This window comes from Palaemon carinicauda, chromosome 42 (assembly GCF_036898095.1).
Source record: "Palaemon carinicauda isolate YSFRI2023 chromosome 42, ASM3689809v2, whole genome shotgun sequence".
NCBI classification, from domain to species: Eukaryota; Metazoa; Arthropoda; class Malacostraca; order Decapoda; family Palaemonidae; genus Palaemon; species Palaemon carinicauda.
In genome coordinates this window covers 38,415,480-38,559,658 of record NC_090766.1, presented here as the reverse complement: position 1 = coordinate 38,559,658, position 144,179 = coordinate 38,415,480, and the positions used below count along the sequence as shown (strand labels likewise).

The 144,179-nt window shown below is 43.4% G+C and overlaps 2 protein-coding genes across 7 annotated transcripts in view; one reads left to right on the top strand and one right to left on the bottom strand.

The window, feature by feature from the left end:
* betaCOP (coatomer subunit beta) overlaps positions 1-32,773 on the top strand; it is a 38,263-nt gene extending 5,490 nt beyond the window's left edge. Inside the window, exons 5-18 of the mRNA XM_068365356.1 lie at positions 69-276; positions 1,296-1,433; positions 1,620-1,812; positions 2,111-2,213; positions 10,141-10,303; positions 10,496-10,607; positions 22,393-22,591; positions 25,006-25,113; positions 25,473-25,626; positions 27,731-28,015; positions 28,198-28,462; positions 28,969-29,114; positions 30,209-30,451; positions 32,561-32,773. Of these exons, the coding sequence (XP_068221457.1) occupies positions 69-276; positions 1,296-1,433; positions 1,620-1,812; positions 2,111-2,213; positions 10,141-10,303; positions 10,496-10,607; positions 22,393-22,591; positions 25,006-25,113; positions 25,473-25,626; positions 27,731-28,015; positions 28,198-28,462; positions 28,969-29,114; positions 30,209-30,451; positions 32,561-32,632 (2,389 nt within the window). The 3' untranslated portion in view covers positions 32,633-32,773. The remainder of the gene's footprint in view (positions 1-68; positions 277-1,295; positions 1,434-1,619; positions 1,813-2,110; positions 2,214-10,140; positions 10,304-10,495; positions 10,608-22,392; positions 22,592-25,005; positions 25,114-25,472; positions 25,627-27,730; positions 28,016-28,197; positions 28,463-28,968; positions 29,115-30,208; positions 30,452-32,560) is intronic.
* Positions 32,774-66,200: 33,427 nt separating this feature from the next.
* On the bottom strand, positions 66,201-139,740 carry LOC137632799 (microtubule-associated protein RP/EB family member 1-like). Of its 6 annotated transcripts, XR_011042124.1 has the most exons (10): positions 138,525-138,637; positions 132,142-132,308; positions 124,576-124,682; positions 102,298-102,357; positions 98,385-98,532; positions 87,643-87,740; positions 82,589-82,738; positions 78,588-78,644; positions 76,951-77,026; positions 66,201-70,556 (listed from the first exon to the last, which is right to left on the bottom strand). XR_011042124.1 is itself a non-coding variant. In XM_068364893.1 (9 exons), exons 2-9 carry the CDS (start codon positions 132,299-132,301, stop codon positions 70,488-70,490), a joined length of 849 nt encoding a protein of 282 aa, XP_068220994.1. In that variant the 5' UTR covers positions 132,302-132,308; positions 139,590-139,740; the 3' UTR covers positions 66,201-70,487. The 6 variants fall into 6 exon arrangements, 5 of the variants coding, with proteins under 5 accessions (XP_068220994.1, XP_068220991.1, XP_068220995.1 ...); XM_068364893.1 differs by lacking the exons at positions 76,951-77,026; positions 138,525-138,637 and adding an exon at positions 139,590-139,740; XM_068364890.1 differs by lacking the exon at positions 76,951-77,026.
* Positions 139,741-144,179: the final 4,439 nt, after the last annotated feature.

Below are 144,179 nucleotides of genomic sequence, written 5' to 3'. Positions count from 1 at the left end.
CATAAGTGGCAGAGAACTCATGACCCTCCCTTTGTTATTACAGATGAATTTTGATATTTTTCTTGCAGAAACTTTGATTTTCTTATTCCGGATGCCCCCGAGCTGATTTCAAACTTCTTGGAAGGCGAACAGGATATGTCTTGCAAACGAAATGCCTTCATGATGTTGATTCATGCTGATCAGGAGAGAGCTCTCACTTACCTCTCAACTTGCATTGATCAAGTCAACTCCTTCGGGGATATCTTGCAGCTCGTCATTGTTGAACTGATTTATAAGGTAAATATTTATTTCATTTGGTTGATTCTGTATATAATAAAGTACAAAAAAGGAACGTAGTTAAAAATAGTTGTTCGTTTGTAGAAGTTGTATTTACCTCCGCCAATGAAGTTGGAATGAGGTTATGTTTTATCCCCTGTTTGTGTGTGTATTTGTGAATAGCTTCCTGGCCACAATTTTAAAAGTAGAGTAATTAAACTTGCAGGGATTACCTGTTATGTTAAAAGCTGGAAATTATTAAATTTTAGGAGGTCGTGGTCAAGCAAAATATCCAATTCACGTAATTAGCCATAAGTTTGGACATTGTTGTCACAGATACTTCAAACTTGGTTCATATTTAGGTGTGTGAAAATCCATGCCAATTATTTCGTGTTAAGGTCAAGGTCGAGAAATAAGCTACCGCGACGGAGGTCTTCACTCTTAATGGCTCTTTAGTACTGTACATTCTATTTTATGCAACCTACAATTATCATCCAATTCTCTCCTCTCAGTATAATGGAGAAAAGTACATTTTATATTCAGTTGATTGTCTTACAGTTATGTATCGGGTATACTTTTGTAGCTGTTATAGTTCTTGAAAGGAAAAACAATTAAGAATTGGCTAGCATTTTTCTATTTACGTACTTTCATTAGTCCTTGTTGTCTGTTTACTGGAAAACACTACCCAAGTGACATTTGAAACTTTTACTATCTAAATCTCTTCTTTAAAAGGTCATGAGATGAAGCTTTTAAATGCAGAATGTTGAATGGGTATTTTGGCAATTTTCCTTTTCCATTGCTATCAAAATACTTGCCTGATTCAATCAATTTTATAGCTGTTAGTTTTTAATGTAGGTGAAAAAAAATTAACATCCTTATATACTTGATACTTTTCTGTTGATCGAAATCCTGTTTGATTTTATAAAATCTGCTAGTAAACTTATTGCTTTTTATTTACTGTATTTCATTATAACTATCCCACTTAAATGCAAGGTGCATATTACTCGTATAATGGTCATAATTATTCTTCTACTCCTCAGGTATGTCATGCCAACCCAGGAGAAAGGGCAAGGTTTATCAGGTGCATATACAACCTCTTGAATTCTAGCAGTCCTGCTGTACGATACGAGGCTGCTGGTACCCTCGTCACACTTTCTTCAGCCCCTACAGCCATCAAGGTAATTTTGTGAAAGAAGATCGTATTCCTTGGTCAGGGGTTTTGAGCTTGTGTTGTATCTTATGTAAATTATGTAAATTTTTACTTATTTTATCCAATTTTTATTATAATAAAAGGTAATACTAATTTGCAATTTCAGTATTGGTGAATACCTATATATTAATTTAGATTAACGTTACTATTTCAGGCTGCTGCTAATTGTTACATAGAGTTGATTGTTAAGGAAAGCGACAACAATGTCAAGTTGATCGTGCTTGATCGCCTGGTGGCACTGAAGGACTCGCCTCAGCAGGAAAAGATTCTCCAGGAACTTGCCATGGATGTGCTCAGGATTCTTACAACACCTGACTTGGAAGTGCGCAAAAAGACATTGAATTTAGGTACAGTACCGTTTTTTTTTTTTTCTGCTGGATGACAAGGACTAATAATGACAAAACTATAAACTTTCATGAAATCTATTATTAATTTGCTGTTGTTATACTTCGTTATAACTTTTTAGAATATATACTATACCATTTGTAAATGATAAGCATATGAAAAGTGTAATGATTTTCGAGGAGTTACTGTATGTGATATTTACAGTTGAGTACTTTACTCATTCACCACAACCTGGAATAAATAGTACTATGCTTAGGAAGACCACCTTTTAACTAATCTTGTACTCATTGCTATTTCCAGCTTTGGAGTTAGTGACATTACGCACAGTCAATGAAATGGTGGAAGTTCTGAAGAAGGAAGTAGGCAAGACCCACAACACAGTGGAACATGAAGACACTGGAAAGTGAGTACTGTACTGTGGATTTGCTATACTTAAGAAAAGGGTTGTGGTGGTCAATTTGGTAACATCCCTGACTGGTGGAAGCCAGATTGGGGTTAGAGTCCTGCTCAAATTCGTTAGTTCTTTGGTCACTGCAACCTCACCATCCTTGTGAGCTAAGAAGGGGGGTTTTGGGGGAGCTTATAGGTCTATCTGCTGAGTCATCAGCAGTCATTGCCCAGCCCTTCTTGGTCCTAGCTTGGGTGAAGAGGGATCTCTGATTATTCATGAGTAGCCTGTAAACCTTCAAAGGTTGAATTTCAAAAGTTTAACTAAATTGAACTTCAAATATTTTACTTACTGCTAATAGTGAAACTTACAGTAGTTTTTTCCTACTCTGATGAATAATTTGTTGAAATATATAAGATTTCAACCACATAACTAAATGCCTTACATTTTAATGCAAATATTTCAACAAAGTAATTAATAATGGCAATTTTTCTAGTAAATAAGCATATGGGTATGTATGAAGTTTAACAGTTATGGCACAAACGTTGTTATGAATGAATTAGGTAATTAGCGTTTGAAGAAAATATATATATGTAGTTCTCTCTTACTAAAATATGGACGACTTTTCAGTATACAAAGCGAAGTATAGTTTGTTCCAACACGAATACTTACCTCGAACTACTTTCTTAGGAGTTACCTGTAATCTCCTCTCTACCGACCAGAGTTTTGTGTAGTATACCCTATACCCGTTTTCTATGGAGGGCTAACCCGGGAGTGAGAGAAGGTGCCCCGAGGGTAGCCTTTGAGCTAGGTCGAGGTCCGCTTGGGTCCCGTGAGTCAGTAAGTTCTCTGGTCGCGACGTGATACCATACCCTCACGTCGCTCTCGTCTCTCTCGACCCTTTGTGTCCGCCTCGTGTGTCCCGCGTGGTAGCTTTGTGCTTATCCCTTGTGTTCTTGTGTGTTCACTACCCTTCCTTGTGCTTCCCAAGTGTATCCCTTTGATTCGCTTCGTTCCTGTGTCTTGTGGTTGTGTGCTATGGAGCAGATCCGCCGTTGTCCTGGGCCTAGAGCCGGAAAGTCGTGTGGAGCGTTCCTCTCCAAACCCGAAGTGGACCCTCACTCCCTTTGCTCTTCCTGTAGGGGCAGGATGTGCTCTCCATCGGATACGTGCATTGAGTGTGTTGGTTGGAGTGAGATTCAGTGGGTGCGATACGGCACGAAGAAAAAGAAGTCGTCGAAACGTTCGCCCAGGAAATCTAGCGTCTCTTCGCCGCTACCGTCACCCAGTGGACGGTCCGACGGGGCTTCTGTCTCGCCTTCCCCTACCCAGAGTAGGGGACGAGGTAAGTCGGTTGCGGGGAAAGAGCCGAGGGTTCTTCCCCAGGAGTCTAATGTGTGAGAAGTGGGGGTTGCGGGGACTTCTCAGGCTAGTGGGGAGCCTGGTAGTGCTGTGTCGGGGGGTTCTGGAGACTCTGTCCTTGTGCTTGGGGGGCACGTTTCCTCCGACGACCCCTTATGGTGTAGTAAGGTTGTACCTGTTTCTTCGCCCCCTTCGTGGGCCTGTGTTTCAGGTTCTTCGGCAGGTGGCGACGCCCAGGGTAAGCTAGACTCCACAGTAAGTGATTCCTTCGCGTGGAAGCTCCCTAAAACGCCAGGTAGGTCCCCTATGTGGATGGAAGAGGGCCTGGATACCTGGTTCCCTAGTGTAGGGCGTCAACCCTCTTTTGCAGCTCCTCTGACGACGGTCCCAGAAACCTTCCTGCAACCCTCTACCTCGGGTACGCAGCGAGTCGCGAAGCCCTCCGTAGCCCCCGCTTCTGCCCGTCGTGCGGGTGGTACAGTTTCGTCGGGCTCTTCGGATGGTGGGGCTTCGTTCTCTTCAGAAGAAGAAACCAGGAGGAGACATCGGCGCCGGAGGGAGTGGTCCAGGAGCAGGCGTTCCCGCTCAAGATCCTGTTCGAGGTTCAGCAGGAGACGGTCCCGCTCTCCACGGAGGAAACACAGGAGGAGTAGGTCCCCCGATGGTGATTGGGTCTTCGTTCCCCGTAAGTCTGAGTTGCAGTGTTCCCCGGACTGGCAATCCAGGGATTTCTCGCCACGAAGGCCATCCTCCAGGCGAAGATATGACCCTCGCAGGGAGAAATGCGAGAAGGCCACTTCAGGCAGGCGTAAGGCCGCGAAGCTTCCGGTTCACCCCGCCCAGCGGGGGGAACCGTGCTTCCTTACGGGCAGCCTGGCCGAATCAGGTCAGCTGGTTCGGCCCTCGGACTTTAAGGAACGGTTCCCTCCGTCGGGTCAGCCCACGGGATCCGCGTCCTCGTCCCCCAGAGAGAATGCACGAACGGTAGTCCTCGCCGGCACGGCGATGCCAGTTCTGACCCCCGAACCTGGTGCGGAGGTTTCCGCTGGGGAAGACCGGTACCACCGCAGGGGAGTGCCTGTTGTGCCAGAACCAAAGCGCCCGGTGGGAGTGCCCGGTGACCCGGCTCCTCGGGATCAGGCAGAAGGGTGACCCGGCTCCTCGGGATCAGGCCGAAGGTTCTGCTGACAGTAGGGAAGGTTCCCCGACCGAGGACTCGGCCTATCGGAAAGTTATAGGCCTGATCCGAAGGCATCATAGAATTGAAGAGCCGGTTACAACCGATGAGGACTACTGGAGGTCCAGCCTGACCCGCTTGATGCAGGCACCCGTCCAACAGAAAACCTCCCTGGCCCTACCTGTGGCCCGAGATCTCGTCCTGGGACGGGCTCACGTCGATAGAGTTGTGGCAGGCAATGCCGAAGCTCCCAAAACGCAGAGCTCTTCGAAGTTGCTCCAAGGGCTCAAGACACAGAGCAGGGTTTATGTGCCAGAAGGACAACGACCGGGAGCCTGCAAGGTGGAGCCTGCCCTCGACGTTCTGGGACAGGGTGCCTCGGAGGACAGAGCCTCTTCAGCCCCGATTTGTTTTTCACAGTCGGAGGATGCGATGATGGAGGAGATGTCGAAAGACCTAGTTCACGTCTCCTCTTGGTTGGACTGGTGGGCTTCCACACTGGTAGGTGTGCAAGCCACATATGACTTGACGGACCCGGAACAGCAAAGCCTCCTGAGGGAGCTTATCATCTCCGGGGGCAAGACCCTGAAGTTCCTCACGTATCAGTCCCTTGCCCGGTCAGCGAATTGGGTTCTTCGCAAAAGGGACACCATTCTGGCGAAGCTTTCCCGGAAGGTCCCAGACAGAGAGGCGAGGGCCATGAGGAGCCTTCCTGTGTGGGGTGACTCCTTGTTCCCCTTGAAGGAGCTAGAGGAGATCATGGAAAAGGTGGCTAAAAGAAAAGAAGTGAACGCTCCCAGGCCTCCACCGGTAAGGAGGCCCCCTACAAGAGGTCAGCCTCAGACGGTCCCTCTACTTCTCAGGCCCCGCCTAACCTGACGAGGAGAGAAGCCCCTTCTTCCTCGTGGGCCTCAGCGCCTCAGCCCCCCCGTAGAGGAGCTCCAGCAGTGTCGGCCTCGTTTAGGACAGGATATTCTGCCTCCAGGAGAGGCCATTCAGGCCGCTCCTCCAGGAGGAGGTAGAGTGGGAGGCCCCCTACTCCTGCCCAAGCCTCAGGTATGCCTCAGACTACATTGGCAAGCATGGAAGGCTCACGGAGCAGAGCCCTGGACAGTATCCGTACTGAAGGAGGGGTACAGGTTACCGTTCTTGACAGAACCCCCCCCCCCTTTAATTCCGGCCAGCCTGTCGGAGTGGTTGGCACCCAAGGACCCGTTGAAGAGGGCGGCCCTTCAAGAAGAGGTGTCCACGATGTTGGAAAAGGGCGCCATGGAGGAGATCCTGCACCCAGGGCCAGGTTTCTACAGCCGCCTGTTCCTGGTAGAAAAGGCGACGGGGGGTGGAGACCGGTGATAGACCTGTCAGCTCTCAAGTTTGTGCGAAAGACAGATTTCAAAATGGACACTCCGAAGTCAGTCTTGCTGTCCTTGAGGGAGAAAGACTACAGGATGACCATAGACCTCAAGGACGCATACTTCCAAATCCCGGTCCACCCCTCAAGTCGGAAGTTTCTCCGGGTGAAATGGGGTACCCAGATCCTGCAATTCAAGACCCTCTACTTCGGGTTGTCGACAGCTGCCCAGGTATTCACGAGAGTCTTCACGACAGTCTCGGTGTGGGCTCACGAGCGGGGCATTCGCATCATCCGGTACCTGGACGACTGGTTGCTTCTTTCCTCCTCGGAGGACGTTTTGAAGGAGCAGGGTTTAAAACTTCTCTAGTTTTGCAAGGGTCTGGGTATCATGATCAACCCAGAAAAATCGAACCTATCTCCCTCCACCAGAATGACCTATTTGGGGATGACACTGGATTCCCTACTAGTGAAAGCTTTCCCGTCGGAGGAGAGGATAAGCAATCTTATGAAGATCCTTCTTCCTTTCCTGTCGGGGCAACCCAGGAGGGCGAAGGACTGGCAAAGGCTAATAGGTCATCTGGTGTCGTTGGAGAAACTGGTTCCCCAGGGGAGACTCAGACTCAGAGCCGTCCAATGGAACCTGAAGAGCTTCTGGAACCAACTGGACTCGCCCCAGAAATTAATCCCAGTCCTACCAAACACACTACCCTCCCTGGAATGGTGGCATTGCCGGTCGAACTCGCTCAAGGGGATGCCCTTCGCGACCGACCCTCCCGAGTTGCTCCTATTCATAGACGCCTCCAACCAGGGATGGGGAGCCCATCTCCTCAACGGGACGGCGAGAGGAACCTGGATGGACGGGGAGAAAGGCCTACACATCAATGTCCTAGAGTTGAAGGCAGTCCAGAAAGCTTGCCTGCACTTCATCGATCTACTAAGGGGAAACACTGTGGCGTTGATGTGCGACAACGCCACAGTGGTAGCGTTCATAAAGAAGCAGGGAGGCTTAAAATCAAGGAAGTTGTGCGATCTCGCCCTAGAGATCCTAGATTGGGCGGAAGCGAACCAGATAGTGTTATTGGCAAGGTTCATCCCCGGGAAAAAGAACGTTCTAGCCGACGGTCTCAGCAGGATGGGTCAGATAGTAGGAACAGAATGGTCCCTCCTCCCAGAAGTAGCCAGGCTCATCATTCAACGTTGGGGTTCCCCGGTGATGGACCTCTTTGCAACCAAGCTGAACGCGCAACTTCCCGTGTATTGTTCTCCTGTCCTAGACCCAAAGGCAGCCTTGGAGGATGCCTTTCAGCACAAGTGGGACAACCTAGACGTGTACGCTTTTCCCCCCTTCACGTTGATCAGGCAAGTGATCAACAGAGTAAGAGCTGCCCGGAACTTAAGGATGACTTTGGTAGCGCCCTGGTGGCCGGAGAGAGAGTGGTTCGCAGACCTAAAAGACCTGACGAGCCATCCTCCGTGGCCACTCCCCGACAGGTCAGATCTTCTACAACAGCCACACTTTCTCAGGTTCCACGACAACCCACAGTCTCTACGCCTTCACGCCTGGAGACTATCGAGAGACTCCTGAAGAAGGAAGGATATTCGGCAGGAACAGCTAAGAGGATGTCGCGATACCTGAGAAGGTCGTCGGCAGCGGTCTACCAAGCGAAGTGGGCCTCTTTCACGAAGTGGTGCGCTTCGAAGCGCATAAAACCCCTCAAAGCCTCGGTCCCAGATATCGCAGACTTTCTAGTATATCTCAGGGACGAGATAGGGATGTCAATCCCAGCTATAAAAGGAGTACGAGCAGCCTTGGGTCAAGTCTTCCTTCTGAAGGGCATCGACCTGGGTTCCTCTAGACCAGTGGTTCTCAAACTATGGGTCGCGACCCAAAGTTGGGTCGCGAGATCAATTTTGATGGGTCGCAGGGACACAGGAACATTATCATGCTTTCAATGTTTCAGTGTATTTCAGTTGCTTAATTGAATTATTCTTCTTTAACCACAAATTAATTTAGCTTTGTAAATTAAAAGCAGTGCCATAGATTCTATTAATTTAGTTTTGTGAATTAAAAGCAGTGCCATAGATTCTATTAATTTAGTTTTGTGAATTAAAAGCAGTGCCATGGATTCTATTAATATAGTTTTGGGAACGAAAAGCAGTGCCATGAATCCTGTTCGTTTAGTTTTGTGAAAAGGAAAAGCAGTGCCATAAATCCCACTAGTTTAGTTTTGTGAATGAAAAGCTGTACACATTATTTTTTTTCCAAAATAAAGTGTATATATCATTGCATGTTTTCTTTCTCTTCACTTTACTCTGGGTCGCGAAGGAATGAAATGTTTCAAATAGGGTCGCTCATGAAAAAGTTTGAGAACCACTGCTCTAGACACATCTCTATGCTTGTCAGGAGTTTTGAACAGTCCTGCCCCCCTCAAACTGTTAGGGTGCCTCAGTGGGACTTAGCTAGGGTCCTGAAGATGTTAAGTAGCCCCCCCTTCGAACCAATGAAGGATATTGTAGACAGGGATCTCACTCTCAAGACAGTCTCTTTGTTGGCCTTGGCCTCTGCGAAAAGGGTAGGTGAGATCCATGGGCTGTCTTATGACGTCTCTCATTCGAAGGGGTGGAAAGAGATCTCTTTCAAGTTCGTCCCTTCGTTTGTGGCGAAAACCCAGAACCCAGCAGTCTGGGATCCTAAATTCGAGGGGTTCTCTCTGCCAGCTATTCCTAGGACTGGGAATCCTGAGGATTTGAGGTTATGCCCTGTCCGTGCCATTAGAAAATACCTTGAGAGGACTGCACATCTCCGGCCAGGCATCAAGAGCCTTTTCGTCTCCACAGGTGTTACAAAGAAGCAGGTATCGAAGAATACCATTTCCTTTTGGTTGAGACAAGTTATTGCCAGGGCCTACAAGGAGGAGGGACTGGCCTTGCCAGGCACTCCCAAGCCCCATGACATCAGAGGTCTGAGCACTTCCTTAGCCTTTAAGAAGAACATGACAGTGGGCCAGATCCTTCGAGCGGGCACCTGGTCGAACCAGTCAACCTTTACTGCCCATTACCTCAAGGACTACTCAAGAAAGTCCTTAGACGGGTTCTCCATTGGGTCAGTCATCTCCGCGCTCCAAGTGATTTAACGGTGAAGCCCCAGGCACAATCGTGGATAGCAAAACCAGGAGACACAGGTTCGTTCCTTTTCACCCTAATCCCCGTTTCCTATCCCTATCGGAGATAACCACACTTATGTAACCATTGAAGAACACGTCTCTGCAACTGCAGTACTGGACTCGGCATCAGAAGAATTTTTCAAAGGGTGAGTACTTAGACACTAACGTGAGCAGTTGTGTAGTTACCCTACCGTCCGTTTTCCCAGTTTGTTTTTGTTTTAAAACCTAGTTCATATCTAGGCTTCTTGGCGTCCGCTTGCTGGGTCTGAAGGTCAGGAAGTCACTCCCACCTCCTAAAGTGTAAGTCTCCTAAGAAAGTAGTTCGAGGTAAGTATTCGTGTTGGAACAAATCAAAAATTTTAAGTAATTTTTATTTTTCCTAACATACTTACCGAGAACTACTTTCGGGTAATGGCCCTCCCTTCCTTCCCCGAGTGCCTTTCTGCCCTTGCAGGGACTTTTTGCAACATCCGAGGAACTTACTGACTCACGGGACCCAAGCGGACCTCGACCTAGCTCAAAGGCTACCCTCGGGGCACGTTCTCTCACTCCCGGGTTAGCCCTCCATAGAAAACGGGTATAGGGTATACTACACAAAACTCTGGTCGGTAGAGAGGAGATTACAGGTAACTCCTAAGAAAGTAGTTCTCAGTAAGTATGTTAGGAAAAATAAAAATTACTTAAAATTTTTGATATTTGCTGCGAGAATGGAGCTCAAACTCGGACACAAAAGTGGAGTAATAATATTCACCAGAATGGTTAAACAATTTCAATACAAAATAGCTCAAACAATTTTAAAACAATAGTTCTGTGCTTTCAGACCCATACTCTACTGCAGTATACATGTTTATTTTTTTCACTAAGTGTTCTATTTATTTTTTTTAGGTATCGCCAACTATTGGTTCGAACTCTCCACACTATCAGTATGAAATTCCCAGATGTGGCTGGCAATGTCATCCCCATTTTGATGGATTTCTTGTCCGATAACAATGAGCTGGCAGCTACTGATGTTTTGGTCTTTGTTAGAGAAGCTATTCAAAGGTTTGAGGTACGTGTGGAGTTATTCTTGGTCTTATTGAATGTTAGTAAATTTTTAAAGCTCATTATTTGTCGTCCTATGTATGTATATTTGTTTTGTCTTTTTTTTTTTTTTTAATAAACTGGAAGCTATTTATTTGTTTTCACATGCATTGATACTTTCCAAGAGGTGTGTAATATTTTTTCTTTCCCTTCGTTGCAGACTTTACGTCCCCAGATCATTGAGCGTTTGTTAGGATCCCTGTCAACTATTCGCTCTGTAACTGTCCAGTGTCATGCTCTCTGGATTCTAGGAGAATACGCATCAATCACAAGTAAGATTTGAATGAAGTACCATGTTATTTTTTTCCTAACATGTAAATGTCAATTTAAATATCAGTGAATTTAATTGACTTTTTCACTGAATGCTTATTTGTTCCAACACGGTTACTTACCTAGAACTACCTTCTTAGGAGTTACTGGTTAACTCTACCTAACCGACCAGCTTTTTGTATAGTTTACCCTCTTCCCGTTTTCTACGGGGTCAACCTCTGGCAGTGTGGTACGTGCCCTGAGGCGACCCGGGGTCGGGCAGCGTGCTAGCTCAGGTCGAATCGCCAATAAGTTTCTGGTCGCGACGGGATCAACATCTCGCCGCGCTCTCTCTTACCTTGTGCGACCCTTTGTGTCCCCCGATCCTTTGCGCTTACCGCGTGTTACCCACGTGTTTCCATTTCACTTTCCCTTTACATCCTTGTGTCTCTTGGTGTGTTAGCTTTGCGTTATGGAGCATCCTCGTCGTTGCCCTGGGCCTGTGGCTGGGAAGTCTTGCGGGGCTTTCCTTTCCAAGCCTGAGGTTGATCCCCACTCCTTGTGCTCCACGTGTAGGGGGAAAGCGTGTTCCCCTACCTCTACGTGCCCGAAGTGTGCTAATTGGACTGAGATCCAGTGGGTGCTCTTCGGGACGAAGAAGAAGAAGGCAGCGAAGAAGTTGCCTAAGGACTCCAACATATCTTCGCCTGTGGTTTCGCCAGACGCCTCGGCAGACCGTAGCGCCCGTCCTTCTTCCCCTCCCCAGCGTAGGGGACGAGGTAAGTCCGTTGCAGGGAAGAGGCCCATTGTCCTTCCCCAAGAGTCTGATATTCCTGTGGGGAAAGTGTCCAGTGTGGGGCAGGCATGTGTGGGGCCTGAGTGTAGTGCGGAAGTGTGGGTAGGAGGCGAGGGCCTGGTGCCCGCAGGTCCCGTCTCCTCGGAAGATCCTATGTGGGGTAGGCCGAGTGTCGATACTTCCCCTGACTCGTGGCGTGTTTCAGGTGCGTCAACCGCCGAGGGAGACACGGAAAAAGGTAGTTCGTCGTCTTCGGACCCCACCACGTGGGTGGCCCCTCGGACTCCCTTCAGGTCTCCCGTTAGAGGAGAAGAGGATGTTGAGCAATGGCTCTGTAAAGGGCTCGCGTGGTCCCCTCCGGCTCCCTCGGCTACACTACACCCCATGTTTCTGCAACCTCCCACACCTGAGAAACGCCGAGAATTTCCCCCCGCAGTCTTGGACGTGTCGGGCGGTCGGAGAGCTTCGTCCTCGTCATCGTCGTCGTCATCGGACTCTTCTTCTTCTTCGTCATCAGAAGACGAGGACCGGAACCTTAGCAAGAGGAAGCGGGAGAAATCCCGCAAGAAGAAGAAGTCTCGTTCCCGCTCGAGACATGGTAAGAAAAGGTCGAAGTCCTTTAAAAAGAAAGCGAAGAGGAGTAAGTCCAAGGACTGGGTGAATTTCACAGTGCCCCGGAGCGAGCTGTTTGGGTTTACCACAGCCGCGGCCGCTTTCGGGTGGCTCCCTAGAGCCTCGCCTTCTGTGTCTCATCCTCCTATCTCCTCCTTCGGACCAGCCGCCCGGCAAGAGGGTTCGAACCGGGACCCCCGTGTAGTGACTAACCCAACGGTAGCCTCCACCCCTTCTTCCCTTAGGAAGGATATAAGGAGTATGAAGGAAGGCTTTAGCGTCGACCACGGGCACCTTTGAGGCCTTCCTTAAGCACCAAGGGCGCCCGTCGGTCCGCATGGATCCCCCATCCACGGAGCCCCCCGTGGAACTAGGTACAGTGAACCCTCGCTACTTCGCGGTTCGACCATCGCGGATTCACCACTTCGCGGGTTTTTTCCATAACCCATATATATATACATATCGCGGATTTTCCGGAAATTTCGAAAATACCGCGAAATCTGAAGACCCCCAAATACGATATTTTGTTACCTGTAATTCCATTAATACTGTAATTAGTAATATCTGCTCTTACTGATTGTTCATTGCATTACATATGATATATAATTCAGCACAGAAAGAAATAAAACACGAAAAGAGAATGTGATCATACGATAATACAGTACTGTATACAGTACGTAGTAAAATTAAATCGAACATGAAACGCAAATCAGATGCAGTCATACCATATTAAAATGGTGTAAGGCTGCTGATGGCTACTATACTACAAATGTAATGGATGTGCATCTTTTCCATGATTCTTTTGTATGTATACGTACGTAGTACTGCATCCAATAATATTCTTTGTTGCAAAAATCACATTTCGAATAAGCGTACGAGAGAGAGAGAGAGAGAGAGAGAGAGAGAGAGAGAGAGAGAGACACACACATCCTACAAAAGAATAAAATAGCATACGTAAAGCTATTACGTGTATTATTATTGTTATTATTATTATTGTTGTTGTTGTTAATAAAATTATTATTGTTATTATTATCATTATTATTATTATTATTACTGTATTATTATCATACGATAATTCAGTACTGTATACAGTACGTAGTAAAATTAAATCGAACATGAAACGCAAATCAGATGCAGTCATACAATATTAGAATGGTGTAAGGCTGCTGATGGCTACTACTGTACTACAAATGTAATGGATGTGCTTCTTTTCCATGAATCTTTTGTATGTATACGTACGTAGTACTGCATCCAATAATATTCTTTGTTGCAAAAATCACATTTCGAATAAGCGTACGAGAGAGAGAGAGAGAGAGAGAGAGAGAGAGAGAGAGAGAGAGAGAGAGAGAGAGAGAGAGAGAGAGAGAGAGAGAGAGAGAGAGAGAGACACACACACATCTTACAAAAGAATAAAATAGCATACGTAAAGCTATTATTATTATTGTTATTATTATTATTATTGTTGTTGTTAATAAAATTATGATTGTTATTATTATTATCATTATTATTATTATTATTACAGTACTGTACTGTATTATTATCATTATTTATTATTATTATTATTATAAATACTGTACGTACGGTATGCGCGGGGTATCTTGTATTAGTTGGTAACCTACGCATCATATACTGTAAGACGGGTTGTGATTGGTTCAAGCGCTGATAGATGACGAATCAGAACTCAAGTTTTGTTATCTAGCCTGTGATTGGTGTTATGCCCTCATCTCCAGCTTCCAGCATCTAGGTTATCGCGGGCCCGGGTCGTCCACTCTCTGTTCCCGCGTATCGCTGAGTAGACGTTCTTAAGTTTGTGAAGTTTAATCTGTGCTGTGTGCGACCTTTTTAAGTTGAACTTTTTGTCAAATCCTACTGTACAATGCCTCCCAAGCGTTCTGCTTCTACTAAGGCTGGTAGTGAGCCTAAACGCCACCGAAGGATGACGACGATTGCTGAGAAGGTTACGCATCTCGATATGTTAAAAGATGGTAGAAGTTACGAATCCGCGGCGCGCCATTTTGGGATCAACGAATCTACTGTTCGCTATATCAAGAAGGACGAGGCGAACATTAGAAAGACGGCTGCAATCACCTTTAGCAGATCAGCGAAGCGAGTCGTTATAACGCGTAATAAAACGATCGTACGCATGGAAGGTGCTTTAGCTGTGTGGATTGCCGACTGCCGGAAGAAGAACATAGCCTTGGATACAAACCATCCGAACAAAGGCTTTGAGCTTGTATCAGAATTTTGCTGCAAAGGAACCTCAAGACGACGATGGCAACCATGCTGAAGAAGATGATGATGCAGATGATCCTCAACCAGGGACATCCACTGATTCCCAGCCTCAGAAACAACGTTTTTCCGCCAGCAAAGGATGGTTCGCGAAGTTTCAGAAACGCTTCGCCCTGAAAAGCGTTTCCCTGCATGGGGAGGCTGCTTCGGCTGACACTGCCGCTGCTGAAACTTACGTGAACCAGACGTTCAAGAATATTATCGCCGAAGGTGGATACAAGCCGGAACAAGTCTTTAATATGGATGAGACCGGCTTGTTTTGGAAGAGAATGCCGTCGCGAACTTTCCTGTTCAAAGAGGAAGCCAAAGCCTCTGGCTTTAAAGCATTCAAGGATCGCGTTACCCTCGTGATGTGTGGCAATGCTGCTGGATTTATGCTAAAGCCAGGGCTTATTTATAAGTCGAAAAATCCTCGCGCTTTGAAAAATAAGAATAAGAATCTCCTCCCCGTGTACTGGATGCATAATCCAAAAGCATGGATTACGAAGATGCTGACCTCCAACTGGTTCCACCAGTGTTTCATCCCGCAAGTCAATGAATATCTCGTAGAGAAGGGCTTGCCATTCAAGATCCTTCTCCTTTTGGATAACGCTGGTAGACACGCAACTGACCTGTCACGTGAGGGCGTTCAGGTTGAGTTCCTGCCACCCAACACCACGTCATTAGTTCAACCGATGGACCAGGGGTTTATCAGGGCGTTCAAGGCCCTCTACACGAAGAATACCTTGGCGGACCTCGTTGCATGTGTGGATGCTGCCCAAGAGGATGAGGATGAAAATTTTAACTTGAAAGCATACTGGCGGCAGTACACCATAGCCACGTGCCTGAAGAATATTCAGAAGGCACTTCAAGAGATGAAACCTGCAACTGTGAATGCGAGCTGGAAGAAGTTGTGGCCCGAGATTGTTTACGACGACGAGGGATTTACACCTGCTGAAATCCAACACTCTGCAGTACGCAAATCTGTGCAGTTGGCTGCCATAATTGGAGGTGACGGGTTTGGCGACATGACGACTGAAGACGTCGACGAGTTGTTGGACTGCCATTCCCAGCCCCTAACTGATGCAGACCTCGAAGACCTGACGAAATCGGCAAGCGAAGAAGAGAGTGAAACCCAGGAAGAGACCCAAGAAAATGTCGAAGAAACGGGCTTAACACTAGAACGGCTTGCCAAGGTCTGCAACCATATAAAGGAGGTGAAAGAAATGTTGCAAGAGTGGGACGAGGATATGGTTCGGTCGATGCAATTCTGCAACAAGGTTGATGACATAATGACTCCCTACAAGATGTTCTTAGATCGAAAAAAGAAGCAGCGGCAACAACTTCCGATCACAATGTTCTTCCAGCCTCGCAAAAAAGAGCCAGTTCCTCCTGCTACTACGCCTTCGGAAGAAATTGAAGAAGTTGAAGAGGTGTCCCAGGAAAAGACACCTCCGTCTGAAGAGACGTAAAATACTACCTGGCTGCACAGTAGAACACATCATACGCTTCATCATCATCATTTCTACTGTGCAGCAAATTCATCGCCATCATCATTCAAGTTTTTCTTGAACTTCTTTCGTGGTGAGTACAGTAACAATCTTTATTTTTTACTTTAATATTCTCACATTCTAATACTGTATTTGTGCCTGTTTTATAGTTTAGTACTGTACTGTATGCATTAAGTTAAAGGGAAGGTTTTAAAAGTCTACATGTTGTAACCTATCATATTTTTTTTGTTTAAAATTTACATTTACGTACGTAAAACAATTATCTCTCTCTCTCTCTCTCTCTCTCTCTCTCTCTCTCTCTCTCTCTCTCTCTCTCTCTCTCTCTCTCTCTCTCTCTCTCTCAAATTGATTTTTTTTGTTTAAAATTTACATTTACAGTACGTACGTAAAACAATCTCTCTCTCTCTCTCTCGTAAATTGTTTTCCTGCTTTGCTACGTACAATATGTACTGTACAGTACTGTATGATTTTATATAGATACGGTAAATTATATTTGTAAGGTATCATATTTTGTAAATGCTTTTACTGTAAATACTGTACTGTATCATTATTTATCACTATCATCATGCTCGTTAAATGCCTTGTTTGTTCTGAGCGTGGTTGTTTACTGAGCGTACAGTACTTTATGACGCCGTCGTTTCAGGTGGCGTCATAAAGAAAAACATTTCATTTGGAAGTCCTAAGAAAAATAAAGTAAAACATTGGTAATAAAAAAATCAACATACTGTATAATCAATATAATCGATGCAAAAACTAACCTATACATATATGTGTACACTAAATGAGTGTTTCTTCATTATGATCAGAGATGAACGTAAACAAAACATTGGTTGCCATTTTTTATCGTGCTTTTTAGGTGTTTAGGAAACGTATGATATAAAATCGCCTTTAATATTTGTGCCTGTTTTAGTTTAGGGTACTGTAGTACATGCATTAAGTGTTCTGTACATTAAAGGGTAGTTTGTTAACAGTACTACGTACAAGGGAAGGTTTTAAAAGTCCGAATATACATGTTAAATAAATAGGTAAATATGATGTCACTACTTCGCGGAATTTCACCTATCGCGGCCGGGTCTGGAACCTATCTACCGCGATAAACGACGGTTCACTGTACTCCCATGACGGATGCCTTCGTCCCCACGGGGCAGCCCATACCACTGGCAGGCTCGTCGGGCGTTGGTACTCCCATGACGGATGCCTTCGTCCCCACGGGGCAGCGCATAAGCTACCACTGGCAGGCTCGCCGGGCGTTGCCTTTCCCACCGTCACGGCGTACCCCCGTACGGAGGAACTGGTGACGGAAGACCTGGTTGAAGGAGGGGAGTGCTCGTCTGACGACATCTCCTCCTACCGTAAGGTTCTGGCCCTAATTCGGAGGCATCACCGTTTGGATGAACCCAAGCCCTCAGTTGCAAAGGCCGTACTATCCGGACTGTCCAGGATGATCGACAGCCCGGTACAACAAAAGCCCTCTTTGTCTCTCCCTCTCGCTCAAGACGTGAAGTTGGGGATGGAGCAGATAGATGAGTACCTTGCAGGACTGGCAGAGGCCCCCAGAAGCCAGAGTTCCTCCAAGCTTCTTCCGGGCCTGAAATCCCAGAAACGGTTTTACGTTCCCAAAGGGGATCGCGGTGGTCCCCGTGCGGTAGAAGCAGCGGTGACCGCGCTGAACCAGAGAGCCTCGAAAGACAGGGCCTCCACTGTCCCCGTGTGCTTTTCCCCATCAGAAGCCTCTATGATGGAGGACATGGCACAGGACCTGGTCTACGTGTCCTCCTGGTTGGATTGGTGGTCTTGCGCTTTGGTGGGGTTTCAGGCATCCCACGACCTCTCCCTCCCAGACAATCAGGCCATGCTGAGGGATCTTGTTAGTTCTGGAGGCAAGGCCTTTAAGTTTTTATCATCCCAGTCTCTCTCGGTGGCTACGAACTGGGTCCTGAGGAAAAGGGATACGGTACTGAGCAAACTGGTGCGGAAGTTGCCGGACAGAGAAGCGAGGAGGCTGAGGAATTCCTCCGTGTGGGGGAATGACATTTTCCCCATCATTTTGGTGGAAAATACAATGGAGAAGGTGAGGAAAGTGAGAGAAACGGATTTTAGGCCCCCCCCTATGAGGAAGTTTACATTTAGAAGAGCCTCAACGGACGTCCCTCACTCCTCACAGGCCACACCCTTGCTGCCTCGAAGGGAACCACCTTCAGCTCCTTGGCTTCAAGCCTCGCACCAGCCCACCCGTAGGGCCACCGCAGGCCCTCAGTCAGCCTACAGACCCTCCTACGGTAACGCTAGGAGAGGTAGATCTGGCCGCTCCTCCAGAAGAAGGTAGGAAAAGAGGCCCCCTACTCCTTCAGGAGCCCCTAGTAGGGGGATGCCTCAGACATTTTTGGCAAGCATGGCGGGATCTCGGTGCGGATCCCTGGACGGTGACGGTCCTGAAAGAGGACTACAGACTCCTTTTCCTAGAAGAGCCTCCCCCTCTCATCCCAGCCCATCGGGCCGAGTGGCTGGTTCCAAAGGACCCCTTGAAGAGGTCGGCACTACAAGAGGAAGTAGCGTCCATGATCGACAAGGGAGCTTTAGAGACAGTTGAGAACCCCGGCCCAGGTTTCTTCAGCAGGCTCTTCCTTGTGGAGAAATCGACAGGAGGGTGGAGGCCGGTCATAGATCTCTCAGCCCTCAACAAGTTCGTCTCAAAGACGGACTTCAAAATGAATACCCCCAAGACAGTGCTAGCAGCCTTGAGGGAGGGGGATTTCCTCATGTCTCTCTACCTCAAGGATGCCTATTTTCAAATCCCTGTGCACCCCTCCAGCAGGAAGTTCCTCAGAAGCAAGTGGGAGTCCAGTGTCCTGCAGTTCGAAACCCTGTGCTTCGGCCTCTCGACGGCCCCGCAAGTGTTCACGAGGTGTTCGCCACGATCTCGGCATGGGCACACGAGAAAGGCATACATCTACTCAGGTACCTGGACGACTGGTTGCTTCTTTCTGCCTCAAGGGAACAACTGAAGGAGCAAGGCGTTATGTTGCTCGACCTCTGCAGGGTGTTAGGGATCACGGTCAACCTAGGGAAGTCCCAACTAGTCCCCAGCACCAGAATGACTTACTTGGGGATGGTCCTGGACACCCAGTTAGTAAGGGCCTTCCCCTCAGGGGAGAGGTTAGCCAACCTAGAATGTATCCTTCAACCCTTCCTGACAGGACAACCCAGGAGGGCCAAGGACTGGCAGAAGTTACTGGGTCATCTGGTTTCGCTGGAAAAATTAGTACCGCAAGGGAGACTCAGGCTCCGCCCGGTACAGTGGAATCTGAAGGAGTCGTGGACCCAAGGCAAGGAGCCCCACAAAATAGTCCCAGTCCTCCCGAAGACGAGAGAGACCCTTCTTTGGTGGAACATCAGGTCGAACACAGAGAAGGGAATGCCCTTCGCCCCCGATCCCCCGGAGATGCTGTTGTTCACGGATGCATCGAAGGAGGGTTGGGGAGCACACCTGCTAGGAAAATCGACAAAAGGGCAGTGGTCCAGCGAGGAGGCGTCTCTCCATATAAACATCCTGGAGATGATAGCAGTTCTGAGGGCGTGTCGACAGTTCGTACACTCCCTGCGAGGAAACACTGTGGCGTTAATGTTCGACAACGCCACAGTAGTGGCGTATGTAAAGAAACAGGGAGGCATGAAGTCAAGGGTCCTATGCGCCCTAGCCACGGAACTGTTAAGAGTGGGCTACAGAAGAAGGGATAGAACTGACGGCAAGGTTCATCCCAGGAAAGAGGATCGTGATGGCCGACGGCCTCAGCAGGGCGGATCAAGTGATAGGTTCGAAGTGGACCCTACACCCGGAGGTAGCTCGAGCAGTCATCCTAATGTGGGGCTCCCCAGTGATAGACTTATTCGCCACACGTCTGAATGCCCAACTCCCCATGTTCTGTTCTCCAATCCCAGACCCGTCAGCAGCGTTCGAGGACGCCTTCCAACATCCCTGGGACGGTCTCGATGTGTACGCCTTCCCTCCCTTCAGTTTGATCAGGCAAGTGTTGAACAGAGTGAGAGTGTCGTCCAACCTGTCGATGACTTTGGTAGCGCCCTGGTGGCCGGAGAGAGACTGGTTCGCAGACCTAAAGGAATTAGCTCTTCGTCCTCCTTGGCCGCTTCCGGACAGGCCAGACCTCCTGCGTCAACCTCACTTTCACAGGTGGCACGAAAACCCTCGATCCCTCCGCCTTCACGCGTGGAGGTTATCGAGAAGCTCCTGAAGAAAGAAGGATACTCATCAAGAACCGCGGCAAGGATGTCGGGTTATCTACAGCGTTCCTCGGCGGTAGTCTACCAGGCAAAGTGGGCAGTCTTCCTGAAGTGGTGTGCATCCAAGAACATCAGGCCCTTAGGGGCGTCGATCCAGGACATTGCAGACTTTCTGGTGTACCTGAGAGACGACGTGGGTTCGTCCATTCCGGCCATCAAAGGAGTTCGAGCAGCCCTAGGTTAAGTCTTCCTCCTTAGGGGCATTGACTTGGGAGCCTCAAGGCACATCTCTATGCTCATCCGCAGTTTTGAACAATCATGTCTCCCCCAGGAGGTACGGGTTCCGCAGTGGGACCTAGCCAGAGTTCTCAAAGTTCTGTCAGAACCGCCCTTCGAACCTCTCAGGGACGTACTAGACATAGAACTCACCTTTAAAACAGCTTTTCTTTTAGCCCTGGCCTCGGCAAAGAGAGTTAGCGAGTTACACGGCCTCTCTTACGAGGTCTCACACTCCAAAGGGTGGAGAGAAGTTACCTTTAGGTTCGTCCCTAGCTTTGTGGCGAAGACGCAGAACCCGGCGTGTTGGGATCCTCGGTTTGAGAGTTTTTCGGTGCCAGCCATCCCTCGCTCCGACAACCCGAAGGATCTACTCTTATGTCCCGTGAGAACAGTAAGAAAATACCTGGAGAGGACTGCAAAATTCCGCCCTCAGATCAAAAATTTATTCATCTCAACAGGCCGGGTGAAGAAACCGCTCTCGAAGAACTCTATCTCTTTCTGGCTGCGACAGGTGATGAGGGCCTACGAGGCTTCTGGGACCCCTCTCCCAGGAAAACCAAGGCCACATGATATTAGGGGTCTGAGCACCTCCCTGGCTTTCGAGAAAAACATGGCTGTGGGTAAGATCCTGAAGGCTGGGACCTGGTCCAGACAGTCCACCTTCACGGAACACTATCTCAGAGATTGTACGAGAAAATCCTTGGACAGGTTTTCCATTGGCCCAATCATTTCGGCCCTTCAAGAGATCTAAGGTCATATCCCCAGGGTAACCGGGGGTGTTAATGCCAAGAGACACTAGTTCCTTCCTTAACTAACCCCCCCTTTCCTTCCTTCCCCGGACCGTCCGGGCCAAGAAGATGTTGAAAAGACCTTAGTCACTTAAAGGAACACCCTTCAAGAGGACGTGTATCGGAGTTGGTTTTGAAAAAGGTAAGCCATTTAGACACTGAGTGAGTTTTTTTGGATAGTTTCCCCTACTTTTCGTGCAGTTTTCTAGTGGTCGTGGAACCAAGACCTCCTTAGAGGTTCCCTCTCTCGCGTGCCTCCCCGTCAAATCCTGATCCCTGCAGGACACTCCCACCTCCTAAAGTGTAAGTCTCCTAAGAAGGTAGTTCTAGGTAAGTAACCGTGTTGGAACAAATCACAAATTTTAAGTAAATTGTATTTTTCCTAACATACTTACCTAGAACTACCTTCGGGGTATGGCCCACCCATCCTTCCCCGAGAACTTGCAGGATTGAGTAATACCTATTCCAACGAAACTTACTGGCGATTCGACCTGAGCTAGCACGCTGCCCGACCCCGGGTCGCCTCAGGGCACGTACCACACTGCCAGAGGTTGACCCCATAGAAAATGGGAAGAGGGTAAACTATACAAAAAGCTGGTCGGTTAGATAGAGTTAACCAGTAACTCCTAAGAAGGTAGTTCTAGGTAAGTATGTTAGGAAAGATACAAATTACTTAAAAATTTGTGATATTATTGGGGGAATAAGATCTTTTGAGATTTCTAACCATTTGAAAGAGCAATATCAGAGGTAATCCATGGATTATTAATAATAAGCACAGTAGTACATTTCAGTTTATTCTCACGTGTTCTCTGTTTTAGATACTTTGTGCAAGAAATTTGTTTGAGGTAATAGAAATGGGAGGATATTTAGTTACTGTAGTAGATTTACAAGCAGCGAGAAGGTTTAAAAAGTATTGGAGAGAACCGAGGAAAATTTTGACCCTTTTGAGAATTCAAGCAGGAAGCATGCATGTCAGATAAGAAGTGCAAGAGTGCTCACTCAATATGAACTTATTAAAGGGGGAATATAATGTAACATTATTGAAGGTGATAAACAGATTTATTTTTAAAGCTCTTCTTAATTACTTTTGAATGGGCTTTTCAGGTTTGGGGTTATTTAAAATGTAAGAGTAGTTAGATTTATAGGTTATCTTGAAACCAATGGTAATCAGATATAACAGATTGGTTGAGGTTAAAGACTAAATGTTACTCATTTCAAGTCTAGCCGTTGGAAAGGAAAAAGTGTAGTAAAGAGATTTATTCAATCTTGTCACCAAAATTCAAAATTATCAAGTGTATTGTATCTTATTTTCCAGGAGAAATAATTGGCGTTTTATCTGCCGTCCGAAATAGTCTTGGAGATTTGCCCATTGTCGAGGATGAGATGCGTAAAGCAGCTGGGGAAGCAAGCGAAGAAGATGGCTCGGCTGACAAAGCCAACCCACAGCAGCAACAACAGCAGAAAGTAACTGCTGACGGCACCTACGCTTCACAGTCTGCCTTCTCTGCCACTACGTTAGTAGTAGTCACTTGTTTGCATAGACTTTTCATAACATATGAAATTTATCTGATTTCTTTCTGGAGGCCTTCTTGGTCCTCACTGTTATATAGTTTAACTGTTTGTAGATTATAATTTTTAAGTTTGGTGTTATATTTTTATCGGTCTTTTCAAAAATAGATTTTGTATAGTGTAGTTGCCCATCCCAAATTAAGTGAGGACAGAGGGCTTTTATAACTATTTTCAAGGATGCTAGTATAGAAAAGTGAAAAAAAAGAAATTCGACTGTGGCCATTCTTTTTATTCGTATTATTACAAATGCATTGTTGACAGGAAACATTCCATTACTATTAGTGTTATAATACATACATACATATACATATACCATGGCACTTCCCCACAATTTTGGGGGGTAGCCGACATCAACAAAGAAACAAAAACAAAAAGGGGGCCTCTACTCTCTACGTTCCTCCCAGCCTAACAAGGGACTCAACCGAGTTCAGCTGGTACTGCCAGGGTGTCACAGCCCACCCTCCCACATTATCCACCACAGATGAAGCTTCATAAAGCTGAATCCCCTACTGCTGCTACCTCCGCGGTCATCTAAGGCATCGAAGGCAGCAGCAGGGCCTACCGGAACTGCGTCACAATCGCTCGCCATTCATTCCTATTTCTAGCACGCTCTCTTGCCTCGCTCACATCTATCCTCCTATCACCCAGAGCTTCCTTCACTCCATCCATCCACCCAAACCTTGGCCTTCCTCTCGTACTTCTCCTATCAACTCTTGCATTCATCACCTTCTTTAGCAGACATCCATTTTCCATTCTCTCAACATGGCCAAACCACCTCAACACATTCATATCCACTCTAGCTGCTAACTCATTTCTTACACCCATTCTCACTCTCACCACTTCGTTCCTAACCCTATCTACTCGAGATACACCAGCCATACTCCTTAGACACTTCATCTCAAACACATTCAATTTCTGTCTCTCCATCACTTTCATTCCCCACAACTCCGATCCATACATCACAGTTGGTACAATCACTTTCTCATATAGAACTCTCTTTACATTCATGCCCAACCCTCTATTTTTTACTACTCCCTTAACTGGCCCCCAACACTTTGCAACCTTCATTCACTCTCTGACGTACATCTGCTTCCACTCCACCATTTGCTGCAACAACAGACCCCAAGTACTTAAACTGATCCACCTCCTCAAGTAACTCTCCATTCAACATGACATTCAACCTTGCACCACCTTCCCTTCTCGTACATCTCATAACCTTACTCTTACCCACATTAACTCTCAACTTCCTTCTCTCACACACACTTCCAAATTCTGTCACTAATCGTCCAAGCTTCTCTTCTGTGTACAACCAGTACAGTATCATCCGCAAACAACAACTGATTTACCTCCCATTCATGGTCATTCTCGTCTACCAGTTTTAATCCTCGTCCAAGCACTCGAGCATTCACCTCTCTCACCACTCCATCAACATACAAGTTAAACAACCACGGCGACATCACACATCCCTGTCTCAGCCCCACTCTTACCGGAAACCAATCACTCACTTCATTTCCTATCCTAACACATGCTTTACTACCTTTGTAGAAACTTTTCACTGCTTGCAACAACCTTCCACCAACTCCATATAACCTCATCACATTCCATATTGCTTCCCTATCAACTCTATCATACGCTTTCTCCAGATCCATAAACGCAACATAATATAATAAAGAAGTTAAACTCAAGCCCACAGATTTGAATTTTTAGGATCATAGAGCTATTATTATTATTATTATTATTATTACTTACTAAGCTACAACCCTAGTTGGAAAAGCAGTATGCTATAAGCCCAGGGGCTCCAACAGGGAAAATAGCTCAGTGCGGAAAGGAAAAAAGGAAAATAAAATATTCTAAGAAGAGTAACAACAATAAATATCTCCTATATAAACTATAAAAACTTTAACAAAACAAGAGGAAGAGAAATAAGATAGGAGAGTGTGCTCGAGTGTACCCTCAAGCAAGAGAACTCTAACCCAAGACAGTGAAAGGCCATGGTACAGAGGCTATGGCACTACCCAAGACTAGAGAACAGTGGTTTGATTTTGGAGTGTCCTTCTCCTAGAAGAGCTGCTTACCATAGCTAAAGAGTCTCTTCTACCCTTACCAAGAGGAAAGTGGCACTGAACAATTACAGTGTGTGAAGGTCTTCCGTCCCTATTAAAAATGATAGCCGGGGGAGTTAAGACATTAAGAAATTAGACAAGCAAGAAGGAATATGTCATTAGTAATAGACACTAAGGGCCGAAACTTACTCCACTTCTGGCCATGAAAAAGATTTTACTAAAATAGTGTAGTCAGTATTTTGTTCTAGTGTTTTGACAATTTTATATTTTAATATCTTAACTATTGATTTCCCCAGGTCATCGAGGAAGGCAGACGATAGGCCTCCGCTCCGAAAATACTTGCTGGAAGGGAATTTCTACTTGGGTGCTGTTATTGCTAATACCATGGTTAAACTTGCTTTCAGGTAAGCTTAGTCTTCTATTTTCAGGTGACACATAAATATATTTCAATGGTTTTTTCTTCACCTTAAAATTGGTCTTTATTGTACATGGCTGTTTGAAGATGAATTGCATAGAGTATACATTTTGATAATTTATTTCAAACACTTTGTGCACTAAAAACATTTGTTGCAAGTTCAAGTTTATTTCCACTCCCCAATTTTCATTTCATTGGAAAAACGTTAAGAGTACAGAGTTGTTGTTTACTGTACAATATTAGGGTTATGTTGTGATTAATACTTACTTTACTAATTTAGCTTAGAATAAGTATCGTTGATATTTGGTTTTAGTGTTTTTCTATCTATCTCTCTCTCTCTCTCTTCAGGTACATTTCTTTGGAAAGTGATGTAGCAAAGCAGAATTCTTTCTGCGCAGAAGTGATGTTGATTATTGCTTCAATTGTACACTTGGGCAAATCTGGCCTCCCTCAGAAAGCAATGACCGATGACGACTATGACCGTATGATGCTTTGTTTACAGGTAAATCATTGTTTACATTTACAAAGTGCCAGTAGATCCGAACAAAATATTTAATTTTTTTAATTTACAAATTTGAGAAATAGACAAGGATTTACCTATAGTAGGTTGTAAAAGCAAAAATGCTTTAAATTTTAATTCTGTACATTATTAATACTGTTCCTAAAGGATTTATTGGCATGGGGTATAACAATTTAGCTAATGTCCGTACATTTTAGCTTCAAGCCTTGTAATTGTGTCCAGTTAAAATGTGAGCTGAATCAGTCTCACAGGCTATGCTTATAGAAACTGCAGATGGAATTAGATAACTTTATTGTAGTGAAAAGCATCCTTAATGATTTTAACCAAAATGCCAAACATATTTGGTTTTTACCATGATTGTATCCAATTTGAAAGTTTAGGATAAGGCTGAAATGTGGAAAGTTTTATGCATGTATCAAATTTTATTCAGGATGTATGAATACTTTTTTGAACAGATACAGAAATTTTCAAAGTTTCTTGTTACACTTTAAAAATTTGGAGAGGTCTCTGTGAAATTATTTTCTGAAGCTATCTTGTATTAAATGTATCCTTATACAGTATTGTTCTCTACATGCATTGTGATTATAGATTCCTTTTTTTTTTATTAACCCTGGATAGGTATGCTACTCGGACACCCCTTTAAGGGTATACTCAGTCGTGAACGACCCCGACTCCGAAAAAAATTCAGGAAAAATTTAGTTATGCATCAATCTGTATTATTTGACTTGCTAAAAATACTTCAAAGAATGCTAAAAATTACTGAAAATATAAATGATACCCATCTACAAAATAACTATTTATTAGAAATATATTAAAAATTTAAGTATACAAAAAAAAAAGACGACGTAAATATTCACAAAAAATAGAAATATACATATACACATAAATCCCTTTAGGGACACCTTCTTAGATGGCAAAGCAACAGCGTGTAATTGCTGGAAATGAGTTGGACCCATAGAAGTCAAGATCTGAAATGAGAAAAAAAGGGTAAATTTTTTTGGCCAAAAAAATTTGTCCAAATTTCATGAATTTTTTTGGGTACCCAAATGAAATAGGAAGAGGCTAATTTTTTTATAAAATAAATTCATATTATCCTAGAACAGAAATACATAATAAAATGTGCACTAAGATGTAATTTACTGTTATAACAGGGGTAAAATCTAAAGGTCATTTTTTGACGGCCTAGTTCACAATGTAAATTTCTTATGAAAATCATTGTATCTCCTATAAAATATGATATTTATGCATTAAATTATACCAAAATATCACGAATTCTATACAGAACAAGAATATATAGAGATATGCCAACTTACCTTTCGGGTATGACAACAAAATGGCCGCAGACCGCAACAACTCTTACAGCCCAATCTACCACTTGGAATGAAGAATGGGGTTGCAAGCTCCATATTATCATCAACATCTCTTTTTAACTCCATTAGAAGTGTGTTGATGACATCCATGCCGAGGGAATACTGTCTGCTGGCCATTATTGAAGATAAATTCAAAATAAATAGAAAAAAAATCAAATTTGCAAAAAACCCAAAAAAATCAGAAATTAGCATTTGAGGGAAAATGGACCTCATGGCAATATATGGCATCTAAGCCAAAACCAATGTCATGCAAGTGGTAGACACACCTTCCACCCACACTTTCCAACTATAAAGAACCAAACAAGTATCAACACTGTTCGACAATTTATAATTGTGTAATAACTTTGCTGTTCGATCACTTACCCCTATAAAGGTATTCAGGGTCGAGGTCGACCCCTGGGGGGGGTAAAAAAACGGGGAAGGAGGGAAGTTAGACGAAAATCAGTCCTAAAGCAGACAATGGCATGTAGACTAGTCACCCCTTGCAGGTCTATCACTTCCATATTCGAGACAGCTGATGATTTATGGGGAAAAAACAGGTTTTGAAAATGCTGTAGGGGTCGCAAACGACCCATCATACCTTTCCAGGGTTAAATCTTACTGTACAGCATTATACAGTACTGTAATTAGATTCCCATTATTATATTTTAATAGATAAGGAACCACTATATATTTATATTTATTGTAATTTTCTTGTATTTCTTGCATATCTTCAGGTCGTGTCCGAACGTACTCCTAGCCTTGCCTCAGTATTTACCGAACAGTGTCGAGGATCACTCTCTCACATGCTTGCTGCCAAAACCGAAGAGGAAGAGTCTCTCCGACGTGATCACAAAGCTGCTAAGGTGGTGGAACATGTTGACGATCACATTGTCTTTTCGCACTTAACTAAAGGTAGCGACCCTTCATCTTCAGATGATATGTTTGACTTGTCCATGTCAATGGCTGTCAGCGGAGCTAAGAAGGAAGGCATTGATCTGAGCAGTAGTAAATTGAGCAAAGTAAGTTGGCCCTTAAATTTTATCACCTTGGGTAAAAATTTGAGGGTAAATAATTGGTTGAACTTCATATATAATTCATTCATTCAGTGTTGATCTATTGTATAATTCAATATGACAATTTCGTATTTTTTCTAAACTGGTTGTTTTAGGTACACTTTATTGACAATAGTATTTTTTGACAGGTGACACAGTTGACAGGCTTCAGTGATCCTGTGTATGCAGAGGCTTACGTCCACATCAATCAGTACGACATTGTTCTAGATGTGCTGATTGTCAACCAAACTGCAGACACCCTCCAGAATTGCACGTTGGAGTTGGCAACTCTTGGGGACCTTAAATTGGTTGAAAAACCTCAGCCAGTAGTTCTTGCACCACACGATTTCTGCAACATAAAAGCAAATGTGAAAGTGGCCTCTACAGAAAATGGCTTCATTTTTGGAAATATTGGTAAGTTGAAGGTTTTATATTTTTTTAAAAATTGGGCATGTCAACATTATTAATTAAAATTTGAGAACTCCAGAATGCTTTGCTATTAGTTATTTTATTTTGATGGATTTGCAGGACTTGTTAACTTTTTACTGGTAGGAAGTAAAATGGGTTATCTTCGTTGTGTTAATGTACAACTTATTTATAGTAGAGAGGGTGCGAGATAGCTGGAAGATATCTAGTGGAGCATGGAAGTAACATTCATTTACGTAGTCTTTTATTATAGGCTGATGTTATTCCAGGTTGATATTAATTTAATTGATCTTTTGTTATAAGCAGTTTATTGTTATTCCCACTTGTGATATGTTTATAATTGGGGATTGATCACTTTTGTACAGTACGTGTATTTGAGAGATTTCTTTTTCCTGACATTAATAGTGTGTTCAGATTTTGTAACTTGGTATGTAATAAATCTGTAGCATTTGGTCAAATTTTATGCAAAATGATCATCATTGGTTCTTTTGCAGTGTATGATGTAAAAGGATCTACAAGCGACAGGAACGTTGTAATATTAAATGACATTCATGTTGACATTATGGACTACATCGTTCCAGCCTCCTGCACCGATCTTGAGTTTAGACAGATGTGGATGGAATTTGAATGGGAAAACAAAGTGAGTGCTGTCCATGATTTTTTACTTGATGTGACAGAGCTCCTTAACCTTGCTTTGTCCCCAATGATTTATTGTCTTTCTCTTCATACTTTTTGAGGCTTTATCCTTTGTTCTAATTGGTTCTCCTCCTCCTAGACAATATGCCTCCCAGGCCCCTCGACTTATAAATCTATTTATATTAAACCATCTAAGTTTGGCCTGTAATATTCTGTGTTCTAAGGTCATAGACTTTCTTATTTATTTCTTAAATAATGATAAAGGTTTACTGTATCATTCATCTTATCAAAGCCCGTACCAGAACTATAAATTTGTTTTTTAATTCCTGCAGCTTTACATTTTTTCTGCTGTCTGTTTCTATATTCAAATTTGACATCATTCTATCTCTTATTTATGGTTGTGACAGCAATATTTTCCTTGTACTTGTCACACACAAATTATTACTCATTTAGCATGAGAGTGTTGTCAGTTTCAAAAGATATGGCTCTTCTTTATTTAGTCTTACAACCCTATTTATGGCAAATAAATATATTTATCAAATTTCATCTCTAAATTTCAACCCAAATTGAGACATCTCAAGTTTTGCATTGGCTCTAATTATTTTTGTATTTGTTTCCTTATTATCAGGTAAATGCATCAATAACAATTCAAACTGTTAAAATAATCTACTACATATCTAAATGGGCAAGATATGTTTGAATTTTTAACTGTTACTTCATTTTTACAGAACTAGAATTCATAATAACAAATTTAGATATTTATATAATCATGTATACACCATGTATATTATTCATTACAATATTTTCTATAAAAATTCTCATAGGTTTTGTCAACATAGTGGGGTACCCAAAGTTTCATTGAGAAATTAATGCTCTTCCAATTGCATGTATTCTCTCTCCCTTATTTCTTGATGATGTAAAATATATTGGTGTAGGATGCCAACAAAATACTATGAAATTGTAGAATGAATACAATTGCCTAGTGCATTATTACTCCCATTTGAATATTTGTGATTATGGCAGCCCTTGTTCTTTGAATGAATAACTATGTTCTCTCCTTTGTGGTTTAAGTCATTTATTATATTTTGTAATTTTCAGGTGACTGTGAATACACAGATGACTGAATTGAAGGCATATTTGGACTATTTATGTAAATCCACCAACATGAAATGTCTAACCCCTGAAAAAGCACTTGTTGGCTCTGGTGATTACATGGCTGCAAACCTCTATGCCAGATCAATATTTGGTGAAGATGCATTGGCTAATCTTTCCATTGAAAAGCCGCTGGATACCCCAGATTCTGCCGTAACTGGCCACATCAGAATTCGTGCCAAAAGCCAGGTTAGTATTTTTTTTTTTCAAATTGTGATTCCCAATAGGATTAGTTTTTTTCACAAAGTCTATAATTAAACTGACTAATGATTGATAGAAAAATACTCTTGGCCTCCCAAAAATTAATACACGACTCTAAACATATCAAGCTAATAATGAACCCATTGGTTTTTATATGCCAAAAACAAACCAATTCTGGTAAATAATAACTGGAAAGAAATGAGCGTGCCACATAGTTCATAGCTATTCTATTTCAGCCATATTGAGAGTTTTTTTTTAGGTTTCTAGCATCCTATTTTCCCATTGTACAGACACTTATGATAATAGCTGCAGAAAAGTCATGTTATGCTTGTGTATGGCATGAAGTGAAGGGGAAGATATTAGGGAATTAACCTTTGTACAAAACGATATTTCTCGATATTACTATTTTTTTTCCCAAATTCAGGTTGGATGTGTCTTCCTCTAAACCTGACTTTCACACTTTTTTGCAGACTTTTGCATGGTTTTTCAAAAGTATGTTGAAGCCTGTAAAAATTGTATTGGTTCCTTCTAGGTCGGTTTCTTTATGTGGTATCGGTTACTACTATAACTCCCTGAAGTCTGTAGGGGTTATATCAGTGGCTACTACAATGATCTCTAAAATCTATAGGGTACTTCAATGTTCTCTTTAGTCGGTAGGAGATGTATCAGTTCCTATATAATGGTCTTCTTGCAGTGTGGGGGTTTAGTATTTGTTCCTACTGCAACAGTCACTTTTAGTCTGTTTTGGTTGTATCATTTCCTACTACAATGGTCTCTTCTTTATAGTCTGTAGGGGTTGTCAGTTCTTACTACAATGGTGTCTCTTGAGTTTATAGGGTTTTTATCAAATCCTATTACAATGGGTTCTCTGAAGTCTGTAGGGGATATGTCAGTCCTCTACTACAGTGGTGTATCTGATGCTTGTAGGGTTGGTATCAATTCTTATTACATTAGTCTCTATGTGTGTGTGTGTAGGGGTTGTATCAGTTCCTACTAAACTGTTCTCTTTGGTATGTAAGGTAGTCTTATTTGAAATCTGTATGGATTGTATTGGTTCCTACTACAGTGGTCTCTCGGAATTGTGTCAGTTCCCACTCCAATCAGTGGGGGAATTTTATTGGTTCTTATTACTATCAATTATTTGTTTAGACACTAAGAGTCTGTATGGGTTGTATTACTGTTCTCTTTCAAGTCTAATGGGAGTTTTATCAGTTCCTTCTACAATGGACTTATAGAACTATGTCTGTTGGGATGTATCAGATTTTACTGTGTGTGGAGTGTGTGAGGGGTTTCACAGGTTTCTATTACAATAGTCTCTCTGGAATCTCTTTATTTTATCAGTTCATACTACAGCCTGTAGGGGTAGTTTCAGTTCCTACTACTATGGTGTTTTGGGTTGTATCAGTTCCAACTACAGTGGTCTCTTGATCCGCCTACTAAGGTTGATTTAAGGTTGTATTGAGTCACATTTACTCTGGGCTGTATTCACTTCATTCTTGAGACAATAACCTCAATCCTAGTCTACTTTATCTTGAGAAATAGGTCATAACACCAGTAGCAACTAAGGTTTTGTGTTGGAAGGAAATTAAATACTGGACGAGAATTAATCTGCATCATGTTTATTGGATGTAAACTGTTTTATATAAGACGACAAGAATCGATCTTATTTTAAGAATACCAAGGTATTACTTTATATTAACAAAGCAAGCCACTAGTTTTTAAAATAATCTATAGTCTACATTATATATTAGTATCTTGACAACAACTTTTATGTAGAGTATGTAGTAGTCTTCAGGTAAATCATTTAGATTGTTCTGTCAGCCAGTATTTGGGAAAGGCAAAGTAATCATGGTAGTTAACAATTCCTGCTAATGAAGCATAGGTAAACTGCAAGTAGCAGTCCTCAACATATTTACAAGGGAGAATGATTATATGTTGCAGTGGGTTTGTCGATGTATGGAAGGAAATCTGAAATACGGAAAATGTGAATCAACAAAGTATAAATATCTCAATCTTTACTCAATAAAAATACTTGTAATGTTTCTTATTGATATTTGTAATGTTTCTAGTGTTCCTTATTCTCTCTCTTCTTTTCAGGGGATGGCAATTAGCTTGGGTGATAAGATAAACAAAGTGCAGAAGGCTATTATCAAGTCTGTTGGTGCTTAATTCAGAATTCAGCACATGTCACCCAGCATATAACTACTGTAAAGAACTCCTTATATACAATATGAGCTTTGTTGTTTTTGGTGGTAAATTGATTTTATTAATATTAATAGTTATGTTATCAATAAATAAATAGGCTATCTACTGGTATTTTATATAAACCACATTAATCAATATGAAACAAATTGTATGTTCTAAATGCTAGCATTGTTGTTTTAAAGTACTGTAACCAAAAATTCAGGATAAATCTCATATGACGTATCACATTAACAGTCATTTGTTCTTACAGAAATGCAAACCGTCAGTATTTGCTGTAGGATAAAAGCGAAGCTAGAACTCGGCAGGTGAAAAAAACCAGCAGAGAGCTACCCTGTCAGTGGTGAGGTAGGGAGGCAACCATCTCCCCTAAAGCTCACTGTAACATCAATTGAATTTTGGCCATCAGGGTACTCTGGTTCTTCTGTTGGAAACTTTAGCAGTTTTTGCTTTGGAAATTATCTTTGAAATTTTCTCTTTCCAGCCTTGCTTGTGACTACTCATCATTCATACTTGACCACAGTTGAGGGCCTACCATTCTTGCCTTGCAATCACTGGGGTCAAGGTCATTCTTCAAAGGGAAGCACTTGGCGTTCTCCCCGAGATGATTTGTGACCTCTTCCCATTGGCCTCCCTAGAAGGCTTCTAAAAATCTCAAGGTTGGGAGTTTTACTCATTTCTCTTAGGATGCAAGACTCCCTCTTGAGGGGAGTTTTTTTCTTATCAGTTAGTTGTGAATTGAAGCATAGGCCAATTAACCTGGAAACTTCCTTTAGGGCTCTCTAGGATCCTCTACATGGATTCGTTAGAGGTATAGGTTCTACCAGCACCAGCAACGACTCCTCCCGAGGGATGTTCTTAGGGATATTCTCAAACTTTAAATCAATCAATCAATCCTCAGTGCTGATCATCTTGGAGGACTAGGCCAATGACAACTTCAAAGACTTCTCCGCAAGGATCTTCTCAGCAGCAAATCCAGGCTTTGCCTTTGCCACAGCTCTTTACTCCTTGGAGTGTGCTCTCAAGGTTGCTTGTCTTTCTTGTTTGATATTTAATCTTTTGAGGAAGATCATTGATGCCCTTGGCATCCTTTATCCTGATCTTCAGGAACTTTCTAGATCTGGCGAGAAACTTCAAGGACGTTTTCAGCTGCAGTCTTGTTGTCATCTTTCATGGCGTCCTCCTCCAAATCTGTTTTCTACAGAGTAGGACCTCTGTTGCCTTTGCCATCTTTCATCCTGACTTGCAGGTAATTTCATAGAACTTCTACACCTGCGAAGACTTTAACACCATTCTTCACAGGCTGTGCCCTTCAGAAGATCCTCCTCCAGCACAGCCTTCAGAAGATCCTCCTCCAGAGTGTTGTTCCTCGGAGCATGCTCACAAGGTTACTTAACAACTTTGTACAGATCCTTCACGCTTCTGGTGTCTTTTATCCTAAGCTTCAGGGAACTTCTACGTGTACTACACCATCGAGAATCTTCTCGGAGGGCTTTGTCCTTCAGGAGGTCCTGCTCCTCGAAGCGTGCTTACGAGGTTGCTTGTCCTCCTTATCCTGATCCTTCCTCTTCGTAGGAGGTTCAACGACGCCCATGATGACGTTCATCCTGATCTTACCAGAAGTTGTAGCTTAGACTTTAGGGCCCTTCTTAATTGCTATTTCAGATGTTGTCCATCAGGAGCTCCTCCTCCGGAGCTCTAGCTCTTATAAGCTTGCTCACAAGGTTGCTTGTCAGCCTTGTCCTGTTCCTTCCTCTTCGGATGATCCGACAATTCTTGCGTCCTCCTCGACCTTCATGAAACTTACAAGTCCTTTGGAGCAGCTAGTCTTCCTTAAGGAATCTTTAGAGTGGGATTTATCCACCTGGCGCCTTGCTCAAGGAAATATCGTTCAGTTCTCTTCCAGTTTGTCTTTGTCATGATTCTTGTGCCAGCCAAGGTGTCTTCGGAGTTTCCTGCATAATCATCGTCACCCTTGGAGGGATAGCCACGACACCCAGCAATGTTGTCATCTGGTCATGTTCCTAGGCGCACTTCAGATCGCGCTCCTCCCAGTTCTCAATCAATCCTTACTAGGTAACCCTCGTCAGCAGCCACACATCTCGGATTCACACATGCGATCCTGCCTACACTAATACCTCCCAGAGGTGTAGTTTTCTAGACATGCTACTTTTACACACTTTTTACTTTTCTTGCACAAGGGCACATCTCCAGACATGCCTCTTAGGTACACCTCTTCTTGATGCTCCTCACAGGATGCACACCTACTAACATTACACTGTCTCCTAGTCTTCTCTTCTTGTTAATTTAGTTTGCTCACAGACGTCAGATGTAGAGGCTTAGGAACTTTTCCGTCTGGATTTCGTCGTCTTACTCCGAGGGTCCAAGGACCTCCGTTAGAGTGCTTCTTGAATTAGTAGAGACAGCAGATCCTCCTCTGCCTATGGCTGATTGGAGAACAGTTCACCTGGATCCTTTAATTCTAGGGTTAAGTTTTCAACCCTTCTCATCTCGCTCAAAGAGCTCTTATTGCAGAGGAATGTATCTCCCAGCATGTGTTGGATGCTACACTGCTTCTTCATCTCCTGTCAAGGACTTGCATGTTACTTGGATAAGGAAGAAGGATCCTGAAGCACAGGACTGACCTATCGTTTAAGAACTCTTCAGGCTCCCCTGCAAGATTTTGTGGAAGTAGTAGCAGCATTACACCAAATCTTTCCTGTAGGGGAAGCAAGAGATGTGAGGTCCAAGGAATACTTTTAAGGACAATAAGCTTTGCTCTAATCCCTCTCCTTCCCAGGGACTCTTCGGAACATCCTAGAGTCGGCTTCATTTATAGGATGTTGGAACGTTAGCCTTCAGGAATTTTTATCGTAGACTGCTTCTCTTTCACGCTCTCTTCTTCGAGGAGTAGTGTTATAAGTTTTTCGACTCAATGAACATTCCCTCCTTATCACTTGCCTCAACTTGATTTGTACAGCTCTGGAGTATTCTTCGATCTAGAATGGTTCAGTCTCTCCAGTCATCAGCTACTTTTCAATCACACCTATGTCAGAGTCAGTCTGGCGTTTAATAGCTCCCATCCATCACCTTTGAAATACCCACACTTTCTTTTATCTATACACTGCCTTGAGGTGAATACTCGACAAGGCTAGAGTCACTTTAGGCCTCAGCAGCGTGCTCAAGGCTACGAGACAGAGTTAGGCGAAGATGCCGACACCTTCTTTGGCGTAAACATGTACTCTTAAGAGGCTAACACCCTTTCACAATCACATTGGCCTGCCTTATAGTCAGGTTACATGGATCAGTAAAATCCTCTTCCTACTGGAGGAGGATAACTAAGTCTTTTGGCAAATGAGACATTTATGCAAATTGGAGGTCTGGTGCCTCTTAGTTTTACCACAAGCATAAACCAAGCCTGGGATGCTCCTGCAGTCTCAGACATCAGTAGAGAGAAATCTCTAGGGGGTATCTATTTAGCTTACATGCATGCTGGAGCCTTTCTAGATAGGAGAGGCATAGTTTAGAGCCAGCCATAGAAAGGTTTTCTTCAGTCATGGACCACGTGACGAGTTCTTGCCTGCAGCCAGCGAGGGGAGCCAACACTTCAGTACTGAAATCAAAGGCTTATCTTGGAGAAGAGAAACCATTGCCCAAGGGTACTGCCATTCCAGTTAGAAGACCACAGAAGCATTCTTGGGTTATCCATGGGCAAGAGCCTCTACCTTGGAGCATCCTCCTGTTTGGCACTGGTAGCAGCAGAAGTGTCCTACTGACAGCTTCCCTGCTTAATTGCTGTGGCAAGAAGTAATCATTGGACTGAATCACTACTTAATGTCCAGAACTATGATTCTTTCCTCAGACGGACCTCGGTCCAAGAGCTCTCAAGCTCAGTTGAGTAGATACTTGCTAACTTGCTTGAATCTCTCTCTAGTAGGTTTTATAGGGAAGAGAAATGTTAATTGCTCTATTCCTATGGTATATGACCCAACAAGTTTCTTCCTCAGGACTTCTTGTGGCCACATAGCAATTGGAATAGCTATCCTGACTCCTTTCAAAGGAACATTTCTATAAGATCAAGGCAAGGACAACATATGAGTCTGCGACGAAATGGTAGTCAAGACTGGCTTTTTTTTTTATCTTCCCTTCTTCCCGGATATAGTTCCCAGCCAGTTGGAATGGGGAACTTCCTCACTTCCTCCCACTTACGGATGAGTTTCTTATGGTAAAGAAAAATTATTTGTATTTTTGTAGGTACAAATGAAAAATTTAAGAAATATGTATTCCTATAATAAATGGACTTCTTAGGTCAGAGCCCATGGCAAATACCATTTCCTACCATTCAGTTGGATACCAAAACTGTAACGAAGGTCAAAAGGGGAAAAACAAAACGTAACTATAGTATATAAGACAAGCAGTAATGAATGCAAAGGCTTGGAATAATGTCACATTCAAAACTAGGTATTTGTTTACAAGAGCACGCTCTCCATTTACTCCAAAATTATGCATTCCTGCAGCGCTCCTCCTCTTGTACAGTAATTAGGAGGTTCTTTAAATACTGGGAAAGCAAAAAATAGCAAGACATGTTGCACAAGGGGGAGGGGGAGGGGAGATTTTGGTTGAGGAGGTACTAAACGACCTGGAACCGACATCGTCAACCAAAGAGTTCATGACTTCAGCCCACGATTGATATATATTCAAAATATAGACTAAATTAGAAATGGAGTAATTACTCAAAAGTGTCCCTATTTGTGAAATGTGTACATTATATTTGGTAAATATTTGATAAATCTTATTAATAGTATTTTTTTAATGAAACTATTTTTTGAATGACTAGTTTTCCCAGATGACGTTTTTCTACACTAACGCCATCTATTGACCACTGCCTAAGGATGCCTGCTAATTTCTCAGCAATGAAAACATACGCTGCAAAAATAGTCATTCTCATGAAAAGTTTCTTTTAAAAAAATCACAAATTTTAAGTAATTTGTATTTTTCCTAACAGTACTTACCTCGAACTACTTTCTTAGGAGTATCTGGGATTCTCCTCCCAACCGACCAGAATTTTGTGTAGTTTCCCCTATCTCCGTTTTCTATAGTGGGTACCTCTGTAGCAGATGAATACGCGCCCTGAGGCGACCCGGGTCAGTGAGCGTGCGTGGCCCGGTCTCGGTCATCAGTAAGTTTATGATAGATATGGTATCAAAAGTCCGGTAAGGCACTCGGGGCAGGATGGGTGGGCCATAACCCGAAAGTAGTTCGAGGTAAGTACTGTTAGGAAAAATACAAATTACTTAAAATTTGTGATTTGTTCGAACACGGAGTACTTACCTCGAACTACTTTCTTAGGGGACTTATACTTTAGGAGGTGGGAGTGGCCTTTCGGACCGAGAGACCGGCTGGAAAAGGGAATGAACCTAGATAGGAGGCTAGGTTCTTCTAACCCCAAAATAAAAATGAGAATTAGGGAAAACTACGCAAAAAACTATGTCTAAATAACTCGCCTCTGTAAGAGTCTTCGGACATGGATGCTTTCAACTGAACGTGTTCCCCATGGCAGGAGAAGGGATCAAGGGGAATGGAGGGGAAGTGGTGATAAGGGGAAAGGTAAGGAAGGAACCTGTGTGTCTTGGACTTACCGCCCACGGCTGCCCCGGGGCTACGACCTTAAATCTTCTGGAGTGCAGAAATGACGGGACCAATAGAGAAACCTTCCAAAGACTTCCTAGAACAGTCCTTCAGGTAGTGAGCCGTAAAGGTGGACTGCCTGGACCAAGTGCCTGCCTTCAGGATCTGGCCCACAGCCATGTTCCTCTCGAAGGCCAACAAAGTACTCAGGCCCCTAATATCATGGGGTCTTGGCTTTCCTGGAAGGGAGACTCCTGTGCTGTCTTAAGCCCTCATAATTACCTGCCGTAACCAGAAAGAGACCGTATTCTTGGAGACTGCCTTCTTCACTAGCCCCGACGAGACGAACAGACTCTTGATCCCAGGTCGAAGCTTGGACGTTCTTTCCAGGTACTTTCGCACAGCTGACTGGACACAGTAACAAGTCCCTCGGGTTGTCCGAACGCGGAATCGCTGGCACTGAAAACCCCTTGAACCTAGGGTCCCAGTAAGCTGGGTTCTGAGTTTTGGCTACAAAATTGGGTAAGAACCTGAAACTTACTTCTCGCCAACCTTTTGTGTGTGAGGCCCCGTATGACAACCCATGGAGCTCGCTTACTCTCTTCGCTGAAGCTAGGGCTAAAAGGAAGACAGTCTTGAGGGTGAGCTCCTTGTCTAAGATATCTTTGAGGGGTTCGAAGGGCGGCTCCGACAGGACCTTCAGAACTCTGGCCACATCCCACTGGGGCACTCTAGAGGCCTGGGGGAACACGATTGTTCGAAGCTCTTGATGAGCATCGAGATTTGTCTGGAAGCTCCTAGATTAATGCCTTTTAAGAGGAAGACTTGGCCCAAAGCCGCTCGGACTCCCTTGATGGCTAGAATAGACATACCCACGTCGTCTCTCAGATAGACTAGGAAGTCGGTCATCTTATGAATGGAGGCCTCCAACGGCCTGATGTTCTGTGAGGTGCATCATTTAGTAAAGGTGGCCCACTGTCTTAGGTAACCCGACATTCTTGCTGCGGTCTTCGACGAGTATCCTTCCCTCTTCAGGAGCCGCTCGATAACCTCCACGCGTGTAGGGGGGGCGACCGAGGGTTTTCGTGAAAACCTTGGAAGTGTGGCTGACGGAGGTGGTCTGGCCTGTCTGGAAGGGGCCATGGTGGGAGGCGCGCCAGTTCCTTTAGGTCCGCGAACCACTCCCTCTCCGGCCACCAGGGCACTACTAAAGTCATCCACAGGTTGTTTGCCCGCCTCACTCTGTTGAGGACTTGTCTGAGCATCCCGAAGGGCGGGAAGGCATACACGTCGAGGTTGTCCTAAGGATGTTGAAAGGCGTCCTCGAACGGTGCTGTTGGATCTGGCACAGGAGAACAAAACACGTAGAGCTATGCATTGAGTCTCGTGGCGAAAAGGTCCATCACCGGCGACCACCACTTCAGGATAACCGTCTGGGCCACTTCCGGGTGTAAGGACCACTCCGACCCTACTACTTGACCCATCCTGCTGAGGCCATCGGCTAGAATGTTCCTCTTTCCAGGAATGAACCTGGCTGTGACCTCGACCTGTTCCTTTGAGGCCCATTCCAGGAACTGTGTCGCGAGACTGCACAGCTCCTTCGACTTCAGTCCTCCTTGCTTTTTCACGTAGGCCACATCAGAGCCACGGTGTTCCCCCCGAGTAGATGGACGAATTCTTGGCATGCCCTTTGCACGGCCATCAGCTCTAGCACGTTTATGTGACAGCTCCTCTCCTCGAGGGACCACTTCCCCTTCGCCGACTCGTCGAGAAGGTGGGCTCCCCATCCCTCCTTTGATGCGTCCGTGAACAACAGCATCTCCGGAGGGTCGATTGCGAAGGGCATTCCCTTGAGGGTGTTCGTCCTGTCGTGCCACCACTTCAGGACTTCCTTTGTCTCCGGGGACACCGGAACTATTTTGTGCGGGGACTCCCCTGGGGTCCAGAGTTCCTTCAGGTTCCATTGAACCCCTCTCAGTTTGAGTCTCCCCCGGGGGACTAACTTCTCCAACGACACGAGGTGGCCTACCAACCTCTGCCAGTCTTTGGCTCTCCTCGGCTGGTCCGTTAGGAAGGGTCGAAGTATCCGATCCAGATTGTCCAACCTCTCTGAGGAGGGGAAGGCCCTCACCAATTGGGTGTCTAGAACCATCCCCAGTTAGGTCATCCTGGTGGAGGGCATCAGCTGCGACTTTTCCAGGTTGATGGTGATACCCAAGTCCCTGCAGAACCGTAGAAGCTTCGCGCCTTGCTCCCTCAGTACTCCCTCCGAGGCTGAAAGTAAAAACCAGTCGTCTAGGTAACGAATCAGGCGGATCCCCTGCACGTGTGCCCAGACTGAGACTGTTATGAAGACACTCGTGAAGACCTGAGGAGCTGTCGACAGCCCGAAGTAGAGTGTTCTGAATTGCAACGCTTGGGTACCTCACTTAACTCTTAGGAACTTCCTGCTGGAGGGGTGGACAGGGATCTGAAAGTAGGCGTCCCTGAGGTCTAAGGACATCTTGAAGTCCCCTTCCCTCAAGGCTGCCATCACTGACTTCGGGGTGTCCATCTTGAAGTCGGTCTTGCACACAAACTTGTTGAGGGCTGACAGGTCTATGACTGGCCTCCAACCCCCTGTCGCTTTCTCCACAAGGAAGAGTCTGCTGTAGAACCCCGAGTTGGGGTTCTTGACTGGTTCCAACGCCCCTTTGGCGAGCATGGCCGACACTTCCTCCTGTAATGCTGCTCTTCTGAAGTTGGCGCCCCGCCAACCACTCTGCGGGTTGGTCCGGAATTGGAGGGGTCGGTTCCGCTAGGAAGGGCAACCTGTACCCTTCCTTCAGTACTGCTACGGTCCACGGATCCATTCCGTAGTCCCGCCAAGCTTGCCAAGAGTGTTTGAGGCATCCCCCTACCTGAGGCTTCGGCAGGAGTAGGGGGCCTCTCTGCCTATCTTCTCCTAGAGGCGAGGCTGAAGCGTCCTCTCCTGGAGTTGGAATAGGAGGGCCTAAAGGGTGCTTGCGGGGTTGAACCTCCCCTACGGGAGGGCTGCGGGGCTTGGTGCCAAGACATCGACGGGGACTCTCTCCTCGGTTAGACTGGTGAAGAATGGGACGGGTTAGGGGCGTCTGAAGAGGGTCTCCTGTGAACTGGACGTCTTGCAGGCGGGGGTCTGGGCTCTCCTGCTGCTTTGAGTTTCCTGACCCTCTCCATCACCTCCTCGACCTTCTTCAGGGGGAACACGGACTCGCCCAACACCAGCGAGTGCCTCGGCGACCTCGTCTCCCGCTCGGGTAACTTACGTAACAACTTGTTCAAAACTGCATCCCGTTTCCGCTGGACCCAATTGGCTGCTTGTGAGAGGGATTGAAAGGAGAGAAATTTCAAGGCTTTTCCCCCCGAGCTGATCAACTCCCGTAATAAGGACTGGTTTTCAGGAACGGAGAGGTCATGTGAGGACTGGAACCCTACCAGGAAGCGGCTCTTTCCGCTGGGCGGATGGAGCCGGTGCCTTCGCGGACTTATGCTCGGTGAAAGTCACCTGGTGGGTCGACTTCTGACGATGGTCGGGCCTACCGGAGGAGCCATGTCGCGGGGGTGAAGAAGCGGATCTAGGGAGCCACCCTGAGGCGCCCAGAGCGGAGGTGCCTTGAGAAGTTCGCTCCGGGGATCGTGAATCGCACCCACTTATCCCTTGACGAATGGCTCTTCTTGTACTTCCTCTTGGAGGTTCTAGCCCGTTTCCTGGAGTGGCGAGAGCGTGAGCGGGACCTCTCCCGTTTCTACCTCGAGTCTCTTGGGTCTTCATCTTCCGAGGAGAACGAATCCGACGAAACGGAGGAGAACGATGACGGGGAGGAAGACGAGCCCGCTGAGTCCACTGATACATCTAATGCTGCCGGGGAATCTTTGTGTCGTTCCATTGGTGAAGGAGGCTGCAAAAAGACGGGAGGGAGCGTTGACGATGGCGCCGGGGGAGACCAAGGCGCTTTCTTGGGAGCGAACCAGTTGTCGAACTCTTCCTCTAGTCTCATGGGTGACCTGAAGGGCGTCCTGGGTGCCGTCCAGGCGACAGAATCTGAATTCGACGACTCTGCTTCTTTTTCCGCGTCTCTCCCGGTCACTGAAGCACCTGAAACACATACCCACGATGCGGGGCTTCCCCCACATCAGATCTTCGGTAGAGACGTGTCCTGTAGGCACCAGGACCTCGTCTCCCGAACACACTCCCGCCTCCCCCTCAGGCACCCCACATGCCTGAACTGACACAACATCCCCCACATCAGGAATATCAGACTCTTGGGGAAGGGCAATTGGCCGCTTCCCCGCAACGGACTTACCTCGTCCCCTACTCTGGGTAGGGGAAGGCGGTAGGGAACCCCTCTCCGACGGGGCATCGGGCGACGTTAATGGCGAGGAGATGCTAGCCTTCTTGGGCGATCTCTTGGCTGCCTTCTTTTTCTTGGTTCCGTAGAGAACCCACTGGATTTCGGTCCAAGACTCGCACTTCGGACACGTGGCTGTAGGGGAACAAACACTGCCCCTACACGAAGAACACAAGGTGCGAGGGTCGACCTCCAGCTTGGACAGAAAAGCACCACAAGATATACCGGCCATAGGCCCGGGGCAACGACGAGGATGCTCCATAATTGAACACTAAAGCACCAAACGACACAGGGACACAGAGGAAAGAGGTGGATAAGGTTAGGGTTGAACACGTGGGGACACAAAGGGTCGCACTGGGTGAAGAGAGCGCGGCGAGATGTTAATCACGACGCGACCAGAAACTTACTGATGACCGAGACCTGGCCACACACGCTCACTGACCCGGGTCGCCTCAGGGCGCATATTCATCCGCTACAGAGGTACCCACTATAGAAAACGGAGGTAGGGGAAACTACACAAAATTCTGGTCGGTTGGGAGGAGAATCCCAGATACTCCTAAGTAAGTAGTTCAAGGTAAGTACTCCGTGTTGGAACAAATAAGATTTAAATGTAAAGTACTTACCAAATATACAATTCACAAATAGTGACACTTTTGAGTACTTGATCCATTTTTAATATAGCATATATTTTGAATGTATACCAAATGTACGCTGACGTCACAAACTTCTCTTTGATTGACTCTTTTGACGATGTCGGTTCCAGGTAGTTTAGTACCTCCTCAACCAACCCCTTCCCCACCCTTGCGCAACATATCTTGCTGTTTTTTTTGCTTTCCCAGCATTTAAAGAACCTCCTAATTACTGTATAAAATGACGAGAGCTGCAGGAATCCATAATTTTGGAATAAATGGAGTGAGTGCTCTAGTAAACAAATACCCAAAACTATTTCAAATAATGTAAAAACTATTGTTATGAACGTGTGTCGCTAACTAGAAATCCCAAACAGACAAATATAATACTCAATTTGGGAGCATGGATCTCCAAAACGCCTGACATCTTCACAAACAAAATAACACAGAGCTACGAAAAACACGTCCGAACGTTCACGGGTGCTAACAAGGAATGATGGGAGAAGGATAGGTAGTGGTGGTGGTGGGGGGGGCAGTAGCTGTAGTGAACGACACCTCGTAGTAACGGGGAATTTTGAGGAGGGAGAAGTCTAATTGGAGAGGGATCTCTGGTAGTGGTATCACTCGCCCCAGTTTTAATACAGACACCCTTTACGGGTGAGCGAGCTGGATATATTCCTAGCATTCCATGCAACTTTTTTCTCTGGTATATTTAGCAATATTTATACCTTTGAAATGGTGCTTTAAGGAGCATTTCACTGGGCGACACAGGTCCCTCGGCCAGAAATAGATTTTTCCTTCGTCAAAATCACTTTATTTTTCTTAATATGAAACTATACAATTATAGCTTTTACTTAACTTTGATAGGGGTATTTCACCCGATGATCGTTCGATGAGCTCTGTCTTTCCTTTCAAGTGGTAGTAGTAGTCCTCTCTACAAATTTTTTTACCTGAAAAAATATAACTAAAGAAACTAAATGACTGTGATTTATGAGGTTATACTGCATACAATAACTTACAACACTACACAGTAATGTAAAATATTGTAATACATATTTCTTCAAGGATTGCTATCGGTAAGGCCAAAAAGGACTAGACCTTAATGAAAGCTAGTGTGATAAAGAGGAGAGAGAAAAAATGTACAATATCGTACTATTGTGAAAACAGACCTATAAAAGTTCCTAATTCCTATTTAGTATAACTTTGAAAGCTAGTCATAGCCAGCACAAAACTCTTGGCTTATTTGACCAGGAAAAACCATCTACCTAGACTGCTTACAAAAAAGAGACAGGATAAGCATAATTACAAATATAAATATCCAAATAAGAATTGTAATAAAATAAAGTTACTTAGACAAATCCATTCACCAAAGAGAAGTGAAATTGGTAAATGCTTACCCTCTCAGTTCATTGATACAATTTCTAAACCATTAAAATGCCCTCCAATATTTTTTTTTTTTTTTACATGAAATTCATTGTTAAATCAATTAAATCACATTCATAATGAAATTACTACAATTAGATCACAAACAATCTGTTTAAAGATGAAAGGTTGACTTTTTGATGGCTTTGTCTAATAAGGGCTCAACTACTGTCTGAAAGAATTATAAGACAAACTACTAAACAAACCCCTCAAGATGCTAAGACTTGGAAGGCCAAAATCTATTTTTGTTAATACTATGAAAAGCACTTGGATGGTTGGAGGACTCTTATGAAGGGACTTTTCTTCCTCAAATCTGGATGTAGGTAACTGGAGAATCTCATGGAAGCACCTTTCTTCCTCAAATCTGGATGCAGAAATGAGTAAAAGTAGGCACCAGACAAGTCTCCTGAGAAAATTTAATTATTTTACCTCGCTGCAACTACCACTAATGATGGCGTCATGGAAAATGTCGTCAGTGGTTAGAAGTTATTTACTGTAGTCTGAAAACCTCTCAATGATGTTATCAACCTTCCGATGATCTTGGAAATAATAATCAAGTGGTAACAGAATCCTGGGTTAGAGCCTTAAATCTCCTCCACCAGCATCTTTCTCCACCAAACTTTCAACCTCTCAACTTGGAGCCTTATAAATATCTCCACTGCTCTTGTATGTCTGAAAGATGATAGGGAGATGAGATAAGGGTGGTAGAGAGATCAACAATAGTTCGCACTGGTATGTTTCACTCCTTCATTTGTTAACAGACCAGGTCTTACCGAATTGCTATTTCCATCCTGATCTAGACTAAATTCTCCAAGGGCCCTTCAGTAGTGTTACAATCTCCCTACTGGGAATGTCCTTACAGGTATGAAGAGGAAGCTGGATAGTTGATGGCCTTAGTTTTCAGTACGGATTGCTCTTGCCAATACTAAAAATTGGTTTCTTGAGGAAATTTGATACATCTACCTCACTACCCAATCAAATTCCAGGATCATGCCTGATAGGAGTAATGTCATGTAGTCATGCTTCTTATTGAGATATACTGAATTACTCTGGAGCCCACAAATATGCTCCCTCTTCTTCAATATCAAACGAGAAGTTTGATTTAACTCTGATGTGGATTTCATTTTAGTCATCGTATTGATCCCACCACTCGCCTCAACCATTTGGAAAACCACCAAAGAACTGGATTTATAAAATAATTCATTTCCAGGGCCATAAAAAACTGTCAAACAAAATGAACAGTTTCCACTTATAAGGATTGATCCCATGTAAATAAGTGTTCAGTGATAAACCTAGAACTAAGCCAGGCAATGCATACTGGGTATAGCACTTTTCTTTTAGATGCACTTCATCAGTCAATTATATCAATTCTTTTAGAACTTAAAGGGGTCCAAGCCTAGTGGTAAAGATGATGTACTCAATTAAGCTTTAAACTTTCCTGATACTTCTTCCCATTTCTCCCTAAAGTCTGAGAAAGCAGCTTGTGGTTATTATGAGTACTGCTAAATTTATATCACTGGTGTTCACTGAACCTGCATACTTCTACATCTTCATTTGTTGAGGAAGTTTTTCCACTACTGTATTCTATTACATTTTAATTTAATCATACTCTTCCATTTTAGAATCTTCAGTCCCTCGGTTAGTAAATTTCTTTGGGCTAACTCAACAATCTTCTATAAGGCTTGTTAACTGTGCTTTTTCTAATGAATCATATGGTTAACCATGTTCCAGATGAAGACGCGTTTGATTAACCCAGAGGTGGTCATCATATTCATAAGGAGATTAGCAGCCACCACACCAGTCATCTAAATAAAGCTGTTCTTTGGTGGGTACATCTCTGGACAATGTATTCTCTTTATAGGTTCATTCTAATGAGATCAGGGATGGATTTGGCAGTAGGAGAACCTTGGAGGTCAAAGGATAATTACCCTAACTTGAGGTCCTACTCTCATGCTGGAGAGCAAACCTGGGAGGATAAGGAGGATCTAGCTACTGACAGGAACCCTGGGGGTTATCTCACTTTGATAATAAAGCGTGGGTGTGTGGGGACTACCAGGCTAAACCTAAGCCCTTAACCTGAGAAGGTAGGATGCCTGTGGATCTTGATTCTGAAGAACCTGCTGTGGTCTTGGAAGGCAAGTGATCCCTCTTTGACTTCTTATTTCTTCTGTTGCAGTGCACCCATTGATCCTGTGGCCAGTCCTTACATTCCAGGCACATGGACATGAAGGAACACTGTTGGCCTCTGCACGGAGTGCAAGTCGAATAAGGGTCGACCTCGTGGTGTCTTGTGAACGCACCGCAATGTTGATCATTACTATCTGGGCACTTACACATCACGCGGAATTGCTCCACGAACAATACGCAAAACCAATATGAACAATTGCAAACACCATAACACCTTAAAAGAGAGAACAGGTCCACATTGTCCAGTCAAGACCATGGCTGGGACTAGAATAGAGTTGAGCCATGAGGGAGAACAGTCTAATCTCCCCCATACTCCAGCAAATAGGATGCATGTTTTTTTCCCCGTCAGGTTGGCAGAAACTGAAGTACTCTACTAACAATTAAAAGGACGAGGGTTTGTATTCGCGCGAGAACAAGTACAATTGCAAGATTACCCGAGAACTATTAGAATATGCACAACTAACTTAACAAACATATGTGCAAGTGATTGGGAAATAGAGTCACAGCACAGTCCTGCTTCAATAATAGGTGAACTGTATTGTCAGTGGAAGTTACTGACAGTAAAGGATTGATGAACTCAAATGTTAGCTTCAGTACCTGAATTAAAATCTTACCTCATTCGTTCTGGTATGTAATAGTTTCATCAATGATAATTTTAAATACTACTGCTTCTTTGCGACTAAAGTGATGTAGATGAATATGATAAAGGAAACTTCTGAGGTTCTTCCAAGCATTTCATAGCTACAACAAGAAAGGAATTCTATTAGGTTGTTACACAATTTTTGAGATAAAAGTTTCTAATGCTACAATGGTAGTAATTACCATTGTAAGGACAGTGAGACAAGCGTCACCAAGATCAACTGATACTTTATTCAAATGTGCATGGGAGTATATTACAAGGTGCGGACGGAAAGGTAGGATGGCGCTGGCGCCAAATCAGATTGAATTGCCCACCAAAATATGTGTGTTTTCTTACACTTACAAATATGACAAATTCGAAGATAATTTGTATTTTTCCTAACCATACAAACCTTAGCTATTTACAAAGGGTTTACTTTTAGCGCAGCTGAAATGACGAGCCAATAGTTTTTAACGAGGGTTAATTACCCCCGCGCTAGTTAGCGGGGGGTGGGGAAGGGTAGCTTGCTACCCCTCCCCCCTCCACACACCGGTGACTTGCTTCACTTCACTTAGAGGTAGGACTTGACTTGGGGGTCAGGGATGGCGGGCACATATGTGTAAATAGCTAAGGTTTGTATGGTTAGGAAAAATACAAATTATCTTCGAATTTGTCATTTGTTCCATAACCGAAATACAAACCACGCTATTTACAAAGGGTGACTTACCCCTTAGGAAGGGTGGAAAGTCCCCAGCCTTACTGACTTCGGCTTGCCCGGGGGCTCGATCCCTTAGTGAGCAGCACTAGAGAGAGGGAGCCCCTGTACCTCACAGGTTCCTAGCATCGCTAGGAACGAGTGGCCTACATAAGTAGTGTGAGGAGGAGAGTGTGACTCGTCCTATGAAGTTGACCTTGAGACCTTCAGATAGGAATTCTAGGATAGGACGTTCCCCATACCACCTCGTCAGGGTATGGGAGACGCAACAGTATTAAGCTTAATACTAGGAGCACAAAGAAGCATGGGTTACCTGCAGAGGTCGAGGTCAGCTATGCGAGGACCAGGATGCTGCTTCCCCAAGAGAGGGGAGAATGAAGAAAGAAGTAAGGGTCAGACATACTCTTTCATTCACACAGACTAAGACCGGGTAACAACGCCCTCAACCTACTGCTACTTGTCCAAAAAGGAGCCTGAGGTTAGACCAGCTGTTGTGCAGCCACCACAGGGCCGATAGAGAACGTATCGAGGCTCCTGTGGGTCACGTCTTGCAGGTAGTGGGCTGTGAAGGTCGTTTGACGCTTCCAGACCCCCGCTTGAAGTACCTGCGTCACAGAGAAGTTTCTCTTGAAGGCCAGGGATGTAGCAATACCCCTGACATCGTGGGCCCGAGGGCGACGTGACGGAGGAGGGTCAGGATTCAGGGCATGGTGGATAACCCTTCGAATCCAAGCAGAGATGGTGTTCCTTGTGACCCTCCTCTTTGTCCTGCCTGTGCTCACAAACAAAGCTCGCACATGAGGACGGACTGCAGCCGTTCTCTTCAAGTAGTACCTCAGACACCTCACTGGGCATAGTAGCAGCTGGTCTGGGTCGTTTGTTACAGAACGGAGACTCGCGATCCTGAAAGAGTCGAACCGAGGATCCGGCACTCCAGGATTCTGAGTCTTGGCCACAAACTCAGGGACGAACCTGAACGTTACCTCCCCCCATCCCCTTGAATGGGCGATGTCGTACGAGAGACCATGAAGTTCACTAACTCGCTTGGCCGAGGCCAAGGCGAGTAGGAAAGCCGTCTTCCAAGACAGGTGGCGATCGGAGGCCTGGCGTAATGGCTCGAAGGGAGGTCTCTTGAGAGACCTGAGAACTCGAACCACGTTCCAAGGAGGGGGTCTCACTTCCGACTGGGGGCAGGTAAGCTCATAGCTACGTATGAGTAAAGAGAGTTCTAGCGATGAAGAAATATCCACGCCCTTCAATCTGAAGGCCAAGCTTAAGGCTGAGCGATAGCCTTTCACTGCCGAGACAGAAAGGCGCATTTCTTCTCGCAGATACACAAGGAAGTCCGCTATTGCTGGAATAGTGGCATCGAGTGGAGAGATACCCCTTCCACGACACCAACCACAAAAGACTCTCCACTTCGCTTGGTAGACTCCCTCAGAGGACCTTCGCAGGTGCCGAGACATTCTCTCCGCAACCTGTTGCGAAAAGCCTCTCTCCGCGAGGAGACGCTGGATAGTCTCCAGGCGTGAAGCCGAAGCGAGGCTACGGCCCTGTGAGGGACACCGGAGTGGGGTTGTCTGAGAAGCTCGTGTCGTGGAGGAAGCTCCCTTGGGAGTTCCGTCAGGAGTTGCAGAAGGTCCGGAAACCATTCCGCGTGATGCCATAGCGGAGCTACTAGAGTCATGGAACAGTTGACCGATAGTCTGGTCCTGTTGAGCACCCTTCTCATCAGACAGAATGGTGGGAAGGCGTACACGTCGATGTTGTCCCACCGTTGCTGGAAAGCATCTTGCCAGAGTGCCTTGGGGTCCGGGACTGGTGAGCAGTACAGGGGCAGCTTGAAGTTCAAGGCTGTCGCGAACAAGTCCACCGTCGGGGAACCCCACAAAGTCAGGACTTTGTTGGCTATCTGAGGATCCAAAGACCACTCGGTACTCACTATCTGCGAAGCCCTGCTCAGACTGTCGGCGAGCACATTCCTCTTGCCAGGAATGAAGCGAGCTGATAGTGTTATCGAGTGGGTTTCGGTCCACCTCAGAGTCTCTACTGCAAGATGGGATAGCTGTTGCGAAAAAGTGCCTCCCTGCTTGTTGATATAAGCCACTACCGTGGTGTTGTCGCTCATCACCACCACGGAGTGACCCGCCAGGAACCGTTGGAACTGTTGAAGGGCCAGAAAGACGGCCTTCAATTCTAGCAGGTTGATGTGTAGGCACTTTTCTGATTCTGACCAAAGGCCTGAGGCCCTCTGGTTCAGAACGTGCGCCCCCCACCCTTCTTTTGACGCGTCCGAAAACAGAGTCAATTCCGGGGGAAGGACGAGAAGACTCACTCCCTTTCGCAGGTTCTCGTCGGCCAGCCACCACCGCAAGTCCGTCTGTTCCAGAGACCCCATTGGGATCAGAGTGTCCGGGGAATCGGATCCTTGATTCCACCGGGACTTGAGCCGCCATTGAAGGGATCTCATCCTGAGGCGGCTGTTTGGAACCAGACGGGCCAGGGAGGATAGGTGGCCCAAGAGACGCAACCACGATTGGGCGGGGAGTTCTTTTCGCCTGAGGAAAGGTTCCGCCACCCTCCTCAGCCTTGCTATCCGGTCGTCTGATGGAAAGGCTTTGTGGAGATTGGTGTCTATTAGCATGCCTAGATAAACCAGTCGCTGGGACGGCTGCAGAGAGGACTTCTCGAGGTTTACCACGATCCCCAGATCCTGGCAAAGATCTAGAAGCCTGTCTCGGTGTCGAAGAAGGGTCGACTCCGAGTCTGCTAGGATCAGCCAATCGTCTAGGTAACGAAGGAGACGAATGCCGTTCCTGTGCGCCCAAGTCGAAATCAGGGTGAACACTCTGGTGAACACCTGAGGAGCTGTGGAGAGACCGAAACACAGCACCTTGAACTGGTAGATCTTGTTGTCTAGGCAGAATCTCAGGTACTTCCTGGAAGACGGATGGATTGGGATCTGGAAGTACGCATCCTTTAGATCCAGTGTACACATGAAGTCTTGTGGTCTCACCGCAAGTCTGACTGTGTCTGCTGTCTCCATGCTGAACCGGGTTTGTTTGACAAACCTGTTCAGAGCCGAGAGATCGATGACGGGTCTCCAGTCTCCAGTAGCCTTCTTTACAAGAAAGAGTCGACTGAAGAAGCCTGGAGAGCCGTCCACGACCTCCTGGAGAGCACCCTTCTCGAACATGGTCTTGACTTCGGCCTGAAGGGCCAGCCCCTTTGCCGATCCCATGGCATAGGAGCTCAACGACACTGGATTCGCTGTCAGGGGAGGTTGAGATGACGTGAACGGGACGCGATAACCTTGGCCGATCACCGAGATCGTCCAAGCATCGGCCCCGAGATGTTGCCACCTGCGGACGCAACGCTGAAGGCATCCCCCCACAGGTGGACACGCAGGGGGACTGCCACCCCTAGGGCTTGCGGCCGCGGCCGCCACCCCTAGAAGTCTTGCCTCCCCTGGAGGACTTACCACCCCTCTTGACCTTGGCTGGAAAGGGCTGGGGCTTAGACACCACTTTCTTAGCTGCCGGTGCCTGTTTTGGAGCCTTACGAGGCTGTTGCTGCTGTTGTGGCGGGGCTGGAGGCTTATAGGGCCGAGTTGTAAGGGCCCTGTGGAGGAGGGAGTCCGTGCTGGATTTCCTCCACCTCTCAGCCGTTCGCTCCAAGTCTTGAGGCTCAAACAGGCTCTCCCCCAGGAGGGAGGCATGTCGGAGCCTACACACATCTACGGCGGGGACCTTCGGATGGAATCTCTCGGACACAGCATCGCGACGCTTCAACACCGAGTTGGCCCACAGGGTGGTAACCTGGTGCGCCAAGAACTCGATGGAGCGGGTGCCCGAGAGCAAGAAGGTCTCTAGGGCCTTCCTATTGGTCTCCTTGGACAAGTCCTCAGATCGCAATAGGATGCCCAGAGATCCTAACCAGAAGTCCAGCCACGAAGTGGCCTGCATGGCACACTTAGCGACCTTCTCGTGGTTAAGGATCTCTGCCGCCGAGAACGACACCTGCCGGGCAGAGAGTTTCTCCAAGGGAACTCCCTTCGCCAGCTCCTCCACAGAGTGATGGAGCGGAAGAGCGAGGTTGTGCTCACCCAGGATCTCGAAATACCTCCTCTGCTGAAGGCGAGGAGGAGGGATGAGTTTGTTCCCGGCAGTGGAACGACTGGAGGAGGCAAGAAGTGCGAGCTGAGCATTGGCCCTAGCTCTGGCACTCTTCAGCCCCCGAGACCAGGGCAGAGCTGCACTGGTCTTAGGGGCCTTCCGAACGTCGAACACTTCATCCAGAATTGTGTCTTTGCCTTCACGGGGGGGGATGACTGGATCCGTAAGACTGTTAAGTTGCCTTATCAGGCTTAGGACCTGCCAGAAGGCATGTTCGGACTCTTGCTGTTCTCCTCCCTGCGGGCTGGCAGCTAAGTCTCCTGCCCCAGGAATCTCTTCCTGGGGTGATACGTGGACATTCCCCTGGGTAGTCATGGGTTCCTGTCGAATCCTTGCAGAGGATTTAGGGATGGTCTTGGAATCCTTGGGCTCCCTCCTAGGAGGGATACAGGATCCCAACAACGAGGTTCGAGGGGCCCCTTCCTCACGAGACAATTCTCCTGCCTGAAGCGAAGTCTCCCCCCCTGGTGCCGGGGGGAAGACTACCGGTCCACTGGACTCACCTGAGGACGGAAAGGCCTCGTCCACGGGAGAAGGAGAGAGTACTCGTGCAGGAGAGGGGACCCTCGAGACCGACCTCTTGGGAACCAACTTCGCCCTGGGGGAAGTCACCACGAAGTCCACTCCTCTCTTTCTCTTCAGCGTAGGAGAGACAGCCGCTGGTTTGTTACCCTGGCCGGCGAGTGCTGGTTTCATAACCCTCACTAACGCCCGTGCCAGCGGACCAAACCAAGTCTGCTGCTCAAAGGACACAGAGTCCGAAATCCTCGCTAAGGTGAAAGGGATCGGGCGATCCTTTGGAGTGGACACGACGGTACCTGCCTGAAAAGAAGGTGGGGAAGAATGCTGTAATGACCTGTCCTCGTCCTGCAATACCAACCTGTGCTTGGATGGAGGTGATCCCGAGTGCCGTCTAGGAGCACGCGTCCCTGCTGCTACCACCGGCTGTGGAATTCGCCGCGAACTATGGTCGCGCGAGGGTGAACGGTCGCGCAAAGGCGAATGGTTGCGCGGGTGATCGCGCGGGCGCACAGGCGAGCGGTCGCGCGGGCGCGCAGGCGAGCGATCGCGCGGGCGCGCAGGCGAGCGATCACGCGGGCGCGCAGGCGAGTGGGCGTGAGGGTGGGCAGGTAAATGAACACGTGTCCGAGGCGACGAACGCAAGCGATGGCGCGACGGCGAGGGATCGTGCTGCCGCGTAGGTGAAGAAGATCGCTGGCGATAATGATCACGTGATGGTAAGCGATGGCGAGCGGCATGTGAAGGTGAATGATTGCGCGCAAGAGGGCGATCGTTCAGGGTTGTGCGATGAGGAGCAGCATGCGTAAGCGGGCGATCGTTCAGGGTTGTGCGATGGCGAGCAGCATGCGCAGGTGAATGATCGCGTGAAAGGGTGCGATGGTGATCAGCATCCGCAGGAAGGCGATCGTTCAGGGTTGTGCGATGAGGAGCAGCATGCGTTAGCGGGCGATCGTGCAGGGTTGTGCGATAGCGAGCAGCATGCGCAGGTGAATGATCGCGTGAAAGGGTGCGATGGTGATCAGCATCCGCAGGAGGGCGATCGTTCAGGGTATTGCGATGAGGAGCAGCATGCGAAAGCGGGCGATCGTGCAGGGTTGTGCGATGGCGAGCAGCATGCGTAAGCGGGCGATCGTGCAGGGTTGTGCGATGGTGATCAGCATCCGCAGGAGGGCGATCGTTCAGGGTATTGCGATGAGGAGCAGCATGCGTAAGCGGGCGATCATGCAGGTTCGTGCGATGGCGGGCAGCATGTGAAGGTGATCGCTGGCGAACTGGTGATCGCTGGCGAGCTGGTGATCGCTGGCGAGCAGAAGGTCGACGCGTGTCCTGTGAGAGGATAGGTTCACGAGCAGGAACGGGAAGATCGCTGGCGCGTTGGCGAACATGTGTTTCTGACACACGCGCAGCACGATGTTGCGTAGCCACAGGACCAGGTGGATGGTGAGCAGGGAGTTCAGCAGGAACTAAAGGGTGGTCAGAGACCGCAGGGCGATGGTCCTCAAATGAGCGCTGACGCTCGGAAGAGAGCTGACGAGCAGGAGAGCGCTGGCGAGGGGGGCGAACCTCAGGAGAGAGCCGACGAGCAGGTGAGCGTCGGCGAGCAGGAGATCGTCGACGAGCAGGAGATCGCTGGCGAGCAGGAGAGCGCTTGTGCGCTGGCCCTGCTCGCGTAAGGGAAGAATCCCTTAGCCCCGAAGGGACCGTTGCCCGTCGGGTGACGAGTTCTCCAGAAGGCGAAGATCCGGCAGGAGATGGAGAGCGGTCCGCAGAGAGGTTCAAGGAGGGCGGAGTAGTCGGTTGAGGCTGACGAGGAGAGTCCCCCCCGGAGGACGAAGACCCAAAAAGGCGCCTCTTAGTCCCCCTGTAAGGGGAAGGGAGGCCCTTGTGGCGTAGAGGGCGGTGAGCCTTACGGCGGAGGCGGCCTCGGGGGAGATCGTCGGGACCATCGGTCCTCCGAAGGGGAGTCTCCTTCAAAACACTTCCCTCAGAAGGAAGCTGGGCAGCCGTCGAGACCGAAGGACTCACTTCCCCCTTCGAAGGATGCACGGAAGGAGGAGGAGAGCCTAGAGCAGCATCACCAGCAACAGCACCTGCGTCGGAAGGCCCAGCCACGTCGGAGGCCTCTGCACCACGACGTCGACAATAGACAGAGGGTCTACCTCCGCTACCACCGGCGACTGTTTAACAGCGGCCCCCAACGAGACAAGGTCAATAAGAGCGACCCTGGAGGGCAAGCCCTTAAGCCCCAGGGACGACCAAATCTGCAACAGATCATCACTGGATAAAGTATTATTATCAATAACCTCCCCCGGAGGAGGAGGGGGAACCGCCTCGCTATGGGAGGCGACGCCCTCTCCCCCCACCGAAGGTAGGGAAACAGAACAAGGGCCTGCGCTCCCACTCGGACGACTCTCCTTAGGAGGCGGACGAGGGGGAGCTTCGGAGGAGGTTTGGGCGGCGGAAGAAGAGTCCCGAGAACCTTCCTCCTTCAAGGCTAACCCCGGAGGAGAACGGTCTCTCTTGGACTTCTTCTTACGCCGACGGCCAAACCTCTCCCACTGGGAGGCAGACCACTCCCTACACTCACGGCACATGTTATCCTGGTCGCACCGTCGGCCCCGACATTGAGGGCAGAGGGTGTGAGGATCCGTAATCACGTCCGACATGAAAGTCCCACAAGGACGGCCGGCAACTCCAGGGCATGTCCGCATATTAAATAAAAGAAAATAACTGAAGGTCAACTTCCAACCAATCACACAAGCTGTAAAGAAAAAGAAGAAAATTAAAGGCTGTCACGAAGGCGATGAACAGACACGTCTGATCACCGCCGAGCCAAAAGTGAAGTGGGGCAAGTCACCGGTGTGTGGAGGGGGGAGGGGTAGCAAGCTACCCTTCCCCACCCCCCGCTAACTAGCGCGGGGGTAATTAACCCTCGTTAAAAACTATTGGCTCGTCATTTCAGCTGCGCTAAAAATAAACCCTTTGTAAATAGCGTGGTTTGTATTTCGGTTACGGAACAAATACGAATTATGAGTTAACAGAAACATGTAATGAAATGATACATATGTCAAAATGTAGCTCTGATAGAGCGGAATACATATACATGGGAAACCACGGTGTGGCGAAAGGAGAATTCAAATAAATAAACAGTTTGTTGATTTTCTGGACGACGAAGGGAGCGGTGTCCTTACAAGTACTCCCCCCCCAAGACATCGGGCGGCGTAGAGGGCTGATGATCAATCTTCGTATCTTTTCGGGCATCGGAGGGTTCCTCTTGTTTTTGAACGGAGGGGCGCGCCGGTGGTCGGCGTAAGGATCTCTTCCTCTTGTCGTCGTTTGGTGATTTTTCTTTCGTTGGGCGCCTTGTTTTGAGGTGGAACTCTGGATCTGCCAGGTCCGGCGGAGGCGGTGTCGCTTCCTTCGAGAAACGCTGGTTTCACGCGGTCTATTGAGACCCAGTCCTCTTGGCCATGGACGTCGAGAAGGAAGGCTTTCGTTGTCTTCTTAATTACCCGGTAAGGGCCTCGATAAGGTCTAGTTAGTGGTTGTCGATGAGCGTCGACACGGACGAAAACGTACCCGCATTCATCCAGGTTTTTTGGCTTGAAGTGCTTGGTTCTGTCCTGGTAAGTTTTGAGACATGGCCTGAACTTCCTGGCGATGTCCCTTAGGTGATCCAGCTGCGTGTCGTCGATTGATGAGGGAAAGAATTCGCCAGGAACTGCGAGCGCCTCCCCGTAAACCTTTTCGGCGGGCGAAGGTTCGCCGTCTGCTTGAGGGGCGGTGCGAAGGCCGAGGAATACCCAAGGAAGTCGTGATTTCCAGTCCCCGTCGGTACAGCTCGCCATCAGGGATGCCTTGAGGGCGCGGTGAGTTCTTTCGACCATGCTGTTTGCCGCGGGGTTGTATGCCGTGGTGCTGTGGAGCGTCGTCCCCATCAAGTTCGCCAAAGCGAGCCATATTTCTGAGAGGAAAGCGGGGCCTCTGTCTGTCGTGATGTCGTTAGGAACGCCAAACCTGCTCACCCAGCTTGACAGGAGGGCTTCGGCGCATGCTTGAGTCGTAGCTTCGGTCATCGGCGATGCCTCCAACCACCTCATGGAACGATCGATGATCGTAAGCAGGTAGCGAGCAGATCCAGAAGGGGGCAATGGTCCCACGACGTCGATGTGTATGTGACCGAAACGTCTTTTTGGCTGGGGAAAATCGCCTACCCCCGATTCGGTGTGACGGCTGACTTTGCTTGACTGGCAGTTGATGCATGATTTCGCCCATTCCCGGGCGTCCTTTTTTATCCCTGGCCAGACGAACTTTTCAGACAGAAGGCGAACGGTGGTGCGTCCTGAAGGGTGTGAAAGTCCATGGATGATATCGAATATTTTCCTTCTGCAGGAGGCTGGTATCCAGGGACGTGGGCGGCCGATGCTGGTGTCGCAAAGAATAGTTACTCCTGCTGGTCCGAGGGGAATCGCACTTATCTTGAGCGCGGATGGCCCCGTCAGGTGATCCTGTGCTTCTCGGTCGGTGCGTTGTTCGGTTGCGAGATTGGCGTAGTCGATTCCCAGGTGGATTGCGTCAATTTCAATCCTTGAAAGGGCGTCCGCGACTGGGTTTTTCTTTCCTGGGACGTAACGTATGGTGCACCCGAATTCGGCGATTGATGCGAGATGACGTTGTTGTCGGGAGGACCATGCGTCTGTCGATTTCGTGAAAGCGTGTACGAGGGGTTGATGGTACGTTGCGATTGTGAAGGGAGTGCCCTCCAAGATGTGCCTGAAGTGGCAGACGGCGAGTAGTTCCCTATCGAAGGTGCTGTATCTTGTTTCGGCGGGTTTCAATTTCTTGCTGAAGAATGCCAGTGGTCGATGAGAACCATCGACGAGTTGCTCCAGCACAGCCCCACAGGCGACGTTGCTGGCGTCGGTCGTTAGTCGCAGGGCCGCGTTGTCGTCGAAATGAGCCAGGGTGGTGGCATTCGCGAGGGCATCCTTCGTCCGGGCGAATGCCAGTCGCTGGGGCAAACCCCACTCGAGTTTTTTTGCTTTTCCTTTCAGGACGTTGTCGAGGGGTGACAGGGTTTGTGCGATGTTGGGGATGAAGCACCTGTAGTAATTGACCATCCCCAGGAACTACTGAAGTTGGCGGATGGTCGTAGGTATCGGGAACTTTTTGATGGCGTCGACCTTGGTTGTCATGGGTTTTACCCCGCAAGAGGATACACGGTGACCAAGGAAATCCACTCCTTCCGCACCGAACGTGCATTTGTCGAAACATACGACCAGGCCGTTCTCCTGTAGGCGTTTGAGGACGGTGCGGACGTGCCTCCGGTGTTCCTCCTTGGTTTTCGAGAATATCAGGATGTCGTCGACGTAGCAGACGCAGAAAGGTAGGTCACCCAGAATGCTATCCATTAGTCGTTGGAAGGTCGCTCCGGCGTTGCGTAGACCGAAGGTTGAGTATGCGAAGGTGTAGGATCCAAACGGCGTTACAATGGCAGTTTTCGGGATGTCTTCCGGAAATACGGGGACCTGGAAATAAGACTTGAGAAGGTCCATCTTGGTAAAATACTTCGCGCCGTGCAACGCGTTCGTTAGGTCCTGCATGTTGGGCAGCGGGTAGTGATCGGGCGTTGTGATGAGGTTGAGGCGCCTGTAGTCGCCGCAAGGTCTCCAGGACCCGTCCGGCTTTTTTACCATGTGTAGGGGTGATGCCCAGGGGCTCGATGCTTTCTTACAGATACCCATGCGTTCCATGTCCTCGAAGGCGCGTTTGGCATCCTTCAGTTTCTGGGGTGGGAGGCGGCGGAATTTGGCGTGAGTGGGAGGTCCTGTCGTTGTGATGTGGTGGTAGATCCCATGCTTGGACGGGGAACCTGGCGAGTGTCGGAGCTCGGGCTTGAAAACCTCGGGGAAATTCTTGTAGGAGGTCGGCGTAGGGGTGCGTCGTTACGGCGGATACGGACATTGTTGCAGGGCCATGTTCTAGGGCGCGGGACTGGCAGGTTCCCGTGTCGATGAGACGTTTGTTAGCGACATCGACGAGGAGTCCGTGGTGGGCGAGGAAATCCGCACCGAGGAGGGGGCGATTGACGTCAGCGATAGCGAAGGGCCAAGAATACGAACGGCCCATGATGAGGGAGCGTTTTTGTCGGGACCACGGTCTAGGTCGGACTTGGAAGGTGGGAACGTTGACTGCATTGCGCCGGTGTCCACCATGAGTCTACGGTTGGAAGTGGTATCGAGGATATAGAAACCATTCTTGTTTTGGTTAACTGCGGCTGCGATGGTGGCAGGTGGATGCTTCTGGCGTCATCTTCTAGGGAAACTGCATGGTGCTCTACATTTCTTGGCGTCGCTGCCGAACTGTCGGTGGTAGAAGCACCATGCTGGGTTAGTCCTAGGGTTCGGTCGTGTTGGTTGCGGTGGTTTCTTTCTTGATAGAACGTTGATCTCGTCGTCCTCAGGGGCCGCTGCCGAGGAGTCTATGGAAGAGCAGCTGCTGAAGGAGGAGAACGAAGGCGGTGTTGACGATGATGCTTTGGAGGCCTCGTGGAGCTTCTGAGCCTTCGACAGGAGTTCGTTCATCGGGAGCGTGTCGGGGTCTGTCAATTGGGCCCTTACGTCCTGTGGTAGGCGTCGAAGAAAGATCTCGCGAGATAAGCTAATCTCACGTAGTCGGCCGTTGCTGTCTGTTTCGGGGAGCATAAGCAGGCCGGATAACTCGTCCCACGCCTCAACAGGAGAGGTGTCACTCATGGGCTTGCCGGCGAGGTCCAGGACTTTCTGTGCCCTTGCTGAGACGGAGAGGGAGTAGATACCGATGAGTTTCAGTCTCAGGTCGTCGTATGAAACTTGGCCGGCCTGGGCATCGAGCCATGGGGAAATCTTGTCGAATACCTCTTCAGGTATGGAGGTGAGAACGATGTCGGCCTTGGCGCAGGAGTCGCTGAGTCTAGCGACGTGGAAGAGTACGTCTGCTCTCAGGAACCAGGAAGCGGTGTTGTGTTGAGAAAAGGGCGGCAGTTTGACTTTGGGCATGGAGGCGAGGCCGTTGGGTGCGATGGGCGTGTTGCTTCCTGCATCGTGGCCAGACGACAAGTCGGCGAAGAGGTGGGAAGTTGATATGTCGGTTAAGCTCATCCTACTGCCTTACATGCACCGAAGTGTGGGAGAACCAAAGGCAGGCTCACGCCTAAGGTAACGGAGTATAGAGAAGGTAGCACGGCCGTAATAAGTCCGTTAATGGCAAAGCCAAAACCGCTGATGCTACTTTCAACTCCGGGGTCACCAGTTGTAAGGACAGTGAGACAAGCGTCACCAAGATCAACTGATACTTTATTCAAATGTGCATGGGAGTATATTACAAGGTGCGGACGGAAAGGTAGGATGGCGCTGGCGCCAAATCAGATTGAATTGCCCGCCAAAATATATGTTTTTTCTTACACTTACAAATATACGAATTATGAGTAAACAGAAACATGCAATGAAATGATACATATGTCAAAATGTAGCTCTGATAGAGCGGAATACATATACATGGGAAACCACGGTGTGGCGAAAGGAGAATTCAAATAAATAAACAGTTTGTTGATTTTCTGGACGACGAAGGGAGCGGTGTCCTTACACCATCATAAACAGGTCTGTTGCTAGTGTACATGAAATTAATTTGAAAGACCAATTGCTAATTTTTGTTTTAAAATCAGAAATTTATACTAATTTAAGCAATCTAAACTTATAAAACTTACCTGAAGAATGAGAGCCGAGAGTAACTCTTACCATTGAGCCTGGTATAAATTTATGACAAAGTTGCATGAGCAGTAACTTGGAAACAGTAGAGCACGTAGAAACAATAGATTAGAATCCCTGATCGTCCTACAGCAATATAATCACATTCTCCTCTCAGGTCTTCAGCTGCCGAACCTCATTTTAATTTGTTGGACAAGAACTTATGGTCCATTAAATCTATTATTCCTGGTCTAGATATTAACCTCTGGAACTGGCATTCAGTTCTTTATGCATGTTGCATTAGATTTTTTTATAATTCTGACCATCCTTTACATTTAGATCTTCCCAGACAGTCCTATCCTGCATGTAGTACTAGGTATGCAGTTAATTCAAACAATCGTGCCCTCTCCATCATAAGTCTGAATACTACACTGTATTATAATAGTTTTATTCCACCTATGACCAGGTTGTGAAGTAATCTTCCTAATCTGGCAGTTAAATCGGTGGAAAATCAGAAAGTCAAAATTGTAGCGAATGTCTTTAGTTGAACAGGCTGACGAAGTCCCTTCTCATATTTTATATATATTGTAACATTGTTACTGATCTTAAAATATTTTATATTAATTTATTTCTCTTGTAGTATATTTCCTTATTTCACTAGGATAGTCCCCTGTGGCCGCGGGGGCATAAAAACAAGAATAGTGCCAACGTTATCCCTGCGTGTCGTAAGAGGCGACTAAAAGGGACGGGACGAGGGGGCTAGGAACCTCCTCTCCTGTATCTACATCTTGTGAGACATCGACAAAGAGATGGAGCTGGGGGGAGAGTGACTGCTCCCCGCACTCTGGTTTTGGGGTGTTTGAATGTGCGTGGATGTAGTACGATAGAGAGTAAAAGATGTGAAATTGGAAGTATGTTTAGGAATAGAAGGATGGATGTACTGTATTAGCCTTGTGTGAGACGAAGATAAAAGGAAAGGGTGAAGTGATGTTTGGTGAAATGTCTGGTAGAGTGTCTGGGATTGAAAGGGGAAGAGCGAGAGAGGGTGTGGCTTTATTGCTGAGTGAATGGATGACAGGTAAAGTAGTGGAATGGAAGGAGATATCATCTAGGTTAATGTGGGTAAGGGTTAGGTTGGGTAGGGAATGTTGGGCGATTGTCAGTGCGTATGGGCCAGGTAGTGAGAAAAGTGAAGAAGAGCAGAATGAGTTCTGGAATGAATTAACTAGGTGTGTAGAAGGACTGAGTAGAAGGAATTATGTAGCTGTCATGGGTGACTTAAATGCTAGAGTGGGCGCTGGAGAGGTAGAAGGTGTCATTGGGAAGTATGGCGTACCAGGTGAAAATGAGAGTGGTGAGAGACTGGTAGATATGTGTGTTGAGCAAGAGATGGTGATAAGTAATAGCTTTTTCAAAAAGAAAGATAAAAATAAGTATACATGGGTAAGAGTGGCAAATGGAAGAGTAGTAGAAAGGGCATTAATGGATTATGTGTTGATAACTAAAAGAATGTTTGGAAGATTGAAAGACGTGCACGTGTTTAGGGGTATGGCTAACGGTATGTCTGATCATTTTTTGGTGGAAGGAAAATTAGTTGTAGCAAAAGAATGGGGGAATAGAGTAGGTGGATGTAAAAGGGAGGTAGTGAGGGTTGAAGAGCTAATAAAACCGGGGGTAAAAAGTAAATATCAGGAAAGGTTGAAAATGATATATGACAAAGTGAAAGTAAGAGAAACTGGCAATTTAGAGGAGGAGTGGAAGTTAGTAAAAGAAAATTTTGTTGGGATTGCAAGTGATGTGTGTGGAAAGAAGGTTGTTGGAGGCAGCATGAGGAAGGGCAGTGAATGGTGGAATGAAGGAGTGAAGGTAAAAGTGGAAGAGAAAAAGAGGGCTTTTGAAGAATGGCTGCAAAGTAATAGTATAGAGAAGTATGAAAAATATAAAGAGAAAAATGTGGAAGTAAAGCGCAAGGTACGTGAGGCAAAGAGGGCAGCTGACCTGAGGTGGGGTCAGGGTTTAGGTCATTCATATGAAGAGAATAAGAAGAAGTTTTGGAAAGAAGTGAAGAGAGTAAGGAAGGCTGGCTCAAGAATGGAAGAGACAGTGAAAGATGGAAATGGAAGGTTGCTAAAAGGAGAGGAGGTAAGGAAAAGATGGGCGGAATATTTTGAAAGTTTACTGAATGTTGAGGATAATAGGGAGGCAGATATAATTGATGTTGCAGGTGTTGAGGTGCCAGTGATGGCAGATGAGAATGAGAGAGAGATTACAATAGATGAAGTGAGGAGAGCACTAGATGAAACGAGAGTAGGAAAAGCATCTGGTATGGATGGTGTGAGAGCTGAGATGTTGAAGGAGGGGGGTGTGACTGTACTTGAATGGTTGGCGAGATTGTTTAATATGTGTTTTGTATTGTCAATGGTACCAGTAGATTGGGTTTGTGCATGTATTGTACCACTATATAAGGGTAAGGGAGATGTGCACGAGTGTTGTAATTCAAGAGGTATTAGTTTGTTAAGCGTAGTTGGAAAAGTGTATGGTAGAGTATTGATTAATAGGATCAAGGATAAAACAGAGAATGCAATCTTGGAAATACAGGGTGGTTTTAGAAGAGGTAGGGGTTGTATGAATCAGATTTTTACAGTTAGGCAGATATGCGAGAAATATTTAGCAAAAGGTAAGGAGGTGTATGTTGAGTTTATGGATCTGGAGAAAGCGTATGATAGAGTTGATAGGGAAGCAATGTGGAATGTGATGAGGTTATATGAAGTTGGTGGAAGGTTGTTGCAAGCAGTGAAAAGTTTCTACAAAGGTAGTAAAGCATGTGTTAGGATAGGAAATGAAGTGAGTGATTGGTTTCCGGTGAGAGTGGGGCTGAGACAGGGATGTGTGATGTCGCCGTGGTTGTTTAACTTGTATGTTGATGGAGTGGTGAGAGAGGTGAATGCTCGAGTGCTTGGACGAGGAAAACTGGTAGACGAGAATGACCATGAATGGGAGGTAAATCAGTTGCTGTTTGCGGATGATACTGTACTGGTTGCAGACACAGAAGAGAAGCTTGGACGATTAGTGACAGAATTTGGAAGTGTGTGTGAGAGAAGGAAGTTGAGAGTTAATGTGGGTAAGAGTAAGGTTATGAGATGTACGAGAAGGGAAGGTGGTGCAAGGTTGAATGTCATGTTGAATGGAGAGTTACTTGAGGAGGTGGATCAGTTTAAGTACTTGGGGTCTGTTGTTGCAGCAAATGGTGGAGTGGAAGCAGATGTACGTCAGAGAGTGAATGAAGGTTGCAAAGTGTTGGGGGCCAGTTAAGGGAGTAGTAAAAAATAGAGGGTTGGGCATGAATGTAAAGAGAGTTCTATATGAGAAAGTGATTGTACCAACTGTGATGTATGGATCGGAGTTGTGGGGAATGAAAGTGATGGAGAGACAGAAATTGAATGTGTTTGAGATGAAGTGTCTAAGGAGTATGGCTGGTGTATCTCGAGTAGATAGGGTTAGGAACGAAGTGGTGAGAGTGAGAACGGGTGTAAGAAATGAGTTAGCAGCTAGAGTGGATATGAATGTGTTGAGGTGGTTTGGCCATGTTGAGAGAATGGAAAATGGATGTCTGCTAAAGAAGGTGATGAATGCAAGAGTTGATGGGAGAAGTACTAGAGGAAGGCCAAGGTTTGGGTGGATGGATGGAGTGAAGGAAGCTCTGGGTGATAGGAGGATAGATGTGAGCGAGGCAAGAGAGCGTGCTAGAAATAGGAATGAATGGCTAGCGATTGTGACGCAGTTCCGGTAGGACCTGCTGCTGCCTCCGATGCCTTAGATGACCGAGGAGGTAGCAGCAGTAGGGGATTCAGCATTATGAAGCTTCATCTGTGGTGGATAATGTGGGAGGGTGGGCTGTGACACCCTAGCAGTACCAGCTGAACTCGGTTGAGTCCCTTGTTAGGCTGGGAGGAACGTAGAGAGTTGAGGTCCCCTTTTTGTTTTTGTTTCTTTGTTGATGTCGGCTGCCCCCCAAAATTGGGGGAAGTGCCATGGTATATGTGTGTATGTACTAGGATATTTTCCATGTTGGAAATTTTGGGCTTATAGCATCCTGCTTTTCCAACTGGGGTTGTAGCTTAGCTAGTAGTAATAATAAGAATATCAATGGGTTTTCCAGCACTTACTTACAAAAAAACTATAGCTAATCTTTCCAAAAACTTCTAAGTCTTGTGCATGAAAGTAGCCTTAAATGAATTTTTTCAATGCGTCGAATGTTGGTGGCAAGCTAGACTGTTCATCCGTGTTTTTCACTTGCTCTCCTCAAAACGCCTCACCATCTTGATTCATGAAAATCCTTGGGAAGCAGTTCTTTGTAACTTAAATTACACTTCCATCTATCGACAGTTGTAATTTATAGTAACAAAATAGTTTTCAACACAAAAATGCTTTTTTTCTTCAATATGTTTAATCAACTTGTTCACTGGAAATCAATGGCTTCCACTTGGTCTGAATTAGTTATTTACCAATGGCAAATAACCTTATGGAAGACAAATTAAGAACTTGCTTTAGAATTCCGTAGCTGAGGAAAGAATATGTTTTGATGCCGAGAAATTTTTTCATCCAGGTACAATTCCAAAATGTTAACAGATGGATAATTTCACAACCTTGATGAAAGCCACCAAATACAGTATATGAAAGAAATTTAACCTTTTTAAACATTCATCTGTTGAAATGATGAACTATGAATAATTTCATACAAAACCAAGTTAATTACATTTAGGTTCATTTTTAAATGTGATATCATTCATTCATTACACAGTTTCCAAAATGAATACATGTACTGCTCCTGTCTACACTATCTTATCAAATTTCATGTAAATGAATTTAATGCATTCAATCATTTGCACTACAATACACCTTTTTTTTTGCAATTTGCATTCGCGCTGAAAGAAATTTCTCTTAGGATGATACCTTTCAAAAACTTTCATTGAACTCCTAGATCTCTTAAAACAAAATAATGTAATACAAAATTACTGTAATTTTGTGACCAAATTATTTCTAACATTTAACTCAAAAAGGAAATACTGTACTGCTAACAATGAAATGTAGAAAATAATTTGTTGGAAATGAAGTTTCTCAAAAACTTATGTGGAAGCAGTTTCCTTTTAAAAACAGTAATCTATGTTATTCACATAGTACTTTATATTTTTCTAGTGCTTTAACCATTCTTGCTCAAGTGTAGAATACTTGTTATACCAGAACAAAATTACGATACTCTCCAGTACTGCATATCCAATATTATTTGCTTGCAGGCTTACAATGGTGCTGAAAATATGTTTATAACTACAAGTAGGTTTTAAAATGTAAAAAAATTTCTTCTGAAACTGTTAGAATCTTACACACACTATCAAATACAGAGACCTTTTCTTCATAAATAAATGCAAGAGTGCTGTCTTGAGAAAATTAAGATCATTATTCTTATGAATCTTATCAAACTCACCAAGTGCCAGTCCTCGTTGAATCATTATAACACAAACCATAGAAAGGCTATCAAAGTGGAGGTAAAATTTCCATATTTTATTGGAAAAAATCAACTTTGTAATAATAATTATGAACCGTTTACTGCACATAACCGAACCTTTAGTGGTAAAATGTACTATCCTATTGCTGATAAACATTCAAAATAAACTTCAAAACTAAATTTTCAAGGAAATGACCTTCCTTCAATGATCTGCGTAAGCAAGCTCGTGTTTATCATGACACGCTGGAAAAGGCAGGATCACCTCTTCTGCTCTGTGATATTTTTTTTCTGAATTACAAATGCAAAACATTTCAAGCTTTTTTTCAGTAATGTGCCATTTTTTTTTTTTTTATTTGCAAAGTTACTCTTTATTGTCAGTATTACATCCTATTCAAATACAATTTATAAGCAACAGCCTGCAAGTATGAAGTTAACAGAAGACTCAACTGAACATCAAAATTCATTCCAAACACACTTGGAAAATTACAGAGAAAGCATTATCTATACAGGCTTTTAAATGTTCATTTCGCTTTACTACAATGGAGTGATGATCATATCTAAAGGATCACATTAAGGTGGATCATAAGCTTTGCGTGTTTTGAAGGCCTAACGCTCCGAGTTCTGAAGTCATGCATGGGCCAAAGGCTAAAATTTTAAAATGCTTTGAAAATGAGTGGGAAAACAAATTACATCGTGAATACATCTGGTTCATCAAGCTTCTGAGAACTTCACCAATCACGTAGCATGTCACATTCCATAGTAAATAAGAAGTCTATTTAATTGAACAACTCTGCTGATGTGTTATAGATATATATATTTGTAAGGCATCACTGCAAGTATTACTTATCATGGTCAACCTTTAACCTTCTTTAAAAACAGTTACTACTCCATCTTTTTCAAATATAACTTTATGCAAATAGAACTCTATATAAAACTTAGTATGATACAGTAGTTGGCTTGCTATTTTCCTTCACTTCGGGAAAAGTGTGAAAGTAAAGGAAGAACATTCTACAAAAGTGGGTGTGTCTATACCTTCCCCTTGCCTTGGTTATTACAAATCTCATGATACTTAAAATGTGAAAACTAATTTTTGTAAACAAAATGTTCCATGAATCTCAAAGGTGCCTGAAATATCTCAAACCCTGATAACCATATAGTACGATTAAGTTGAATGTATCTGAGCGGTGAAATTTATAAACTTCTGCAGTTATATCATAACACCTGCTTGAAGAATAGAAATTTCTTTCAAAAATACTTTATTGACAATGTATGATAAATTCTATAGGTACCTCTGAGTTTACTGCTGTTGACATAAGGCATGTATTGGCAAAGAAAGATATGGTTAAGTCCCTTTACAAAAGTATGTTACAAAATTTTGAACAGCTAGTTCACCTAAGATCTCCATGGGGCACAAGAAGCTATGAAGCATAGTACAGTACAGATAAGTCACCTAAATACTGATGTTAACTTCAACTTGAGATTATTGTTAGGTTCATTATAAATGTCAACTTTTTTTTTTTTACATTATCCCAGAAAATATAAAATCTCACGATAAAAATGCGAAAATGGCAATTCTCCACATTAGAAAATCTACGACATAATGGTCAAAACAAAGAAACACATGCAAGGAAAATACTATCAGGCAATACTAATTACAAGCTAAGATATAACACTTATACTTTCAAGTACAGTACTTTTATACTTACACTATGCAGAATATAGCATCATTTCAGAAATACATTGCATGGAAAATTACTTATAAAAAATGGCCTATTGCAGCCAGAACATAAATACGCACAATATCACATTCTTTTTCAGGTATTCATTAACCAGCTACCCACATATAATCTTAGGAAAAACTATGGTCATGTCAGTGTAAAAATAAAGTAAAACGCATTTCATGGGGGAGAGAGCTAAGCAAATCAGGAAGTTCAATATTTCAATTGTAGGTTTTTCTTAAGTACTGGTAAGGTGAAAGCTAAACCAGGACACAATACACACATGAAACGAAGGTCCAAACCAAAAGACAGAGAGAGAGAGAGAGGGAGAGAGATATTAAGTAGTTTAACCAGACCGTAGTCAAGAATCTTTCAACTCTCACAGTGTTTCAGAAGTTACCTTTCCAACATACAATGAGAAAAATATGATGACGAAACAGGTGATATGTACACTGGAAAGTAAGTAAGTAATGACTAAACCAAAACTGATTAGAAAAATAAGATATTCAGGACAAATATCAGTCATAAAACAATCTACAGAAAGTACGTTAAAATTGAATTACATGTATAAAAAAATATTTCCAAAAGTAGTTGAGTTTAACATATACTGCATGTTTAATAACACAGCATCCCTTACCAACACCTTGCATCGGTATAACACAATTGTTTTGAGATAAGGAAAACCTAAGGTTAAAGACAGACAGAAACTGAACAAGACAAAGGGAATAATTTGTTCATATGTCTGGTTAAATTTCCCATTTTTCAAAATACATTATTAACATTACAACAAACAAAACTTAAAATTGGAGATCTTTCTGATAATAATCCAAATCTTTTTCTTCAATGTGGAGGAATACTTAACGATATAAATCCAATAAACAATTGTACAGGACAACAGGATGATGGGAAACATTTTTATTTTCCTATTTGGACTGTAATGCTATGGTTCCCAGTAAGTTCAGGAGTATTTAGTTAATTAGGTTATTGAGCTACCAGAGGTAATAAAGTGAACTGTGAAACTGAAAACTGGTCACAACAGAACCACATGAATTTGCATCTCTTAATTGTAATTGGAGGCTGCCTGACTTCAACTTCATGTTGTCTACTTCTATGTAAAACTGCACAGTACTGCTGAAGTCGAGAGAAAAGCAAATGGAATGGAGAAGCATTTCTTAGTGTTTTTTTTTTCCTTTTATACAAATAAGCTCTTCATAGCATGTAAACAAAAGACATAGTACAGTATACTGTACACAGCTTTAATAGGCCTACTCTTTTCAGACATGTAATGTTACCTTTCTATAGCTGTCTAATCGTTCTAAAGACTCCTGTTACTGGGCAAAATGCCATAGGGGTTTTGGCATCAACCTGAAAATCATCATCTTTTGATTTTCTTCTGGTACGAAACTTAAATCTATGGATTAATACGTGAAAGCCTTGAGATTGCAAGAGATAGACCAGACTTTACACTACAGTCCTAAATGAGAGGCTTTGGGAACGACATTCAAAACTTAAGATTAAGGACCACTTAGCCCAAAATTTGATGAAAAATTGAACACCTAATAAAATTTAGAACTGTTGGAAAATGAAGCCTTATATACTGGCAACATCAACAGCAAGTTTCATGAGTAAATTTGCATTATTATGTTTAGTTGGTAGTTTACAAACAGCAGTCTAGCATCTCCTACATAGTGAAACCATGAATAGTTTTGCTAAATTTTAGTATTTCTATTTTTCTAACTTATTCAGACTGAAATTCTCACTCATCTGGCAACTTCCACTGTTTTAGCTTGTCCTTCCACCTCAATACCTTATCCCTTCGTAGCTCACTAGGAGAATAAAATTGCACAGCTCCCTCTTTGAGATATTTCCTTTGATTTATCACCAATTTCCAAACTATTTTCAAAAATTCTCATCTTTGCATAATTTTGTTCACTGTGCCTAGACTTGATAAGCACCTCGCTGCATAGTGAGGAGGGCATGTCTCTAAAGGGAAGGACCCATGAACAAAGTGTCACCGTAAACCCGTCTACTTTAGAGTTGACATCCGTTCCATTTCGTCAATTACTGCCATGCACAACTTAAGTCTGTTTTGGGGTTGCGTAAGTATTAGAAAGTCTCGAAACTTGCGTAAACTGATGATTAAATTATTGAAAGAAAGTTAAAGAATAGAAGGTTCCAAAAGGGGCTCCTTTATTCTCCCTGTGTCTTTTTAAAGTTCTGCTCACACCTTTTGGCCAACTTTGACAGCTTAAATCTCAAAACACAGATTATCATCGTACAATCATTACTGATGCAATTTCAATTAATTTGGTATCACTTTAAAGCTAATTTAAGTTTAAACTTTCAAATGAGCACTAGAAACATAAAACCTTATTGTTCATATCTTCATTATAGAATTAAAAGAATGTAAGTTTTAAGCGTTATATTTTCTCTCTCTTCCTTTTCAAGTACAATGTTCATATCTTTTATATGTGTTAAGCAGAAAAAACTTGAAATCAACTATAGCAGTTTATTTCCAAGGAATATTTTTTTTTTATGTTAGCGTAATTTTGGACTATGTGGTCCTTGCCCACCATACGTGTGCGAGCAAAAGTTAACGTTTAATTTGAATTAATACTCCTCCTCCTCCTCTGGTGGGGGCGGCACATCTTCGACGTCCTCTGGGGCAGCAAATCCATCCTAAATAAAAAGAAACGAAAAATTGTTTTCTATCTACTTTGCATAATGATAAGTTCATCAAGCAATTGCAATTATTCAAATAAATTATTAAAAGATAAATGAAAACTTATGTAGCACACTGAATCATAAATTCAAGAGCTTCTATCAATGCAATCTGTGGACTTTTCTGACTTATTTTTGAGTGTAAGAAGGTCCTCAACTTGAACATTCAGAGATACATATTCTATTAAAATCATAAATCTCAGATGTATCAAAAGTTTATAATTAAATACTGTACTGTAAAAAAAAAACACTATTACATATTTTATTGCAATAAGCAAGATGACATTTGCAATATGAAATGTGACTATTAGTTGACTTTTGTGACTGAAAATCGTAGGCATTAAGTTACGTGAAGCCTACCCTGAGCAAAAATTTAACAAAATTCGACTTGCGAGCAATTCGATTTTTAACCAGCTTCTTGGAACCTATTAAGTTGTAAGTTGAGGACTTTCTGTACTTGAATAATCTTACGTAAAACAATTTACAAATGCTGTAAATAATAAGATCAATCAATAAATTCTATGTTACTTTCTACATTTTGAAATAATTTTAACTACCCGGTACTCATTCTAAGATTATTTCCCCACATACTAGAGTAATCAAATGAAAAAGAACCACCTGACCCTTCTTCTACCTTTTATCTAAATCTATCACATGATATTTGGAACCCGATAATAAACAGTTCTAAACATTCAAGGCTCAGATTGTCCTTAAAATATAGAGATTACTCATGACAACAGTGTAAACATGTTCGGAATGACTACCATTGATTTTCTACCATAGAACTGTCGGTACAAACAAAGCTTACCTTACTAAAAAAAATACCCTTTTACTAACCATAACAGCCCATAAGGATAAACGAACTACATATTACTTAAATCTAAAATCAATTACCGTATATCTTTCATAGATGGATGAAACCAAAACAACCCATAAGAATAAATGAACAACACGGATGAAACATTTTATATTGCAAGAAATAGAATACTTAACTACCAAAATGAAGTATGAACACTAATTTTAAGTTTCATTAATACAAACCATCACTGTATGCCTGCTTAGAAAGGAGGATGAAGAACCATGGTGGAACAATAAAAAAAACAGGCTAAGATAACTTGCATTCTTATAAGATCTCTCCATTTTTGGGAACCGGTGGAGGCGTGGCCCAATATAGGAACAAGCCCCAGCACTGTGGTGCAAAGGTACATTAGGAGAAACCACATAGTTCACTAAAGGTAATGAGAGGTTAGATTTGATATGATTTATGAATTTAGGCCAGAAGGCTTTGGACTGAGAGGACATTTGGTGCCCATATGCAACAGAGAGAAAACCACAACATTTGTAGTATGTAAGTCAAGAGAAGCTGGAAGAATGGAAGCTGAATAGGTAAATTAGAGGGCAATTAAAAGAGTAAGGGATGCTGCAAAATCCTCTTAATAATTATTACCCACTATGGGAGAGGGGGAAGGGTAGTCTTGATCCGCAACTTTCAACAGAATTCAAAATTACTATAAATTTTCAACATACACAAAACAGCTTTCAAGGCAAAGGCAACTGAAAACAAGTTTAATCCTCAAGAATCTCCTTACATTACACTGGAATCTTTATCAAGATGAAATATAAATATTTGAATTAGATTTAAATGGTCAATGGGATGGTTGAGTTGAATGGTTATGAATCACTATTAGACTACATTCAAGAATAAAATAACAATACCAAATGCATTGTAATTCTATTCCATAAAGTTGCACAATAGATGGAGCAAAATTATCATGCAATTTGCCCACAGTTATCTTGATGATATTCAGGTTAACAGAACTATTAAATGGGAGATGACTGGAATAGTTGAAGTTGATTGAAAATTCAGTTAATATTTAAGATTTGCCTAAAAAGTGTCATTCGTTAAAAGACTATTAAGAAGCTTAAGGCAGAATGGTGAGAAAGAAGAGGATTAACAGGATCAACAAACCTTTTACTAATAAGAAAAGATACACTTGAATCTTCATCTCGGCTTTAACTTATTTCTATATGGGGTCACCATTATGAATGAGTCATCTCGATAGATATCTTTTTTTCCATAGCAAATACAAATTCTCCCTACACAATCACACTATCTCTTTCTTAGCCTTCCTCTCTTCCTTCTACTCAAAATTTGAATATGATATTGAAAGACCTCTAACATTCCTTTACACAAAATATAATCTTGAGGACCACCTCAAAGAATTCTATCCTGATCACCATGACTGTAACCAGCGTCAAAACTCGGAGACAATCAGTATGGCAACTGAATAAATAAGCATACAACAAATTGTGCTATCTGTAATCCATGAAAGATTGCCTTTCATTTCCTGACAGGGTGTAGAAGTCAGAAGATTTCTATGATAAACTACAACCCTGCATATATAACCAATATTATTATTTCCTTCTTAGGCATCCAGATGGACTATAGAAATATTGGTTGGGTACTTTGGTGCATAAAGTTTCGGTGGAATTTCCAAATAAAGCATATTTGGGAATTCCAACAGAACCATAAACATAACAAACTACACCAGCTGAGATTAATATATCAACTAAATCAGTGTTGCTTATGAAAAATAGTTTCAAGCTACTGTATAGCCTAGTACACATATATTAGTTTATTTAGATAACCAAGTTTACATTCTTGACTTTAATAGGAATGTCCCCAAGGAAATCTTTGATACAATGAAGATAATGCCAACAAAATTTGACAGATTTCCCAGATTTTATATTAATTTCTAATTGAAAACTGGACTATTACATTTGACATTTAATTATAAGTTGTGCGTTATTCTTTAAATATCAGTAGACCAGATCAGTATGAATAACAAGGTTATGAGTGAACTTTAATTTTAATTACTCATGAGGCTTTTCATACCCCAGCCTCTAATTTATCAAACATGATAGGTTTTAGAGATACAGTAGTACAAAACCACCGAGAGCATTGGGAAGACTATACTATACAGTATTAAATTTAGTCAGGGTAATTACAGCTTTGGCTGTAATTTCAGCATCTTCCTTTCCTTAATGACATGAGTAGAGACCCAGCATATCTTAATATTGTGACCTGACAAAATTATCGATATAAAATTAATCTGTTGGACGTAAGGATTTTTAAGGTCCAAATTCTGAAGGACTTTTAGCAAAATTCAAGTTCTGCACTTTCGACCTAAACCTTTTTAAAAAAAGTTTAGGTGGCCAATCTGTTGTCATAAACTTCCTTGCCTTAAATTAAACTTATATGATATATAAAAGTGTCAGGACATGAAAGATTCTAAAAGCTTACAAAAGTGTTTGTGGGCATAAACAAATCTTTCATTTACCCTGATTTCTTTATCTTGCAGCTAATATGTTTACTCCAAATATCCGGAATGTTTAGTCTGTTTGAATACTGGCCTTTGCTTACAATTATTTTACTTAACATTAAACTGTTTTAAAACATTTACAATAAGAAAAAATGCATATTATAAACATAACGCAAGTGAAGTTGGTGGTTAACCCTGTAATATTTGAAATCTAACCTATCCAAAACAACAGGAGTAACATAAATAACTACTATAAGAAAATAACTCGAGGAATATGATACAAAGACCTCAACAAAATCAATCGCATAACTAGTTTGCATCAAAGCTATAAAATAACAGTACTTTGCTATGTACATCATTTTGAATATCCTACACAAGAAATTAACAAAATATTTACTGCCTTTCTTCATAACTGCATAAATATCCATACTATAAATACTGCTAACAAGACTAATTATCTCTTCTTACACTGTCATACCACTAATTAGATATCTAATTTATTCATTTTAATTTGCCTTACCACTACCAATGTTTTTCCAACTGTTACAACTAGCAATTTCTCCATACTTCAACCGACACCATCTTGTAGTACACTGGGTACATATATACCATTTTCATATGTATTCCTACTGGGACTAAATTTTCATAAGTATTCCTACTAGGATAGAATTTCCATAAGTATTCCTACTAGGACCAAAAATTCATGTATTCCTACTGGGATTGAATTTTTATAAGTGTTCCTACTAGGACAGAATCTTTATAAATATCCCTACTAGAACTAAATTTTCACAAGTATTCCTACTGGGAATGAATATTTCAAGTATTCCTACTAGGACTGACTTTTCATAGAATGCATTCCTACTGGAACTAACTATTTTCATAGTTATTTTACACTTCAATTTAGTCTCTTACTAGTTTTCATAGTAGCTGGGCTGGAATGAAAGCATAATGAAAAAAATTATGAGTATAAACCAAAGTAAAACACTCACACAATGCATGTTTCAGAAATTCTCATATACCTTATTTGCAAGATGGCTGTACAGAAACCTCGTAAACTTTTCTTAAATAAAGACTATACATAATTCCTTACAAATAGTAGTCAGGCTTTGCTAAGCAACCATTTTAAGAAATTATGCCTTTTCCTAAAAAGATTGAATTTATAAAATTTGGGCTTATATGGCTATGAGCTGGTGTCCGGAAGGCTATTCAGCAGCGAGGTACACAAATGAGAGTTAGGAGTTCGAAAAGTAGGGAGGGTGAAAAGGCAGCGGGAGTGGAAGTCAAGACGAGGGAAAACTAGCCACAGCTAAGGGGTGGAGTGAAGCTACAAAATTCCCTAAATAATGTCAACAGTCCACCCCGTCAGATGGAATAACAGCAGATGAAGCTCTTAAATCAAATGATAAAATGAAAACTGCAGTTTTACTTAGTCTAGAGTTTTTCAGAATTAATAGTTGAACCATTTAAAATTTTGAATTCAAAAGTGTACACTAAACAGAACAGTACAGTACTACTTGATCTTTGTTACTCATCAGAGGCCCAGACTGCCAAAATGTTTGATAAGATAAGGAACTACTAATAAATCTCAAGTGTAAATAGAATTTGAATTCTGGTGTTGAGAAACTCCAGGAAAATACCTTGGACATCTTACGTTACTAATGCATTTAATGCTATTATTAAAATATTTGTGATTATTATTACTAATACTTATGTCTACTTAGATCATTAGAATATCACAGTGGTTCCAAAAGTCAATTAAGTTATATTTCTACTCTCATGGAGATTAAATAAAGTATAGGAGGATGGTTTGACAGTCCATTCCTATACAGTACTGTACAATGAAGAAAAGGTGTCTAGCAATATAATTAAATATATTTCTTTCCTGTCCCACTGAGTGGGTAGGGGAAGAGACTAGTCATACCCTGGTTGGAGGGGGTACCCTGAAAGGTACATTGGAAACTACACTCTCCCACAAATTCCCAGGGGGGAGGGGTGGGAGTTGAATGTGTGTATGCGCATATCTATCTAAATATTTAGCAGTCATTTTTGATGGGTAGTGTACACTAGTTAAGAACTAAAGGGTCATTGAATAAGAACTGGAACAAGTTTATTCAAAGCAAAGCTGGCAGGATGAGAGATTTACTGGACGGTAAATAAAATGCCTAACAGCAGAGATCTGTGCAACAGAAAAAAAAAATTGCCCAATTCTTTGATAACCTCTCAGCTAACAGATACCTCGATGACAACTGAACTTTTCAAACGCTCAAATCTTCCATGTCCTCCGACCACACAACTTTCTTATTCTTTTTTGTACTGAATACTAACCAAATAAATTTAGAAAAAATTAAAAAACATAATAAAGGCACTTAAATTATGAACTGAAAATACTAAAAATAGAAGTTAATACTCATACCACATACTTGTATTGATATCAATTGAGATACAGTATATTTGGTTATCTGCAAACAAAAGAAATCATAAATACTTGAGAATGCAAATGAATCTGTCATTTCTACTACAACTTACAGTAAATGACAGGTATCCAGAAAACACACACACACTTCACGTAAGAAAAAAAATCTTCAGACATTATAGACTGGGGGAAAAGTCTTACAACTTTCTACGAGTTACAATACTTGTTAGAAAATTCATACACAACTTTCCAACCAGTGTTATCTCTATTACTTCAAACTAATATAGTACAGTACTGCAAGTCACATACCCACAAAAACAAACTTTGGTGCATAGCTTAACCTTTATTTCAGGTGCAGTATACCCAAACTGTGCTAATTTTTTTACACCATAAAAAGTGACTGAACAGTATATTCAAATATACAGTATACACCATTTACTTCTGCAAAAAAAAATTTTTAGACAAACCAGATATTTTACTAAAATTTCACAAAGATACAACAGAAACATGACATTTCTGCGCCATCAAATCTTCATGCATGTTGGAAGTACCTTTCATCAAACAATAACCAAACACTACTTTGTTAACTCAATAAACTGCCAAGAGTATACTATACCGTATATTTCTTGCAAGGCAAAAATCATCATTTAACATACAAATTGTGTGTTGGATGCTAAGTTTTAATATAATGTCTGTAACAATGAAGAGACATCACAAAGAGGTCTTCAATAGTAACACACAGACGCAATGGAAAACTTATTCCTTGAAAACAAAATTAAAAACTTATTCCTTGAAAACAAAGACTATCATTAAAGGGATTTAAAATGCTTTATATAAACAATAAAAATTCACTGTTGATGTGGTTTGTCTCAGATTATTTTTAGTATTTGAAGCCAATGTTTTAAATTGTTCCTGATGATTTTAAGGTAATTTCCTAATCTATAGAGTACCTTGCAAGATGCTTTCCACTTATGTACACTCAAAAGAAAACTTATTCCACTTCCTTTCCTACACACATCCAATTTAAAGTTGAATAAAATCACTCTTACTTCTAAATAAAAGAAGGAACTATATTCTAATTATATTTGGTTGTTACTTCCCTTCATCTGGGATATGAAGAGATTATTGAAGGCGACCCCAAGACCCACTTATATCTACTCTTATCATTTTAAGCAGTGGTACCGTATATGACAGCAAATCCCGAAAATTAGTCTCACGGCAAACTTAAAAAGAGTTCATATTTAATCCCTGTCAATAAAACAATCACTATCATCATCATCATCATCATCTTCCCCTATGCCTATTGACGCAAAGGGCCTCTATCGAATATCTAACTAGTAATATCGATCTTAAATGTATCACCATCTTTTCCTCATATGTATGCTTCCGGGCAAAATGTTACAGAAGAAAAACCTTTTTCAAGAGCTAGGTCTCTATTTCCATGTAATCCTACTCACTTTTTAAATATACAATTAATTTTTACATTATAAACTGAATAAGCAAAGCATAGGCAAAGCAGATTGTACAACCCTAATGATTTTTTTAAATAAAGGAAAAGAACTGCTAACATTACTAAGAAGAATAGAAATAATACCTATCATACATAAAGATATCCTGAATGGGTTAACTTTCTTATTTGCTTGCTATAAATTTCACTAATATACCTATACACTTACGAGATATGATATAATGCACACTGAAAAGTAGTGTAAAAAATGAGGTTTTATAAGTCTGAATAGATATTTCAAATATTTATCCAGTACTGTATGTTAAAATGTAGAAAGTTTTGTATATTTTTTTGTGAAAACAAACAAATAGCAATTCAAAACCTCCAAACTGTGTTATGAGTACAGTACTAAATCTGAAATCTCTCCAATAGAAATGTTTTCCTACATTTTCATAAAGAACTCTTTTCAAATGGAAATTTCTGGTTTGTTTCCAATCTCCCAAGGGAAAAAAATTCAGATAACTATCTAGATTTTCCGTATTTCTTTCGTCAATGGAAGCCAGAAACCCATTAAATTGCTAGTCTGTGTTGAAATAGCTCAAATAGGGATAAAACAATGATTTGGATTTCAAAACATCTTTCACTAATAACTGCACATAGCAATCAGAAAGCAGTATTGAAGCAAAATATTCATTACAACATACTGATGATATAAAAAGCTAAAAGCCTTGTGTGTTACTGTACTGAGAATTCATTGTTTTTAATCTTAATCACTCAATGTGTATGCAAATGCTTATTCAACATGCCTGCACATGGTCAGGGAAGTTCTCTGTAAAGTTGCCTGCATTCTCCGCAGAATTGTCCTGAGGAAAAAATTTTGTTGTTTTATATGATCACCTGGATCCTTGAACATTCTTTTTTTTTTTTTACTGTTTACAATGCTACTTGTTCTTATATAATGCCTTCCACTTACAGGGATATTCAAAAAGGCACTGCATAGTAGAAAGATAGCATGCATGAATATCACAGCAACCACAAAACACAAGCATGCTCTAACATGACTTCAGTTCAGAAACACGTGGTCAGTCTACGCTCAAACTCATCTCCAGCTACCGAGGTAGCCATACGACTTACTCATTTTTGAAATAGGATATCCTTTATTGTAGCTACACCCAGTTCTCAGATTGCAAAGCCAAATTCTTTCTAATTAACGAAGCAAATAAAATCTACAGGCAATATGAAGTACATGAAAAAAAAAAAGAACAATTTATAAAAATTATAATACAAGGCAAGCATGTGAAGAAATACACACTTTTAATGTCCCATTTACTTTCAAAGGGATTGTACAAATTATGTGTAAGCGTTCAAAAACTAAAATTCTGCGGGGTATTTTACCAGGTAAACTTAAAGTGCACGACAAACCAGACATTAAAAAAAATAGAAGTCATTGTAAAACTGTCCGATATTCCCAGCCCACTTCCTCAAACTCTGGTAATTACAAAAAACCTTCTAACATACTTACAAAAGATTCAAGACTTTCTTTCAGAATTTCTTTTATTATTTCTATGAACCTATCAAGATATTCATTTTACTTCTCTCTCAAAGCTCAATTTTATCAACACATTCCCCTAAAACCAAAATTTCCCTTTCTTTTTATGCCTTAAGTAAAGATCCAGTTTAGCAGTTAATGGCAATACCCAATGGCTAGATCAAACCTCTGAGAATTAGTTTTTCAGTCTCTGCGTTGACTTTTGGCTTTCATGAGCAACCTTTTACACCTTTAGAAATGGTCTAGCATTGGAACCTAGCAGGTTATTCAGCACAGAGGTACGATGGGAGGGGGGGGTGGCCTTCAGTTGGACAACGAAAGTTGAAAGAAATTGGACAGCAAGATGGAAGAAAGGAAGTGGGAACAGTAAATAAGCAGAAGGTTGATGAGTATTACTACTGGGGACTGAAAGGACACAGCAAAGACACTGAAGTATGACTACAGGACACTACATAAGATACCGAGACAGCAAGTACTTGCACGCAAAAACTACATTGTCATACAATCTGATACATTCCCTAAGTTTTCAAATAACTATTATAACCATGCTGTGAACTTCAACAAGGGAAATTTAATGGTACTGTTTAAACATCTATTGTTTTGATTTATTGCAATATTTTAGGAAGGTAAATAATCTGCATCAGTGAGTGCCCTGTCCTTGAAATTGTATGTATTGTAAATATATGAGGTTAATAGATGTACAGTACTATATTCAGCAAAGTTAGTGATAAATTTACTATTTTCTGCAGCATGGCTTTGGATTCAAAACTCATGCCAAATGTTATCTTCAATATCCCAAGGCTCATACACCTTATCTCTCAATTGGCACTTTTTGATTGAACTTTAAAACTGAACTCCTTTTAACTACCTCTTTAATTTTGAAAAAAACATTTCTATGTCCCTGAATAGGTGCATTTTGGCAAGTGTTGGTATAATATCAAAACACCTATATGAGGTAATGCAACAAGGACTTTTTTTGTGAATGGTCAGTGTATTTTCACTTGCTTAAGTTATACTATTACACAATAAGAATCCATGTCTATCATAACATTCATTATCTTGTGTAGCTTCCACCATCCTGTTGTCCTTTACCAGGAAACTAACCTCTCTCACAACTGCCTATTGCATACCAAGATTGACTTAGGTCCAAGCTCCAAACAGTAAAATAACATCCTTTAAGATTAAGTCAAATAATTACAGCAATTTCACCCCACTTAAAGTGGCCTCCCTTCAAAGTATGCAATATTTTGCTTGAAATTTTCTTAATATGCACTGTTTTTTTTTTTAGAGAATTTCCCTCAAGAGAGATAATCCAATTGGCTAACCATCATTCACAACTGACATCCTACTTAATTCCATCAACAATACAATTTACTTTCTTTAGAATTACGTATTTCAACAATCACAGACAGTATAATCAAACAAGCAGGAGCAAACACTCATCAAAACCTAAGGAATTTATACTTTACTTTGTTGATATTGCCAAACAGGATTGTTTTTCTCCACTCTTAACAACAAAATGCTGCAACATCCAATTTCCTTCAGTGGTAGAATTTCTTTTTAGGATTACATTTGTATTAAGAAATTCCAATTATTTCCATCTATAAAAAAAAATTCAATATGCTCAGCATTTATACAATTGAAACCACCACCACTCAATGATGTCACAAGAAGAGGTGATATTGATTTAAATATGTTTTTATGATGTTGACAAACCAACCGGTAATGTGGTTGTAATTCCCATATGCACAAAATGCTGTTTTTTATCCCTGTTTATGACATCTTAATGGTTTGGTAAGCTGATATAGAATGGAGTTTTGACAAAAAATAAATTAAATTACTTGTACTTCTTTGGTCATTACACTAAAGTGATTGATTCCTGAAATTAAAATTTTGTGATTTGGAAATGCTGCATTATAATTATCTTCAATATAAAAATACAATACTTGCTTATTTTTCGATCACAGTCAAAAAATCTTAGAATAACTACCAACGGTTATCTGCAAAAATATAAAAATTTGTGCTCAAAATAAAAAATGCCTTTTTGTGTGATGTGCTAGTGCCAATTACATTTCATGGTTATGTCCTACTGAAAGTGGCATATGTCATGTGCGATCATGCATCTTATGAGCAAATGAAGAGAAATATTTTTCAAAGATAGTAAATTTTCTATGAATAACATTTGTATAAGATTTTTTAAATTATCTTAAAATTTCAGTATTTTCAACTAAAACCCAATAATGCCACTGAAGCTTACAGTCATTTTTCCAGTAAATGAAGTACAGTACCATAAAAAAGGCCACAAAATTTAGTCACTCAATTATCTATTCATTTGTTGGCACTTTCCATTGCCTCAAAAGAAACAGAATGTAGAACTAGAAGGATAAGAAAAGATAAACTTTAAAACAAACACTCTCCTCTTATGATGTTGCAACAATTTCCAGCCTTGATACAAATGGAGTTCTCTCCAAATATGACAAGACCTTAGTATTGTGACTGAATAATCTTTTTACCGTAATCCATGATGTATTCTATGAATATTCAGCGAACTTACGTATGGTAAACATACAATCCCAATCAAAGTCTAAAACACACTAATATAACTTACAGACAAAACTCAAGAGCCAAGGGTACCAGACAAAACACCGAAAAAACTTCAAAATGCCAAATTCCAAAATATAAAAACATTCTCGTTAATTCATCTGCACAATTCAAAACATACTTTCATAATATCACTGTGACTACTGTAATATTAGAATAGATCTAACCAGGCTCTTTCCCTCTTATTGAATTTAATTTTCATCCATCTTACCTCCAATTTTATTTAGCATAATAAAAGAAATAAATTAGTTAAAAAATAAAAAATTCCTAATTATAAATAAAATACCAACACATCGGAACATTCATCTTCCGAAAACAAATAAGGAGGACATGGAAGCATTTCCACTTACTCCTGTCGTCAGTATACCAATAAGTACACATGCATAATTGAAATTAGTTTCATTAATTATTTATTGGTAAATTTCAATACAAAAAAATTATTTACCAAGGATATTGTAACACCCATTATATATAATACTAGTTTTAAAAAATTAGTAAATTGTTATCTAAAAAGGATTAAAGAGCATAGCTCTCTGAAGTAAAAACCTTTGTTAAAAAAAATGTCTTAAGTACTATTAAGTACCTGAAAATAATTAACTTACCATTTTGGGAAGAGTAGGATGCATTAAAGACGAAAATAAAACACAAGGGACTTACCTCTGTGGCGTACAAAATATCCAAAATTTTCTGAATAAGTGGAGCATTCTCGCCCTCGTCCTGACACAAGACTTCAATTTCTCTTAATTTGCCAAAGTAGAAATCGCGTTCCTTTTCCAAGCCACTAACTGTCAATCTCATCTCCATCAACTAGAGAGACAAAAAGGAAAAAACTACTAGAATTCTATTTATAAATATAAAAATACTTTGCTCTTAAAGTCCTTAGCCTTATCAAAAATAAAAAATTTCTTCAGGAAAACATATAAGAAGATTGTTATAAAAAATTAATTTTGATAACAAAATCACAAATTCTTACAAACTCGCAACCTTTTCAAATCATTTTTAATTTTCCTAACTATAGAAACCAAAGTTCTTTACTCAGATGTGTATTCGTGTAAGAACAAATTTCATTTCCAAACTCACCTCATGTTCATATTTCTTTACTCTACAAGCTCAATTTTATCAACTTTTACTCCTAAAACTATAAAAATTCCCCTTTTCTTTAGTTTCAATCGAGTAATGAAACAAAATATTTCCTTTCATTTTATTCTACCAATCAAGTAATGACACAATAAAAAATTTCCCTTTTCTTCTTTTCTTTCAATCGAGTAATGACACAATCGAAAATTTCCCTTTATTTTATTCTTTCAAAAGAGTAATGAAAATAAAAAATTTCCCTTTTTTCTTTTCTTTCAATCGAGTAATGAAACAATCTTGCAGTTGATGGCAACCAACCACGGATTGTTCAAATCACAGATCCTTTGTCTTTTATTCTTAAAAATCAAACCTATTTCCTATCCTCTTGACACCCAAGTCAGTGGGGAGGAGGGTGGGTGTGTATATTAGCAGCAGGCTCCTACTCAGATTTATGTAAGAAGACGATACTTTCTGGTTTTCCCATTTGTTTATATCATTACACGGGAGCTGTTGAGCCCCAGTTTGCCGAGGGACTCATTTCAGTACTGTAGTTGAGGAACTAGTGCATACATTTACCCAGTTAGAAGCGTTAACCAGTGATGAGCTATTAACCAAGCTTGCAAGTGCATGGATACACACTGCCATCCAAATCCTGACACAGCTGATTAGATTTTGCCAAGATTTTTTTCATATAAATTTGCTATAAGGGAATCAAACAATAGGCTACACCATCCACATATGAAATATGAGGTTGCTTTACAGCGCTTACTTCAGATAGTTAAAGGATATTAGGATCCAGGCTACTAAATCATTCTTCTGCCTCACAATCTAGTTGCCAAAGAGAGCTGCTAAGACTGCAGGACGGCAAGGGTCCTACAGCAAAAGGGTCATAAGTAAATAAAGAATTACTGTACAGGCTCTATGAGAGGATCTCAAATGTGTAATGATGTGTACACCATCAGAACCCTTAATGAATAGAATACTCAAATACCTAGATTATTTATGAGTTTAAATTAAGACAAATTAATTCAGAATCGCTGCCTTTAATTAAATACTCACTGGCCTGATATTAACAAGAAGCTAAAGAAGTTATGAGCTTTGAAACTCATCACTATCAGACTTTGATTTGTTTAGTGCTGTATTGGACTTTGGTGCTGGCGTCTCATTATAGTCATCATCCCTGTTATAATCAACTAGCCTAACCTTCTCTAGATTACCCCCGAAACTATAAGCAAGTTTCCTTTTGAGCTGTGAAATTTAATTTAATCGTTAACCATAAAAACATACTTGTTCATAAGAGCAGCAGAAACCTTTACACTCTTTACAACAGTTATTAAATCATAACACTGTTCCAAAAATTAGAAAAAAATAGAATGCGCATGATGACTGCCCAGAAATAATTCCCTTAAACAGTTTATGTTGTAGTTACTAATAAAGCTACATGAATGCATTTTTAAACACTAAAAAACCTAAATGTGAACAATTAGGACTCCATGGTTATTGACAAGCCAAAGTCAATCCAAACTGAAAGACACTGGATCGGTTGCTATAACATGCCATAGGTGGTTGCCATCAAACACTAGATTTTGATGTTATTGTTCCTAAAACATTTTATTTTTCCTTGTTTCCTTTCCTCACTGGGCTATTTTCCCTGCTTTTCCAACTAGGATTGTAGCTTAGCAAATAATAATGATAATTTCTTTACTAGAGGCGTAAGTTTATCGAAAGGAAAGAAAACGCAAAATTTTTTAGTTCTTTGAGTAAATGTCATAAATTAACCTTCCAGAGAGAAGAAATGTGAACACCAGGGAATATTCAAAGTTACAATAAACATAACATTAATATAAAAAATCTATATATCAGTAAATGCTACAATAGCAGTATTGGAGGACCTTGCTACTCCCATCAAAGACAATTCTTTTTATAAACACTACAGATGGGAGTAGAGGGAAAAATAATTATTGTAGACACCGATATATCCTGTAATATTTTAGATGCACTTAAAAATATGATCATAGAATGTTAATCATAAAATATTATTAAATTCCTATGAATAACTCTTTTTCTTTGCCTTTCTGGAACTTCAAACTTTGTCTTCTATAAATAATTCATCTTACAGAATATCTGGTGTATCATTCGAGTTCCGTTTTCGGTAGATTACACTAGGGTAGGCTTACCAATCTCCAAGTACGATGTGAAAAGCTAAAAAAAACATATTTCGTACTTGAGTAATATTTAGCTTAAAAAGGGCTACCAAACCTTCTTGAATTGTTTGTATTCTATTTTCAGTCACCATTCACCTTACATGAGTCAACTTTTAAGAACATTTACAGCTATTTGTATACTGTATATGATAACACTATAAAAACAGTTCTGCAAGAAATAAAATGTATTAACTCATAATTCATTCAATACCTATGACAACAAGAACATTAAAATATAAAGTAGACATCTACTAAAAACCAATTACTACTGTATTATTACTAGCTAGCAATATTCATCAAGTATAGCAGGTCACATACTTTAAAAATAAAAAAACAGGCTTTTAAGTCAGTAACAAAACATGTCCATCTTTAACGTTAATTGAATGTTATAAACATCACGTCTATTTTCTGATTACTCATTAAAAATCAAGAGAAGAGTTTTCTTCTTACTTTGTCATCAGTTTATCTTGTCAGCCGTCTCTAATATTTACAGAAAAAGTGAATAAGTAAAGCTATTTGTAGAGAAAACAAATTTCAATGAAAAGGATTGCAAACAAACAAAATATCGGATCAAAACTGGGTACTTTCAACATCCACAAGCTTTAATTGGTCAACTTCCCATAAACAGCAGAATAGACTTAAAATTAAAAGTCGTTATTAGATCAATTTAAACATGGCTCCTCCAGTCGAGGGTAATGAGGTCAAAAATGAGGCTGGAATGAACACAGGAAATAAGCCAAAGTTACGTTGTTCCTTGATTAGAAGCAGCACGCTTCTACAGTACTCAAGCTGCCAAGTGTCAATGCTACTGTATGAAAGGTATCTACATTAATCAGGCTAAAATTACACGAAATTTAAATGTGTTATGTCTATGAAAATGCTTTAGAAATATACTAGCCTTTAAACCTTAAATCAAAGGCTACTGGTGATAAAACAGATTAGAAATGAGTGCTTCCTATGTTCAGGAAGCACTGGAACTGGGAAGTTTCTTTTCGTTTTAGAAGAGTCCGAGCAGGAACTGTTTTTGAGCAACTGGTTAAGGGAGAATACAGCTTTGCATCTCAAACTATATAACTTTGTAAAAATATTTACCTAATTTTTTTTGGTCACTTGGAATTCATGTATTGAAAAAGATTTAAGCAAAATAAAAATAAAATTGTGCACGCTATTAATCACAGCATTTCTTATGCTCTTTCCAACAGTATGATTACCAAAATAAATTAATACAAAACTAAATATTATGAGGAAAAGATATATAAACCTACTTTCAGATATCGTTGTTATCAGTTCACATTTGCTGATGCTACATACTACTAGCAACAATTTTGACATTTTTTCTTTGTATTTATTTAGAAAAATCAAAAGGTTGATTATCATAATACTGAAACTGCATAGCTCAAGTGCCAATATTTGACCAGCAGGTCAACGGATGGGGGAACTGCAAAAACAAAGGGAAATGACTTTTAACATATATTGTCTATACTTAATTTTCTCTATTATAAAAAAGGGGTAATTGGTATCTAACCCTTATATCCTTCGCTATGAGGGGGGAATGGAAAACACAGACTTCAGTTGTAAACAAAGCCCTAGTACAGCTCAACGCAAAACTTGATAAGAGATAAGATTGAAGATTTTACAGAATGAACAGTGCTGACCTTGAAAAATTTCTTCTCAATTATAAGAGAGAATAAACAGCGTTTCTAAAGTGCAAAAGTTTGTACATACAGTAAATTAAAAGGATACAGTATAAAAACTCTAATAGAACTTTGTTTGATCTAATTAATTCTACAAATATTCTACTAAATGGTACATGAAACCTTATCACACCATCTAGATAAATACTGTAATGATTTACCAAATGTCAAGAACATGCCAAAATATAGTAATAGTGTTCGCCTTCATATAAAGGTAAATATTTCACTGTAATATTAGACCTATGGGACAACCTATTTTTTAATACACTCAGACATTGATAGAACTCAATTTTTTGTCTAATATTTAAAAAAAAAGTCAGGTGCTAAAGACAAAATTGGGAAAACTATATAAGATGTGCTTTGGTTAAGTAATCAAAGTCTAATGTGAATTTGTAAGAGTATACCATGAAATTATTTCCGTTTTCTTTAAATTTCAATGGTCAATACCAGACAAAAACAATTGCTGTACTGTAGGCCTATACATGTAACTTAAAAATTGCAAAAGATAAACCATTTGCTTGAATTGAAAATACATTACTATACAAGTATTCCACAAGACAATCCTGTTAAGCTTTACAAACATAACGACCTAAGGAAATTTGCAAAATAAAAAACATTATAAAACACACATCTTCAGCCTTCACCCAGTAAAACTTTTGAAACCTTATCATAAGAAAAAAATACTTGTAACTAATAGAATAATTACTGATCCTAATCAACCAGAAAAAAACAGTCATACCTGACTAGAGAGTTCCTCAACTTGAGCATTATTCAAACCAGGTGAACGAGTGGTGGTCGCTGGCCGAGAGGCAATGCGAGAGGGGGTTGAGCGCGCTCCTGTCAAAGATACAGTGGTATTGAATCTAAGCACAGTATATATAAATATATGTACTGTATATATGTTTAATGAGATTTGTAAACCACCTTAGCCAAATTACTCTATAAATCTGTTCAGGGACAAAGTTCACAAATAGACAAATGAAGTTATACCCTTCTATTACTGTATAACCTTCAAGATATTTGAACAAATTGCAAATGTTAAAATAAATCCTATCTTAGTTTCCACTTCCTAATTATTGTGCAAAATAAAACATAAAACAACTAAATAAAACTACACAAATATTGACAACAGCTCTTTAAGCATGAAACAAATAGAAAAATACCCAAACAAAAACATCCCTGCCAGAACAAATTATACCACTACACTTAAGAGATTCATAAAAGAAAAAATAGCAGCAATGCTAGCATATGATGCCTGAATAAATCAACAACTAAAGTTTTCATGTCACTTAAACAGAGCCATTATTTTACATACAAGTAACCATGAAACTATCTTACAGCCTCGTACCTGCAGCTATACTATTTACATGAATTATACTTCATAACTGATTTATGAGCACACCTTTTGGACCTCAAAAGGTTACAAAGTGACCGGGTCAAATTACTTTGGAATGGCAACCACCGTCATGAACAAGGAGACAAACTGTAGAATAATAATTAATTTACAATTATTTTGACCAAAAACTTGTTCCAAAAAACAAACACAATGAAAGCTGTAAGTTTATATATCTTTTGAATGAGTGGTGTACTGAAGTGACTAAATATAAAAAATTATAAAAGTAATTTGTATTTTTCCTAACTATACAAGCTGGAAACGTCTGTTTAAACTTTTAGCAAGGTAGTGATAGTTGCTGGAGGGTATGCTCCACCCACTCACCAAAAAGAGCGACTTGTGGGATGATTGCGGTTTGTATAGTTAGGAAAAATACAAATAACCTTTTGTGTTTTTTTCCCATATGAATACAATCCTCGTCCTTCAAAAGGAGACTTGTTCTATAGAGGGAGAAAGGCCCTATAAACAAACTGGCTGGTTTACTAACTTGGGAAATGCCAAAGTTCTTTACTCCTGTGGATGAAACTTCCACAAGTGTTTTGCAAGATCCTCACCAGGAGACTGATAGGTACGCATGAAAGAACCTACATCCGTAAGGATATGTTGTCTGAATGTGTGGTCATTATAAGCAATGAGTTAGCATACATTTTATCGATCCTCCCCCTTACCTGGAAGGAAGGAGATACTTCAATATCTTCTTTATCCTTGTGGCAGTGAGAGAGGAAAGTGTCTATCAGGTGCTCTGCAAGGGAGCTTGAGTGTTCTGAATAGCGTCATTGTGTCGTAACGGAACAGAGGAGCGAGTCATCCTGAATGCTCCTTATAAAGAAGAAATGGAGGACTTGAATTGGGAGGTGTGCACGGCTAAATTCCGGATCTTGGATACAATCTCCGGATCAATGGAGAGGAAGGCCTTCCTCTATTTGAGAATAACTTTTGACATGAAATATGGGGTACATATATTTTTAAGGCCTAGGCCAAGGCTGATGAGTAGTCTGGGGAGGTCATATACTACCTCATGACCAGTCAAGGGCTCACAAGAAAGGTCTGCTCGAGATATTAGGACTAGAGTGATTTCCCAAAACGGGGATTCAGTTCCTGGGGCAGGAAGACCGTTGGGAACTATTCCTGAGCCTAGGCTAATCTTCTGAAGGGTAAGGGTCCAAGGTCTTTCAGTCGAAGATCTGGTAAAAGGTGAGCATAATGTTCCAATCACCTTTCCCTGGGCAGTTCCTAATGGAAACAATCGCACAGCAATCAATAGAGCAGTGAGACTGAGCATGGTCTTGCCTGAAATTCTGTGACCAGAAAGTCGCTGAAAAACAGAAGCAAGGTGTCCAATTGCATGGTGACCAAAATGCAAGTTGTCCAAGCTTGTGGCAGACCGATCACTTAGGGACTGGTCACACTGAGACCGCTCAAGTGATTAACTAGTGCTTGGAGACTGGTAGCCTTCAGACTTGGCACGTGAAGATCAAAAGCATGGACACCTGGTTTGTGAAGAGGGTAGCAATCTTGTAGTTAGCAATCTTGGTAAAATCGATCAGCTGGGTGTCGAGGCAGTCTGCTAAAGTCATAACACTCATTGCCCATGGAACGTACACGTTGCTTCTGCTGTATACAGTATCTCCAGTCTCGAACTCTGAAGAAGGGGATGAGGGCAGCACCTTTCATTCCAAATGAGGGTCGTGAACACCTGTACAACGCATTGAAATAAAAAATTTTAAGTAATTTTTATTTTTCCTAACATACTTACCGAGAACTACTTTCTTAGGAGTTACCTGTAATCTCCTCTCAACCGACCAGAGTTTTGTGTAGTATACCCTACGTCCGTTTTCTATGGAGGACTAACCCAGGAGTAAGGAGAACGTGCCCTGAGGGAAGACCTGAGCTAGGTCGGCGTTAGCTTGGGTCCCGCTAGTCAGTAAGTTCCTCGGATGGTGCAAAAAGTCCCTGCAAGGGCAGAAAGGCACTCGGGGAAGGTAGGGAGGGCCATTACCCGAAAGTAGTTCTCAGTAAGTATGTTAGGAAAAATAAAAATTACTTAAAATTTTTGATTTGTTCCAACACAGATACTTACCTCGAACTACTTTCTTAGGAGACTTACACTTTAGGAGGTGGGAGTGTCTTCCTGACCTTCAGACCCAGCTAAGCGGACGACAAGTAACTTAGATATGAACTAGGCTCTATAAAATAAAAACTGGGAAAGGAACGGTAGGGCAAACTACACAAAGAGCTCACGTTAGTGTCTAAGTACTCACCCTTTAAAACATTTTCTGATGCTGAGTCCAGTGACAAAGTTGCAGAGACGTGTTCTTCATTGGTTACATATGTGTGGTTATCTCCGGTAGGGATAGGAAAACGGGGATTAGGGTGAAAAGGAACGAACCTGTGTCTCCTGGTTTTGCTATCCACGATTGCACCTGGGGCTTCACCGTTAAATCGCTTGGAGCGCGGAGATGACTGTCCCAATGGAAAACCCGTCCAAAGACCTCCTTGAGTAATCCTTGAGATAATGGGCAGTAAAGGTCGACTGGTTCGACCAGGTGCCCGCCCGAAGGATCTGGCCCACTGCCATGTTCTTCTCAAAGGCTAAGGAAGTGCTTAGTCCTCTAATGTCACGGGGCCTAGGAGTACCTGGCAGGGCCAGTCCCTCCTCCTTATAGGACCTGGCAATAACTTGTCTCAACCAAAAGGATATGGTATTCTTCGATACCTGCTTCTTCGTAACACCTGTGGAGACGAAAAGACTCTTGATACTCGGCCGGAGATGTGCAGTCCTCTCAAGGTACTTCCTAACGGCACGGACAGGGCACAACCTCAAATCCTCTGGATTCCCAGTCTTAGGAATGGCTGGCAGTGAGAACCCCTCGAACTTAGGATCCAAGACTGCTGGATTCTGGGTTTTTGCCACGAAAGAAGGGACGAACTTGAGGGAGATTTCTCTCCACCCCTTCGAATGAGAGACGTCGTAAGACAGCCCATGGATCTCTCCTACTCTTTTCGCAGAGGCCAAGGCCAACAAAAAGACCGTCTTGAGAGTGAGATCCCTGTCTACAATATCTTTCATCGGTTCGAACGGGGGGCTACTTAACATCTTCAGAACCCTAGCCAAGTCCCACTGAGGCACCCTAACAGTTTGAGGAGGGCAGGTCTGTTCAAAGCTCCTGATAAGCATAGAGATGTGTCTAGAGGAGCCCAGGTCGATGCCCTTCAGAAGGAAGACTTGACCCAAGGCTGCCCGTACTCCTTTTATAGCTGGGATTGACATCCCTGCCTCGTCTCTGAGATATACTAGAAAGTCTGCGATATCTGGGACTGAGGCTTTGAGGAGCTTGATGTTCTTTGAAGCACACCACTTTGTAAAAGAGGCCCATTTCGCTTGGTAGACCGCTGCCGACGACCTTCTCAGATAAAGCGACATCTTCTTAGCAGTTCCTGACGAATATCCTTCCTTCCTCAGGAGCCGCTCGATAGTCTCCAGGCGTGGAGGCGTAGAGACTGTGGGTTGTCGTGGAACCTGAGAAAGTGTGGTTGTTGTAGAAGATCTGGCCTGTCGGGGAGTGTCCATGGAGGAAGGCATGCCAGGTCTTTTAGATCCGCGAACAACTCTCTCTCCGGCCACCAGGGCGCTACCAAAGTCATCCTTAAGTTTCGGGCAGCCCTTACTCTGTTGAGCACTTGCCTGATCAACGTGAAGAGGGGAAAAGCGTACACGTCTAGGTTGTCCCATTTGTGCTGAAAGGCATCCTCCAAGGCTGCCTTTAGGTCTGGGACAGGAGAACAAAACACGGGGAGTTGTGCGTTCAGCCTGGTTGCAAAGAGGTCCATCACTGGGGAACCTCACCGTTGAATGATGAGCCTGGCTACTTCTGGGAGGAGGGACCACTCTGTTCCCACTATCTGACCCATCCTGCTGAGACCGTCGGCTAGGACGTTCTTTTTCCCGGGGATGAACCGTGCCAATAACACTATCTGGTTCGCCTCCGCCCAATCCAGGATCTCTAGGGCGAGATCGCACAACTCCCTTGACTTGAGGCCTCCTTGCTTCTTTATGTACGCGACTACTATGGCGTTGTCGCACATCAACGCCAGTGTTTCCCCTTAGTAGTTCGATGAACTGCAGACAAGCCTTTTGGACTGCCTTCAACTCTAGGACATTGATGTGTAGGCCTTTCTCCACGTCCGTCCAGGTTCCTCTCGCCGTCTCGTTGAGGAGATGTGCTCCCCATCCCTCGTTGGAGGCGTCTGTGAAAAGGAGCATCTCGGGAGGCTCGGTCGCGAAGGGCATCCCCTTGAGCGTATTCGACCGGCACTGCCACCACTCCAGGGAGGGTATTGTGTTTGGCAGAACTGGGATTAATTTTTGGGGCGAGTCCAGTTGGTTCCAGGAGCCCTTCAGGTTCCATTGGATGCTCCTGAGCCTGAGTCTCCCCTGGGGAACCAGTTTCTCCAATGACACCAGATGACCTATTAGCCTTTGCCAGTCCTTGGCTCTCCTGGGTTGTCCCGAAAGGAAAGGCAGAAGGATCTTTATTAGATTGCTTACCCGTTCCTCTGACGGAAAGGCCTTCACTAGTCGGGAATCCAGTGTCATCCCCAAGTAGGTCATCCTGGTGGAGGGAGACAGGTTCGATTTTTCTGGGTTGATCATGATACCCAGATCCTTGCAAAATTGAAGAAGCTTTACACCTTGCTCCTTCAAAACGTCCTCTGAGGAGGAAAGGAGCAACCAGTCGTCCAGGTACCGGGTGAGCCCACACCGAGACTGTCGTGAAGACTCTCGTGAATACCTGGGGAGCAGTTGACAACCCGAAGCAGAGGGTCTTGAATTGTAGGATCTGGGCACCCCATTTCACTCGGAGAAACTTTCGGCTTGAGGGGTGGACCGGGATTTGAAAGTATGCGTCCTTGAGGTCTATGGTCATCATGTAGTCTTTCTCCCTCAAGGACTGCAAGACCGACTTCGGAGTGTCCATTTTGAAATCCGTCTTGCAAACAAACTTGAGAGCTGACAGGTCTATCACCGGTCTCCATCCCCCCGTCGCCTTTTCTACCAGGAATAGTCGGCTGTAGAAACCTGGTCCCGGGTGTAGGACCTCTTCCATGGCGCCCTTCTCCAACATAGTGGACACCTCTTCTTGAAGGGCCGCCCTCTTCAATGGATCCTTGGGTGCCAGCCACTCCGTCAGGCTGGCCGGAATCAAAGGTGGAGGTTCCGTTAAGAACGGGAGCCTGTACCCTTCCTTCAGTACGGATACTGTCCAGGGTTCCGCTCCGTGAGCCCTCCATGCTTGCCAATGTCGTCTGAGGCATCCCCCAACCTGAGGCTTGGGCAGGAGTAGGGGGCCTCCCACTCTACCTCCTCCTGGAGGAGCGGCCTGAACGGCCTCTCCTGGAAGCAGAATACCCTATTCTAAAAGAGGCAGACGCTGCTGGAGCTCCTCTACGGGGGGCTGTGGCGCTGAAGCCCACGAGGAAGAAGGGGCTTCTCTCCTCGTCAGGCTAGGAGGGGCCTGAGAAGTAGAGGGCCCGTCTGATGCTGACCTCTTGTAGGGGGGCCTCCTTACCGGTTGAGGTCTGGGAGCGCTCACTTCCCTCCGTTTAGCTACCTTCTCCATTATCTCCTCTAGCTGTTTCAAGCGGAACAAGGAGTCACCCCACACAGGAAGGCTCCTCATGGCCCTCGCCTCCCTGTCCGGGATCTTCCGGGAAAGCTTCGCCAGGATAGTATCCCTCTTGCGCAGAACCCAGTTCGCTGAAAGGGCAAGGGACTGATATGTAAGGAACTTCAGTGTCTTGCCCCCGGAGATGATAAGCTCCTTCAATAGGTTCTGTTGCTCAGGGTCTGTCAAGTCATAGGTGGCTTGTACCCCTACTAGCATGGAGGCCCACCAGTCCAACCAAGAGGAGACGTGCACCAAGTCTTTCGACATCTCCTCCATCATCGCTGCCTCCGACTGCGCAAAGCAAATCGGGGCCGAAGAGGCTCTGTCTTCCGGGACACCCTGCCCCAGAACTTCGAGGGAAGGCTCCACTTTGCAGGCTCCCGGCCGCTGTCCTTCTGGCACATAGAACCTACTCTGGGACCTGAGTCCCTGTAGCAACTTCGAGGAGCTCTGTGTTTTGGGAGCTTCGGTATTGCCTGCCACAACTTTATCAACATGAGCCCGTCCCAGGACTAGATCTCTGGCCACAGGCAGGGCCAGGGAGGTTTTCTGCTGGACGGGTGCCTCCATCAACCGACTCAGGCTGGACCTCCAGAAGTCCTCGTCGGTTGGAACAGGTTCCTCAATCCGATGATGCCTTCGTATCAGGCCTATTACTTTGCGATACGCCGAGTCCTCGGTCGGGGAACCTTCTCTGCTGTCAGCAGTACCTTCCGCCTGATCCCGAGGAGCCGGGTCACCGGACACTCCTACCGGGCGCTTCGGCTCTGGATCAACAGGCACTCCCCTGCGGTGGTAGCGGTCTGCCCCGACGGGAACCTCCGCGCCAGGACGGGCATCGCCTTGCCGGCGAGGACTACTGTCCGTGTAATCTCTCTGGAGGACGAGGACGCGGATCCCGTGGGCTGACCCGACGGAGGGAACCGTTCCTTTAAGTCCAAGGTCCAAGCCAGCTGTGCTGACTCGCCCTGGCTGCCCGTACGGAAGCACGGCTCCCCCCGCTGGGCGGGGTGAGCCGGGAGCTTCGCGGACTTACGCCTGCCTGAAGAGGCCTTCTCGCATTGCTCCCTGCGAGGGTCATATCTGCGGCTGGAGGATGGCCTTCGCGGCGAATAATCCCTGGAACGTCGGTCAGGGGAACGCTGCAAATCACTTCTACGGGGAACGAAGACCCAATCACCATCGGGGGACCTACTCTTCCTGTACTTCCTCCGTGGAGACCGGGACCGTTTTCTACTGAATCTCGAGCGGGACCTTGAGCCGGAATGCCTGCTCCTGGACCGCTCCCTCCGTCGCCGGCGCCTCCTCCTCGCTTCACCTTCTGAAGAGATCGAAGAACCACCATCTGAAGAGCCCGACGATACTGTACAACCCGATCGACGGGCGGGAGCGGGGGCTACGGAGGGCTTCGCGACCTGCTGAGTTCCAGAGGTCGAGGGTTGTAGGAAAGAATCCGGAACCGTCGACAGAGGAGCTGGAAAAGAGGTTGGACGCACTACACTAGGGAACCAGGAATCCAGGCCCTCTTCCATCCGCATCGGGGACCTACCTGGCGTTTTAGGGAGCCTTCACCCGAAGGGCTCACTTACCGTAGAGTCCAACTTCTCCTGGGCGTCACCAGCCGCTGAAGTACCTGAAACACAGGCCCACGAAGCGGGCGAAGAAACAGGCACAACATTGCTACTCCACAAGGGGTCGTCAGAGGAGACGTGCCCCCCAAGCACAAGGGCAGAGTCTCCAGAACCCCCAGACACAGCACTATCAGGCTCTCCACTAGCCTGAGAAGTCCCAGCAACCCCCACTTCATACACATTAGACTCCTGGGGAAGGGCCCTCGGCCCTTTCCCCGCAACAGACTTACCTCGTCCCCTACTCCGGGTAGGGGAAGGCGAGACAGAAGTCCCGTCGTACCGTCCACTGGGGGACGTTAACGGCGAAGAGATGCTAGACTTCCTGGGCGAACGTTTCGACGACTTCTTCTTTTTAGTGCCATAACGCACCCACTGGATCTCATTCCAGCTAACACACTCATTGCACGTATCCGACGGCGAGCACACTCTGCCTCTACAGGAAGAGCAAAGGGAATGAGGGTCCACTTCGGGCTTGGAAAGGAACGCTCCACACGACTTTCCGGCTCTAGGCCTAGGACAACGGCGGATCTGCTCCATCGCACACAACCACAAGACACAGGAACGAAGGGAATAATCAAGGAATTCACTTGGGAAACACAAGGAAAGGCAGTGAACACGCGAGAACACAAGGGATAAGCACAGAGATACCACGCGATAACCACGTGGGACACACGAGGCGGGATACAAAGGGTCGTAAGAGAATGAGAGCGGCGTGATGGTATCACGACGCGACCAGAGAACTTACCGACTAGCGGGACCCAAGCTAACGCCGACCTAGCTCAGGTCTACCCTCAGGGCACGTTCTCCTTACGCCTGGGTTAGTCCTCCATAGAAAACGGACGTAGGGTATACTACACAAAACTCTGGTCGGTTGAGAGGAGATTACAGGTAACTCCTAAGAAAGTAGTTCGAGGAAAGTATCTGTGTTGGAACAAATGCATTTTCTGGAAAGGAAGTGTTCCCTATATGCAACCCCTCACATCGTTGAGAATGCATCAGGATCGTCTTCTCGGGTAGATATGTTCTTGGTACACACTGTACCTCAAGAAATCAACCACCCATCTTGGACTTCAAGTACTTTTTCTTCTTCTTCAACAAAAGTAGCAACGTCCGCAAAGTATGGTTAAAGTCCCTGCATTCGCTATGAGACCAAGAGTGCGAGCCGACATTTCTTCCAGCTGTGCGACAATTTTTGGCAAGTATTCCTTTCAGTAAAAGACAAAGTAAAGCACCAGGAGCTATGCGCACCAATACTTCTTCCCGGATTGGGATAGTTTTCAGCAAGCCCGCTTCTCTCTTTCCCTCACAATAGAGAGATCGCTCAATCATCCAGAGTAGAGGAAAAAGTGAAGTACCCTTCATCCCTCTCGCCCGTGAGCGAGCTCGGTACCAACAGAAGCTGGAAATGGCAATAGTTCTTCCCAAAGGAATTATTTACAGAACAAAACCATCATGGAACAAGATGGCACACAGGTAGCAGCAGCATTGCAAGATAATACTACTTCCCAATGAGGAAAAGTTCTCTCCACACTCCACTTCTCCCTCTCCCAAAGAGAGAAACAGATCAGTATATCAACCAGGAAAGGGAAAGAAGGGAGAAACCCTTCATCCCTACTGGCAGTGCACATGTTCGTAGGAAACCAAACTCAGATAGCAGGTGCATGAACACCCTGTACAGCATACTGATATGTACACTCGGAGATGGGTATGTTTCCAGTATTTTCATCTCCTCTCTGAAACGAGGAGATAACTTACACTAGAATGTTCTCAGTAAGGACTCTCACCACCTCGAGAAGAGAAATGGTAGGAGTCACACGTACGCGACTCCGATCAATCAGTGCTGAGGGACTTCTTCAATGATGACTCACAATTGTTTTCTTGAAGTTTCAAAGAAGACTTTAACAAAAATGAAGCAAGGGAGAAGGAAGAACTTGAAGTTCATGCAGGCTGATGACAATGCTCTTACAGGGGAAAAGACCACAACAGTAAAACAAAGTGATCCGTCTTTTGTGCCTTTCTAGGGTTGGGAAGGCACTGAAGGAAAGAAGAAAGTGGCGCTCCTCCCCTCCACACTCAGCGGCAGAGGAGCTACGATGGAACACCTGCTATGCCTAAGGTAAGCCAACTTTCTTAGTTTTAAGTTGCCATCGTAAGACCACGCGCACACATTGGACAGAACAGTAACAAACATACAGCTCGACAGGAACAATTATGTTGGATAAGGCTTGTAGCACAGAGAACTCTCTCCTCCAATTAAAGTTATCAGGAAGCACTGCATACCCTTGGCTTCTTCCATTAATATCCTCAAACATTAAAATATGCAAACACATTTATTCAATCTGTAAGAAAAAGCAAAAGATTAAAACAGCCATAAGAGGCAGCAGAGCAGTACATGTGTAATGAACTGCGGCCAAAGTCAGTGAAGGTTGCTCTACTTAGAGAGAAGGAGGAGCTACCTTCCACTCGCCAGCAACTACAAATACCTGGTTAAAAGTTTAAATGGCCATTTCCAGCTTCACTGACATCATACTCCTATTAAAAGACAAAGGTTTGTATGTGTATAGGAACAAAGTTTTATTTTGACAATGGCTAAAATTCCATCTTCCCATATACTCAACTAGTGTTTGTTTTTTATTTTAAAACAAAATTGTGACCTTGAAACATGATCTTGCTTATAAAATCCCATAATTTACAACATAATTAGCAAGACAAGCCTAAAGTAATCTTTCCCAAAGAAATGACAAAATTGTCTACAGTAATAAAAGCTTATCTCAAAAGGAACTCTCACCTCCGGTAGGTCGTGCCATGGCTCGTGGTGCGACTCCCACGGGTTTCCTAGCCGCTCCACTCTTGCCCATCATGGGTTCGCCAAATCGAGCCGCTAAAGCGTCATACTCTGACCCGTCATAATTTGCGTCGAAGAATTTCTTAAACCACTAAAATGGAAAGTAATGAAGAGAATGAAGTACAGTATACAATACCAAACAAGATAATAAGATTTGATATGAATTACTGTACAAGATTAAATCTACAATAAAATGTTTAACTACACTTACTGTACAGTTAGAAATACAGTACTGTATATCCTAAACCTTTAATAATCACATACAGTACTGCCAATAACCTCATACTAAAAACTGCATTAGACAAGTCATCTCTGCAATTGCTGCTGTATATGAAGCGTATTATGTGAAAATGGTCTAACAACCAAACCTCAGTTTTGAATAAGGGTTCAAGGGTAATTACTGTTTACTACCTAGTAAAGTGTTGTGCTAAAGTTGTCTAACACACCTGACCTTAGCTTTGAGTAATTAACAGTTAATTACTTTCTACTATCAAATAAAATGGTGCAATGTACTAATATTAAACATCATATTAAATCTTTAGGCTAAATCAGTCATGCTCTTAAATTAAAAAAAATATTGAATTATGGTTAAATATTTTATTCACCTCAACCAGTACTATTTTTTCCCCAGAATTGTGGTTTTAGGTTCATTTTTAAAGTATTTAACAATGAAACAATCAGTCGTGGTATGACAATGAAACACTCTCCAATAGATTTTGTAGATTTGAGAACAAAACGCTCAGAAAGATATTGGGAGTTAAATGGCAGGCCAGGATTAAAAATGAAACTATACGAGATTACTCGAGTGCCATATGTGGACGAGATTATGAGGGGTAAATGGAAATGGTTCGGGCATGCTCTTTGCACTCCCCAAGAAAGATTAGTACACCAAATGTTCAGCTGGGCTCCACAAGGTGCTGGAAGAGTTCTAGTTAGAAGACCCAGGCCTACATGGCTGAAGACTAGGAAGCGTGATGTAGATGATGAATAGAGAAATATTGATTTAAAAGCTCAAGATAGAGACGACTGGCGAAATCTAACCGATGCCCTTTGCGTCAATAGGCGTAGGAGATGATGATGTATAGAATAAAGTTTTCTGTACAAAAATTATGTTGCTGCACTATACCAAAAGGTAAGGAGGTGTATGTTGCGTTTATGGATCTGGAGAAAGCGTATGATAGAGTTGATAGGGAAGCAATGTGGAATGTGATGAGGTTATATGGAGTTGGTGGAAGGTTGTTGCAAGCAGTGAAAAGTTTCTACAAAGGTAGTAAAGCATGTGTAAGGATAGGAAATGAAGTGAGTGATTGGTTTCCGGTGAAAGTGGGGCTGAGACAGGGATGTGTGATGTCGCCGTGGTTGTTTAACTTGTATGTTGATGGAGTGGTGAGAGAGGTGAATACTCGAGTGCTTGGACAAGGATTAAAACTAGTAGACGAGAAGGACCATGAATGGGAGGTAAATCAGTTTTTGTTTGAGGATGATACTGTACTGGTTGCAGACACAGAAGAGAAGCTTGGACGATTAGTGACAGAATTTGGAAGTGTGTGTGAGAGAAGGAAGTTAAGAGTTAATGTGGGTAAGAGTAAGGTTATGAGATGTACGAGAAGGGAAGGTGGTGCAAGGTTGAATGTCATGTTGAATGGAGAGTTACTTGAGGAGGTGGATCAGTTTAAGTACTTGGGGTCTGTTGTTGCAGCAAATGGTGGAGTGGAAGCAGATGTACGTCAGAGAGTGAATGAAGGTTGCAAAGTGTTGGGGGCAGTTAAGGGAGTAGTAAAAAATAGAGGGTTGGGCATGAATGTAAAGAGAGTTCTATATGAGAAAGTGATTGTACCAACTGTGATGTATGGATCGGAGTTGTGGGGAATGAAAGCGATGGAGAGACAGAAATTGAATGTGTTTGAGATGAAGTGTCTAAGGAGTATGGCTGGTGTATCTCGAGTGGATAGGGTTAGGAACGAAGTGGTGAGGGTGAGAACGGGTGTAAGAAATGAGTTAGCAGCTAGAGTGGATATGAATGTGTTGAGGTGGTTTGGCCATGTTGAGAGAATGGAAAATGGCTGTCTGCTAAAGAAGGTGATGAATGCAAGAGTTGATGGGAGAAGTACAAGAGGAAGGCCAAGGTTTGGGTGGATGGATGGAGTAAAGGAAGCTCTGGGTGATAGGAGGATAGATGTGAGCGAGGCAAGAGAGCGTGCTAGAAATAGGAATGAATGGCGAGCGATTGTGACGCAATTCGGGTAGGCCCTGCTGCTGCCTCCGATGCCTTAAATGATCGCGGAGGTAGCAGCAGTAGGGGATTCAGCATTATGAAGCTTCATCTGTGGTGGATAATGTGGGAGGGTGGGCTGTGACACCCTAGCAGTACCAGCTGAACTCGGTTGAGTCCCTTGTTAGGCTGGGAGGAACGTAGAGAGTAGAGGTCCCCTTTTTGTTTTTGTTTCTTTGTTGATGTCGGCTACCCCCCAAAATTGGGGGAAGTGCCTTGGTATATGTATGTATGTATGTACTATACCAAATTCCAGCAACACATATCATGATTACTGTATGTCTAACATGGTGTTCACTAACAAGGAAATTTGAGGGTTAGACCACTTTCCCACAACACACCTCATATATAAAAGCCTTAAATTCACAGAGCTACTTGTAAATTAATAAAATGTACTAAAGTTGATGAAATCATCATCTCCCACACCTATTGACGCAAAGGGCCTCGGTTAGATTTCGCCAGTTATCTCTATCTTGAGCTTTTAAATCAATACTTCTCCATTTATCATCATCTACTTGATGCTTCATAGTCCTCAGCCATGTAGGTTTGGGTCTTCTAACTCTTCTAGTGCCTTGTGGAACCCAGTTGAAAGTTTGGTGAACTAAATACTGTATCTATAATGCTAATATCCCAAACATCATTACACATATTAAGATTAATTAATTCTAAAAATATGCAATTATGCATCATATTTCTCAATTTCATGACGCATGTACCATGTAAATATTCATAGCAAAATTCTACAAACTAACACTGTCTGTTGTTTTTTTGGGCTCGAGCCATGTCGTCCTGATGGAAGTTCCTTCCAGCAACTTTCTACTGTATAATATTTCTGCGATTGATATTATAAGAGAATTACCATCAGGTATGACGGGGTTCTAACCCTCGGAGGGACTATCCGAAGATATCGTGTATAATCAGGGACGTATCCTAAGATAACCAAAGCAACTCTGCTCTACACATTTTATCAAACTAAATGATTGTCAAATGATTTTGAACTACATACAACCAACCTCAGATATTGTATAACAAAATAAAACTTTCATTTGCCTGTGTGAATAAAACACACAATATGCAATTTAGAAGTATCTTAATACAAATTCAAAAGCAAGGATTAAATTCAACTGATGAAACATTTTCTGTAAAGAAGCCCTTAACTTTGACACATTAAAAAAATCAATTCTTGATAGTTGAGAATAGTGAAATCTTATTTGTTAATTCCCAAATACATTTTGGTAAATATTGTGACATGCCCTTATTACCTCCGCCAAAGAAGTTTGAAGGAGGTTATGTTATAACCCAGTTTGTCTGTGTTTGTGAACAGCTTCCTGGTCACAATTCTAATCATAGGGTAATGAAACTTGAAGGAATTAACTGTTATGCAAACAGCTGGAAATGATTCAATTTTGGAAGGTCAAGGTCACAGTCAAGCAAAAGGGTTGAAAAATAAGCTGCCACAGCAAAGGAATATGTTCTACAGTGACCCTCTTGTTAGGGTTGCCTTACATATCTTTTAGAGATAGACTTTGTAACAGTAACAGGGTTATGAGCCTTATGATATGTGAGCATAGATGGCTAACTTACCTGCAAAAATTCGAAATTATCTTGAAATTTCCCTTTTATTAGTTTGTCGACAGGAACAATCTGCAGATAAAATACAATTTTAGGCTTAAGAATAAGATAAATTAGTATTGAAAATAATCTTAATGTGAAACAATACAGTTTATTAGTGAAGAGATAATATAGTACTGTACTGTACTTTTTTAAAATATCCCAAAAAAACAAATACTTTATATTAGTAAAAAATCTTTAAGTAATACTAATATCCTCTTCCCCTAAAACAAATAAATGTAAACTTAAATTATATGATTAATTCTAAATTTCAGTAAACATTCATAAAAAATCTTCATGAATTAAAAACATGTTACATAAAACAAAACAAAAAAATTCTTCTTTCCAGTTGGCGAGATGTTATCAAATTTCCGAAATCTTCAATTAAAGAAAATTTCTATCAATAAGCTAATCAAGAGATCAGCATATCAAATTTCAGAAAAGCCTTTACATCAAACATGTTCAAGTTAAATAAAAACTAAAATCTCATAATAATACATTCACAAGAAAACACTTTTATCCGCACTCATATTTTGTAGAATAAACTTTAGTTCATCTAAAGTTAATCACCCAAACATACATGCTTATTAGTGTAAATGAAGCCAAAACATCCTAATTAAAGTTTATCATGATGAACTGAGAGAGAAAAAAAAGGCATATTCTTTTATAAGTACTTTGTATTTTTCATAATTACATTATACAAACTTCAATCCTTTAATAGGAGTATGATTTCAGCAAAGGAGAGATGGTGATGATCCAACAAACTGCACAGGCAAACTCGATAAGGCACACTAGGTGTTAAACCGTCACTCCAGCATATCCATGGAAGTTGGAAAAAATACGGAAGACCATGAAGTCTTAATGCTCCTCAAAGAGTATGCCTGCCTTAATGGAAGATCATCATCTACACTCAGCAAATGGAGGTTAATTACAAATAAGCATGGTAGAGTGGGTAGGCTAAACCAACGCTGTGTCCAGCAAACACTTGCATTCCTGCTTCATTTCAATATCATCAACCAATTTCAACCATTCTAACTACAATGTACTATGAGAAAATGATTAGGCTTGTGGTGGCTTTTGGAAATGTCACTACCTGGCAATCTGTTGGACAAGAGTACAAGAACCACTTAAGCTCAATAGTTCATTGTAGCGTTTGCAATATCACCATCCCTTTGATCTAGGGATGGAGAGTCATCAGCAGCCATTGCCTGGCCATCCCTGGCACTAACTTGATTTAGATGGGGCTTGGCCACTTATTATACATGACAAATTCATAGATAATTTGTATTTTTCCTAACTATACAAACCTTAGCTATTTAAAGTGGGTAATTACTTTTGCGTAGCTGAAAGGACGAGCCATAAAATTTTAACGAGGGATTATTACCCCACCGCTAGTCAGCGGGGGGTAGGGAGGGTAGTTAGCTACCCTCCCCCCTCACACACCTGTGTTGTAGCTCCACTTTTGCTTAGAGGTAGGATTTCATGGGGGACAGGGCTGGCGGGCAAGTTTGATTAAATAGCTAAGGTTTGTATACTGTAGTTAGGAAAAATACAAATTATCTACGAATTTGTCATTTGTTCCCTAACTGGAATACAAACCACGCTATTTAAAGTGGGTGACTTAACCCTTAGGAAGAGTGGAACAAGTCCCAGCCATACTGGCTTTTGGCTTTGCCCGGGGACTCATTATCTGAGTGTGTCAGCACTCAACAATAAAGAGTCCCTGCACCTCGCTCGCACCTTGCTATGTAAGGGCTGCGGCCTACGGAAGTTGTGTGAAGGAAAAAAGTGTGACTCGTCCTAGGAAGTTGACCTGAAGTTCTTTAGATGGAAACTTAAGGCTAGGACTCTCCCAATACCACCTCGTCAGGATATGGGGACGCAACAGTATTAACTTAATACTAGGAACACAAGGGAACATGGTTAACCTGCAGAGGTTTGAGGTCAGCTGTGCAGAGAACCCAGGATGCTGTTTTCCCCAAGAGAGGGGAGGATGAAGAAAAGAATAAGGGCCAGGCATACCTTTTCTTTCATGCAGACTAAAACCGGGTAACAATGCTCTCAACCCTCTGCTACTTGTCCATTAAAGAGCCTGAGGTTTAAACCAGCTGTTGTGCAGCCACCACAGGGCCGATAGAGAACGTATCGAGCCTCCTGTGGGTCACGTCTTGCAGGTAGTGGGCTGTGAAGGTCGTTTGACGCTCCACACCCCTGCTTGCAGAACCTGCGTCACTGAGATGTTTTTCTTGAAGGCCAGGGAGGTAGCTACTCTGACATCACGAGCTCTAGGGCGACGTGACGGAGGAGGGTCAGGATTCAGGGACAGATGGATGGCCTTTCGAATCCATGCTAAAATGGTGTTCTTGGTAACCCTCCTCTTCGATCTCCCAGTGCTGACAAACAAAGCCCGCACTTGGGGACAAACTGCAGCTGTTCTCTTCAGGTATAGCCTCAGACTCCTTACTGGGCACAGTAGGAGATGGTTTGGGTCATCTGTTACGGAACGAAGACTCAAAATCCGGAAGGAGTAGAAACGAGGGTCCGGCACTCCCGGATTCTGAGTCTTAGCAATAAACTCAGGGACGAAGCTGAACATTACCTCCCCCCATCCCCTTGAATGGGCGATGTCATACAAGAGACCATGAAGTTTGCGAACTCGCTTGGCTGATGCCAAAGCTAGTAGGAACACAGTCTTCCAAGTTAGGTGGCGATCTGAAGCCTGGCATAATGGTTCGTAGGGAGGTCTCTTAAGAGACCTGAGGACTCGAACCATGTTCCATGGAGGAGGTCTCACTTCCGACTGAGGGCAGGTAAGTTCATAACTACGTATGAGTAGGGAAAGTTCTAGCGAAGAAGAAATGTCCACTCCTTTGAGCCTGAAGGCAAGACTTAAGGCCGAGCGATAGCCTTCCACTGCCGAGACTGAAAGGCGCATTTCTTCTCGCAAATACATGAAGAACTCCGCTATTGCTGGAATAATGGCATCAAGTGGAGAGATACCCCTTCCACGACACCAACCACAGAAAACTCTCCACTTCGCCTGGTAGACTCCTGCGGATGACTTTCGCAGGTGTCCAGACATCCTTTCCACAACTTGTTGCGAAAATCCTCTCTCTGCGAGGAGATGCTGGATAGTCTCCAAGCGTGAAGCCGAAGCGAAGCTACGGCTTTGTGAAAGATGTTGGCGTGTGGCTGTTTGAGTAGCTCGTGTCGTGGAGGGAGTTCTCTTGGAGGCTCCGTAAGGAATTGCAGAAGGTCCGGGAACCATTCCGCGTGATGCCACAGCGGAGCTATGAGAGTCATCGAGAGGTTGACCGATAGTCTGGTCTTGTTGAGTACCCTCCTCATCAGACAGAACGGGGGAAAGGCGTATACGTCGATGTTGTCCTACTGTTGTTGGAAAGCATCTTGCCAGAGAGCCTTGGGGTCCGGGACTGGGGAACAGTACAGCGGCAGTTTGAAGTTCAACACTGTTGCGAACAGATACACAATCGGGGAACCCCACAAAGTCAGGACTTTGTTGGCTACTTGACGATCCAAAGACCACTCGGTACTCACTATCTGAAACGCTCTGCTCAGACTGTCGGCGAGCACATTCCTTTTGCCCGGAATGAAGCGAGCCAATAGTGGAATCGAGAGGACTTCGGTCCATCTCAGTATCTCTACTGCAAGATGGGGTAGCTGTTCTGAAAAGGTACCTCCCTGCTTGATGATGTAAGCCACTACTGTGGTGTTGTCGCTCATCACCACCACAGAGTGATCCGCCAGGTGCTGTTGGAACTGTTGAAGGGCTCGAAAAATGGCCTTCACTTCTAGCAGATTTATATGGAGGCACTTTTCTGATTCTGACCACAGGCCTGAGGTCCTGTGGTTCAGAACGTGGGCCCCCCACCCTTTCTTTGAGACGTCCGAAAACAGCATCAAATCCGGGGGGAGGACGAGAAGATCGACGAGAAGATCCACTCCCTTTCGTAGGTTCACGTCTGCCACCCACCACTGAAGGTCCGTCTGTTCCGCGAGACCCATAGGGATCAAGACGTCCGGGGAATCGTGTCCTTGACTCCACCGGGACTTGAGTCGCCATTGCAGAGATCTCATTCTGAGGCGACCGTTAGGAACTAAACGGACCAAGGATGAGAGATGGCCGAGGAGACGTAACCACGAATGACCTGGGAGTTCGTCTCGTCTGAGGAAAGGACTTGCGACCTTCCTCAGCCTTGCTATCCTGTCGTCTGATGGGAAGGCTCTGTGGAGATTGGTGTCCAATATCATGCCTAGATATACCAGTCTTTGGGAAGGAAGCAGAGAAGACTTCTCGAGATTTACCATGATCCCTAGATCTTGGCAAATTCCCAGAAGTTTGTCTCGGTGTCAAAGAAGGGTTGACTCCGAGTCTGCTAAGATCAGCCAGTCTTCCAGATAACGGAGACGGATGCCGAAACACAGCACCTTGAACTGGTAGATCTTGTTGTCTAGGCTGAATTTTAGGTACTCCCTTGAAGACGGATGGATTGGGATCTGGAAGTACGCGTCCTTCAGATCCAGTGTGCACATGAAGTCTCGCGGTCTCACTGCGAGTCTGACCGTGTCTGCCGTCTCCATGCTAAACGGGGTCTGTTTGACAAACCTGTTCAGAGCTGAGAGGTCGATGACTGGTCTCCAGCCTCCAGACGCCTTCTTTACAAGAAAGAGTCGACTGTAGAAGCCTGGGAACCCGTCGACGACCTCTTGGAGAGCGTCCTTCTTCAACATGGTCTTGACTTCTGCCCAAAGGGCTTGCCCTCTTGCCGATCCCATGGCAAGAGAGCTCAACGACACTGGATTCACTGTCAGGGGAGGAAGAGATGTTATGAAAGGGACGCGATATCCTTGGCTGATCATGGAGATCGTCCAAGAATCAGCCCCGAGTTGCTGCTACCTGTTCGCGCTACTTTGGAGGCATCACCCCACTGGTGGACATGCGGGGGGACTGCCAATCCTAGCATTTGTGGCCTCGGCCACTCCCCCTAGGATTCTTGCCTCCCCTGGAGGACTTCTTGCCTCTCCGGTCCTTGACGGGAAAGGGCTGTTTGGACACCGCTGCCTTTGCTGCTATTGCCGGTTTTGTCGTCTTTGCAGGGCGAGGTTGTTGAGGTGCTGGAGGCTTATAGGGCTTTGATGTTAAAGCCCTCTGGAGGAGGGAGTCCTGGTTGGACTTCCTCCACCTCTCAGGCGCCTGCTCTACCTCTTTCCGCTCAAACAGGCTACTCCCCAAAAGGCAAGAATGTCTGAGCTTACTGACCTCGGTGTTGGGGACCTTCGAGTTGAATCTTTCAGACACCGTATCACGGCGTTTCAGGATAGTGTTAGCCCACAAGTTCGAGACTTGGTGGGCCAGAAACTCGATGGTACGAGTGCCTGAAAGAAGGAAGGTCTCCAAGGCCTTCCTGGTACTCTCCTTAGACAAGTCTTTGGATCGTATCAGAATGCCAAGAGATCCTAGCCAGATATCCAGCCACGAAGTGGCCTGCATGGCACACTTCGCTACCTTCTCCTGGCAGAGAATCTCCGAGGCCGAAAACGACCCTGGCCGGTTGGAGTCTCTCTCGAGAGGGACTCCCCTGGAGAGCTCTTCCACCGAGTGGTGTAGGGGAAGAGCTAAACAGGACTCCTCGATGATTTCAAAGTACCTCCTTTGATGGACACGAGGAGGTGGGAGGAGTTTGTTTCCGGCGCTGAAACGGCTGGAGGAGGCTAGCTCGGAGAGCTGGCTCTCGACCTTATCTCTGGCACTCTTGACCCCCTGGGACCAGGGCCAAGCCGCGCTGGTTTTAGGGGGCTTTTGAGAACCAAAGACTCGGTCCAGAACCATGTCCTTGCCCTCTCGAGGAGGAATCTCCGGATCCAAAAATCCGTTAAGGTTCCTCATCAGAGCCAAAATTTCCCAAAAGGCATGCTCTGACTCCTGCGGCTCTCCTCCTGATGGACTAGCAGCAAGGTCTCCAGTCCCCAAAGGCTCTTCTTAAGGGGACTCGTGGACGTTCTCCGCGGGCTTAGCTGGTTCTGGTCTGATCCTCGAAGATGATTTCGGGACCGTCTTGGAGTCCTTCGACTCCCTCCTGGGAGGGATGCAGGATTCCAACAAAGATGGTGGGGGCTCTTCTCCGCCTCCACCCGAGGAGACTTCTCGGCGCGAGGTGGGGTTTCTCCCATTGGTGCGATGGGAAAACGCCTCACCTCACGAGAATCCCCTGAGGACGGAAAACCCTCGTCCACGGGGGATGGAGAGAAAGTCTGGGGAGGGGAGGGAGCCTTACTCGACGGGTTCCGAGGAACCAGTTTCGCCCTTGGAGAAGTAACCACGTCGTCCACTCCTCTCTTCCTCTTCAGGGGGGCCGAGATAGCCGCTGATTTGAGGCCTAGTTCAGAGAAAGCGGGCTTGAAAGCCTGCGCAACCGCTCTGATCAAGGGCCCATACCAGGGCAGCCGACTGACAGCAGCGCTGTCAGAGACACCCTCTGGAGGGAAGGGGATCGTAAGATCCCTAGGAGTGGAAACTACAACTGGGTCTGCCTGAAAAGAAGAAGCTGTAGAAAAGATCCTAGACCTGTCCGGAGATTTTCCTCCCTCCGTTGGGCGCGCTGTCCTGCGCTTATGCGGGAGCGAACGCGATGAAGATGACCTGACGCGTACTGCCGGATCCTGTGTGGGCACGCGCAGTGGCCATTGCCTAGCTCGGGGGGCGATTGCTCGCGTGCGTGGGCGAGCGAGGGCGGGCGGGCGAGCGAGGGCGGGCGAGCGAGGGCGCGCGGTGGCGCGTAGGCGAGGGGGCGCGCAGGCGAGCGTTGGCGCGTAGGACAGTTCGCGCGTTGGCGCGTGGGCGAACGATGGTGCGCAGGCGACAGGGCGTGTAGGTGACGAGACGCGTTGGCGCGTAGGTGACGGGGCGCGTGGACACGTTGCTGCGCGTTCCGGAGACCTCGGATGAAGTGCAGCCACAGGATGATGAAGGGCCCGTAAGGGCGAAGCCGTAGGGCGCGTGCGTGCAGGGGGAATATCCCTAGCGCGCGGGCGCACAGAAGGGCGCTCGTCAGGAACCGAAGTTCTGGCAGTGGGCGCGCGATGGAGACTGCGGGCGATGGCGAGCAGGTGAGGTCTGATGGCGAGTCGGCGATCATGGAGGAGAGTGCTGGCGAGCAGGAGAGGAAGAAGATTTCTCCTTGGAGCCCTGATCCGAAGATCGAGGGCGAGCAGGCGAGCGATGACGAGCAGGCAAGCGTTGGCGAGCAGGAGAGCGCTGGCGCGCAGGAGATCGCTGACGAGCAGGAGACCGAGGGTGTCCATGGCGTGTATCAGGCCGAGGGCACGCAGAGGTCCGTTGGCGAGCAGAAGATCGTGGGCGCGTAGTCTCTGGAACTGCAGGGCGAACAGGAGATCGTGGGCGTGCAGGACAGCGCTGGCGAGATGAGGCAGCAACAGGTGAGCGCTTACGCGCAGGCGAACGTTGGCGCACAGGGGAAACCTGGCGCTTAAGGGACTTACACACAATGTGTGAAAGCCCCTTTTGCCCCGAAGGGACCGGTGCCCGTTTGAAAACGGGATGTGTGGGCTCCCACAGTGCGTCAGCAGCCAGGAAAGTGAAGGCAGGTCAGCAGGTCTGGCAGGCGTAGGAGATCGCGAACGATCTGCGGAGAGGTCCAGGTCCAAGGAAGTACCAGGAACGGTAGCTGAAGGACGAGGTTCCTCTGCGGGGGACTGCGAGGATGAAGATCCGAAGAGGCACCTCCTAACACCCTTGTAAGGAGAAGGAAGACCTCGGCGATGAAGAGGAAGGCGTGCCTTACATCGGATGTGTCCTCTGGGAGCAGCAGGCAAACCATCAGCAGTCCTCCGAAGAGGAGTCTCTGTCAGTGAACTCCCCCGGGGGGAAGAATCACCCGCAGGAGAGACTGTTGGACTTAGCTCCTCCCTCGAAGGATGTTCGGAGGGGGGAGCTAAGCCTTCAGCTACAACAGGAGCAGGGCTTTGAACACTCTCATTGGAAGCGTCTGCCATAACAGCCTCGACAATAGACAGAGGGTCAACCTCTGCTACCGCCGGTGACTGTTTGACAGCTGCTCCCAACCTGATCATGTCAAACAGGGCTTCCTTGGAGGGCGAACCCTGAAGCCCCAAGGAAGCCCAAAGCTGCAAAAGATCATTATTAACAGGAGAAATAATTAAATCCTCCCCAGGGGGAGGAGGAGGAGCTGCCTCGCTATGGGAGGCAACTCCCTCTCCCAAACCCCAAGATCGGGCAACAACAGTACGGCCTACGGTACCACTCGACGGCCTCTCGCGAGAGGCCGACCGAGTGGGAGCTTCGGAGGAGGTTTGGGCTACGGAAGAAGAGTCCTTAGGATTTTCCTTCTTCAAAGGAACCTTTAAAGAAGAAATATCCCGTCTGGACTTCTTCTTCCGGCGCCGAGAAAACCTCTCCCACTGGGAGGTAGGCCACTCCCTACATTCCATACAAACATTATCACTTTCACACCGCTGACCCCTACAATAAGGGCATAAGGTGTGAGGATCCGTCTCGATGGAAGACATGAAGGTCCCACAAGGGCAGTCATGTAACCCAGGGCACTTCCGCATTGTAGAGGCCAACTTCACAACACTGAGAAAAAGAAAGAAAAAGCAATGATTAATGGCTGTCAAAGAGGCGAGGGTGAAAGCGGACATGTCCGATCACCACCCGAGCCAAAGTAAAAGTGGAGCTACAACACAGGTGTGTGAGGGGGGAGGGTAGCTAACTACCCTCCGTAACCCCCGCTAACTAGCGGTGGGGTAATAATCCCTCGTTAAAATTTTATGGCTCGTCCTTTCAGCTACGCGAAAGTAATTACCCACTTCAAATAGCGTGGTTTGTATTCCAGTTACGGAACAAATACTGGTTATATGGTCAATCACTAGATCATTCCCCTGTCCCTTGACTCAGCCATTCAAGAGTGACCTTTAAACAGCCTTGGATAGGAGGCATCAGTATGATTGTATTTGTCGCAAGCTGAAGACACAAGTAAAAAGTATTTGCCATGAGAGTGGACTACTCATACACATTCACAACCTGTAGTTAACTACCTCATTAATGATTCCAATAACCGTTCCATCTATATTGAAGACAATATAAAAAATTTTAAGTAATTTTTATTTTTCCTAACATACTTACCGAGAACTACTTTCTTAGGAGTTACCTGTAACCTCCTCTCTACCGACCAGAGTTTTGTGTAGTGTACCCCCCACCCCGTTTTCTAAGGAGGCCTACCCCCGGCATTAAGGAATGTGCCCCGAGGGTAGGCTTATCGTAGGTCGATGTCCGCCCGGGTCAACAGCTTCAGTAAGTTCTATTGGATTAGCACAATGCTTGCAAGGGAAGAGAGGCACTCGGGGAAGGAAGGGAGGGCCATTACCCGAAAGTAGTTCTCGGTAAGTACTGTATGTTAAGAAAAATAAAAATTACTTAAAATTTTTTATTTGATCCAACACGAATACTTACCTCGAACTACTTTCTTAGGAAACTTACGCTTTAGGAGGCGGGAGTGCTATTCTGACCCCCTGACCCAGTAGGCGGAGGCCAAGAGGCCCAGGGATAACGGTACCTACTAGAAAACGGATGAGAGGGTAACTACACAAAGAGTTCACGTTAGTGTCTAAGTACTCACCCTTTGAAAAAACTTCTTCTGATGTTGCTTGCAGTAGCGTAGTCGTGAAGAATGTGTTATCCAATGGTATAAGTTGGTACTCCCCGATGAGGCTAGGAAGCAACTGGGTAGGATGGAAGGAAACCGCACCTGTGTCTCTCGGTTGCTAGCCGTGATTGAGCCTGGGGCTTTTACCGTTACACCGCTTGGAGGGCATAGATGACTGTTCCAATGTAGAACCCGTCTAAGGACTTCCTCGAGTAGTCCTTGAGGTAATGGGCAGTAATGGTTGACTGGTTCGACCAAGTACCTGCTCGCAGGATCTGACCTACTGCCATATTTTTCTCAAAGGCTAAGGAGGTGCTCAGGTCCCTGATGTCATGAGGTCTGGGGGTGCCTGGCACTGCTATGCCTTCTTCCTTGTAGGCTCTGGCAATAACTTGTCTCAACCAGAAGAAAATGGTGTTCTTGGACACTTGCTTCTTAGTAATACCCGTGGATACGAAGAGGCTCTTGATGCCTGGGCGGAGATGAGCCGTTCTTTCGAGGTATTTTCTAATGGTCCGTACAGGGCATAATTTCAAATCCTCTGAATTACCCGTCCTAGGGATGGCAGGTATTGAAAAACCTTCGAACCTCGGATCCCAGACTGCTGGGTTCTGAGTCTTAGCCACAAAAGAAGGAACGATCTTGAAGGATACTTCTTTCCACCCCTTCGAATGAGAAACGTCATATGACAGACCACGGATCTCACCCACTCTCTTAGCGGACGCCAAGGCCAGCAAGAAGACGGCCTTGAGGGTGAGATCTCTGTCCACGATATCTTTCAAAGGTTCAAAGGGGGGGCCACACAACATCTTCAGGACCTTGGCTAAGTCCCACTGGGGCACCCTACTCGCCTGTGGGGGGCAGGACTGCTCGAAACTCTTGACAAGCATCGCTATGTGCCTCGAGGCCCCCAGGTCGATGCCCTTCAGGAGGAAGACTTGGCCTAAGGCGGCCCGAACCCCTTTTATGGCTGGGATTGACATTCCCACCTTGTCTCTAAGAAACACCAGAAAATCTGCTATGTCTGGAACAGAGGCCTTAAGAGGCTTAATGTGCTTCTCAGAACACCACTTCGTGAAGGAGGCCCACTTAGCCTGGTAGACCGCGGCTGACGACTTTCTCAGGTATAGCGACATTCTCTTAGCAGTGGATGAAGAATATCCTTCTTTCTTCAGGAGCCGCTCGATAGTCTCCAGGCGTGAAGACGTAGGGAGAGTGGGTTGTCATGGAGCCTGAGAAAATGAGGTTGATGCAGGTCTGACCTGTCGGGCAGAGGCCACGGTGGTTGACTCGCCAGGTCTTTTAGGTCCGCGAACCACTCTCTCTCCGGCCACCAGGGCGCTACCAAAGTCATCTTTAGGTTTCGGGCTGTCTTTACTCTGTTGAGCACTTGCCTTATCAACGTGAAAGGGGGAAAAGCGTACACGTCTAGATTGTCCCACTTGTGCTGAAAGGCGTCTTCTAAGGCTGCTTTCGGGTCTGGTACAGGAGAACAATATGTTTGGGCGTTGAGTTTTGTTGCAAAGAGGTCCATCACCGGGGAACCCCAACGTTGGATGATGAGCTTGGCTACTTCTGGAAGAAGGGACCATTCTGTCCCTACTATCTGGCCCACTCTGCTGAGACTGTCGGCCAGCACGTTTTTCTTCCCGGGAATGAACCTCGCTAACAACACCACTTGGTTCTCTTCTGCCCAATCTAGAATTTTTATGGTGAGATCGCACAATTCCTTCGACTTCAAGCCTCCTTGCTTCTTTATGTATGCTACTACCGTGGCGTTGTCGCACATCAACACCACGGTGTTTCCCTTTAGCAGATCTGCGAAGTGTAGGCAAGCCTTCTGGACTGCCTTCAACTCCAGGACATTGATGTGGCGTTCCTTTTCCCCGTCCAACCAGGTCCCTCGTGCTGTTTCGTCGAAGAGATGGGCTCCCCATCCTTGGTTGGAGGCGTCTGTGAACAGTAGTAACTCGGGGGGGGGGGGGGGTAGCTCGCGAAGGGCATCCCCTTGAGTGAGTTCGACCGGCAATGCCACCATTCCAGGGAGGGTCTCGTGTTTGGTAGAACTGGGATTAGGACTTGTTTTGAGTCCAGTTGGCACCAGAGGTTCTTCAGGTTCCATTGTACGGCTCTGAGCCTTACCCTCCCTTGGGGAACTAGTTTCTCCAATGAGACCAGGTGACCTATCAGTTTCTGCCAGTCTTTCGCTCTCCTGGGGCACCCCGACAGGAACGGCCGAATGATATTCATGAGGTTGTTTATTCTGTCCTCCGAAGGGAAGGCTTTTCCCAGAATGGTATCTAACGTCATTCCCAAGTAGTTCATTCTGGTGGATGGGGATAGGTTTGATTTTTCCGGGTTGATTACGATGCCCAGATCCTTGCAAAACTGGAGGAGTTTCATCCCTTGTTCCTCCAAGAGGTCCTTCGAGGAGGAAAGAAGCAACCAGTCGTCCAGGTATCGGATGAGGCGAATGCCTCGTTCGTGAGCCCACACTGAGACAGTCGTGAACTCTCTCGTGAACACCTGGGGCGCTGTTGACAATCCGAAGCAAAGGGTCTTGAATTGCAGGATCTGGGAACCCCATTTCACCCTGAGAAACTTTCGACTCGAGGGGTGGACCGGAATTTGGAAGTATGCGTCCTTGAGGTCTATGGTCATCATGTAATCTTTCTCCCTCAAGGACAGCAGGACTGACTTCGGAGTGTCCATTTTGAAGTCTATCTTCTTGATGAACTTGTTGAGAGCCGACAGATCTATAACCGGTCTCCACCCCCCCGTCGCTTTTTCTACTAGGAACAGACGACTGTAGAAACCCGGGCCTGGGAGAAGAATTTCTTCCATGGCGCCCTTCGCTAACATGGAGGACACCTCCTCTTGAAGGGCGGTCTTCTTCAACGGGTCTCTGGGAGCTAGCCATTCCGCCCGGCTGGCCGGGATAAGAGGGGGTGGTTCTGCTAAGAACGGTAGTCTGTAGCCCTCCTTTAGTACGGACACTGTCCAAGGCTCCGCTCCGTGAGCCTTCCATGCTTGCCAATGTAGTCTGAGGCATCCCCCAACCCGAGGCATGGGCGGGGATAGGGGGCCTCCCACTCTATCTCCTTCTGGAGGAGCGGCCTGAACGGCCTCTCCTAGAGGCAGAGTAACCTGATCTGAAGGAGCTTGAGGAAGCTGGAGCTCCCCTACGGGGGGGCTGAGGCGTTGAGGACCAGGAGGAAGAGGGAGCCTCTCTCCTCGTCGTGCTGGGAGAGGCTTGGGCCGTCGCGGCACTATCCGAGACGGACCTCTTGTAGGGCGGTCTCCTAGAAGGCGTAGGCCTGGGGTTGTTAGACTCCTTCTTCTTCGAGACCTTCTCCATGATGGTCTCTAGTTCTTTCAGGGGAAACAAGGTCTCCCCCCCACAAGGGTAAGCTCCTTATGGCCCGCGCTTCCCTGTCTGGCACCTTCCGGAACACCTTAGCCAATACGGTGTCTCTCTTACGGAGTACCCAGTTAGCTGTCAAGGCGAGCGACTGGTATGTTGAAAATTTTAGGGTTTTACCCCCGGAGGTAATAAGTTCCCTCAGGAGGCTCTGCTGGTCAGGGTCCGCGGGGTCGAACGAGGCTTGTACTCCTACTAAGGTGGAAGCCCACCAGTCCAGCCAAGAGTAGACGTTCACTAGATCCCTTGACATTTCCTCCATCATGGAGGCCTCCGCTGGCGTGAAACAGACTGGGGCCGAAGAGGCTCTATCCTCTGAGACGCCCTGACTCAGGATGTCAATGGATGATTCCACTTTACAGGGGCCTGGGCGACGCCCCTCTGGCACATATACTTTGCCCTGAGTTTTGAGGCCCTGGAGTAATTTTGAGGAACTCTGGGTTTTGGGGGCCTCGGCATTACTAGCCACCACGTTGTCCACATACTCCTGCCCTAGGACCAGATCTCGGGCTAGTGGAAGCGCTAGAGACGTCTTAGGTTGGGTAGGGGTCTGCATAATCCGTAACAGGCTTGACCTCCAGTAGTCTTCGTCCGTAGCTGTAGGTTCCTCAATCTTGTGGTGCCTCCTGATAAGGCCAACCACCCTCCTATAGGCCGAGTCCTCCGTTGGTGAACCCTCCCTCCCGTCAGCCGAGGTCTCGGCTTGGGACCGGGGAGCTGGGTTACCGGGCACACCGACCGGACGTCTAGCTCTTGGAGCCAGGGGTTCCGTCCTACCGAGGTACTGAACTTCATCGGCGGGGAAGTCCGCACCGGGGGCCTGGGATAACGCAGGCATCGCCGATTCAGCGGGGACTCTCGTCTGCCCAAGGGCTCCGGGTGCCGAGGACGCGGTTCCCGTGGGCTGACCCGACAGCGGGAACCGTTTCTTCCGACCCGAAGGCCGCACCAGCTGGGCTGGTTCGGCCAGGCCGCCCGAAAAGAAGCGCGTTTCCCCCCGCTGGGCGGGGTGAACCGGAGGCTTCGAGGACTTATGCCTTCCTGTAGAGTCCTTCCTGCGAACTTGGTTGCGAGGGTCAAGGTCGAGTTTGGAGGACGGCATCCTTGGCGAGAACTCTCTGGACCGGCGGTCCGGGGAACACGGCACCCTTGAGTCCCGGGGTACGAAGACCCAGTCGCCATCAGGAGACCTACTCCTCTTGTACTTATGCCCTGGAGAGCGGGAGTGCTTCCTACTGTACCTGGAGCGCGACCTAGAACGGGAACGCCTGCTCCTGGACCGCTCTCTCCGACGACGGTGTTTTCTCCTGACTTCTTCCCCCGACGAGAAATAATCTTCCGACGAACCCGACGACACTGTACTTATCGTATGTCGGGAGGTAGCGGGGACTGCGGGGGACTTCTTGTTACGATCCTCGTGGGGATCGAACCAGATTCTGTTGAATTAATTAATGAAATGGGGACATTTCAACTACAACCAATTAGAAACAATAGGAAATATAGAAAGAAAACTCGCAAAAGAAAACATAATTTTATTTACAACTAGTCAAAGGTGAATGTTTCTTGATTGAGTACTTAGGAAGCACTGAACTAAACAAAGAGAATCATTTGATTAAACTACACTCCAGCAAATAGGGGAACAGTCAAGATGGTAGATAAATAACATAAAAAGAATATACTACTCTTCGCAGCAGCTCTCGACGGTTGACAGGAACGGAGATGTTTTCAGGTCTGGCGGCTCGTCGGGGGTAATGAGGGCGGGAGGCAACTCGTTAGGACATCTCGGACAAAGCTGGTTACGTCTGCATTCTCGTCCTTACGCCTTCTCTCCTTCACTCAGCTTGTTCGCCCTCTCTCTCTCCTTTCTTGGGTTTCTTCCTCGTCTCTTTTTCGTACTGTCTCTTTTCTTGATCGCGTGGAAGTTTATATATCCCTGTATGGGAGGGGTTAACTATGGACAGGTCCATATAAGGAAATTTTCTCGTTTCTTCATCCTCATTGGTGTTCCTTGAAACCGCTGATAACACCTAGACGAACGCTCTGCTGGTGTAATCAAATTTCATAAAGTTGACTCCTTCGGCTAATGTACTTCTCTTCGGCGACAAACACACTTAATCTTCTCTTATGGGTTCCTTGGTCCTCTATAGACAGGGGCTCGTTGTGCTCAAAGACCTCCAACCTAGGCACATAACTTGACGATGGCAGCTTCAATAAACAATAGCGGGACCTTATCTCTCTCTCTCTCTCTCTCTCTGCTTCTCTAAGAGTAGAAAAATCACGTGTTTTAACGTTCTTTCCTATATTATTCTATCTACCCATGACACGTCCCCCTAAAAGAAAAAAAAAGGAAAATCTACTGATTTTATCTTTTTTTAAACAAAGCTATCAAAGGAGAAAATCTCTTATCCCTAAACTGAGAGACAATTACTTCATTACTCTCGTATCATGTAACCAAAAGCAAAACACACTCTTACGTGTTGATAGAAGAAAAACACAAAAACAGAAAGGAAACAAACGTCCATATCATTCTGAAAAGTCTCTAGAAAGACTGTCGGCTATTACATTATTCTTTCCCTTTATATGAACTATCTTTAAATCATAGTCTTGTAATTCCAAACTCCAACGCATGAGACGTTTATTCTTATTCTTAAACCTATCTAAGTAAACTAATGGATTGTGATCAGTATACACAGTTAAAACATGACCACTACGTACATAAATCTCAAAATGTTGTAAAGTTGATACTAAACTAAACAATTCCTTCTCAATAGTTGAATAGTTCTGCTGTGCTTTATTTAACTTCTTCGAATAATAAGCCACAGGGTGCTTGATCCCATTCACTTCTTGCAGCAGAACTCCTCCTATTCCAATGTCACTTGCATCTATCGCTAAATTAAATTCCTTGCTAAAATCGGGCAACATTAGTACAGGCTCGTGAATCATTATGGCCTTTAACTTATTGAAAGCTTCGATGCAGTCATTATCAAATACAAAACTTCGTCCTTTCTTGAAAAGATTAGTAATTGGAGCACTTATTTCTGAAAAATTAGGAACAAATCGGCGGAAATATGAAATCATTCCGATGAATCTCATTGCCTGTTTTTTACTGGTAGGAATTGGGAAGTTGATGATAGCTTCTATGTTCCCATCTTTTGGACAAATCTTACCTAGACCTACCTTATGACCCAAATATGTGATCGAAGTTTTTCCGAATTCACATTTCTTCAGATTTAAAACAAGTTTTGCTTTTTCAAGTGCTGACAATACTTTAGCTAAAATGCGTAAATGTTGCTCCCACGTATCTGAAAATATTACAAGATCATCCAAATACACAACACAGTTATCAATTCCATTTAAAACTCTATTCATTAATCTTTGAAAAGTACTCGCTGCATTTCGTAGACCAAAAGCCATAACTTTGGGTTCATAACTACCGAAAGGTGTTATGAAAGCAGATATTTTCTGTGCTCGACTACTTAAAGGTACTTGCCAATAACCTTTGGCCAAATCAAGTTTAGAAATAAACTTAGCATTTCCTATTTTATCTAAACAATCTTCTATCCTGGGGAGAGGAAAATTACTTTGTTTCGTAACACTATTCACTTTTCTAAAATCAATACACAGCCTATCTGATCCATCTTCCTTCTTAACAAGAACTATTGGAGAACACCAGTCACTTTCGCTGGGAACAATCAAACCATTGTCTAGCATATACTTAATTTCCTGTCGGACTGAATTTGTTTTTTCTGGGCTTAGACGATAAGGACTTTGTCTAATGGGTTTTGTGTCCTGTAACTCAATATCATGTTCTAAAAGATTAGTCAAACCTAATTTATCACTAACAGTTTCTGGATAATTTGAAAATACATTGAATAATTCCCTTGTTTTTTCTTCCTCTAAGCTAGAATTAAACAACGTGAAATTATTAAGAACATCAGAGTTCTTCTCAAAAGTAATTTCTCTCTGCGACACTGTTACAACTGGCATTGGACGTTCATTATATTTCTTTAGCAAGTTGATGTGCAACCACTTAGCTCTACGCTTACCCATATCAATTAAGTAATTCAAATTTCCCCTTTTTTCTATGATAGGAAATGGACCTTCGAACTTATAAGATAATGAGGGACCTTCTTTCTGGACTAATACTAAGACTTTATCACCCACATGGAAAATTCTGTCTTTAGCCTTAAGATCGTATTTTCTTTTAGTTTCCCCTTGACGGTTGCTCTCATTTTCTTTTGCCATCTGCCAGGCTTTCCTTAAATCCTCTTTGTGATTTTCGATATTCTGTATGTAATCCTTTCTACCTTCTTCTTGCATTAACTTACACTTTAAAATTTCTAAAGGTCCTTTAGCGGTGTGACCGAACAACAAATCAAAGGGACTAAATCCCGTGGTGTCATTAGGAGTTAATCGTAAAGCCAACAAGACAAAAGGTAACTTTTCTTCCCAATCATGCTCAAAATTATTACACAACTTCCTTAAGCAACTTTTCAACGTTTGATGAAAACGTTCAACAATTCCTTGTGATTCAGGGTGGTAGGGGGTGGAAGTTACAAGTTTAATCCCTAACTCTTTCATTTTATCTCTGAAATACTTTGATACAAAATTGCTACCATTATCACTCTGTATAACGCAAGGAAGTCCAAATTTAGAGAAATAGTTCAGCAAGCGTTTAACTACAGTTTTTGCATTGCAATTTCTTACTGGGATTGCTTCTGGATATCGTGTTAGTCTATCAATGATTGTTAATAGATAGATATTCCCTCCCTTACTCCTGGGCAAAGGGCCTACGATATCAATTACGACATTCTCAAAAGGTTCTCCTACCGATGGGATATTACATAACGGGGCCCGGGGAATTACTTGATTAGGTTTGCCAGCCATTTGACATTCGTGACAACTTGAAACATATCTCTTCACATCACTTTTCATTTTAGGCCAAAAGTACGTTTTAGTTATACACTTGAATGTTTTATTTACTCCTAAATGTCCTTGTTCATCATGTGCTAATTTCAAAATTGATTCACGAAGTTTCCTAGGAGTTACTAATTGCTCTATGACCTCCTCTTTGCTACCTGTCTTAGGACGAACATAGCGACACAAAAGTTCGTCTTTTAAACTAAATGTTTCCTTACAAACATTTTCAGGTTCATCATCCAATTCACAATCAAAAATTCTAGTTAGTGTTTCATCTTCCCTCTGCATCCTAACTAGTTCATCCTTACTCAATAAGCTAGTTTCTGAAACACTAATCTGCACATCACTTCTTTCGACAGCTACATCATCATCTCTGTTCACATCATCAACATTCGTAAAGTCAGTTTCCTCAACTACACTCATGCTAAGCTCATCGCCACTGCCTCTATTACCTACGTTCGAATCCTCGAACAACCTATGACCGTAGTCAATATCTGTATCTAATCCTGACCTGGTTACTATCATCTCAGGCACTTGAACTTCACTTAAAATAGGATTCACACACTTGGAGGTAGTTAAATCATTGCCAACAATAATGTCAACGCCGTCTACGGGCAAAGTATCCACGACTGCTAGTTTTACATCTCCTGTTACTAACTGACTTTCCAATTTCATCTTTAACAAAGGACAAACTACACAAGTGTTCGGAAACCCACCTAGCATAACTTTTTCTTTCATGCTGATTATTACATTCCTTGGTACACTCTCTCTCCTAACGAGTGATACGGCCGCTCCCGTATCTCTAAGCAAAACTACTTCCCTCGAATCACCTCCTTTAAGAGAAGAAATTAAACCTTCAGACAAAAATTCACCATAATGTTTCCTCGTTTCTTTCAAGAGATTATTCCTTCCTGAAGAAAGATTATTAACTAGTGACACAGGTTTTTTCACATTCGTACTTTCTACTGTGCAATTCCTAGCTATATGACCTTTCTTATTACAATTGTAACAAATGACCTCTGAATTACTGACTGCCCATTGGCTCCTACAGTACCGAGAAATATGACCTTCCTTCCCACACGTGTAACAATAATATTGATAATAATCCCTGTTCCTATTATCGTTATTGCTAGAACTACTTTTACTATGTTGTGCCTTACTTGACAAAAGATCGTTTTTCTTTTTACTGCCACTTAAACCATGTGTGAGACTGTACTCATCTGCTAATCTAGTAGCACCGGCAAAAGATGTTTCACGCCTATCTTCTATATATAATTTGGTGTCTGGAGATATGTTATCTTTGAAACTTTCTAACAAAACTAAGTTCTTGAGATCTTCAAAATTATCGACTTCAGCGGAAGTCAACCAATCACAAAACGACCTTTCTAACTTCTTTCCGTACTCTACATAAGTACTAGTATCATCTCTCTTCAAACTTCTAAACTTCTTACGGTACGCCTCTGGTACCAATCTGTATGCACTAAGTACGGTTTCTTTCACAGTTTCATAATCTTTACTTTCATCATCAGACAAACAACTATACACAGAATGTGCTTTACCACTTAAAACTGATTGTAAATACAAAGTCCACTGTTTTTTAGGAGCACCTACTCTTCTCATTAACTTTTCAAAAGACATAAAATATTTCGTAACATCTTCCTCATCAAATTTCGGTATAAGTTTAAGCACTGCACTCATATCTAAACTATCAGTGTCACTATTTAAAGATGAATTACTCCCTGATCTGCTACCTGACCGACTGTTATGAAGAGTTTGTCTTAAACGAGCCATTTCTAACTCATGCTTACGCTCTTTTTCATTTTCTTCTCGCTTTCTTTCATTTTCTTCTCTTTCAGCTGCTCTTTCATCTCTCTCAAACGTTTCCTGTTCTCTCTTAATAACATAATCACGGAGATCATCGCCATCTAGACCAAGAAGTTTACCTGATTCTATCAAATCTCTCGTAACCGCACTCATTCTGTTTCTTTCTATATTCTCCCTGTTTCAATTGGTTATGTAGTCGAAAATTCTGGCAAAGGTCGCCAACTGTTACGATCCTCGTGGGGATCGAACCAGATTCTGTTGAATTAATTAATGAAATGGGGACATTTCAACTACAACCAATTAGAAACAATAGGAAATATAGAAAGAAAACTCGCAAAAGAAAACATAATTTTATTTACAACTAGTCAAAGGTGAATGTTTCTTGATTGAGTACTTAGGAAGCACTGAACTAAACAAAGAGAATCATTTGATTAAACTACACTCCAGCAAATAGGGGAACAGTCAAGATGGTAGATAAATAACATAAAAAGAATATACTACTCTTCGCAGCAGCTCTCGACGGTTGACAGGAACGGAGATGTTTTCAGGTCTGGCGGCTCGTCGGGGGTAATGAGGGCGGGAGGCAACTCGTTAGGACATCTCGGACAAAGCTGGTTACGTCTGCATTCTCGTCCTTACGCCTTCTCTCCTTCACTCAGCTTGTTCGCCCTCTCTCTCTCCTTTCTTGGGTTTCTTCCTCGTCTCTTTTTCGTACTGTCTCTTTTCTTGATCGCGTGGAAGTTTATATATCCCTGTATGGGAGGGGTTAACTATGGACAGGTCCATATAAGGAAATTTTCTCGTTTCTTCATCCTCATTGGTGTTCCTTGAAACCGCTGATAACACCTAGACGAACGCTCTGCTGGTGTAATCAAATTTCATAAAGTTGACTCCTTCGGCTAATGTACTTCTCTTCGGCGACAAACACACTTAATCTTCTCTTATGGGTTCCTTGGTCCTCTATAGACAGGGGCTCGTTGTGCTCAAAGACCTCCAACCTAGGCACATAACTTGACGATGGCAGCTTCAATAAACAATAGCGGGACCTTATCTCTCTCTCTCTCTCTCTCTCTGCTTCTCTAAGAGTAGAAAAATCACGTGTTTTAACGTTCTTTCCTATATTATTCTATCTACCCATGACACTTCTTCACGCGTTGAGTGCCCGAGGTCGACGGCTAAAGGAAATCTTTGGGGACTTCCGTGAGAGGGGCCGGGAACGATTCAAGGCGCTCCATGCTAGGGAGCCAGGGGTCCAGGCCCTCTTCCATTCGTAACGGGGACCTACCTGGTGTCTTCGGAAGCTTCCAACCGAAGGCATCATTACCCGAAGACCGTAACTTATTCTGGTTGTCTCCGCCTACCGAAGACCCTGAAGCACAGGCCCACGAGGGCGGCGAAGACACAGACACCGCGTTACTACCCCGCAAGGGGTCATCGGAGGACACGTGCCCCCCCAGCACAAGGGCCGACTCTCCGGACGCACTACTGGGTTCTTCACTAGCCCTAGAAGGGCCCGCAACTGGCACTGCACTTTCACTAGACTCTTGGGGAAGGCCGCTTTGTTCCTTCTCCACGACAGACTTACCTCGGCCCCTACTCTGTGTAGGGGATGGCGAAACAGAGGCCCCGTCGGACCGCTCACTGGGTGATGGTAGCGGCGAAGTAACGCTAGCTTTCCTGGGGGAACGTTTCGCCGATTTTCTCTTTTTAGTACCGTAACGTACCCACTGGATATCACTCCAGCCTACACACTCGGGGCACGTATCTGCTGACGAACAAACCCTTCCCCTACAGGAGGAGCAAAGGGAGTGAGGGTCCACTTCAGGCTTGGAGAGGAACGCTCCACACGATTTACCGGCCCTAGGCCCCGGACAACGGCGGATTTGCTCCATAATGCACACACGCAAGACACAAGCACGAAGGGAATCAAGGAATACACTGGGTAAGCACACGGGTGGAGGGTGAACACACAGGAACACCCGGGAAAAGTACACAGGAAACACAAGTTACCACGCGGGGAACACGTGGGACACTCAGAACGCACACAAAGGATCGATAGAGAACGAGGGCGACGTGTTGACACGTCGCGACCAGAGAACTTACTGAAGCTGTTGACCCGGGCGGACATCGACCTACGATAAGCTTACCCTCGGGGCACATTCCTTAATGCCGGGGGTAGGCCTCCTTAGAAAACGGGGTGGGGGGTACACTACACAAAACTCTGGTCGGTAGAGAGGAGGTTACAGGTAACTCCTAAGAAAGTAGTTCGAGGTAAGTATTCGTGTTGGAACAACCCAGTTTTAAATGGCGAAAAGTTTGTATAAGCATAGGAATAAATGCAATGCCAAGAATTAAAATTAACATAAGAAAAGCTACACCTACCTTATCAACATTGACTTTCTTGAATGAATATTGTAGGCACTTGAAGTTGTTAATGTATTCGTGTTCTAAATTTGTGTTGAATTTCACTTTTTTTAACATGATGGAACCTGCAAGAAGAGAAGAGTATCATATCATATTTCACACACACCTTAGTCACCTTGATACTTTAAGGGTTGATTCACGCTATCGGTCAGGTCCCACTCCAGTCTCGGTTCGCTCTCAGTTCGGTCTAGGTACAGGGGTGTTTACACTCTCAGTCCGATTAGTGTAATGGCAAAATTATAAAAATAACAAAAATGTTATTTTCATTAGTAAAATAAATTTTTGAATATACTTACCCGATAATCATGTAGCTGTCAACTCTGTTGCCGACAGAAATCTAAGGTCGGGATACGCCAGCGATCGCTATACAGGTGGGGGTGAACACCACAGCGCCATCTGTGGTCAGGTACTCCAGTACTTCTTGTCAACACCACCTCAATTTTTTCCTCGGTCCACTGGTTCTCTATGGGGAGGAAGGGTGGGTCAATTAAATCATGATTATCGGGTAAGTATATTCAAAAATTTATTTTACTAATGAAAATAACATTTTTCAATATTAATCTTACCCGATAATCATGTAGCTGATTCACACCCAGGGTGGTGGGTGGAGACCAGCATACATGTTAACAAAGAAGCTAAGTATCCCGTATTTTACTTTATTAGTTATTCAAAAATAACATAAAATAAATAAGTACCTGGTAAGAAAGACGACTTGAACCATTACTCTGCCTTTATTAAGTACGTCTTCCTTACTGAGCGTAGCGGTCCTCTTAGGATGCTGAACGACTCTTAGGTGCTGAAGTATAAAGGGCTGCAACCCATACTAAAGGACCTCATCACAACCTTTAACCTCGGCGCTTCTCAAGAAAGAATTGACCACCCGCCAAATCAACAAGGATGTGGAAGGCTTCTTAGCCGACCGTACAACCCATAAAAAGTATTCAAGAGAAAGGTTAAAAAGGTTATGGGATTATGGGAATGTAGTGGCTGAGCCCCCGCCTACTACTGCATTCGTTGCTACGAATGGTCCCAGGGTGTAGCAGTTCTCGTAAAGAGACTGGACATCTTTGAGATAGAATGATGCGAACACTGACTTGCTTCTCCAATAGGTTGCATCCATAACACTCTGCAGAGAACGGTTCTGTTTGAGGGCCACTGAAGTAGCCACAGCTCTCACTTCATGTGTCCTTACCTTCAGCAAAGCAAGGTCTTCTTCCTTCAGATGAGAATGTGCTTCCCTAATCAGGAGCCTGAATAGGTAAGAAACTGAGTTCTTAGACCTTGGAAAAGAAGGCTTCTTGATAGCACACCATAAGGCTTCTGATTGTCCTCGTAAAGGTTATGACCTTTTTAGATAGTACCTAAGAGCTCTAACTGGGCAAAGTACTCTCTCCAGTTCGTCCCCCACCAAGTTGGATAGGCTTGGGATCTCGAACGACTTAGGCCAAGGACGTGAAGGAAGCTCGTTTTAGCAAAAAACCGAGCTGCAAGGAACATGTAGCCGTTTCAGATGTGAAAACTATGTTCCTGCTGAAGGCGTGGATCTCACTTACTCTTTTAGCTGTTGTCAAGCACACGAGGAAAAGAGTTTTTAATGTGAGGTCCTTAAAAGAGGCTGATTGGAGAGGTTCAAATCTTGATGACATAAGGAACCTTAGGACCACGTCTAGATTCCAGCCTGGAGTGGACAACCGACGTTCCTTTGAGGTCTCGAAAGACCTAAGGAGGTCCTGTAGATCTTGTTGGTGGAAAGATCCAAGCCTCTGTGGCGGAAAACCGCTGCCAACATACTTCTGTAACCCTTAATCGTAGGAGCTGAAAGGGATCTTACGTTCCTTAGATGTAACAGGAAGTCAGCAATCTGGGTTACAGTGGTACTGGATGAGGAAACTGCATTGGCCTTGTACCAGCTTCGGAAGACTTCCCCTTTAGACTGATAGACTCTGAGAGTGGATGTCCTCCTTGCTCTGGCAATCGCTCTGGCTGCCTCCTTCGAAAAGCCCCTAGCTCTTGAGAGTCTTTCGAAAGTCTGAAGGCAGTCAGACGAAGAGCGTGGAGGTTTGGATGTACCTTCTTTACGTGAGGTAGACGTAGAAGGTCCACTCCTAGAGGAAGAGTCCTGGGAATGTCGACCAGCCCTTGCAGTACCTCTATGAACCATTCTCTCGCGGGCCAGAGCGGAGCCAACCAACGTCAGCCGTGTCCCTTTGCGAGAGGCGAACTTCTGAAGTACCCTGTTGACAATCTTGAACGGCGGGAATGCATACAGGTCGAGATGGGACCAATCCAGCAGAAAAGCATCCACGTGAACTGCTGCTGGGTCTGGAATCGGAGAACAATACAACGGGAGTCTCTAGGTTATCGAGGTAGCGAACAGATCTATGGTTGGCTGACCCCACAGGGCCCAAAGTCTGCTGCAAACATTCTTGTGAAGGGTCCACTCTGTGGGGATGACCTGACCCTTCCGGCTAAGGCGATCTGCCATGACATTCATATCGCCCTGAATGAACCTCGTTACCAGCGTGAGCTTTCGATCTTTTAACCAGATGAGGAGGTCCCTTGCGATCTAGAACAACTTCCACGAATGAGTCCCTCCCTGCTTGGAGATGTAAGCCAAGGCTGTGGTGTTTATCAAGGCCAGATGAACCGCCAACAGCTCCTTGCAATAGATGTGAAGTGTCCTTAGCTCCTGATTCCATGTTCCCGAGCATTCCTGTCCGTCCAAAGTCGCACCCCAGCCCGTGTCTGATGCCTCAGAGAAGAGACGGCGGTCGGGTTTCTGAACAGCCAAAGGTAGACTTCCTTGAGAAGAAAGCTGTTCTTTCACCACGAGAGAGTAGACCTCCTCTCTTCGGAAACAGGAACTGAGATCGTCTCTAGCGTCATGTCTTTTATCCAGTGAGCCGCTAGATGATACTGAAGGGGGCGGAGGTGGCGTCTCCCTAACTCGATGAACAGGGCCAGCGATGAAAGTGTCCCTGTTAGACTCATCCACTACCTGACTGAGCATCGGTTCCTTCTCAGCATGCTCTGGATGCAATCTAGGGCTTAGTAGATCCTTGGGGCCGACGGAAAAGCCCGAAAAGCTCGACTCTGAAGATCCATACCCAGGTAGACAATGGTCTGGGATGGGACGAGCTGGGACTCCTCAAAATTGACCAGGAGGCCCAGTTCCTTGGTCAGATCCATAGTCCATCTGAGAATCTCCAGACAGCGACGACTTGTGGGAGCTCTTAAAAGCTAGTCGTCTGACGGAGCCGGACACAAGATCATGGTACTGCTGCACAGTCTGTGAACTGTCAACCATGGGGAAGCGAGGAAGTACAGCGACAACCCGAAGCTGTCTAGACTGTCTGGGTCGTACAGACAACTCCTTATCGGGTTGCTGAGGTTGCCGCACTGCGTCACAACAAGTCACTTCTGCTGGTTGTTGAACGTCTTCCCAGTGACACACTGACTCCGTAAACAAAAAATCCTCTAACAAGGACTAAGCTTGGACTGCATGTCTTGCAACAAAGCTCAAGGTCTATGGGAGCAGGTGTGGTAACAGACGGGGTTAGCGACTGAAGTGGAACCATTACCCTCCCTGGAAGCATGTTATGCTTAAATAAAAGTCCATAGGAGGCTAAGCAGCTAAAGGCTCCTCTCCAAATGACAGAGTCCTCAAGGGAATATCAGAAGGAGGGAGAATAGCACTTTCTCATCTACAGGAACCATATCCGAGAAAAGCTAAGTTCTCTCAGTGAGGGTTTCACTGGTGCAAAAGCAGCAGACTAGAAGGCAACGTTATGAAACTGCTTGACAGTCTAGTGAGTTGGCAACAACCAAAGATGTGTGACTGAGGAGCATGCGGTAAGGTATGCAGAGCATGCTGTATGCAGAGCATGCTGTATGTAGAGCATGCTGTAAGGTAAGCAGAGCATGTTGCATGGCGTGCGGCTTATGCTGCATGGGATGAGGCTCATGCTGCATGGGATGAGGCTCATGCTGCATGGTATGAGGCTCATGCTGCATGGGATGAGGCTCATGCTGCAAGGGATGAGGCTCATGCCGCATGCGTTGAGGAGGATGCCGCATAGTATGAGGCTCCTGCCTCATGGGTTGAGGCAGGAGGATGCCGCATAGTATGAGGCTCCTGCCTCATGGGTTGAGGCGGTTGCCGCATAGCATGAGGCTCCTGCCTCATGGTTTGAGGAGGATGCCGCATAGCATGAGGCTCCTCATAGCATGAGACTCCTGCCTCATGGGTTGAGGAGGATGCCGCATAGCATGAGGCTCCTGCCTCATGGGTTGAGGAGGATGCCGCATAGCATGAGGCTGCCTCATGGGTAGAGGAGGTTGCCGCATAGCATGAGGCTCCTGCCTCATGGGTTGAGGAGGATGCCACATAGCATGAGGCTCCTGCCTCATGGTTTGAGGAGGATGCCGCATAGCATGAGGCTCCTGTGAGGTTCCTGCCTCAAGAGTTGCGTCTGCCTCAAGGGTTGAGGAGGTAGCTGCGCAGAGAGAGGCTCATGCTGTGAAGAATGCGGTTGCTGCATGCGTTGAGGCGGCTGCCTCATAGCATGAGGTTCCTGCCTCAAGAGTTGCGTCTGCCTCAAGGGTTGAGGAGGTGGCTGCGCAGAGAGAGGCTCTTGCCTCAAGAGTTGAGGCTCTTGCCTCAAGAGTTGAGGCTCTTGCCTCAAGAGTTGAGGCTCTTGCCTCAAGAGTTGAGGTTCTTGCCTCAAGAGTTGAGGTTCTTGCCTCAAGAGTTGAGGCTCTTGCCTCAAGAGTTGAGGTTCTTGCCTCAAGAGTTGAGGTTCTTGCCTCAAGAGTTGAGGCTCTTGCCTCAAGAGTTGAGGTTCTTGCCTCAAGAGTTGAGGCTCTTGCCTCAAGAGTTGAGGTTCTTGCCTCAAGAGTTGAGGTTCTTGCCTCAAGAGTTGAGGTTCTTGCCTCAAGAGTTGAGGCTCTTGCCTCAAGAGTTGAGGTTCTTGCCTCAAGAGTTGAGGTTCTTGCCTCAAGAGTTGAGGCTCTTGCCTCAAGAGTTGAGGTTCTTGCCTCAAGAGTTGAGGCTCTTGCCTCAAGAGTTGAGGTTCTTGCCTCAAGAGTTGAGGCTCTTGCCTCAAGAGTTGAGGCGGTTGCCGCATAGCATGAGGCTCCTGCCTCAAGGAAAGTGGAGGTTGCTGCATAGCGCTGGTACCTGGCAACTCCCAATGCGGCAGCTCACGCATGGAGGCAGGAGGAGCCTCAACATCATACGTCTGGCAGGGTGGACTGCGCAGAGGTGGAGGAGCGCTCGCAGGAGGAGGTGTGCTAACCTTCTCTGCCTGAAACTCCTCCATCAACACCGCAAGCTGAGACTGCATTGTCTGCAGCATAGACCACTAGAGTTTAAGAAAGACAACAACAAACGGAGCTACTGTCCGTTGAGACTGAGGGTCTAAAACAGCTGGTGCGGCAACAGACGGAGTTACTGCCTGTTGCGATACCACCTTGCCTCTCTGGGAGGTGTGCAGTTGTCGTACTGCAGCAAGTCCGAACTGACCCAGTGCTAAAGGCACCACCTAGGAGTTGGACTTGCGCGGAAGGGACCGACTTGCACTTAAAAGCTGCAAGATTTGGTCCATGGTTTCTGCGAGAAACCTCTTCCGCAGACGAGGAATAAAAGGGCTCTCTCGTCTTTGTGTGGGTGGGGTGATCACGTCGGCTACGTGAGTTGGTTACACCCGAAACCACGGAGGGAAACGTCTGTTCGTCGATCAAGGCCTGATGAACCCATAAGTCCTTCGACGTTACTTCTCCCCTGCTTGGGAGCTTGTAAGAGGTCCCAGACTAGGCGAACAACTGGCACGAACAGACGAACCCTCGAACGCAACACTGTAACACTTTGCGCTTATCACTTTATCACTTTTGATTTTCTGTTTGCACTTATTTCACTGAACTCGAAACTTTAAGTGGTTTGTACCTGAAACACGCAATTCTATTCTTCATTAAAAGTTAGTAATTGCGAAAACAGTATTACAATGTAACAGAAAAACATAATGAAAGATAAATAATTCAGTGGCTGGAAAAGAGACTAAACACTAGATCAAATAAACTACGTTTAAAATCTCTCACCGCATAAAGCCTGAGAACAAGAATAAAACTCTAGAAACGTTTACCTTCTTCCCCTAAAGAGACTAGGGAGAAGAGCAAAAAACGATAACAACGTTACCCGCTTGAACGAAACGTTTATCCTCCTCTCTCTCCCTCCGTCTCTATCTCTCTCTCTCTCTCTCTCTTGACTTAGAACCTGAGAGATGAGCCCAATTAAATATATCGTTAAAACATATCATTGTTGAAGGAAAAAAAAACTGAAAGATTTCCCAAATAAAAAGTTCCTTTATTAGAATTAAAACCATTTAAGCTAAGAAAGAATGAACAAAACGATAGAATCGTTCTACTCTTACTGCAACGTGACACCGTGAATACTCTCTCTCTATCGTAACGATAGAGCGCAAGTTGAACGTTCTGAACGTCAACAACTGCAGAGACAAAACAAAACGTTAGTTCAACTTTGAAAACAGTACGAGACTATCAAAGAAATTCTTTCAAAAACATTAAAATAGCATAATATGTTAACAGGTAAAAACGAAATGACGGGCTCAATGTTAATTAACTTCGGTTCCAAGAAAAGACCGCCTACTATTAGGAAAGGTCGAATATAAACAAATATAAAAATTAATTTTAATAAGTTAAGAAAGAGAGTCTATACTCTCTTCGACACCAACACTTCCGTCTAAGGGAAGGGTCGGCCATTAAAAGTGAAAGAGTTCATACTCTCTTCGTCACCAAAATTAAATCAAATTAATTCCAAAAACTTGCTAAGCTAATGATAAAGCTTCCTGAATAGCGAAGGCTAAACTCTAGAGCAAATACATCACCAAATCGTGAGCAATAACTCCAGAATCAACAGCGTATCCATGTAGGTCTAGCCGGAGGCACGACAGAGGAAAAATTGAGGTGGTGTTGACAAGAAGTACTGGAGTACCTGACCACAGATGGCGCTGTGGTGTTCACCCCCACCTGTATAGCGATCGCTGGCGTATCCCGACCGTAGATTTCTGTCGGCAACGGAGTTGACAGCTACATGATTATCGGGTAAGATTAATATTGAAAAAAGCATAATTTTATAGGAATATTGTTCAGTGATACTAATAAATGTATTAACGCAGTGAACATTAGCCTGTTATTGTACATATTGATTTTTTTCTATCATGACCGGAGCGAGAGCGGACTGGAGTGCCTGTGTGAATACTTCCATTTATAATCATATACTGTATAAATATTTAACCGGATCGTAACTGGAGCGAGACCAGACCGATAGTGTGAATCAACCCTAAGGGGATTGGCAAATAACTAGGAAATGTATGTAATGTATAAATTACCGTACCTTTTGTTTATTATTTAAACTTTATCCATCTCCATAAAGGTTAGTTTTATTACTTTCTATTCATATATCTGCACATTTACAATTGTACAAGTGAACGCAAAGTTCAATCATACCAGGGAAAAGCATGTCCATAAACTGACAGTACGCTGCTCCTGTACAGAGTTCTTCCACTTTGGTATATGAAGACTGCAGGCAGTCGTTGACCCAATTGAGCATGTCATGGCGGCTCAGATTTTCAACGGTGGAACTGGTAGAAAAAACATTCACGGCCATATTTAATCTGAAAAGAAATACACACTAAGTTCAATACTTCATATTAAATATTTTACTGTAAACTGGGAAAAATAACAAGGTCATTTACATCAAAATAAATCAAATAAAAACTGTACTACCGGTATTTACTGCTCGACTTCTGATGTACATTACTGTATTCGCAACAGTTAAGATTATAAATGAAATTTCAGAGGAATTATTTACTGGTACAGTACACTTCAAGGTAACCAATTTCTAATCTTATGAGTAAAATTGTTTTAAAATACATGCATTTCAAGTTGCAAGCTCCCTCCCAGAACAAATCAAACTCTTTCAACTGAGGTACTACTGTACAGTACTGTATCAATGTACTGAAAAATTAAGCAATTGCTGTCAAATATGATTCCGTTTGCCTCAGCAGATTTGACTATAAATCTATATCCTGCTCACTCTGGGGTCACCAATCTACAAGGTGCCAGTTAGGTGATAACTGAGGCGAGGTAAATGCAACTAACTTTTTCAACAAAGAGTGAGCTTATATATAAGAGCCTTCAATGGAAGGAGGTCACTAAAATTCAAACACATCAGTTCCTAAAAAGACAGTCTTAAACCGGTTCTGTTAACAGTGAGGTGTATTGTGAGATATACAATAAAAAGAAAATACTGTTACAGTTTAAAAGTGTGTGTGAAACACGTGCTGTACAATCTACCAATACTGTCTACTGCACTGAATGCAAGTTTCTGCAGTACCTCTTTAGTCGCTGCTATACTGTTTCCCGATCATTCCCTACCATCTATTTCCTTTGGTCTATTGAATTTCTTATTCCTGATCTCAATATTCATCTGATAGTGTCGTTCATTTAGTTCTCTATGCAAGTTGCACAAGACTTTTCATACTTATGACCATGCATTGCATTCAGATCCTCCCATCCTGTATGTAGTACTAGGTATGCAGTTAACCCTAACTGTCATGCCTTCCCCATTATAAAGCTCCATAATACACAATATTCCAGAAATTTTATTCCACCTGTGACCAGATTATGGAATGATCTCCCTAACCTCACAGTTGCATTGATGGAACTTCAATAGTTCAAACTTGCTGAAAATGTTTTTATGTTGAATAGGTTGACACAAGACAGCATCTCCCAACCACACGAGCGCGATTGTTTTGTCAAGGCAGTTAATACAGTGAATAAGACTTATTATTTCAATAAAATTGGATGCTTAGCCTGAAGCTGAGGGTGGAACCTCCATAGAAGCAACACCTGTCACCTCAGAGAAATCTGCTGCTGCAGAAATCTCTGGAGAATCTTTTGATTTTAAGATACAAAAGGTAAAACTAGACACTGAAAGAGTTGTTTCCTGTTCAGGAACTGTCCTGGAATTCTTATTCTTTTCTGGAACACCTTTTCGTTCACGGCAAACCTCTGTTTTTTAACAGAGGAGAGTGACCAAAATCGATAAAATTCATAAATGGAAGTCTCCCATTCCAGTGAAGGAAGGAGGGGGTTTTACTTCTTTCTCAACCGATGAACGGTGAAAACCAAATTAATGTAATTTATAATCTTTTCCACAAAAATGAACTCTTTCCGAATTTTCAACTCAAGGTTCTATTCTATGCCTACGGGATACATAAACTTCTGAAGGAAAACTAAGTCTCTGATGTTTATGTGCTGGAGGTGTACGATACTGGGAAGAAGGAGGAATAACTTTTGGAAATGGAGGATGAGGCTCCGCACTCCACTTTCTATCACTAGATTGAAACCGAGGTCTAACCTCTAACACTGAAGATTCCTTTATATACAGTAACTTGAAGGTTTTGATCAGTGAATCACCGACGAATGGTTGCCAACCTTCAAACGAGATACTGAAGAAGACAAAGCCCTGGAAGTAGACTCACACGTAATAGCGGGGGTGGATTCAGCAGGGGGACGCGTAATGGTGGTTCAGTAGCTCGTTCAGGTGACATGCCTACAGAACGCACAAAGGTTGCGCGCGAGCACAAGGTCACTTGACGCGTTCATGTGGATGCACTAACAGATACTTCTCCGAAGCTTTGTGAGAAAGCATACACGGGGGTTGTTAGTGTGACTACGGACGCACCGCGTAGTTAGCACAATGAAGTTATGATCTGTTGATTTTTTTGTCCAAAAGATTTCCTAGGGAAATGATGAGTCACTACTTATCTCTTAGGAGAAGTTGTACCTGTAAGACACAGTAGGGTGACAGGAAGAGCTGAGGCACAACAAGGTCTTGAAGGTAAATAAAAATTCTCCAAGACCATATGAGGTGTAAGAGGAGGCACGTGTTGTACAGTCGTAGGATGAAAGGGCGTACGTTCTGGAGACACTTGCATTACCTGTATAAGAGAAACTTCTGGAACCAAAGAGAGGTCTCCCTGGTCCCCCACATCTGAAATAAATACTGTAACTGCTTGTACGAACTTTACACTTAGAGGAGATGGAGACCGAGCATGACTCTCAAACTAGGGTGATAATTGGAGAACTGTATATTACGTATTCACAATGGGTAGTACATTATTTCCACCCAATAAAAAATTTCATACCCAGCTGATTACAGTACAGTATTCATAACTAAAAATTTATACCAAAATTTCCTAAATCTTGTAACATTTCTAAGTCTTAGGCAGCTCTTTCCTATGCCTTTCACTAATCTGTCACATGTACCTTTAATAATGCTTATCAGATGACCCTTTGGACACTAAGGGCTTGGGCATGTGCGCATTTTCAAGTCAGACTTTGGAGACACTGTCATCTACCTTTTATCCCTTAAGTTTACGTCAGAGGTAAAGATACAAGATCTTTATGCTTTCAACCACATAGGGAGGAAGTATATCGCGCAGTTTATACGACTAGCACTCAATTTGCGATATTTGCTTGTTTCAACAATCAACATAATACTATACTGGATAAGTTCTGCATAAAAATTATTCCCCCTACACGGAAAAGAATACCCAGACCTCTTACAAACCGATAAGATGATGAGTTGGGGTTCCCCAGTCTAGTGTGGGAATTTACAGATTTTGTCGCCAATCCACTACGATTCCATCGACTCCTAGTAATTTAAGTACATTCTGAATGGTTTACCGTAAAAGCATAAGGAAAGGAGTGTGGCAGAAGCACACCGCATTAGGTGTTGCATAAGGTTTGAACACGACACCTCACGTCAGGTTGGGAGCACCTATCGTATTTGCTAAAATGGGACAGTAGCAATATGAGCAAAGGGATTCACTGTCCCCACTTGACAAATAAAAACAATGTAATTAAAGTCAGGCAAGCGGTTATATCCCCTCTATTTCCTTAAAACTTTAGCACAGCAGCAACCACCCTCAGTTGCGAAATATAATACAGGATTAAAAATCGGATTTATTTTACATTAACACAATTTTCCCAAAAAGATTTTAATTAGCATACAGTATTTCAATAAATTTTTACTAGTACGATCATTTAAATCTATAACAATGAATCCCTGGGTAATAGTAAAAGAGGTGATTTTGTATAATTGATAATTAACGTTGAAATACTAGCCTACAGGGCTAACCCACGTAGCGAAACGTTCCATTTCCCACAACTTAAGAGCAACGAGATAATGTTTAATAACGAGCAAAGCAAGTATACGACAGACCAAACACCAATAAATTATTAGCCCAATTAAGGAAGGGGGTATTTGTAATACAATGAACGATGTTACAAATGACTCCATAGAAAATGAGATGGAAGGTCACGTTTTCCATACATCCAGTATTTTGACCGTGTTTCATTACAGATAGTTTTTTTTTTATAACGATGACTGGCATAAACAACAAAGTTTAAATAGGTAACTTAAATATGCTGTATAATTAGACTGGTACACATTATGATTAAAGATGTTTCGAAAGTAATTGATGACGATATCTAGCTAAAACCATAAGTTTCCAGTTATGGTAGTCGACCCACCATAAACCATATTTCCCACATAAATCATTATCAAAATTGCTTAAAACACCCAAATTTACAACACATTCCCATCTTTTATTTTAAAACAAATTATGGTGTCACATATTATTCGCCAACCATTCTGGGCACAGTTCCTCTGCTGTTGCGAGCGTAGGCTACTTTCACATCAGAATTTCACAAGACATTAGAATTAAACCAGACATTAGATATTAACCAGACATTAGAATTATGGTACACATTAAAACTAAACTACACATAATTAAACCACACATTAGAATTAAACCACACACCAGAATTAAATCACATATCAGAATTAAACCACACATCAGAATTAAATCACATATCAGAATTAAACCATACATAATACAGTTATTAGACCACACATCAGAATTAAACCACACATAATAATTAAACCCCATATCAGAATTAAACCACACCACACATCAGAATTAAACCACACAAAATAATTAAACCACACATCAAAATTAATCCAGACATCGTAATTGAACCAGACATCTGAAATAGACCTGGGTATTTTTGTAGTGAATTACATGGCAATGTAACCTAGGAAAAAACTACTGTTTCTTATAGAAAAAATTACGATCTCTTCAAAAATGACACTCGTTTTCGTCGCAAATGAATAGTTTCAGAAATATATATACATCTATATCCTACGATAATGGGGGACCCCCAGTGGGAACTCGGGGTTTTGGGTGGGGAAAACACACTAGGGAAACGAAATATAATTATTTCCTATAGTAAATAACGTGAATTAAGCGAATTTGATGTTCATTTCAATCGGAAACAAACAGATCAACCAATTCGGATAACTTTGAGATGCACGGTGTCACTTCTCTTACGAACGAACGATAACATTAGCAACGTTACCAATAATACACAGTGTTACCAACGTTGACGTATGGTACACAGAGTTACCAACATTACTAAAGATAGTAATGATAGATATTTCCATATATTAAATAATTTCTCCATATAAGTTTTACTCAATATATAAAAAGTACAAAAAGGGCACAGAACCTAACAAACCCACCTAACCTAGCCTAGTAGTATGACAGGTCACAAAATAACATTTGATCTACATCGGACGTTGGCAGCACTGGTTAGAATATTTTTTCATGACACAATCTTTGTAACGGCGCCTCCAAAGTTTATCCAGATATACTGTTTTGTATTTTCCTCCGGTTATTATAATTTCAAGAAGGTAATGTATAGACAAGAAAAGGCTTGTTTTACATTTATATATCGATTCCCCAGTATGTTTTCCCCACCCAAAACCCAGAGTTCCCACTGGGGGTCCCCCATTATTGGAGGATATAGATGTATATATATTTCTGAAACTATTAATTTGCGACGGGAACGAGTGTCATTTTCGAAGAGAGCGTAATTTTTTCTATTAGAAACAGTAGTTTTTTTCCTAGGTTACATTGCCATGTAATTCACTACAATGAAACCCGAGATCAGAATTAATCAAGATGTCAGAATTAACCAGACATCAGAATTAAACCAGCTATTCAAATTAACCAGACATCAGAATTAAACCAGAAGTCTGAAATAGACCAGACATCAGAATTAACCCAGACATAAGAAATAAACCAGACATCAAAATTTAACCCGACATCAGAATTAAACCAAGCAAACCCCAGAATTAAACCAGACAACAAAATTAAACCATAGAATAAAATTATACCAGACATCAGAATTAAACCAGACACCACAATTAAACCAGACACCATAATTAAACCAGACACCAGAAATAAACCAGACACCAGAATTAAACCAGACACCATAACCAAACTAGACATCCCAATTAATACCCACAATTATCCCCAACAGAATTGAACACATTAAAATTAAACCAGACATCAAAATTAAACACAAAAATCAAACCAGACATCACAATTAAACCAGACAATTCCTCATTCTCCACTGAGGTCTCGTAGGACTGTTTTATGGCCTTACGAGGCAATAGCTTTCCTGACATAGCTTAGGCCTAAAATGGTATAACTATCACGTTAAATGTAATAAATTAATATTTTTAGTCCTATTCACAACATAAAACGAATAAATACATTAAATAAACACATTTATAAACAACAATTCCCTTCAGACGGGACTAGGTAGACATAGGCCCTATTCAAACACTTTAACTACCGGTCTAATAAGGCCTATTTATGTGGCGTCTCAGTGGGAAAGGTCAATATCAGACAACAGCCACGTCTAAATGAGCGGACAAGGGCGAACTACCGAGAGGTCAAGTTTCGTCTCACCTATTCTTACAGGTAAAATAGGGGGGCAAATATTCAGTTTCTGTTGATACTGGGAACACCCAAAGAGGATCCGGAATGACAAGTGACGTATGGCAAGCGCAAATGTCTGTCTTTCGGTGCGTTCTTTTAGGACAATTCTGTTTTATTCACGTTTATTTTATGCCATATTACTTCTAAAAGCTCTAATATAATATAATCAAGTTATTTCTATGTATAAATTTTCTATATATATTCAGTATATGTTACTAATGGCTAAATACTCTAGCACAAATGTCTATCTTTCAGTTTGTTCTTTTTACCGTAAATATATTTTATGGTCGTTTATCTTATACTATTTTACTTTTGGAAGCTCTGATATAATATTTTTCAATTATTTTTCATATTTTTCCAAGTATATATAGATATTGTATTTCATTGTAAAGATAAATACTAGATTTAATTTGTAACAAACGCCTTTTCTAAACGCTTCTTTGCGTTCTTCCAAGGTGGCTACTTTTCATTATATACTATTCTATCGTTTTTACTTATTATTATTTCACTACATGCTCTTATGATACTATTTTTAAAATAATATTGGTAAATCTATCTCTGATGAATTTTTTTCATTGCATTGTTTTGAAAAATATTCAGTCCCTGCTGTAAGAAACGCCTCCTCTAGAAAGTCTGCATTCATAGACCGTAGCAGATGTTAATAATAAATAAAAAATATATATTAGTCCAAATATTTAGCTCGCAGTTTCCAGGTATATAAAATTTATTTCAAATACACTTCACTTTGTTTTTAGTAATAGTATGTGCTTCATAGCAATCAACACGTATACTAGTATTAGGCAAATTTTAGCAGGATGATTTACCATGTCACAATAATAGACAATTTCAACACTGAATATAAGAACTAATAGAAAGTTGCAAAAGGTTAAAAGTTGTGGTATACTGCTCACTTTTTTACGCACACTCAACCACTCGTGAATGTAAATCCTTTTAAAGCATATATGAAAGTATTTCTAACACACCCACAATTGAACTTTGATATTTACCAATGGAACACTTATATAGCTTACGTACATTGGTTTTATTTGAGTGAACGATGAAACATTCACCACAAATATCCTGAGATATAACTGCGAGTGTGGCTCTACGAACCCACGTGTAGGCTACATGCGAATCCACTCGATAATGCAGACTGCAGTGGCCTTCCTGAGCAGTGGTCTGTTTAACTAAAATTTTGTCTGCCAAATATTACAAGACAAACAATGACTTTGCATTTTTTATGCATAACTAATAGGGATGCATATCACAATGAATTTAAAATTACGTTGATTAGTTTATGTGTACTAATTGCTGAAGCTGAAGTAATTTCTCCGTATAATTTTATACATCTCAATCTTGCAAATATACTTATTCATGCATTATGTATACGTCAGTGTGATCTATCTAATAACGTTATATTGGCTATGATCACATAAAATTATCTTCACTGATAGTTTAATAGTTCTCTGTGAATAGGCTACATAGAATTGCATCTCTCTCTCTCTCTCTCTCTCTCTCTCTCTCTCTCTCTCTCTCTCTCTCTCTCTCTCTCTCTCTCTCTCTCTCTCTCTCTCTGTAGTTCGTGTATTACTCAGGAATTTTTAGAAAGAGGCTGATAGTTACATGCTTTTTTTTCTGATTCCTAAATAACACTGGTGCAACATCAACGTTGAGTTCACTTTAGTAGAGATCTGAATTGATCGAACCACGGCCCTTGTAAATGAAAGTCCAGTGTTATACCACTGATTTATACTAGACAGCAACACATACACATACACACACACACACACACACATATATATATATATATATATATATATATATATATATATATATATATATATATATATATATATATATATATATATTTATATATATATATATATATATATATATATATATATATGTGTGTGTGTGTGTGTGTGTGTGTGTGTGTGTGTGTGTAGGCTATATATCATCATCATCTCCTCCTACGCCCATTGACGCAAAGGGCCTAGATAGATAGATAGATATACATGTGTGCGTATGAATTTATGAATGTGTGAGAGTCTCTAGTTGTATCTGAGTGTGTATGTAAACTTCTAGACCCACAATAGCTAAAATAACCAGTACAAGGTAAGAAGAGATACGAAACTAAATCAGTATCTGTGCCCACTTCATTGTTTGCGGGGTGAACATTGCGATAACGAGATTTGCATATAAGCTCCCTTTCACCATATCAACGTTTGCGTGGGCATGTGTTTATAGCACACATACCATAAAAAAACAATTGTTTAGAAACTTGCAGCAGACGTTAAGGAGTTATTTACCAGTGAATGATAATGTACCGGTCGTTGCTGATGTGTGTATGTATGTGCGTGTGTATTTTGTTCATTGGCGGATATTAAAGATTTAAAGGCCGCTCATGAATGGCAGAGGCAAGGGACAGTGACATTGCCCTAGCAATCAGGACAATGAACTAGAGACTGACCACATATTATATGATCAGCGCCCAAGTCTCCTCTCCACCCAAGCTAGGACCAGGGAGGGCCAGGCAGTGGCTGCTGATGACTCGGCGGAGAGACCTATAGGCTCCCCAAACCTTAGCTCACAAGGATGGTAAGGTTGCAGACACTAATGGCACTAGCGAGTCTGAGCGGGACTCGAACCCCCGACTGGCAAACACCAAACAGAGACGTTACCAATCAGATAAGATTAAGCCAACTCAATGATTACTCAAAGAAATATATAATTGATTCTTCTTTTATTGTTTTATTATTCTATCTTTACTGATGACCATGAAGCGCCAAGTTAAGATCTGATGATTGGAGAAGTATTGAATTAAAAGCTGAAGATAAAGACGATTGGCGAAATTTAATCGAGGTCCATTGCGTCAATGGGCGTAGGAGGAACTGATGAAGAAAGTAATATTTGGAGATAGAAACGCCTTGAAAAGACAAATATGGTTATGGACGTATTTGAATAAAACCAAATTTATGAAAAGTTAATGTCCATTTATTGGAATTATTTGAATCGCGCGCGAGCGCACACACACACACACATATATATACAGTATATATATATATATATATATATATATATATATATATATATATATATATATATATATATATATATATATAATTTATACGCACACACACACACACACATATATATATATATATATATATATATATATATATATATATACTGTATATATATATATATATATATATATATATATATATATATATATATATATATTTATATATATATAAAATATATATATATATATATATATATATATATATATATATATATATATATATATATATATATTTATTTATATGATTGAATAGGTGGTTTATGCTTTATTGGTCCGTCTATTTTTCAGAATTGGTCTGCTTATTCTCAGTTGGTGCCATTTAGCTTGTAACATTTCTAAAGATGGTTGAAGCTTGGCTAATAATAATAATAATAATAATAATAATAATAATAATAATAATAATAATAATAATAATAATAATAATAATAATAATAATAATAATAATGATGATGATGATGATGATGATAAGTTTGTCAGAGAAATCTTAAACTTTATTATAGATCTTCGCGATTTAAAAAAACGGAAAACAGAAAAAAACAAGAACAAAAAACGCGAGTGTAGGATGCAAGAAGTCCTTTGATAGGAACCGTAGGATACCATCCATTCATGGCCGTCGTTACTGAAGTGGAGAAATGAGAAAATTGTGTCGAGACAAGCCCAGTGAATTCGTCACTTCCTGAACTTGAAGGATATGACACACACACGCCTCCTTTATAAGTGGGTCCTGGGTGACTCAGACAAAGCAGGATTGGAGTTCGGTTAATCGTCTTGTAAACAAAATAGTCAGGAAGATAATTTTGATAAGAGACGTTATTATCTCTCAGGTGTGGGGCAGTGCTAGGGTATATAGGCCTTGGCCTACGTACCGGATAATAATAATAATAATAATAATAATAATAATAATAATAATAATAATAATAATAATAACACCAACGACAATAATAATAATAATAATAATAATAATAATAATAATAATAATAATAATAATAATAATAACGATAGGCCTAATAATAATAATAATAATAATAATAATAATAATAATAATAACGATAGGCCTAATAATAATAATAGTAATAATAATAATAATAATAACAATAGGCCTAATAATAATAATAATAATAATAATAATAATAATAAATACGATCTGGTCGAAACTGACAATGATTTTTTAATTTCCCTTCCATTGTTTATCTACCTGTTCAACAATTAAAGTATGAAGGTGGCAGTAGGCCTAACCATGATCAGTTTATCCTTTAGTGCCATCCCTGTTCATTGTCATCTCCTCCTACGCCTATTGACGCAAAGGGCCTCGGTTAGGTTTCGCCAGTCGTCTCTATCTTGAGCTTTTAATTCAATACTACTCCATTTATCATCTCCAATCGCACATCATAGTCCTCAGCCATGTAGGCCTGGGTCTTCCAACTCTTCTAGTGTCTTGTGGAACCCAGTTGAAAGTCTGGTGAACTCATCTTTCTTGGGGAGTGAGAAGAGCATACACAAACCATCTCCATCTACCCCTCATCAGGATCTCATTCCTGTTAGATGTTTATTATTGAAACGGCGACGAAGACATCCCAATTTGTCTCTTTAAAAAACTAAGGAAATACTTAATTCAACTTTATATCTGAAATAATTAGAAACGGCTGCTCAAACGGTGAAAAAAACCCTGATAAATTGATTAGTAATTCGTGGGAGTAAATGGTGGCCTTCATATCTGGGCGATGGCATTAGAATCTGAATTATTCTAATTTAATCACGCGAAGGCTACCTTCTCTGACATCATCTACTTATTTGGATGCTTTGGCTAACATACTGATTCTAGTAAACCCAGACTTGTAGCAATGACGATGATGGAGAGAGAATTTTTTTTCTATTTTTGTAGATACACGTTCCTTTCGATTTGTAGGCCTATTAGTGATATTTTCTAGTTTTATGCGAATTTTAAATTTGTTCAGTGCTTCAGAAATATGGATAATATAATTTAAGAGAGTTTAAAATACGAATGCTTAATGCAAAGGGAACAAAAATAAGGCTATGGTGTCTACAGGCTAATTAACCCCCCCCCCCAAAAAAAAAGCAGTGGTTAATATGATAGGCCCCACGAAGGGGATGAAATTTCGATGATTTTTATTTCTTTTTAAAATCAAGAATATATCCAAGAATTATCCTTACGATACTCTTCCTCAGATTACATAACATCCAGCCAATACGAAATACCTTTCTGTTGCGTCTTCTGACATTAATCACCTGAACTTGTATCATTTCCATGGCTTTAAAACTCCAAAAGGAACATATGTCCTTGAGGAAACAATGCCTGAATATCTAAAGAAAAAATAGAATTTGCATAAGCGTTCGTCTTACAAGTACTTCAATGCGGCATTGTCATTGAAAACTCGATTTTTCTAAGATCTCTGCCACATCACATACTTCAGTGTGATGCTTCTTCTAGTGAACGGATTTACGATCGGTTTGGTCATTTGCACAAATAGGACAGTCAGCATTTCTTATACTGGGGATATTTAAAGATGTGTTATTATTAT

Coding starts and splice junctions, on each gene's coding strand:
- LOC137632799 (XM_068364893.1), bottom strand. CDS start 132,301: ATGGCCGTGAATGTTTTTTCTACCAGTTCCACCGTTGAAAATCTGAGC. Junction 87,741..98,384: donor CATGGCACGACCTACCGGAG/GTGAGAGTTCCT, acceptor TATCTTTGACAG/GAGCGCGCTCAACCCCCTCT. Junction 78,645..82,588: donor ATATTTTGTACGCCACAGAG/GTAAGTCCCTTG, acceptor TTTTTTCCTCAG/GACAATTCTGCGGAGAATGC.